The sequence below is a fragment of the Polypterus senegalus genome, chromosome 1 (genome assembly GCF_016835505.1).
Source record: "Polypterus senegalus isolate Bchr_013 chromosome 1, ASM1683550v1, whole genome shotgun sequence".
Classification (NCBI taxonomy): Eukaryota; Metazoa; Chordata; class Cladistia; order Polypteriformes; family Polypteridae; genus Polypterus; species Polypterus senegalus.
This window is the reverse complement of record NC_053154.1, coordinates 92,495,530-92,637,893: the sequence shown is the minus strand read 5'-3', so window position 1 is coordinate 92,637,893 and position 142,364 is coordinate 92,495,530. Positions and strand designations below refer to the sequence as shown.

General features: G+C 39.7%; 2 protein-coding genes across 4 annotated transcripts; one reads left to right on the top strand and one right to left on the bottom strand.

Moving 5' to 3' along the window:
* The first annotated feature begins 1,290 nt into the window (after positions 1–1,290).
* On the top strand, positions 1,291–26,902 carry sigirr (single immunoglobulin and toll-interleukin 1 receptor (TIR) domain). Of its 2 annotated transcripts, none has more exons than XM_039753435.1 (10): positions 1,291–1,629; positions 8,862–9,022; positions 9,153–9,339; positions 10,862–10,989; positions 11,153–11,293; positions 11,533–11,676; positions 12,505–12,607; positions 15,830–15,980; positions 16,154–16,328; positions 25,288–26,902. In XM_039753435.1, the coding sequence occupies exons 2-10, from the start codon at positions 9,010–9,012 to the stop codon at positions 25,470–25,472; spliced, it is 1,227 nt and encodes a 408-aa protein (XP_039609369.1). In that variant the 5' UTR covers positions 1,291–1,629; positions 8,862–9,009; the 3' UTR covers positions 25,473–26,902. The 2 variants fall into 2 exon arrangements, with proteins under 2 accessions (XP_039609369.1, XP_039609360.1); XM_039753426.1 differs by having other exon boundaries at positions 8,768–9,022.
* Positions 26,903–72,013: 45,111 nt separating this feature from the next.
* On the bottom strand, positions 72,014–133,018 carry pkp3b (plakophilin 3b). Of its 2 annotated transcripts, XM_039753414.1 has the most exons (14): positions 132,826–133,018; positions 118,809–119,016; positions 103,733–103,821; positions 102,436–103,196; positions 99,411–99,534; positions 97,804–98,008; positions 82,303–82,477; positions 79,689–79,806; positions 79,375–79,545; positions 78,531–78,713; positions 77,579–77,732; positions 76,861–77,053; positions 75,857–75,944; positions 72,014–73,820 (listed from the first exon to the last, which is right to left on the bottom strand). In XM_039753414.1, exons 1-14 carry the CDS (start codon positions 132,826–132,828, stop codon positions 73,788–73,790), a joined length of 2,505 nt encoding a protein of 834 aa, XP_039609348.1. In that variant the 5' UTR covers positions 132,829–133,018; the 3' UTR covers positions 72,014–73,787. The 2 variants fall into 2 exon arrangements, with proteins under 2 accessions (XP_039609348.1, XP_039609340.1); XM_039753406.1 differs by lacking the exon at positions 132,826–133,018 and having other exon boundaries at positions 118,809–119,187.
* Positions 133,019–142,364: the final 9,346 nt, after the last annotated feature.

Sequence of the window (142,364 nt, the reverse complement as noted above, 5' to 3'; positions counted from 1 at the left end):
CAGATGTAATGCTTATTGTCTGTTAATTTTGTTATTTCTGCACAATATATACAATATTTATTTTTTAATTAAAAATCTATTGTTTGATTGTATTATTTGCCCTTAAGTCTGTGTCTTTGTTTTTTTTTTTTAATGTTTCTGCTGCTAATATACCTTAATTTCCCTTTGGGATTAATAAAGCTAATCTAATCTAAAACTAAAACTATATTATTATGCCAAATCGGTTCAGATGATGGTCATGAATTTGGCATACTGTATGGGTTTGGCTTCACTTACAGTGAAGGCTGCATTCTACATTAGTGATTCAATGGTGAAGGACATGATGTGATGTGTGAACAATTGAAAAATCATATATCACTCAAAAGCAGCTACAGCGGGGAAAATAATATTGAACACATCATCTGGTGAAAATTTCATGTCAATAGCCCCATTAGAAATGTATTTACTGAGAAAAATGTTGACTCATTCAATACTTATTTCCCCTGCTGTATACCTACTTTCACAAAATTCTGTATTTACATTATTATTTGTGCAATTAAAAATATAGGCTTCATGGAGTTTCACTGGGGAGTCATAATAGGTGGGCCAACACTACAAAAAAACATTCATCACGTGTACTTCACAACAGCTAAGTGGATGTTCAAGAAATGCTAACTTCACAATACAGTTAACCCAACTGAACATAATGAGTTTATTAAGTTTCCAAGGTTTCATCAGGAACATGAGATCAATAGATGGAACAACACAAAAACGAGTAGTAATGCCCAACCTACATGACTTTCCAAGGTCTCAGTTATTAACAAGCAGGTTTGTTAGTGTGGAAGTAAACATCTATTCGTGAAACTACATTATCTAGAAAATTTAAAGAATTGGCGTTCATGGTTCCACCAATGCAAGGATTTACTGCAATGAATTCAGAAAAAAAAGTCAAATACTCGACTCATGAGAGCAGAGACATTTATAGTTATCAGAGAGGTAGTGTAGATGAGTGGACGACACTAGCATTTCAGCCAGCAATGACAACCACTTAAAAAAACACATAAATGTCTGCTTTCTTACCTTAACTCATTACACAAATACGCCCGAGCAACAACGGGTACTTCACCTAGTACAAAATAAAAAAAGATAACTATCCCTAACTATCATTACCATTTTGTCACGATCAGGAAAAACCCGATGGACGAGATTTATTAATACTGTATGCTGAGTTTACGTTTGTTTCCTTCCTGTTCGCGTTGCTTTTATTAGGAAGTGCGGGACATTTTCCCCGGCTCTTAAGTGCACGGTGTGTAACGCCGGAGTCGCATCGCGCGCTCAGGTGCGGCCAGGTGTGTCACGTGAACCACAACACCTGCCACCGGGCTAGCCAATAGCAGCGAGAAGTGTGCTAGTCGACCACACCGATAGCCAATAGCGAGCGACAAGACACCTTTGCACAGGACAGCCGGTGGTTGGATGTGAAGCTGGGAGGGAGAGATGAGCCTGCAAGTCCCCAAAAGCGGTCGAGCCTGTGAGAATAAGCATCACTAATTCTGGAGCTGAAAGCTGCGTGGTTGACGGATAGGGGCACAACTGAACTGTCTACTTTGCGGATCTTCGAGGGAAAAAATGAAACAGTCGCTGTGTCAGGTGCGTAAAACGTTCGCGCTTGTCCGAGGGAAAAGATCCGGCGGTGGGTCTGCAGCCAAATGGGTGAACAGACGACACTCGTTTCTCTTCCTTATCGGTGCTCGTCAACCAGGGGATCATTGGAAGTGCCTAAACAAGTATTCGTGGTACTTTACAGACAGGTGTCATCCTAGCCAAAACTGACAGCAAACGACAGATTCGCTTCATCGGGGTCCTGCGCCCACACGGACGTGTTTCACTACTTTTCTTTCCCACTAACCTCTGCGTTGCAGGAAGTTTTGTTTTGTGAGATCCTTAGTGATGTCAGCTCGAGGGGAATAGTCATTTTCATATCATTTTTAGAATTTGAGGAAGTTTATGCGCTCCTGTTGTGGTAACAGATTATCAGTGCGAGCCATAACGACGGGTAGGTGGACTTCAGTACAGGTGTTATTGGCGGTGAAGGGTCTTGTATCGCATACTTTTGACCACTGCCCGGACCTTAAAATCTCAGAACTGGGTGTTCAGCGTTTGCGTTATGCGTATGCTCTTCTCATCTTATTGTCACATAACGTGGTCATTTTGAAGGTGTCGGCGGCACCAGCACCTCTGAACACATGGTGCCTCATCTGGCTTGTCGATTCGAACTTAAAGAAAACTCGGAGCCTCGTGTGTTCTCTTTGCATTCTTAAACTGATTAGCGGCAATCGCGGAATTTTAGACGCGTTTTATACAATTAGGGAGGTTAATGATGGAGTTTTCACTGGACGGTAAGCAAAATCATCACACCCACCCCTCACTAAGTGAGGCTCGTTCGGAATCGCCTGTTTAGTAACGTGCAAGGAAAACGGGAGTAGATGTAGCGAAATCCATATAAACATGGCGAGAACATGCATTCTGTACACAGATAGTGTCAGTGCAAGGTTAGTGCAAACCACGGCCCAAATTTCACAAGGCAGCACTAGTTACTGTGCCCATCCGGAGTGCCTGGCTGTTGTAAGCAGAGGGGCTGACCTCTACTATTACTATGCTGTAATTTGATTTACTTTGCAGTGTGTCTTGACTTGGTGTCTGTGCTGTGAATAGCGCTAAATAAAGTGCTTTGGTGAGTTGTATATGTATGAATATAGTATATATGCTTAACCCATATTTTTCTAAATGTGTTTGTGTACGTGCAGTGGTTGTGTGCCTCTTTTATTTATTTATTTTATTTATATATTCATTTATATATATATAATAGAGAGAGAGAGATATTATGTATATAGATAGATAGATAGATACTTTATTAATCCCAAGAGGAAATTCACATAATCCAGCAGCAGTATACTGATACAAAGAAACAATATTAAATTAAATAGTAAGAAAAAATGAAATATGTGTGCATAAACAGGTTTATATTAATTCAAGATATTCTGTATTCTGTTTACAGGATGGCCTTTTGTGTATTCTGTTGTATACTCTAGTGGACAGCTTTTTTTTTATAATAAAAAAAAAAAGAGGAAAATCCATCCATTGTGCAGTGCAAATGATGTATTTTTTCTGATTATTCTTTAACATAAAAATGAACAAAAATAGTTGATCATTAAAGATTCTTAATCCAACTGGAAACACTGTAATTTTCTCTTACTCTCTTAGGACATGGAGTTTGCATAACCGTAAAACTGCTTCTGTTTTTCTCACTGCGGTGCATTTTACAGGAGCCTACAGACAATTGTTTACTGAATAGTTAAACAATATAACAATTGGGTCCTTTATTAAAAAGCACTACGGGATTGGTTCATTTTCTGTTGCGTTTATTATGAAAATGTTTTAAGGTATAGCACTTGGCGCCACCAACCCTGAACGGGGCACCGATTTGTCACCGTGCAACTTGAATGTCTTCAGGACTGGAGAGAAAAATGGATACCCTTTGCAAATCCTCTTGAGTAAAGGAAGAAAATCCGAACTTCAAGTAGGGTGATAGTTGGAGACCAAAAAGACACCGAATAGTCAGATCTTGGTAGGACTGAGAAATGGGAACGTATTTGGTTAAGGCTGCTTTAATTGCCTGTATGTAGAATTTAAGAATGCTCATCCACTTGCAAGTGGTTTTGATTTCACTTGATGTCAAAAGTGCCAAATGTTAGGTATGCAACAGTGAAGCAATGTTAGCATCTGACTTCGACAAGCCTTCTGACTGTCCATTTCCACATGGGTGTAAAGCAGCGTCTGAGGTGTTTCCAGCACACATCATCACCCAGCAATGTGGAGAGTAAACACATCCACAGTACAGAAGGCCTCCTGGTGCCCGGTGTCATAAACATTAACAAAGCCTGAAGAAGAGCAGCTGCTGTTAAGGCTTTTGCAACTTGAGGGAATGACTCAGGGGTGCATCAACTCAGCCAGTGGGCTTCTTATAACTTGTATTTCTACAGAAGCCAGTTATTTGACAGCTTCATGTCACGATGAGACTTGTATTAAAAGGCAGAAATTCATGTTGTCCAAAATTGAACTCTGTAAACGACTGCAGTAGTGTGTTTCTTTGTGTCGTATGCAAACATCAAAAACAAGCAACATGAAGCTCCATTGAACTAAAGGCCTGAATGGTGAGTATGGCCTTTGCAACCAGTATGGTGACCATCATGTCTTATAGGAAATGTTGCAGCTAATTTTTCACGGTGACCCCAAACCCCCCCCAACAACCCAAATCCAACAAGCATCTGCTGTTTTTCAAGTCATAGAACATGAGCCTTATCGCTAAAAAAATATCGCAAAATCAACAAGCTGAGCAGAGTGCTGTTTAACATGTAAATAATCGGCCAAGGATTTCCTGGTGCGCTGCGTTCATTCGCTTTCACTTGTACTACATGTGCTATTTTTATATACATCTCTTTTAAGAGTAATTGGGCGAAACACAGAATGTCATTGATTCTGGCACCATGATATGTTCCCTTTATGTTACTGACAATTTAAAATGAGCATGTTCATACATGGAGCTTGACAGTTTGGGTGTTTTTGGCCATCTTTGGGTGTAATTGCTGAGCTCTGATAGCAGGACAGGAGGCGCACTCAGCTGAGGGTCTGAGGACGGTGACCTTGAAGTCTTCATGTTGAAGCTGCGTGTGGTTTTTGTTTGTAGGGTGTGGAGCTCTGAAGGGCACTGGCTGTGCAGCACCAGGCTTGTGAGAGCTGCTGACCTCTAGAGGCCAATGGTGATGCAGTCGGTTGACTTTCTGTCAAAATCAAGATTGTTTAACTTTTTTTAAGAAAAGATTTACCAGAGCTGACCTTTGATGGTCATTTAGTAGTTTTAGTCCAACCGCAAAGTCTAAGTTTTCTTCTTACTTTTTGTTATTTATGCTAAGTGCAGCAACAAAGGTCAATTCGTTGTGTGCCAGTATTGACGAATGTTGAAACCTGCTACCTGTTTGTCTGTGTGTTATATAGTGCCTTTCTAATCTTTAAACAGTAGTAGCAGTAGTTGGCTGCATGGTCCTGAGATCAAACCCTGGGCCTAGAGACAGTTTGGAGTTTGTATGTCCCACCTCTGTCTTTAGCTCTCTTCTTCCCTTTGTCTGTTATTGACGTTTCACTGCTGGACTCCTTCATTCCTCCTTTAAAAGACCTGCACACCCTTTCATGGTGATTGTTCTACTTAGCTTATTCAGTTGGTCTGTAACAGTTGTACTTATCCTCATTTCACTGTGCTGTCTTTTCTTGCCGTTTATCAACTTCACTGTACTGTTGTCTCGTTCTTTATCTCAAGTACATTGTAGCCTGTTTGTATGTGCTTGTATTTTCTGTTTCTGCTGAAGTTTGTCATTTATTGCTATATAAAGTGCCATGTATTCTGTGAATTGAGCTAAATAAAATAAAAACTTAGCAATTCTCCACAAATACTGTAGTTTCCTACCCAAGGCCTGGATACTGTTTTAATTGACATCACTCAAGTGGCCTGGTAGTTCAGCATTGGAGTTGTAGCCCATCCAGGGTCTTATGGAATAAGCTTTACCATCTGTGTGAGCCTGCATTCATAAAATTGGATTGACTGTCCACAATGCTCAATAATGAAACACTGCCATAGCACCTAACCAGGTGGGCTCTGTGCTCTTTTTAAATTAAACACTCATACATGCATGCAAACGTACAACTCAGAAACGTAATCCAGTTCAATTGTTGGTGTCCTGGAGCCAATCCTTGTAGCATAGGGCACAAGGCAGCCCTTCTCTGTTAGTGCACACCCGGACACTCACAGTGTGGCCAATTTAGATTTGCCAGTTCGCTTACCATACACATTTGGGGGTGTGGGAGGAAACCAGAGTGTGTGAGCCGTCACTTAGTCTTTGATTTCATTCATCACCATTAAAAGCTTTAATGGCTCGTCTAAATATCAAATTGAAGCAGTACAGTTTAACAGCTGCACGACTTGAAACAAGAACACTGCCCCCATAAATACTTTTTGAAAAGAACCAAAATCAAGGACCACAGCACTGTGGGAGGAAGTCCACACTGTTGACCAATCAATTGTGAAAAGTAGGAGTCTTCAGCCTCTAGGACAATGTCACTTGGTGATTGTGTCACATCAGTGGACCCTGCTTAGGGTCCCTTAATTAGACATCAGTGTTGTTTTATGTGCTATTTCTTTCTGCGCAGAATGATCCTACTTTTGGTACAGGTTTGCCTCTGGTCAGTTTTATTTACTAAAGTAACGTTTGTTTAATTAATGCCATGCTGTACATTTGTCGCTGGTTTAAAGATGGCCAGACGATTGCTCAAGTGTGTTTCATTGCGACTTGGTTAGTGAGCAAAACAATTTGTGAGAAATTTGAATTCTCTGTACAACTCTGCATTTTGGTGTGTCTTCATGTTGAAAATATGCAGCATGCCACGTTTTTGAAACCCGACTGCACTCCTCTGCAGTGATGTGAACAAGACTCAAAAATAGAATTGTTTTTACCAGTGTGGTATGAATTATATAAGCTTTGTGCAGCTACAGAAACAAAACAAGCAGGTAAACATGGAAGTGTGTATGAGGCTTTAGGAAACCGTGTGCCTTGTTTTCTACTCCTAAAAACTTCTTCAGTGAGTTTCACATTTCCCAACTGCTGAAACAAGTTTTAGTGTCAGCTTTGTATAAAGCAATGCAAATCGAAGCGTGCCTCTTTTTTACATCACTATCCTTGCCCATTTGCTGTTTATGTAGTGCCTTTGTAAAGGAGCAGCACTGTAAAGCAAATGGTTAAGCTAAAATCTGGCTCCAGATGCATAAGATGCTCATTGTTGTATTGCATGCTAGAGTTGGTTAATTTATTTCCTTTTTTCCTCATTTCTCTATCCATGGTTTTTGTCAATATACTGTATGCTCTGATTAGGTTCATAGAGCATTGAATCCCATCAGGACGCCCATCGGAGTCCATCAGTCAGAATACAGCAATGCACATGATGCCAGTATACCACAAGGTATGCCCACTCAAGCCAGAGTAATGCAGAACAGTCCAACAGAAATTTAGTTGGCAAAGCAGTTCACATAGATGCACAGGCACTCTACAATAGTCAGAATAAAGATGTAAGGAGTAGTAAAGATAGTAGTAATGAATCTGCTCTCCCAGCCTCTCGGTCACGCAGCACAATAAGCCAAATTGGATTAATTTTGTATTGTCCCAAGAGGGAAATTTTGGTTTGTCTATTAATATTATAGAGAGGCCAAGACCATAACAGTAAAAACACGTCCTGAAGAATACAGCCATCAAATATTAACATAATATAATAGCAGTGAGCATAATACTCGGACATATTAGACATAAAACTGAAACCAATACTTAGAGTTGACTAATTAATGATGCAAGTGATAGCTGTTCATTCTATGACTAAAGCCTGTCAGTGTTTAATATAGTTGAATTTATTTAGATGCTTAGTAGCTGCTGAGATGAAGGAGTATTTGAACTTGTTGCTTTTTATCTTTGAAACCTTGAACCTGTGACCTAATGGCAACAACTGGAATTGAGAAGTGGATGAGTCCTGCCTCGGAGAATGCACTCTGCTTTCCCTAATACTTAAATATCTGTTCGATTTAAAAGTTGAGACCTTGTTATTCTACTACTGCATTTTACAATTGGATTTATTCTGTCTTTTGTTTAAGATTTCCTAATCAGGGCAGCAGAACATAAGTAAAGACAGGCTCAATACAAGATTTATAAAAGGTTGACATCATGGTAGGACTCGCATTAAAAAGATCTACTTCCTTAAACAGTAGAAGCTCTGCCATGCCATTTTGCAGCCACTTCCATATTTTGATGAAAAGTTTGTTTTGAGTCTGTGGCTATCCTGAGATATTTAAATGTGTCAAAAATCTCCCCTGCCTGGTTTGCACTACCTAACCTTTATGCATAAGGGAGTCTTGGGCAAAAATGGACAGATTTTCTTTAAAAGAATAGAATGATTTACGGTTCATATCAGAAAGGTGCATCTTCATGTTGGGAGGGTTTAGGATTTCAGATGGCTGGGAGGTGGAGAGTTTTACTTGATTTCCCCCTAAATATTTTAAATCCTGCCTCACAAAAATATCAGATGGACAGGACGTAATGAGACTAATTAGTTACTTGTGGATCACAGGGAAGATCCTACCATTAATTAATTCCATAGCATATCATTAGATTCTGACTGTAAAAGTGGCATTTCACAGAACATGCTCGCATACATTTAGAGTAATGCAATTCACCATATTTTTCTGGCAAATGTATAAAAAATCATGCACAGCCTACACTTCTATGAGGTGGTTTCTCAGATGTTGTAATTCAGAATGTATATATATTGACATTATAGGCTAAACTGAAAAGCAAGGCTCCATTACTGTGTTGCCATAACGTGGACTTGTTAGCACTACTGTGCAGAGCCAGCAAATGAAGTTTATACCAAAGGGTAGGTGGATGTTTGGAGAAATGCTCCACTAGATCTGAATGTTAAGGCTGAATGTGGTATGGTCTGTCCTTTAGAAATTCACCTTCAGACTAGTCTGGTCTTTAAGGATTAAGTCACCTGCCTAGTCATAGCAGGTTGAACTAAGTGCCTATGATTGACTAATTTCTATTATCTAAATGCTGGCTGATGCCAAGTGGCATTTAAAAAGAATAACAAAGTTGTTTTTCTTTGTTAATGATGATTTTGATTTTTACTCCTTTAGATCTGACCAAGCTTTATGTGCATTCTGTCCCTTCATTTGCAAGAGAGAACCAATAGCTTTGTTCTTATGAATGCAACCACCTCTTTGGTTTAAGGTGCTGACATTTTCCGAGTCTTGAACTTCTGGAAGAGCCTGATAGAAGAGCAGGCGCTATGGGATCTTTATCATTGTAATTGTCGGGGGTGACCGAAACAAAAGACTGCACCTATTTCCAAAGGTCCAGGTGGCTACCAACTGCAATAATGAGCACTGTGGGTAGGTAAACTTCAGCAGTTATGTAGCGCCATTTGGCACTGCACCCCTGACTTTTTTACATAAAGTTTCAAGGTCATAGTGTGACACTCTTTCCTAAGAACCTTGTTTCCCTCTGCTTCTCCCTACACAGATTGCAGTCACCACCCCACCTTCCTGTCACCAATAGGGCAGCCCGTCTTGGAGCCTCACCTTGGCGAGCAGCTGCTGCTCAACTGTTCTGTCAAGATCAACAGCACTTTGGAAAGCCTTTGCAATTTCACCATCAATTGGTTTAAGGATGGACTGGTAATTCCTACAAGCAGCAGTGTGTCCGTTCAGTAAGTCACAAGGAGTCTCTGCTAAGTTTTACCTAACTTATGATGTTTTGGTGTGTCTGGGTGCTTTTTAGTCTTTGAGAACAACTCTATCATTCATTTACATTAGGGTATGCGTGGGCTGAAACCCTATCCTTGTTAGTTCTTGGCCAGTATAGCTAAAGCAGACTCTGACCCTCCAGCCCTGAAATGGATTTAGCAGGTTTAAGAATGGTATGTGTGTGGGTGTGTTTGTGTGTGTCCTGCGGTGGGTTGGCACCCTGCCCAGGATTGGTTCCTGCCTTGTGCCCTGTGTTGGCTTGGATTGGCTCCAGCAGACCCTCGTGACCCTGTGTTCGGATTCAGCGGGTTGGGAAATGGATGGATGGATAGAATGGTATGTTATGTAGATTCAGGAAGCCACAAAGAACAATGTGCTTTCTGGGGTGACTCATTTTTGGATGGGGTGGGTGCTTAGTTTAGGGCTGTGCTCTCAAACTACTGTCCTGGAGGGCCACAGTGACTGCGATTTTCATTCTAACCCTTTTCTTAATTAGTGACCTGTTTTTGCTGCTAATTAACTTCATTTAAATTAATTTTAATTGACTTGCTCTTGAAGATGCAAACCCCTTAGTTTGTTTCTTTTTACTTAATTAGCAGCCAAACAGTAATGAGATACAAAATGAGCCAAAACATGACCAGCAAACTGTGCCCATCATACAGTATCTGAAAATAAAGAAGCCGAAGGTCTCAGGAATGTTGATCTGCTCAGGTCCTCAAAATATTTTAACAGCACTCTTAGAAATGAGAAAATCAACAATTTCGGAAATGTATGGTATTACACAACGAGAGCAGCGACAAGTAACGGAATTATGTGTTTAACGACAAGAATCTGTGCCTAATTAAGCAACCGGTTAGAGTCTGAGGCCCTGACTTAGTTGGTCTTCTGTTGGCTCACTCATTTCACATTTCATTTCTGTTTGGGTGCCGTTTAAGGAAAGAGAAATGAAGAAATTCAGGGGAACAAATGTTTAAAAAAAAAAAAGAAAGGTAAAGGAGCTTATTAGCAGCAAAAACTGGTCACCAGTTTAGAAAAGGGTTAGAATGAAAACCTGCAGCCACTACAGTCCTCTAGGACTGGAGCTTGAGACCACTGGTTTAGGGCATGTGACACTCCATTAGAGTTACAAGACCCTTCTTAGCACCATAAAGGCAGAGGAGTAGTTAGTAGAACAGTACAAGAACAGTTTTAAGTATTGGGGTTTATTTCTTGCTGACAGAAAGCCACTCCTATGTGCCAAGTGTATTACATGAAGCTTTGAATTATTCAGCTCCTCTTCCTAAACTCCACCACAACAATACATAGTTAGTTTTCTTGTATACGGGGCAATCCTCATTCAAGTTTGACCCCTCCAGTGCGGACTTGAGGATCAATGAGTGTGTTCCCATTCTTGGTAATGCTTTGCACCTAAAGTCAGTAGACATTTCATATATAGTTCTGTATTTAATGTTATGAGACCTATCACTTTGTCTTTTAATCCCTCAGAAAAATGAGTGAAACATTTGAGGTTATGCAAAGTGTTCTAAGTGTCAACATAACCGATGACCAAACATATGGAGTCTTCAAGTGTGTTCTGAGTGATTCTACAGCAGAGTTCACACTGCAGAAACCAGGTAAGAGTGTGAGAAGAGGAGGAGTGTTCTGAAAACTTCAAAAGTAAATACTGTACTGCTGAAAGTTCGAGTTAATTTGAGATTCTGTTGTGCACCACTCATGAAGCCTCTTATCTTATGTAATGCTACCTGCTAATGCAAATTGAACTGCCTGTTTCTGCAGGGAATGCGAACCATGTAGCTGCTGTCATCGGTGCCCTAACTGTTCTTCTGGTCCTTGTGTTGATGACCATCTTGTATGTGAAATGTAGGCTGAATGTGAAGCTGTGGTGCAGAGACAAATATGAAGACTATGATGCCAATGGTAAACCACTGCTATAGGGTTATCGCTTTAGTTTGGGGTGGTGTGCTAATGTTATTGTGTACTTTGTGCATAGTTAATTGTTTATAGCAGGGCAATCACCAAGTGTTTGTGTGCAGCCTATACTTGCTGGAGTGACTTTTGGGTAAGCGTAGTCCTTGGCAAGGTACATACTGTGAAATTTGTCACTGAATATAGCACGATAATAATAAATGTCTATATGCTGTATGCTTTGACCACAGATGGAAAGCTGTATGATGCCTACATTTCTTATGTGGACTCGGCCAATGAGAAGAAGTTTGTGAACTTCATCTTAAAGCCTCACCTTGAGAACAAGTACAACTACAAACTGCACCTTAACACTGGTGACATTCTACCAGGATCAGGTAAGCTGCTGTCAACAGTGGAGATAAGGAGTATGTTTCTCCTCCCCGCCCTTTTTAGGTGTGGGCAACTCTTTGTGTACAATGTGTTGCTTCAAAACTTGTTTTATACTTACTCTTGGAATACAAAGAAGTAAAAGATAATTAGAGAACTACGTAATTCCTGTCTAGCAAGGTTTTTTTTTTTTTTCCTATGATGTGCCTTGCACACCTGACTGTGCATGGGCCAACATAAACTTAGTTCTCTATGTTGGCACAGCTCTTGCTCTTTTAGTTTGACCTAGGAGTGCATAAACAGCTCCCTCTCATCACTCACTGAAATTGAGCAGATTTCTCTCTGTTTTGAGCATCATTTTCCTATGCATGCATAAATTATGAGATATGAAGAAAACTGCTGAAAACTAATATGATCAAAAAAATATAAAATAAGTTAAGATCGGCCTTTAGAAAGTGCAGTTGCAGATTCCAGTTTGAAAGGATGATAGGATCCTTGGAAGTAAAAATAATGGATGCTGGGGTTTAATGCAATGTTAGATTGCAGAAAGGAACCCTAAAGGTGCATAGAAATTTCACAAGATAAGAATATGTAGGTACCAGACTATTAAAAGTATCGAGCTCTATCTGTGGTCTGGTGGGACTGGACTCCAGGGCTGTAATAAGCAAGTTCACTGGGTAAGGCTGCAGAGATCTGACTGTTGAAGCTTGAGACGCTCAAGCTACAGGATTTGTAGCAACATGTACTAATATCTAAAAGGACTGAGTTCTGCTACTTGAAGCCTGAAGGTTTGTAATGTTAGTTATATTTTATTTATTTATTTATATTCCTGACAGAGCCCTCAGCCGAGCTGCTGATGAATGTAAGCCGTTGCCGCCGGCTTATTGTGGTACTATCACAATCTTACTTGGAGCAGGACTGGTGCACTAACAACTTTAAGTGAGTACAGAGCATTTTAGAAATAATAGTTTAGTCACCTGGCAACGCCGGGTGAGAAAGTGAAAAGGCAAAAAATAATTACATAGCATATCTTACCAAACTTTATTATCCTGAACTTGTTGCAGTTACTACGCAACTATTGTTTTGTGCTGAAAAACCTCTTGAGTTTTTTTTTTTTCCTTGTAATGTAAAGAACACTTACATGCAGTAAATAACTCCAGTGACCGTATGGCTTGGGAAGATCACAGAAAATAAAGCACAATGTAATTAACGGGAATCAAACCAGGATTTCTCATTTGAAAAGTGAACTTGAAAAGCAGCCGTCTCAACATGTGTGGCATTGTTTCTCTGTTGACACATCAAACTGTAGTACAGTCTTGCGCCGATTTATATCCAACCAGGTTAAGGAAATTCGCACTTAAGGGGCATAGGAAAACAATTAGATGGTAATGTTCCATACCATTGCCAAATCCAGCTGCAGTAATAAATCTTCCAATATTATTGTTATTTCACAGGGACTTGTATGTTTTCTGACTCTTGAAAGATCCTTCAAAGCTTGTTTTGACATGGACTATTCCATGTGACTACATGTAATGCATTTAGCCTGCACTGCCTTCCCTACACCAGTTTTATTCAAAATTTATGGTTCAATGACCCAGTTTTGCCTTTTTTAAATTCATGATATCCCACTAGTAGCAGCTATCAACCACACCCTTGGTGAAACAAATGTGATAGGATTGTGTGGTGAAACAAGCTCACTTAGAGAGAAGGAAACGTATTGCTCGTCACTCTGCCAATAGTTTAGGTGACCTGCTCATGAACCAGTGACTGCAACCTGGAACCCAGTGGCTGAGAAACACTGGCTTAGGTGACATACTGTGACCCATTGGCTGCGCACTCCAGTGGTTGAGAAACTTGCCTTACATGGACGCACCCTGTGGTCACTGAGACGTAAACAACCATTTGTGCTGCGCCTTACTGGCAGTTAAAGTATACATACTGGTGACCCACAGCAGACCCAAACGGACTCAACTGCGATGACCTGTACACTTTGTGACCGAAATAAGCCCCAATTGCTGGTCTCAAATGGAGCTATAAATCAGCTCATGACTTTATTTCATATCTTTCACCAGCAAAGAATTGCTCAGGTTTGGTGCTTCCACTATCTCTTGAGCCGTCCACTCTGAAGAGATCACATACAAACTCATGACACTGGAATTACAAACTGCCATGCGGTTAAGGAAATCTCCCTAAGGCAGAAGCAGATGTGGCCACTTAGCCTGTGATAGAACTTTATTTTATGAAACAACTCTTATTTAGCTGACCCTGTATACACCGCTCCCTGAGTGATTTCCGAATAAGCCCCCAGATGTCCCCAGCTAGGAGCTCCTCAAAGTTGAATCTCCTATGGTCGGTCTTGAATCATCTGTCCCAAGACAGCAGAGAAGAGACACAAACTCATGATGTTGGATTGACAAGACACCACTTCTACCTCTGCACTAATCTCGGTTAGCCATTGTCAGTAATCTGATTCCTTTTGCTGTGATACAGCTTTTTTGTCTAGTGAGTCTCTTTCAGCTACTTATGCTTGAGCCACTTGATTCAATACACTTCTGTAGCTACCCTTTCACAGCTTTGCCTAGGAATTATATTTTTTTGTAAATGTAAAAATAGGAAAATGATTGTTTAGATTAAATACAATTTGTGACTCCAGTCAGTCCTAAGATTTGAGTCAGCTGTGTGGTTACAACCAGTTAACCAATACCAAACCATTTCTACCACCTGGGAGAGCAAGGCCAAAAATCAATGTAAAAAAGCCTCACTTATGCAGCTTCAGTTATAACAGAGGGACAGTGCCAAGTAGATTCTATTGGTGATGTAATGGCAATGCTAACAACCACACCACCAACACAACAAATGTGGTTGTGTTTCTTTGTTGATACAGTAGATCAAATGGTATTATTTCATACTGCACACTCTGACCTCAAGACATTGTCTCCAGTGGGTCAAGAAGTGAAATCATAACTCCATGATCATAATTTGTAGTGAGAAATACCTGTGTCCAAGTTTCGAGTTTGTGGCTTGAAATAAAAAGCTTTTGCATAAAGATCAAGCAAAGCAACAGATTGTGCTATGCAGATACAAAGATTAATTAGTCTGAAGCCCTTTGCCACTTACTGTGCCTGCCCTGCTTCTGAAAAAGTGACTGGACATAACGAGTACTGCTATAGCCTGTTAGGCTGCAGATGGTCCGTTCTGCCAAGATTGGTTCATTGGTGGACTAGGATGGTTATTAATTGTTTTAAGTGGTCACTGAAAATACCTGTGACAGGGTTGTGATGTAGTCAAAGCAGATGACCTGTGAGTGTTAAACATGATTAAGATTATCTGGCAGAACACAAATACAGAGGATATTTGCCACCTGCTGCCAGTCTAATGCATGTTCCTAGGGGGCAAGCTTGGAAGTCATACAATTCAAAGTATTGTTTCTGTTTGAACAAATCCACAGGTAAAAATGTTGTTATGGTCCTTTATTGGAGCAGATTTCATAAGCAGCAGATCACTAAATGTCAAGCTGAAAGCTAAGTGTCACTGTACGTTGAATGTATAAGTATGTTTTGGAAATCTTTGGTTATGAGAGTGTTTTTTTGATGAGCTATAATCAAAAAACATGGCAATGGAACATGGCATCTGTTTGGTACTGAATGGGTTTTCAGGAAAACAATTTCACCTTACCACCGAACAAACCCCCGCCCCAAAACAACGCCTACTTCTACTCTTTTGACCTAGTTTGCGTCTCAGAGTGCCTGTAGCCTAAAGTTGATTTTTAATTATGGATGCATTGAAAACTTTCACAGTCCTTTCCTGGGCTTTTGCTGTAAACTTAATTTGCTCATCCAAGATGCCTATACATCTCCTGTATTCTGATGGTTTGTGTCTCTTTTTTTTTATGGATTTCTCTTCCAATTTTTTTTTCCTCATCTTTCCTATGCATCCCCCATACCCATCAACGTGTTAGTAAGTATGTTTTGTGAAATTACTGATCTATAGCTAACTGTACATCACCACTGTGTTTATCTCTACTGACCGATCCATGATTTGGTCTAAACCTCTGTTACTGCCATCTGCTGAATTCTGCAGTTTAGTTTGTTTTTTTCTGGGGTTGCTGTCGCACAAGTACTAATTGATAGAAGGTTTAATGGAGTCTTCTTTTGCCTTTAGGGAGGGCCTCTGGCGTCTCACTGAGCTCTGCAACAAGCCCATCTTTATTCTCTTTGAAAATCAGTACAGACTGGCTACTCATCCGGCTGTCCAGCTGCTTAGGGAGCAGAAGAGGAGCATCACACTATTAGTCTGGAACTCCAAGTCTGTGGTGAGATGAATTGGGGGTTTGTTGCTGAATGTCTGCAGTGACTTGATTACTATCCCCCGACTAAATGTAATGGCTCCTCCATAGGTTTCTTTCCAGTTCCTTTCTCTTTCAGAAAGCTATCACAAAACAGAGTTTTTATTATCGTCCACTTTCTGTTGTCTTCTCTTACACAGGCCCCTTCTTCAGACTTCTGGAAGGAGCTGGTCTTAGCAATGCCTCACAAGATCAGGTATCACAGCACTATGGCTGACCCTCAGGTTTTTCTCCATGATGACAAGGACCCTATGCTAACTGTCAATCCTGAATACCTGGACTGTGGTTCAGACTTGGACCCACAGGGAGATTTGGGTGAGGATTTTTAAGCTTTTTTGTTTGTTTTTTTTTTAAGTTCAGGGAACACCCATTGATTTTGAGATTATTGATCCATGTTAAAAGAATGCAGTGCTTCAAGCTTTCTTTATAGAAGCCCATTGAGCACTGAGATAAAGATTACAAAGCTGGATCAGAATGTGTGAAAATATACTTGAGCCTAATCTGTCCAGTCTCATTTTATCTGATGCACTTCACCATGACTATTCTACAAATCATCAAATAGCATTCTGAGGGGAAAATGTGGTGATCAATTTTATAGTATACAGTATAGTTTTAAGATTATTGCGCCAAACTACAAATTACAGGCTCAACGTCGTCTTAATCTTTAAAATAGTAAAGGCGCATGCATACACATTATAAGGTATATTTTATCCTATACCGTGTATATATGTTATACATACTTTCTCAAACCTGCGTAACCCAATTCGGGGTCACAGTGGGCAGATGCCTACCCTGACTGCAGTTAGGTGCATGACACAGATAGCACTATGGGAAGGATGCTAATTAATCACCTAGTCCAGTCACATTGACATTTTCTAGCTTAGAGCTGCTAGTTAACCTAACATGACCATGGAGAATTTCGAGCTGCACATAACCACGTGTAGCATTCAAACTCTGAATGCTGGATCCATAACATGGCAGTGGAAACCACTGCACCATTATGCTGCCCATTTTATTTTAGAACATAAATGTTTATATTTATTAGACATTAAAATGAAAAATAAGTACATCTAATTTAAAACATCTTTAATAATTGTCAATCTACAGCAAGTGAAGAAATAATTTTTTGGCCAGTATTGGTCTACACAATGGCACAACTAGAGAATGCAAAACAAAATAAGGGCCCTTCTAGGGCCTTACTGAATGTAAAAGGGGATCACTCGGGTGTGAGGAACTCCCCAGGAAATGGTGGCACTATGGACATAATGAGGACCATTAAATCAAGTGATAGACAGAACATCCGATATTCATGAAGGTAATTCTAACAGTTCCCTGGGTGTCTGCCTGTTATAATTAGTGACAAGAAGAGTCCATCAGTCTCACTTTTTATTTAGTATCCAATGATCTTTTCTTATTTTCTATATCAGTAGGCAGTTGAGAGGCAGAATATTACAGGGGTTTAAGGGACAAGAAGGTGTAAAATAAATGCAGGAGTTCTAATTTCTTGGCTTAAATTTGTTTTGGTTTTACCATTTAAGTTCCATCCATCCATCTATTATCCAACCCGCTATATCCTAACTACAGGGTCACGGGGGGGGTCTGCTAGAGCCAATCCCAGCTAACACAGGGAGCAAGGCAGGAAAAAAACCCCGGGCAGGGCTCCATCTCACCGCAGTGCGCACACACCAAGCACGCACTAGGGACAATTTAGGATCGCCAATGCACCTAACCTGCATGTCTTTGGACTGTGGGAGGAACCCACGCAGACACAGGGAGAACATGAAAACTCCACGCAGGGAGGACCCGGGAAGCAAAACCATTTCAGTTAAATCATTTAATTTTAATATATGTGTGGAAAAAAAAGTTAAGGCAGTTTTAGTAATCCTAACTCAACCTTTAGCATTGAGGCCAGTGTAGTGCAAGTTCTGATTGATGTTAGACTTTCTAGAGGATGGCTTGGAGGAGCCCTTTTTCTATGAGGACTACATCAGCAGGAGATGCCAGCTGATCCAGCAACTCAAGCTCAGTGTCGCTGAACTTGAGGAGGACTTGGCTGGCTGGCATTGTAGTAGACAATTGGAGGACCTGACCCAGGTGTCCTTTACAGAGATAGTGTGCACCCCTAAGGTGGCGTGGAAGGAGATTCTATACCAGATGAGTAGAGATAGGTGGGTCACAGTCACAAGGCGTAATGTAAAGGGTGCACACACTCTGGGGGCATCAAGTGTCAAACCATTTACAGGTCCTTGTGGAGTGTCTCTGAAGATTCTGAGGTGTTAGGCAGGGATGAGGAGCCCCAACAGGCCACCTCAAAATCGGTTCCCAGAAAGAGAGAGGTAGTGATATTTGGGCACTCAATCATTAGGGAGATTGAAGCACAGGTTTGCTCCAGGGACAGAGAATCTCGCATGGTCTGTTGCCTTCTGGGTGCACAGAAGGGAGACCTCCCTGAAATGGTGGATAGTCCCTTGGTCTGATCAGGGGTGGATCTAGTTGTCATTGTCCATGATGGAACAAATGACATACATAAGGGGTAGTCTGTTAGTTCTGCGATCCAAATTCAAAGAGTTACATGCCAGGCTGACAATCATAAACTGACAAGATGGTCTTTTCTGAAGTTCTGCCTATACCATGCACAATTCCAGGTAAGAGATCTTGGTGTAGGTAGAAGGGTTAAGTTTATGGTGCATTGGGACTCCTTTTGGAACAGATGGGACCTGTTCCACCGCAATGGGTTACATTTGAACTGAAGGGGCACTAATGTGTTGGGGAGGCATAAGAGTAGGTTAGTTGAGGATTGTTTAAACTAAGGTATGGTGGGGACAGGGAGTTTAGGAAAGGCCAGGTTTAGAACTGTACATGGAGGAACTTACCATATTGTAAAAGTAAAAATGCATAGTAATGTAATTCTAAACAAACATGTAAAACAAGTAACACGGTAAAAATAGCTTGCTTTAATGTTAGAAGTATCAAAAATAAAACAAGTGAGTTGGAGTATATTCTTTAAGCAGGATATACAGAACAGAAAAGGAATTGTGGTTGCTGTTTATGTCAAACAGAATTTAAACACAAATCCTCTTTAGCTGGACATTGAACCCCATCCTAGTAAGGACATGTGGCTTCACCTGGAAAGCATTAGGAAAAGAGGTCTTATTTTAGTAGTGTATTACAGACCACCCAATGCAGACAGTAATTTTATCACACATCTTTTTTTAGTAATATTAAAAAGGCAAATTTATAGGGGGATATTATAGTCATGGGGAACTTTAAGTATCCGAATATTAACCTTAGGATAACCTTGCGAATAGCGGAGCACTCAAGTAACCAGTGACTGTTTTTTAAGACAGTATTTTAAAGCACCAACATGGGGTGAAGCATCCATAGGTTTAGTATTTTGTAATAATCGGGATAGAATTGAGGGTGTAGAGGTGATTGAGCCACTAGTGTGAAGTGACCATAATATAATACAATTCTCAGAGGTTTTTGAAGAGTGCTGATGCAAAGACTAAAGCTGTTAAACATAACTTTGGTAGAGCAAATTATAAACAGATGCGGCAGTGTCTGAGGAGGATGGATTGGATAAGCTCTAAGGGTAGAGACCATCAAAGAGCAGTGGAACAGGTTTGAAAATGTTTTACATGTAATGCAGAACAGGTACATACCTGAATTTGGAACTAATAGGAAATTAAAAAAAACTCTGCATGGATTAATAGTTTTTTTTAAAAAAAAAAAGCTGTCTAAGGCATACAAGACTAATAACTCCAAAGTGAATCGTAGGGCAACCATTAAGAAGGATATTAGGGAGGCTAAAGGACAGTTAGGAAGGAATATAGCAGATAAGCTGAAAGATGACCCAAAGAGATTCTTTCAGCATTTCAGTAGTAAAAGATCAGTCAAGGAGGAGGTGAAGCGTGTCAGGAGTAGTAAAGGGAAATTAAAAAATACAGACAGTGAGATAATGAATGCTCTAAATACACATATTTCTGAGGCCTTTACAAGTAAGGAAATGGATAACTTTCCAGCATACGTGACATTACTAAGGAGGTACTGAGTGATATAGAAATTTTAGAGGGAGACATACTGCTCAGAATGAATAGGCTGAAATCAAACAAATCTCCAGGACTGATCATATTTACCCTTGAGTTCTTAAGGGGTTTAGCATATACATATATAAACCCTTCATGCATCTTTTTAGGACATCACTGTGCACTGGGGAAATTCCAAAGGACTCGAAAATAGCAAATGTTATCTTGTTACATAAAAAGGATGCTGTGGCAACTATAGGCCAGTAAGCTTAAAGTGCATCACAGAGAAATTAATGGAAGGAATTATTAAGGATAACATTGAGCAGCACATGAGAAGTACAAGAATTTTTCTGAAAAGTTAACATGACTTCAGAAAAGGGACATCCTGTTTGTCCTGTTGAAATAAAATTGTATGATCAAAGTGGAGCTGTGAATGTGAAGAGTTGAACACTCAGTGTTTGTAAAATATATAAATCATCTGACTCATAATTGTATGTTTTGCCATTGAGTTTCATGAACACCACTTTCTTTGGACCATTATTGAGATAAACGTATTTCAACACACCAGTGGAAACGGGAACTTTTGGAAAAAACGTCTTAATTGTAAAATGTGTTAATGTGTTCAGAATAAGACTCGCACTGCTACATAAGACCAAATAAATGAATACCATTGACCAGGATAAACCTTTTGGGCATCCTTACCAGCTTGTTTCACCATCTACAGCAGCAGAACTGGGCTGCTGTTCAATTACAGCAATAGTAAGAAGAATTGCATGACATATGGAATTGAGTTTTTGGACTGACAAATCATATGTTTAAAGTTCAGTGCAAACACAAGCTTTAGCTTGTTGCAGGATCCTTTTAGTATTGGCTATACACAGTCTTTAACAAGAGTTGAACTAAATTAACTTTGCATCCTCCAGATGATGACTAGGGGTTTATTGAACTTTACATTAATCAAATTTTACAGGAATTGAAGGAATTACTGCTTATTTCATAAAAGTACCCCTATAAACCTGATGTGTCCAGTTTTAGACTTCCATACAATTTAATCTGTAATTGTGATTCCTCATTAGGTATTGGTACCATCCATTTGTTCAGTAATCTGCTATACTTTGAGTTCCAGAGTATGGATGCAGGAACCAGAAGCCAATCTGGACATCATGAATCAGAAAATTGTTACTGAATGTGTAGGACACTGTCTGTCACAGGATGTACTCACTCATGCTGGGGGAGTCACCAATCGAACTGTCTTTTGACACTGTCACAATTCAAGCACATATCCTCTTAGTGTGAAAAATGCAAAAATTAAATTAAAAAAAAAAAAATAATAACGCTACCAGGTAAGACCAGTAGTGATTTGGACACCCTAAAGAAAAAACAGTCCTCGGGAAGATGAATATTGTTTGGGGAAAAAAAGATAAAATTGTATCAATCAATCAATAAATAATAAAAATATATAGGACTAGGTGTCCCCTGATGTGGACTACTGCCCAGCAAATGCTGCACTTCATATAAACATTTTTTTAAAATCAACCAACAAATTCTCTCAACTGCCTGTTTTCTCATGATCATCCATTCATTTAACAAACCTATGTACAAACCGGATTCCAAATAAGTTGGGACACTAAACAAATTGTGAATAAAAACTGAATGCAATGATGTGGAGATGGCAAATGTCAATATTTTATTTGTAATAGAACGTAGATGACAGATCAAACGTTTAATCCGAGTAAATGTATCATTTTAAAGGAAAAATATGTTGATTCAAAATTTCACGGTGTCAACAAATCCCAAAAAAGTTGGGGCAAGTAGCAATAAGAGGCTGGAAAAAGTAAATTTGAGCATAATGAAGAGCTGGAAGACCAATAAACACTAGGTCAATTGGCAACATGATTGGGTATAAAAAGAGCTTCTCAGAGTGGCAGTGTCTCTCAGAAGCCAAGATGGGTAGAGGATCACCAATTCCCACAATGTTGCAGAAAGATAGTGGAGCAATATCAGAAAGGTGTTACCCAGCGAAAAATTGCAAAGACTTTGCATCTATCATCATCAACTGTGCATAACATCATCTGAAGATTCAGAGAATCTGGAACAATCTCTGTGCGTAAGGGTCAAGGCCGTAAAACCATACTGGATGCCCGTGATCTCCGGACCTTAAACGACACTGCACCACAAACAGGAATGCTACTGTAAAGGAAATCACAGAATGGGCTCAGGAATACTTCCAGAAACCATTGTCAGTGAACACAATCCACCGTGCCATCCGCCATTGCCAGCTGAAACTCTACAGTGCAAAGAAGAAGCCATTTCTAAGCAAGATCCACAAGCTCAGGCATTGTCACTGGGCCAGGGATCATTTAAAATGGAGTGTGGCAAAATGGAAGACTGTTCTGTGGTCAGACGAGTCATGATTCAAAGTTCTTTTGGAAATCTGGGACGCCATGTCATCCGGACCAAAGAGGACAAGGACAACCCAAGTTGTTATCAACGCTCAGTTCAGAAGCCTGCATCTCTGATGGTATGGGGTTGCATGAGTGCGTGTGGCATGGGCAGCTTGCATGTCTGGAAAGGCACCATCAATGCAGAAAAATATATTCAGGTTCTAGAACAACATATGCTCCCATCCAGACGTCATCTCTTTCAGGGAAGACCCTGCATTTTTCAACAAGATAATGCCAGACCACATTCTGCATCAATCACAACATCATGGCTGCGTAGGAGAAGGATCCGGGTACTGAAATGGCCAGTCTGCAGTCCAGATCTTTCACCTATAGAGAACATTTGGCGCATCATAAAGAGGAAGGTGCGACAAAGAAGGCCCAAGACGATTGAACAGTTAGAGGCCTGTATTAGACAAGAATGGGAGAGCATTCCTATTTCTAAACTTGAGAAACTGGTCTCCTCGGTCCCCAGACGTCTGTTGAGTGTTGTAAGAAGAAGGGGAGATGCCACACAGTGGTGAAAATGGCCTTGTCCCAACTTTTTTGGGATTTGTTGACACCATGAAATTCTGAATCAACATATTTTTCCCTTAAAATTTCTCAGTTTAAACTTTTGTTCCGTGATTTATGTTCTATTCTGAATAAAATATTAGAAGTTGGCACCTCCACATCATTGCATTTTTTTTTTTATTCACGATTTGTATAGTGTCCCAACTTTTTTGGAATCCGGTTTGTAATTCAAAGTAGGGTACTCACAGCCTTGACGGCAGTATTATAGACAATGGAGGAACCAAACCTGGACCAGATGCCAGCCCATCTTGGGACACACTAACCAACATACATGTCTTTGGAATGGAAGAGAAAAGTGAAGAACCTCACATTGATGTGTAATACTGAGACCTCTGAAGTACGGTATTAAACCACTGTCATACTGAGAGATAAGAAACAAAGGTTTACTAATAATAACATTACCCACAATTGTATAAATATATGAATACATCAAATGACATACAAGAATTTCACTTTGCTCTGTACCTGTGACCACACTGACCCTATAAACAACAACCCTGCCTTTGTTCTTTTTATGGGAAGTCGTAAAAAGCATTCAGCGGGTACTCAGCGGGTAGTCAAATGTGACCTTTATTACCACAGAAAAGTGTATTTTTTATCTTTCACCTTGGTGTGTGTTACTTTCAAATAATTATATGTAGTGACCAACACAAGAGAAAGTAAATTTTATCAAAGGTAACCATGGCTTTGATGATGGCCAGAGGCTGCTTTGTTCTTATAATAATAATAATAATAAGTTACATTTATAGAGTGCCTTTCACAAACCCAAGGTTGCTTTACATAGAGTAAATAAAAAAAATTCATAGAGGAAGAAAGTTTTCAAGATTTAAAGGTGCAGAATGAGAAGTAATTGAAGAGACTGAGGAAGAGAGTTCCAGAATTGAGGAGCCATAGCACTAAAGGACCTGCCTCCCATGGTGGAGAGTCTGGTGCGTGGGACAGTAAGGAGATTACTGCTCGATGACCTGGGAGATCAACAAGGAGTGTACGGAGCTAGGAGCTGAGTGAGGTAGAAGGGTGCAAGGTTATGACAGGCTTTGAAGGTGACAAGCATAATTTTGAATGTAATCCTTGATGGAACCGGTAACCAGTGAAGCTGCGAAAGAACAGGGGAGATGTGAGCAAAACGCTTTGTGTGGGTGAGGACTCTAGCTGCGGAGTTCTGAATATACTGTAGCTTTTGTATAGATTTTTCAGGGTGGCAGTTGAAGAGGGAATTACAGTAATCAATGCGAGACATTTTGAAACAATGAACCAGAGTTTGCACAACATTAAAGGACAGAAATGGATGGAGGCTGACAATGTTACGGAGGTGATAGAATGAAATTTTGGAAAGGGACCTAATGTGTTGCTCAAAGTTAAGTGATGAATCGAACAAAACACCAAGATTTCTGACAACAGGAGCAGGTTTGACAAGAGTACCATCAACAGAGAAATTGGATTCCATAGAAAGTTGGGATTTTGGAACCACCAGTAACACTTCAGTTTTATTGGCATTAAGTTGGAGAAAGTTCTTTTCCAGCCATAGCTTAAGATCAGTGATGCAGTGAGTGAGTGTGCTGGGAGGTGAATCTGTAGGGGAGTCTGTACTAAGATATAACTGTATATCGTCTGCATAACAGTGGATGTTAAGGCCATGTCTGCAAATAAACTGACCCAAAGGAAGGATATAAAGTAGAAAAAATAAAGGCCCAAGGATTGAACCCTGGGGGACACCACGCAACACAGGTGAGGTGAAGGATTTATATCGGCCGAGTGTGACAAACTGTTGCCTATTTGGGCGATATGATGTGAGCCATTGAAGGGCTAAGCCAGAAGTGCCTACAGCCAAGAGACATGACAGGAGGATTTCATGATTAACAGTGTCAAATGCTGCACTTAAGTCAAGAAGGAGGAGAATATATTCTAATTTTACACTTGGTTGCAATAGTGACAGTACTGTATCAAATTAGTGTATGAAATAAGTTTTATTGTTAACTTTCACAATGGGCCCAGTCAGAAGACCTCCCAATAAAATAATCCTGTAATTTGGCAACATTAGCAGGTATTCCCAAGTGGTAGGTATTGATATGAGTACTCGATGTAGTTTCAGAGAGAAGAAGAGGCATAACTCATCCAATACACTACCTGATTCTGCCTTGCTGAGCCAATAGGATTAGGTCAGTTTCCTCTCTTATAGATGCTTTTTTAAGTCTGGTCAATAACAGCCTGCTACTTGTTTTTTATGGTTTGCAGGTGTTCGAGTTCCAATCTTCAAAGGCCCTCCACCCAAGGTTTCAGCCCTTCCCAATTCTGTAACCCACGTGCCTACTGAAGAACTGGAGCAAAGGCACAGTGAAATTGACATTTCAGACCTGGGTTCCCGCAACTATGGCGTGCGCACTGATTTCTACTGTCTAGTGACAGAAGAGGAGTTCTAAAGAGGACAGTCATAATGTTCAGTGAGCCACCAGCATGGTATGTAGTCCAGTTGGAGGTGTACATGTCTCAGAATTGGACTCCTGTGCCAGACCGTTCAGGCAATTCTTTCTTCAGGCCAGTTATTGGCAAGAGTCTGGGGATTTGGAAGACAAAAGCTACACATCGTTTTTCTTTACATCAAGTGTTTGAAGAAGACTGGATGCAAAGAAGGCCCCATAGTACTTCCTGTTTCATACAGGCAGTCAGAGGCAGTTAAAGGGGAATGCCTGTGAAATAAAGGCTTTGGAGCCTAACAAAGTTCACATGGGCCTTTAAAATTAAAATTCTTTACCTTTTGGCAGTTCCTACTACCATAAGACTTCTGTGTCTGAGATTTATTGTTACTAATTAATCACAGGCGCTGAGGGAGTGAAGGCAGTGCCTCCCAAGGGTTGCTGCTCCTTAAGTGTTTTGTGACTGGAGAAAGAGAACAGTGGCCCTTTAAAAAAGTCTTTAGTCACTAGAGGGCAGTAAGTATTCATCTCTGAGCTCAAGCCCTCTCTTTCAATTGTGTGCTGAAACCAAAATGGCAGTGGGAATACATATTGAACCTTTTATGTATACTAAATAATGGATACAGTGCTTGCTTTTGAATAGTTCTTAGAAAATATACATTTTGTAAATTTTACTTTCTATGTATGGAACAAGCTTAATTTAAAGTGAATAGCATTTGCCTGAAAGATGGAACATTTTAATGCCAAAAATTCTTTTGTCACCCTGCATTTGGGTATAAACCAAGCCTGCACTGCTGCTATAAAGAAATGCGCCTTTTCTCCCTAAAAGTCTCTTTAAGGTTGCATTAGGAAAGTGGGTTCAAGAAATGGATAAATGGGCTAAGAATGGTCCATGCCTGATGGTACATCCTCTCACACATTTTCTGATTTAATTACTTGTATTAAAGACAGATGTCATTTACAACAGAACATCCAAACGTGTCCTCACAACAACTAGAAATGCTATGTTATCAATTATTCAGATCAAAAGGAGTTACACTAACGAATTGTACTCTACTCCTTCTGTAGGACTATGTGAATACATGTCAGAGACTGCTGTCTGGTTTACCTGACTTCACTAGGCCAAAAGGCCATGAAGTTGTTATTCAGTAATTTGCCAATTTTTTTTTGTTCCCATTAAGTGTTTTTCTCCTATTCTATAACAGGTAGGGTGCTGCACATGAAAGCAGAAATTGCTGTTTCCATTCCAGCTTTCAGCTTACTGTCTGACCCAGAAAAAGTCACTTAATGTATCTGAGCCCCATGTCAATTAGTACACATGGATAGATGAATGAATGTTTGATCAAGAGTACAAAGCACTTATAATAATGTAGTGTAATGTAATATATAAACAATACAACATCAAGTTAAAAAAAAAAAAAAACAATTTCCATTCTCAAAAATCAAGATATATGTTAACAATTGCAGTGAGGCCTGATTTTCTGACTCAAATAAATGTGCTCGCCAAATCAATAAAGTACATATGCCAGAAACCAATGTACTGCTTTTCAACAACAGTCCAGTAGGTGGTGTTAGAAACACCCCTACTCTTATGTGTGCTTCTGTTCATGTAAACTCTTGATGCTGCCCAGTGCTTTGCCTCTGAATATTAAAGGCTCTGATTGGGTCACATTAAGCTCCAACATCTTGACTACTAGGCCTAGGTTCTCCTAACCCTGCATTCTTTGACTTTATTACATTGTAGCAGTCAGATACCATGTACCCAAAGCTGTCTACAGTAGATTGACATCTTAGAGTGGTTTAAAAGAATATCATAAGAAAAGTATATAAATAAATGTAGCATAATATGTCCTTGAGAGCAGCTCTGTTGACGAAAGCTCTTCACTTAAATGTGATGTTAAAAATATTTACTTGCTGAACAGCTAACCACAGTCTCTGTGGCAGGCTCCATTTTTCTGGAGCTGTTTTAAAATATCCATCAATTTTCTGAACCAGTGTAATCCAGTTAGTGGGTCATTGAGGGTCGAAGCCTGCCCCTTTGCAGCATTAGGCACAGGGCTGTAGTACTGCACACACATTCATACGTTCACAGTTGGTCCTAGTATTCCCCCTCATAATCTCTGCATGCTTGGGAGTTGGAAGGACGACTGTAATGACTGGAGAAAACCAATCACACGAACAAAGAGGAAGATGTGCATACTCCATTCAGTCAGCAGTTTGGCCAGAGTTCAAACTGAGTCTCTTAGAGCTGTGAGGCAGCAACAATATGCTACCTGTAATCGCTTGTCTTTTGGAACCCCTGTGGCTTTCAACATTGGTGAGTCAGTTTGCATCAAATTGATTTTCATTGTTTAATTAGATTTTTTCCATATTCTGCATTTAGAAAAAGCAGCAGTGTTAGATTTACATTCATAAGAAAATTTTAAATACTAGCCGAAGCCCACCGTAGCATACGGTTGTGTAAGAATTGGAACGGAAAATGGTGAGAAAGGAATTCAGTATAACAAATGCTTAGGAAACCACTGTTGCAGTATGACGAAAATAGCAAGGAGCGAAACCAATGCCAATGGTCGAGAGAGTACCTTCCTGTAGCAGGCTACGGAACACATAGACATATATAGATAGACGCCGCATTCACTGTGTTGCCCAGTCGACACGTTAAGTCAGAAGCGCGGCCGCCCTATTGTGAGTGGTAAAAGTGCCACTTAAACTAATACAGGTAGACATGGAAAGCGGGTTTTCTGATGAAAAAACAATAACGTTTTATTTATTTATTTATTTTATTTTTATTAATTTTATTACAATCCATACAAAGCAAGAAAAATTGAGTTAAGTACGTTTTAAACAGTATCGTTTACATACAACAGATTTTGGCAAATCATTTACATGCAATTATTTATATCCATTTATACGCTAAATGCGTGCGTATCCCATGGTCTTAGAGTTGGTGGGCAGGGCTCTCTGTCTTGCGTGCGCGTGGGCGGGGCTCTGTGAGTTGGCGATCGTGCCTCTCTGTCTTGCGTGAGGTGTAAAGTCAACATGGCTCAGAGATACATGTGGACTTTTGCACAGACGACAGCAACTAAGGCTATGTTTGGTGAGTTGTTGCGTGCCTCGAGAGCGACGCTGGACTCAGGAGGACAGTTACAGTTGGCGTGCGTGGCTGTATTGTGCGTATCCCATGACGCAGTAGGAGGGTTAGAGTTGGCGGGCGGGGCTCTATCTTGCTTGCGCTCACTGTCTTGTGTGCCCTTAGTGAATTATATATATAGATTCCTGCCATAGTCTTAAGTTCTTAATTCTGTTTTGTCATTTTTCCTATTAATTCATCATCTTCTGCAGAGTTTGCTCCCTTTATTATAGGAGTAATGAAAAGGCCTTACAGTAGAAGTTTTAAAACTGGATTTTTTTTTTTTATTGGAATTAGTTTTACTGGAATATACTAAGCATTTATGAGTGTAATATGAAAGTAGTGTAGTGTGGTCTTTGTCCTGTCTTGGATTTTAAGGTTTTCATCATTGTTCTTGTGATTTTCATTTGGCTTTTCCAGATGTTCCGGTTGTTTAAGCTGTTATTTTCTGATGGGCGCTCTAGTGGATCTGACACTGAAGTAGCTGCAGCCTTTTTTATGTTATTTTCCCAGGTGTCTACTCTGCTCATTGTCAAATGACATTATTAGGGTATAATTAAAGGAGTAAATGCCACAGAAAATGCTAAATTAATAATAAAATTATAAAAACATTTAAGAACTATGAATATTTCTACATTTCTTTAAATGTAAACTACACACTAGTGCTTTTTTCTCAATGTAGAATAAAAGAAGGTAATTAAACAATGAGATCTGTTCTAGTTAATAATGACTGACTGACTGACTGAGAAACTGGGTACCTACAGCCACAGGGGTCTCATGACCAGCATTGGAGCCACTTTTCTAAGGCAGTGGTTCTCAACGTTGAGTCCTGGAAGCCCCCTGACTTTGGGTTTTTGTTCCAACCACTTTCTCGGTCAATGTTACCTTTTGTTTATGTAGATGGCCTGTTTTTCCTTTTATGTTGCATTTAGAAAAGAGCAGTAGTGTCAGATTTACACTTACATGAAATATTTGTACTTTTTCTGTATTTTAAATGCTTACTTTCTATTGTTGTTTTTAATTCACTTTTTTATGTGGAGGTGACTTTCTTAATTGTGTCTGAATACAAATAATTAACGTTGAACTTGGCAGCCATCTGAGCAAATGACTCTGGCAGTACTACCCACTTGTGTGCTTATTAGTAAATAATTGTCTAAATAACTAGTATAATAAAAATGCAAAAAAGAAAAATTTGATTTCTTACCCATCTAATATATATAAATTCTTGCTTCATTCATGTTTGTAATTTCTGGATGGATACAAAAAAATAGTGCAACTGGGAAAATGGTTTGCCGAATTAAGGTAAGAGTCCATTCGAGGGAAGAAATGGGGGGAGATAAAAATCTACAGGGGCTGGAGGACTGACCATTGAGAAGCCCCTGCTGTAAAGGGAGTGCTGCCCTCTTTTGGTCGAAAGGGCTCATTATTTGATAGACCAGCTACATACCTCCTTTTTAAGTTCCTTCCTTTCTTTTCTTGTCTCTTCACAAGTACTCTTGAGCCCTCCCTTTATATGAGACATGTATGGTCATTTTAAATCCAGTTAAACGAGGATGACTGCGGCAGACTTTTATTACTGCAGTGTGCCTGCACATGTAATCGATATTTTTCTCCATTTGTGATTTTTGCAATGAGCATGACACACATAGTAATGATTATATTGTGTTCCATAAATAATGTATAATGATTGCCTGCTATGTGCTTAAAATATTGATGAGAGGTTTTTGATTTTAATCATCTTTCTGGCTACAGCATATTGGCAGGAAGAATAAAAAGAAAAAACATGTTGGCATAAGATCACCCTTACACATGTACTTTATGGCTTTACTTGTAAGCAATGCTGACATTTTGGTTATATTTTACAATTAGACCTTTTGGATTTTTGTTGTTCTTTGTAAACAGGGTGGAGGGCCTTTGCGTAAGGCTATTTACAAATTACTTTACTAAATAAAGAAGCATTTCTCAAAAGAACTCTATCTTCTATGTAAGTTGGGACATATTTGTACCCTCATTATAAAAGACACCCACACATGCTGTGACAGATAGGGGGCGCTGTCGTCCCCTTGAACCCTCGATAAAAGTCCAATAATTATTTTTGTTAAGACAATACAGTGCACAAAGCACCGTCCACTCCACAATACTCATAAACAATCACAAATAATCACTACAATAATCAGTCCTCCTCTCCCAAACGCGTTGTTCCCTTTCTCTCAACTCAGCTTGTCCGTCTGGGATCTTCCACAGTCTTTTATATTCCAGGACCCGGAAGTGCTTCTAATCCCTCAGGTCATGTGATTACCCAGTACTTCCGGGTCAGGTGAAAACTCCTTTTCTTCGTCGGCCCAGAACCACTTTATTTTTTCCGTCCTTGTGACATGGAAGTACTTCTGGGCTATATGGAAAATAAACATCTCTGAGCCCCCCTGCAGCGTCCCCGACATTATCCAGCAGGGCTGTGCACTAAAACTACATAGTCCATGATGCCCTGCTGGAATTTGGGGCATCCCCATGTCGCAGGGAGGGCTCCCTCTGGTGGCCTGGGGGTATTGGCGGGATGGATGGCCAGCCATAGTCCACAATGCATACTTGCAACACCCAAATACAGAAGTGTGCCAACACATAAACAGACACAGGTTACGTTTTTATACATTTTGCTCCACACTTGTGTTTATGGGAATAAATTCACTTGGAAAGAGATGGGACACATTACCTCCCCTTGGAATGCTTCCATTATCTTGACGAGAGCTGTAACTTTCATTACCCTGTAGCTACTCTATCCAGTGAATGTGATATTCAGACACTTACCCAATGGTGATCTGCAGCACAGAGACTATTTTAGCTATGATTATGTCCATTGCTGACAGGGGGACTGCAAACTGTGTCCGGCCATAGTGTGCTGCCCAGTGCCAGACCTGGGCCAGCGGTTAAAGGCTCTTCTTCTCAATATGTATACAGCACATACACCATCAGTTCAAAATCCATGACTTTCAGTGGAGACATTCAGGTAGAGGAAAGAACAGCCGTTTGGTCGATTTGTCAGAACTCTGGCCAAGAAATAAAGCAGCAATGGAGGGTCAATTCTCCTGTGGTGCTGCCCAACCAAGTGAAGTCCCAAAGTGGGCCACTTTTGATTAGAAGAACCATACTTGGTTGGGTCTATACTCTCGGATCTTGGCACTCTGTGTTCTGTTTTTTTTTTTTCGTTGGCTTGACGACATTCTAATAATGACATGGAGTGTTATGTTAGCAGTGCATTCTGTGGTATTTTTATGCTTTTGTTTTAAGTTACATTTTTATTCAAACTCTAACGAAGAATAGCATTGTGAGTTATAACCAAAATACTTTTTAAATGACATGGTTGAAATTTGTTTTTTGCTTTTTTTGGTGACAATTTTATGTTTGATTAAAAGTTATGAAAGCCACAAAGAAAGAATGTTATGTTTTTTGGTGTTTGTTTATGTTCATATTAATTAAAAACTATTTTTCTAGAATGAACCAATGTGCCAGTCAGCTTCAACCACAATGAATTCAATAACACGTTTTTTTTTTTCCTTTTTCCTCCAGACATGGAGAAGAAGGAGGAGTGAAGAAAAATTAGGGTGCACATATAGAAAGTAGTGCTACCACAACACAGACAATGAGAGAGCGGCTAAACTTTGCCTGTGTACAAAATTAAACCCAGACAGGCCATGCTGAAAAATAATCATAAGCACTGTTCCTAAGGGGAGGAGCCTGTTGTTCAAGCAATTTAAAAATATATTTATAATTTTGAGTTGGAATATGGCCATCACAGTATTGTCACGTCACACTTTATTATGTTCCATGCTCCAAAATATATAAATATGCTAACCTCCCGTGGACCTCCAGGGAGTGGCGTGTAGCAGCACCCTTTGTGATGCTATTACTATGCCTGCTGTCACGATAACAGAAGTCTTGCAAACTACCAAAATGTCCTTGTAACTCCAATGCCTGGTGGGTCACCCATTAAATCCATAAGGAGGGCTGCAGAGTAAGAAATCATGAATTCACATCCTTCAGGAGGGAAGGCTTGTAGTGACACCATAAATGAATCACCATATGAATTCTTATTTTAGCTTTTCTGTCATGGACAGTAGATAACATCAATTTGTAGAGCTTCAAACTGAGATATGGAATAGTGCAGCATGGACTAAGTAATGTAAGGACGCCTGTCCATTTAATAAACCCACCTAAACAAATTTTATGGGCTACCCGGGCAGCACAAGAACTGCATGGGTTGTCCTAGCATGGGGAGGTTTCACGAACAAGAGGAGAGCATTCAGTCCACTGAGTTTGTTGGCTTAGATTGAAGTTAGATTATCTCATTTTTCTTTGTCATTCGAGTGACTAGGTAGATGTTTGTGTTTTTGTTTTTTTTCCCCCCAACATCCCAGGACGTCTTCATTTCTGTCTTAAATATTCATCCCCTCAATCTCCACCTGTATCCTCAAGTACTTGAGTCACTGTTTCAAGTATAAGAATTCTCTTGCAGCATCCCAGGGTGCACCGGGTTAACCAAATGTGCATCTTTGTGATATAGAAGGAAAGTCCATGCAGTCATGATGAGAATATAAAAACTCCATACTGACCACAGAATCCCATCTCATTTAAGAGCAATGGAAGAGTTCAGAGTTTATGATACAGCTTTATTTCACTGATGACTGATTTAACTTTTCTCTAATTTCTCAGTGACATGTAATCCTGCCTACTATGCCAAGTCAACTGTTTGTTTTCTTTGGCCATATTAGTGTAAACATTGTTTTGGCAAACTGTCAGAAAAACAAACAGTTAATGAAATTCCTGGGAGAAGCGAAAAACTGTGAGGCCTACCTATATTAGACACCCCACACTTCAGAAGAAGAATGATACTTCTCAGTATTGAGAGTCAGCCATCTGTAGCACAGCGGGCACCACCAGTAGTATAGCACAGATCAAGACAACATAAATACAGTGGTGTGAAAAACTATTTGCCCCCTTCCTGATTTCTTATTCTTTTGCATGTTTGTCACACAAAATGTTTCTGATCATCAAACACATTTAACCATTAGTCAAATATAACACAAGTAAACACAAAATGCAGTTTTTAAATGATGGTTTTTATTATTTAGGGAGAAAAAAAATCCAAACCTACCTGGCCCTGTGTGAAAAAGTAATTGCCCCCTTGTTACAAAATAACCTAACTGGGGTGTATCACACCTGAGTTCAATTTCCGTATCCACCCCCAGGCCTGATTACTGCCACACCTGTTTCAATCAAGAAATCACTTAAATAGGAGCTGCCTGACACAGAGAAGTAGACCAAAAGCACCTCAAAAGCTAGACATCATGCCAAGATCCAAAGAAATTCAGGAACAAATGAGAACAGAAGTAATTGAGATCTATCAGCCTGGTAAAGGTTATAAAGCCATTTCTAAAGCTTTGGGACTCCAGCGAACCACAGTGAGAGCCATTATCCACAAATGGCAAAAACATGGAACAGTGGTGAACCTTCCCAGGAGTAGCCGACCGACCAAAATTACCCCAAGAGCGCAGAGACGACTCATCCGAGAGGTCACAAAAGACCCCAGGACAACATCTAAAGAACTGCAGGCCTCACTTGCCTCAATTAAGGTCAGTGTTCACGACTCCACCATAAGAAAGAGACTGGGCAAAACGGCCTGCATGGCAGATTTCCAAGACGCAAACCACTGTTAAGCAAAAAGAACATTAGGGCTCGTCTCAAGTTTGCTAAGAAACATCTCAATGATTGCCAAGACTTTTGGGAAAATACCTTGTGGACTGATGAGACAAATGTTGAACTTTTTGGAAGGCAAATGTCCGTTACATCTGGCGTAAAAGGAACACAGCATTTCAGAAAAAGAATCATACCAACAGTAAAATATGGTGGTGGTAGTGTGATGGTCTGGGGTTGTTTTGCTGCTTCAGGACCTGGAAGGCTTGCTGTGATAGATGGAACCATGAATTCTACTGTCTACCAAAAATCCTGAAGGAGAATGTCCGGCCATCTGTTCGTCAACTCAAGCTGAAGCGATCTTGGGTGCTGCAACAGGACAATGACCCAAAACACACCAGCAAATCCACCTCTGAATGGCTGAAGAAAAACAAAATAAAGACTTTGGAGTGGCCTAGTCAAAGTCCTGACCTAAATCCAATTGAGATGCTATGGCATGACCTTAAAAAGGCGGTTCATGCTAGAAAACCCTCAAATAAAGCTGAATTACAACAATTCTGCAAAGATGAGTGGGCCAAAATTCCTCCAGAGCGCTGTAAAAGACTCCTTGCAAGTTATTGCAAACGCTTGATTGCAGTTATTGCTGCTAAGGGTGGCCCAACCAGTTATTAGGTTCAGGGGGCAATTACTTTTTCACACAGGGCCATGTAGGTTTGGATTTTTTTTTCTCCCTAAATAATAAAAACCATCATTTAAAAACTGCATTTTGTGTTTACTTGTGTTATATTTGACTAATAGTTAAATGTATTTGATGATCAGAAACATTTTGTGTGACAAACATGCAAAAGAATAAGAAATCAGGAAGGGGGCAAATAGTTTTTCACACCACTGTAGTATAGCCAAAGCCAGAGACAGCTCTACTAATCTTCAAAAACACCACGACAAGTGCCAAATTCTCAAACCCACTCACGTCATCTTCAAGGTCAGGTATTCTTTGAACTGAAAAAAATTGACTTCCTATTCGCCTCGATCAGCTGAACTCGCCTGCACAAGGCTTTTAGGCATCAAACATGCTAAAATACAAGGGACATTCAAGAAGTTTCCACAGTTTTTAATATTTTCATTGGAAACGGTGAAGGCGAGAAGAGTAGTAATTGGGCATTAAAAAGTTGGTACGACGCTGGGAAAATTGCATCGCAAATGAAGGTGACTATGTAGAAAAGCGATGTAACTTGTTTTTGAAATTCTTAGTAAATAGAGTTTTAATAAAGTGCAGAAACTTTTTCAACATCCCTCGTATCACAGCCAGAGGAGAGATATCCAAAAATAATGTTATTGTTCAGAACTATGAAAATCTCCAGTGGGCAGAGACTGGCACAGCCCAACCAACTTAGACCCTGGAGGCACTGCAGTTATGTGCAAAGAAATCATTTTCTTTGATTCAGATCCCTGGAATGAAGCATACCTGGGTAACATTTCTGTTCTGTCCTACAGCACAGAGTACCGTCAAGATTCTGCTCAGACTTTACTTTGTGTAGCCGCTAATGACAGTGACACAGTGACTTTCATGCTCTGTGGGAAGTCCAACAGATGACACATTAGGCCATTACATGCTTCAGTTTCTCTCCACTTTAGTCTGGGCTTCTGGATAAATCTGAAGGCCAAACGCAGTAGCAGATCCCCAGGAGGCCACTAAGGTTTAGTACACCAAAGCCTTAATGTTCCTAAGTGAACCAGGACAGGTTCCAAGCCCCTCGCATTCCCCAGTTACAGTAATTCACTTCAACAAATTGATGTTTGGAAAGGCAGCAGTGAGGCTTTCCAGATTTCTCACTCACCCACTTGTGCTGCTGTGCTCTGAGGCTTGAGATCGCTTATGTCTGCCGTGCCAGCCCAGGAAGAGAAGGCTTATGGGATGTCTCATTGAGTTTGAACATGTTACTTGAGGATTATTGGTCAAGTGTAAGAATGCTGGGCATCATTATTTTGTATTTTTTCCAAATTCCTTTGTACTAGGATGTTGTACTGTGTCAGCCGTTATGAATGTAGTGAGATGTCAAGCAAAATGACACCTTTTCTTGGCTAACTCAAAAGATTACAATATGCAAGCCTGTTTGAGGGAACTCGGGCCCCATCTTCAGGCAAGATTGTGCCTCGAAAGCTTGCATATTGTAATCTTTTTAGTTAGCCAGTAAAAGGTGTCATTTTGCTTGACGTCTCACCAAATTCCATTGTAAAAATCATAACTACTTGTCCCAGATTTACTGCTATTTTAAGAAGCAACATCCTGGTCATCAGTCTGATGATTCAACTTTTAATGGTCTATACATACATAAAAAGAAAAGACCCAATAAGAATGGAATCTTGTGTCTGTTTTCATATGAAAGGATTCAGAAATGCAGTCTTTTGTGGGCGACATTAGAATTTCAAGGCCAAAATAGTAATGGTTACTGGCGACTGCTCCCTGCAATTTGGGACGCCCTGCTGTGTGAGGCTCTAAATCACTTTGTCATTTCAAAAAGCCCAGAGGGCCTGCACCTGTGACTGCGAACGAGAGGACATCTGTAGCCTTATTTACAAAACATCCTTCAGACAGCTCCATCACAGCCAGCCCAGGCCAAGCAGCAGACTAGTATCTGCATATGGAGGAAAAGCTCTACTGTAATGTCGGCGGCCTACAGGTGGCACCTTCTGCCAGGCAGTAAAAGGAAATCAAATAGCTGATGAACGTCACAGTGAGTGAGGAAGGCAAGTTCTTTAAGCAGCCTTCCTGGGATCTGGGCACCTTAACAGGCCCCATCCTGACTCGGGGGTCTGCATCAGCGAGCTACCAGTCCGAACACTTGCTGGATCGCAGTGTCACTGTCTATGGCATGCTTTGTGTGCCAGCTGCCAGTCAGAAATGGTGAGTGTGCCAGGAACAGGTGTGGTGGCCAGCAGTCATTGTGCACCAGCTGATTGTTGCAACAGAAGAATGGAGAGCTTGTGTTTGATCTGCTTATTGTTTTAATGAATAGAAGAAAATGGGTGGTACTGGAGTGTGGTGGTTAGACTATTCAAATATCATGCCAAGTCTTTGTCTGGGCACAGTTTTCATGTTCTGAATGAGTTTATTATTTTTTTTTTCTATTCCAGTTTTCCTTCTACTTTAACAAAAAACGTGTACCGTAGATTTTATATGAGCCTCATGTACGTGTGAGCATGGGGGCATGAGTGGGCACTATGACGGATTGCCACTCTCTCTGTCTTGTGCCCTGTGCTGCTGCAGTACAAGATAATTATGTGTTGCCTTTTTATATGATTTTTTATTTCTATATAATTTCTGATCTTACTTGAAAATTCAGTTTATTTTTACTTTTCCTTTATAATGTATTTTTAGTTTCACTTCAAAGGCATTCCCATTTTATTTATATACCAGTTTTAGTTTCTGTAATTATGTGTGGAAAAAGAGATATTATGCAATTTAGCGTTGTGTCACAAACCCAGAGAACTGTAGCCTTAATGGGTTTGGAGTTGACATTTGTAGGCTGTTAGTCGAAGCCTACAGGTGTGTCCTGTTAAACAAACAAACAAAAATAAAACAAGATACTCAATGCTTAGATTATTTGATCATTTGTGCTGAACAAAAGTGTACTCTCAAGGTTGGTGCCTTTCATCCTTTTTGTTTTTTTTTGCCCAGAAACAGGTTGCAAGCCAATTGGTGATCACTCTGGCGTTTTTGCTCACACTGTGCATCCTGACATTTGACACTTTCAATGTTGTATTCAAAAAAACTGCCACGCTGGCCTTTGTCATTTGATCTCTGCTGCCGTGTCAGTCATGAAAAGTTTATTGTGCCTCCTGCAGACTTGAAAAATTATCAGGCACAAGACAAGAACAATTCCTGGACAGGATGCCAGCCCATTGCAGCAATACACACACACACAGATACACAGTAGAGGCCAAAAGTTTGGACACACCTCCTCATTCAATGTGTTTTCTTTATTTTCATGACCATTTACATTGGTAGATTCTCACTGAAGGCATCAAAAATATGAACACATGTGGAGTTATGTACTTAACAAAAAAGGTGAAATAACTGAAAACATGTTTTATATTCTAGTTTCTTCAAAATAGCCACCCTTTGCTCTGATTACTGTTTTGCACACTCTTGGCATTCTCTCGATGAGCTTCAACAGGTAGTCACCTGAAATGGTTTTATTTTTAAGCAGTAATGTGTTTGCATGTGTTTCGGGCCAACGTTTGTGAACGTCTTTATGAATTCTACTTTGTATGGCAAGCCAAATTAACATTTAGAGATATCTCAAAATAAATTTAAGCTATCTTAAAATGTAATTTACTTGTTAAGATATCTGAAACTCGCTTTGAGATATCTTAAAATAATTTCCTTTACATTTTAAGATATCTGCAATACATTTTGAGATATCTCAAATGTATTTCAAGATATCTCAAATACAGTTTCAGATATCTCAAAATAATTGTGTCTGCATTTCAAGATATCTCAAATGAATTTTCAGATATCTTAAATTGACCTTTCATGCATTTTAAGATATCTTAAATGCATTTCAAGATATCTCAAAATCATTTCCTGTAAAATTGCCTATTATTTCAATGGGACTATTTGTTTATTATAAGATATCTTAAAATGTATTTGAGATATCTGAAAATGGACAGGAAGCTGTTTTAAGATATCTGGAAATGTATTTGAGATATCTTAAATTGTATTGTAGATATCTGAAAATGCTATTGAGATATCTTGAAATAATTGAGTGTCCTTTTAAAGATATCTTAAAATGCATTTTAGATATCTTGAAATACAATTTGAGATATCTTGAAATACATTGTTAGATATCTGAAATGGAGCAGAGACCCATTTTAAGATATCATGAAATTAATTTTAGATATCTAAAAATGTATTTCAGATATCTGAAAAAAAGGAATTTCAAGATATCTTGAATGCTTTTTAAGATATCTAAATTATATTTCGAGATATCTCAAAATAACTTCCTTCTCATTTTAAGATATCCCAAATTCATTTTGAGATATCTGAAATGCATTTTCAGATATCTTAAAATGACTTCCTGCACATTTCAAGATATCTCAAATACATTTCAAGATATCTTAAAATAACTTCCTGTGTATTTCAAGATATCTCAAATTCATTTTGAGATATCTCGAAATACACAGGAAGTCCCATTGAAAGAATAGGAAATGTTACAGGAAGTGATTTTGAGATATCTCAAAATGTATTTGAGATATCTTAAAATGCACAGGAACGTATTTCAAGATATCTCGAATTGCATTAAAGATATCTTAAAATGCATTTCAGATATTTCAAAATGTACAGCATATCATTTCAAGATATCTTGAAATCTATTTAAGATATCATAAAATGCTTTTTAGATATCTTAAAATAGATGCATTTTTAGATATCTGTAAGTCAAATCTGAGATATCTAAAATGCATTTCCAGATATCTTAAAATCCATTTTGAGATATCTCTAAATGTTAATTCGGCTTGCCATAACTTTGTCTTTTACTCTTTTGTCTTTTAATTCTGAGCCCAATTGGACCTGCTTTTTTTTCAATTCCACTTGTTCCGGGCTAATTACCTTATTTTCTGAATTTGCACCTAGATTATTCTTTTCTTTTTTGCATTTTTTTTCACTCCAATGCTTTTGAGTCTCTTTTCTCCACGCTGCTTGTTTCTAGACTTAGTCGTCGACATTTCATCTGTGACGTATTGTCCTTATACGCATTATCTGCGGTGAGAGCCCTGGATGTGTGTGTGCTCAAAGTCAAAACACGACTGAGTGTGTTCCTCCCCGTGCTGTTATTTGGTTGTAAGTAGGGCGTGTCTTGCAAGACTCTCATGTTCTACGTCATCGCGAGACGGTCCTGGGTCAATTTCTTGGCACAAAGTCTCATGTTTAAGGTCCCCGCGAGACGCTCCGTGGCCAATCTCTTTAGTCTCCTGGGTCTTTTAAGTGTGAAGATCACGTCTCGTCTCCCTAGTGTTTCTGTCCAGATATTTTTTTCTCTTGTTTAAGTTTCTCTTTTTTTTTTATAATAGAGATATTAATACATACATACATATACAGTACGGTATATCCACTGTAGCTGTGTTTATCGAAAATTACTAAAGTTCAGCAGCTCCAGCTTAGAAATGAGATTCAACAAAAGCCTGACGCAGTGAAATGATTCCACAGACAAAATATCTTTGTTTTTAAAAGTTGTAGTTTAAATTCAAAGTAAAACAGTTCACACAAAAAAGTAAAAAATAAAATAGCAAAAATTAGAAAAGTTCTAGTTTAAGAGAAGGTCTGTTCAAAGCTTATAAATCTTGTTAAATTTCTAATCGTTACAAATCACTTCTAACGTTTCTGAAGCGTATCAAACGGCAGAGGGACCTGCTCTAAATGACAACTGACTCAATTAACACACCGTATCTTAGTTATAGCAGGAAGGTTCTATCTTATATTAACTTACAGGGAGTAAAATGGTATTGTCTATGACTATGAAAGAAATTGATATTCTATTTAAATTAAGCAAACACTAATACGGGTTTAACTCAGAGCTTTAACTTTCTAAGATTGGCTCTTAAATCCACCATAGTTAAAGGATAAGTGTCTGTGTATCTGTATGTCTGTCCAGCTTCTATGTCTCTGTCATTCCAACAGAGGGCACAACACAAACATTTGTAGCAATCAAATAAAATGCATTTCATTTGTCATGTTAGTGATGCCTGCGGTGGGCTGGCACCCTGCCTGGGGTTTGTTTCCTGCCTTGCGCCCTGTGTTGGCTGGGATTGGCTCCCGCAGACCCACATGTCCCTGTAGTTAGGATATAGCGGGTTGGATAATGGATGGATGGATGGATGGATGTTAGTGATGCATCATGTATTGGAAAGAAAAGTGCAGTGCAAAATACAATCCAAAAGATTCTACAGGGTTAGTGCAAATTTGTCAACATGTCTTAGACATTTCATTCAGCTTGAATGTACTGTATATATAGATATATATTGTCACAAACGTGCGCATGGGAGGCAGCTAAAGGGCTTGAGTAAGGGCAATTCCGAGTTGTGCCGGGATATGGCAGAGTGCACTGACTCTTTTTCTCCCTTGCCTGCAGACCATTCACCGGAGATCCCACCTGGCACTTCTGGGACCGAGCCTATGGAAGGAGACCTTGCTGGTTCCCGCCCCTGTGATGTCACGTCCAGGCTCGAACCTATGGCTGAAGACCTTCCTGAGCCCGCCCCCTTTGATCTCACTTCCCATCTCCCCCTTTAAAAGCCTCCACCTTTTCCCTATTCTCTCAGTTCTGTTTTGGACTTGTGCACATCAGTGCTGTATTCATTTGAGCAACTTTGCAGTCAAGAAATCATTTATACAGGTGGCTGCCCCAACCTTTCTATGACTCAGAGTGGAGTTTATGACAATAATATATATATATATATATATATATATATATATATATATATATATATATATATATATATATATATATATATATATATATATATACAGTGGGATGCAAAAGTTTGGGCAACCTTTTTACGATAAAAAATGTCAGTTAAATATATCGTATAGGAGACACACACAGTGATATTTGAGAAGTGAAATGAAGTTTATTGGATTTACAGAAAGTGTGCAATAATTGTTCAAACAAAATCAGGCAGGTGCATAAATTTGGGCACCACAAAAGAAATGAAATCAATATTTAGTAGATCCACCTTTTGCAGAAATTACAGCCTCTAAACGCTTCCTGTAGGTTCCAATGAGAGTCTGGATTGTGGTTGAAGGTATTTTGGACCATTCCTCTTTACAAAACATCTCTAGTTCATTCAGGTTTGATGGCTTCCGAGCATGGACAGCTCTCTTTAACTCACACCACAGATTTTCAATTATATTCAGGTCTGGGGACTGAGATGGCCATTCCAGAACGTTGTACTTGTTCCTCTGCATGAATGCCTTAGTGGATTTTGAGCAGTGTTTTGGGTCGTTGTCTTGTTGAAAGATCCAGCCCGGCAGCTTCAGCTTTGTCACTGATTCCTGAACATTGGTCTCCAGAATCTGCTGATACTGAGTGGAATCCATGCGTCCCTCAACTTTGACAAGATTCCCAGTCCCTGCACTGGCCACACAGCCCCACAGCATGATGGAACCACCACCATATTTTACTGTAGGTAGCAGGTGTTTTTCTTGGAATGCTGTGTTTTTTTCCTCCATGCATAACGCCCCTTGTTATGCCCAAATAACTCAATTTTAGTTTCATCAGTCCACAGCACCTTATTCCAAAATGAAGCTGGCTTGTCCAAATGTGCTTGAGCATACCTCAAGCGGCTCTGTTTGTGCTGTGGGCGGAGAAAAGGCTTCCTCTGCATCACTCGCATACAGCATCTCCTTGTGTAAAGTGCACCGAATGGTTGAACGATGCACAGTGACTCCATCTGCTGCAAGATGATGTTGTAGGTCTTTGGTGCTGGTCTGTGGGTTGACTCTGACTGTTCTCACCATTCATCGCTTCTGTCTATCTGAAATCTTTCTTGGTCTGCCACTTCAGCCTTAACTTGAACTGAGCCTGTGGTCTTCCATTTCCTCAATATGTTCCTAACTGTGGAAACAGACAGCTTAAATCTCTGGGACAGCTTTTTGTATCCTTCCCCTAAACAATGATGGTGAACAATCTTTGTCTTCAGGTCATTTGAGAATTGTTTTGTGACCCCATGTTGCTACTCTTCAGAGAAAATTAAAGGAGGAGGGAAACTTACAATTGACCCCTTAAATACTCTTTCTCATTATAGGATTCACCTGTGTATGTAGGTCAGGGGTCACTGAGCTTACCAAGCCAATTTGAGTTCCAATAATTAGTTCTAAAAGTTTTGGAATCAATAAAATGACAACGGTGCCCAAATTTATGCACCTGCCTGATTTTGTTTGAACAATTATTGCACACTTTCTGTAAATCCAATAAACTTCATTTCACTTCTCAAATATCACTGTGTGTGCCTCCTATATGATATATTTAACTGACTTTTTATTGTAACAACCAACAATTTATACAGGAAAATAATGACTATTAACAAGGTTGCCCAAACTTTTGCATCCCACTGTATGTATATATATATATATATATATATATATATATATATATATATATATATATATATATATATATATATATATATATATATATATATATATATATATATATCCATCCATCCATCCATCCATTTTCCAACCCGTTGAATCCAACACAGGGTCACGGGGTCTGCTGGAGGCAATCCCAGCCAACACAGGGCACAAGGCAGGAACCAATCCTGAGCAGGGTGCCAACCCACGCAGTATATATATTTTTATATATATATATATATATATATATATATATATATATATATATATATATATATATATATATATATATATATATATATATATATATATAAATAAAACCATGCAGCCCCAAATCCAAGCCACAGTAAAGCACCACGTTATTAGAATAAAATAAAGGTTTTCTATTCTTAACAGACACTTCTCCGCAATCCTTTCTTTAGTAATCAGCCACAAGGCAACACAAAACAATACATCTTTCAATTCTTCCTCCTTCTGTCCTTTACTGAATTCTGCTCTCTTTTATGCAGGACCCAGGAATGCTTCTGGTGCTGCGTCATGTCTTCCACTGAACACTTCCAGGCCATAAGGAAAACGGGGAGGTCCTCCACCAACAGTGTCCACTGTTGTTACGCAGGAACTCTGACAGGGCTGCATTTCCGTACTCCACATTCCAAGCAGCCCTGCAGGTGTCCCAGCTGAGTTCCTATGAGAGGACCACTGCCACCTAGCATATGGGCGATGGAATTGCTCCTGACTCCCTGCTATTGCTGGTCCTTCCATTATTTGATACTGGTTGGACACAAAGTTATTTGTTTGTCCTGCTGGCCAATCCATCTGTTGTTCCTGTGTGGCATCCCATTTGGGTATGAAATCACCCCCTTTCCTGGCCGGGAAGCCCATCCTCCTATTTATATATATACAGTATAAGCAATCAATGTTGATCTCAGAATTAGCATTTGCAGTACACCATGCAATACTTATGTCTTTGTTATATGCCATTTGATAGGAGATTCAAAAAAACAATGTTAATGTTTGTGTTGCACCATTTGTTGGAATGACAGAGACATTTAAACAGGACAGAAACAGCTACACAGAAAGGCACTTATCCTTTTATTAAGGTGTATATAATAATAATTGTACATTTTATTTATATAGCACCTTTCCCATGCTCAAGGATCTATCTATCTATCTATATACTGTACATATATATGTAGATATATAGATATATATATATAGATATAGATACTTATTTGATATACAGTATATATATGTAAATATGTATGTGTATATCTCTCTATTATAAAAAAAAAATCTTGCTACAATACGTGATCTTTTGAAGAGAGACACTTTCACGTCCTGCAAAATGGACAAGTCATACTTACAACCTTTGGAAGCAAGTCCCGTGATACACATGCAGATCAAGTTAGAGATAATAGAAGTAGGAAAATTCAAAAGTCTCAAAAAAATGAAAGTAAAGAGCACATTAGCGGAAACAAATGGAAAATATTACTCGGTTTAATAACGGAACAGCAAAAAGAGATTGCATGGTGTTTGAGGATGTCTGGGAACAAGAAGGTGCTGTACAGGCTTTTAAACGATCGCAGCGCCGCACGTAATGCAAATCACGCAGCACGGTATGAACAGCAAATCAGCAGCTGATTGAGCAAAGTTAAAAAAAACAACTGTAATTTGTTTCCCATTGCATCACCATTTAAAAGGGGGTTTCGGAGGAGCGACTGCATCTCCTTTGAGTGTGTTCAGCCCCCCTCTTCACAACATCATGTAGTGCTTGTGTTGGGGGGGATTCGGGCTGGTTGACAAGCAAAGCAAGCAGGGGTTGAAGCCCCCTAGTGTGTATATATACTGTGTGTATACTATATATATATATATATATACACACATCTAAAGGATTATTAGGAACACCTGTTCAATTTCTCATTAATGCAATTATCTAATCAACCAATCACATGGCAGTTGCTTCAATACATTTGGGGGTGTGGTCCTGGTCAAGACAATCTCCTGAACTCCAAACTGAATGTCAGAATGGGAAAGAAAGGTGATTTAAGCAATTTTGAGCGTGGCATGGTTGTTGGTGCCAGACGGGCCGGTCTGAGTATTTCACAATCTGCTCAGTTACTGGGATTTTCACGCACAGCCATTTCTAGGGTTTACAAAGAATGGTGTGAAAAGGGAAAAACATCCAGTATGCGGCAATCCTGTGGGCAAAAATGCCTTGTTGATGCTAGAGGTCAAAGGAGAATGGGCCGACTGATTCAAGCTGATAGAAGAGCAACTTTGACTGAAATAACCACTCGTTACAACCGAGGTATGCAGCAAAGCATTTGTGAAGCCACAACACGCACAACCTTGAGGCAGATGGGCTACAACAGCAGAAGACCCCACCGGGTACCACTCATCTCCACGGGCTACCTGAGCATTGTTTCTGACCATGTCCATCCCTTCATGACCACCATGTGCCCATCCTCTGATGGCTACTTCCAGTAGGATAATGCACCATGTCACAAAGTTCGAATCATTTCAAATTGGTTTCTTGAACATGACAATGAGTTCACTGAACTAAAATGGCCCCCACAGTCACCAGATCTCAACCCAATAGAGCATCTTTGGGATGTGGTGGAACGGGAGCTTCGTGCCCTGGATGTGCATCCCACAAATCTCCATCAACTGTAAGATGCTATCCTATCAATATGGGCCAACATTTCTAAAGAAAGCTTTCAGCACCTTGTTGAATCAATGCCACGTAGAATTAAGGCAGTTTTGAAGGCGAAAGGGAGTCAAACACCGTATTAGTATGGTGTTCCTAATAATCCTTTAGGTGAGTGTATATATATCAGTAGCAGTTCAAGGTTTGTATCACGTTATTGTTAAACAGCCTCTTTATAGCAAAACTGATTAGTCAACAACAACATCCTCCTCATTTACAGTATGTAGACCTTGTGAATCTCCCTGTCAGTGCATCCAGGAATGGTTTTATTTTCAAAAACAGCTTCACCTGTGCGAACTGAGAGGTGAATTGTTGTCAATAAAATGCTGAATCTGACAGAAAAACTCTTGATTTTCTCTCCATAAGGTAAATGTTTGCTGACCAGCATATTTTAACTTCAAGATTTTAAATTGCACTTTGAAATACAAATGCAACGAAAACCAGCAGCGTGTTAAAATGGACGCCAGCAGACATGTGCAGCCTGGAATATGGCTTAGGGTGTGCTTCTGTATCAGTTGCTGTGCACATACTGTATGTTGAGCCGAGTCCCAAATACAGATGCCGTCATTTCTGAACAAAGTGAAACTCTGTATCTGCCCCTTATGTTGTGAGCCCTGGAGCTCAGCGGAAGTCGTCCGGCACTCTTGTTACACCAGGCACATTCAGAAGTTGCTTCATAATTCAGCTTGCTATGCTTCATAACACCAGGGGGGTATTTTCCGTACGTCGCTTAAATCATCCGAGATCAGATGCGTCATCTTGGATGAGTCAATGCCAGTGAAGCTCATCCGGGATAAATCAGTTTTTCAAACGCAGCCGTGTCGTAGATTAGTCTATAGCTGGATCTAATCATCCGAGATGATTGCGCGCGCCCGCTCTGAGTGAAAAGCCCATATATATTGAGTCTAGAAAACATGATCAGCAAGTCTTTGACAGGCTGTAACAAAATGACGAAAGAACGGGAACATTTTTTTTCACATAAGCGGAGCGGGACCTTTTATTCGAAGGATATGAAGAATTTCAAGATTTAATATACACAAGGATTAACACTGCAAAAGCAGCCCAAATCTGAAAAGACGGCTGGCAAAAAGTGGCCGAAAAATGAATGCGTAAATAGCGTGCATTGTACTTACTGGGGTGGCATGGTGGCGCAGTAGTAACGCTGCTGCCTCGCAGTTCGGAGACCTGGGTTCACTTCCCGGGTCCTCCCTGCGTGGAGTTTGCATGTTCTCCCCGTGTCTGCATGGGTTTCCTCCCAAAGACATGTGGATTGGTGATTCTAAATTGGCCTTGGGGTGTTTGTGTGTGTCCTGTGGTGGGTTGGCACCCTGCCCAGGATTGGTTCCTGCCTTGTGCCCTTTGTTGGCTGGGATTGGCTCCAGCAGACCCCAGTGACCCTGTGTTCGGATTCAGCGTGTTGGAAAATGGTTGGTTGTACTTACTGAATGCAGTGTTTCATTTCCTGTGTGTCAGATTAATTAGTATTTAATATGTCATAATTCCAGATCAAACGTGAGAACAAGGAGGACATGGGAACAGGTTAAAGTGAAGTACAAGAATATACTTCAAACTGGTAAATATTGGTATGTAACTATTTAAAGAATTGTTGACATAAAGAATCGTATATAATATAAAAAACATGAATTCTAAAGCTAATAAGAAGGCAGACAAGTAAAAAACAGGTGGAGGTTCCATATACCGCTCTTTTTTTTTGTTGGGTCAGTTGTAGGAAATGTCATATCCCTAGAACCCATGTCTGACCAACGAGATATTGACGAAGGTCAAATATTTGATGAAGACACTGTGTCTAATTATTCATCAGGAGGAGAGGTACATTTTCCAAATAATGTTTGATCAAACTCCACTCTGATCAGTCCCATGTGCCCCAATCACATTTGGAAATCCTGGGTAATGAGAATGTTAGGCTGATTGTGAGATTCTTTATGGAGCTGCGGGTGTTTTCGCCTGTGTATTACCTACCTGCAGTGGCATGAAACGCCTCTTGTATTGTCTGCACACGCAGGTGTCCAGGAAACACAACGAAAACCCGAAGGAAATATTTCAGAGCCAAACAGACTTTACAAATTGCCTGGCAAACTGCACTTTTAGATAGATTTTCTGCATCGCCTACAGTATAAAAAAAAGTGCCGCTTACAAAAAACCACAAAGCAATACATACTGTCTGTGTGGTTGTGAGAGCCCGACTTCACCTAGTTTGACTTCTAATATAAGGTGCTAATAAATCTTTGAGGTACAATATTCCCCCTCGGCTGAAGCAGTATTTTTTGAAAAGAATTTCCTCCAGGAGCAATAAAGGATCTTGCCAATCGCGCAAAACGCTCTCTATATGAAATTCTCTTCTTATGATTTGTGCACCGAAATTAATTGGTCGATCATTCATGAACGGTGAAGCCATGACTAAATGAATTCCATGCACGGACACTGATTAAGTGTGTGAGCTGATCCTTGTTTACATAGAACAAACCTGCTCGGAGAAGGTTTGAGGAATTGGATGTGCTGCTATAACAACACATCCAGCAAGAGTTTCAAAAAACAGAAAGATGCAGGATCAGGCCAGATCGTCAACAATTACATCCGGCTAAACGAGTAATCCACGTACGAAAAATACCCCCGAGGAGTAGAATTCCAGTCTAATGATGGGAATGTTTCTTTGAAAACAGACAACAAATATTTATTCATGTATTTTGATTAATGAGATCAGAGCTGTTGCAGCCCACATTATCCCATGCATAAGTCTAGTTGTGGCAAAAAATGAAAACATTTATTTGTAAATTATTATTTTATCTCAGTCTTTATTGGTTTCTTTAGTTTTAGTTTTTCATTTTGGTTTTATTCATTGTTTTATTTCAGTCTACAAAAACACTTTTTATTAATATTTAAGCTTTCGTTAATGATAATAGACATGTTGCCATAAGCTGCAGCCTTCCACAGATCTGAGTTGATTGTGTGGATCTGAAACTGTTACACCGTACTCGGCACACAAGATGTTTCACAGACGTGAGGAGACCATTCAGTCCATCAAGTTTGTTTCATTAGCTAACAGAACCAGATTGTCGTGGTTCTTGGCTTATCTCATGTTTGATGACTGCAGCACCCTCCGGATAAGGTGGGGCCTTCAAACAGTTGCCACCACGTGACATCACCATTTCTTTTAAAAATGCCTATAAAGTTGGTAAGTTTAGCACCTGGAATTTTCCTCTCATCCATCCCTTATGCAGGCCTTCATGCCGTATTTTGGGCTTCAGAATGGACCAAACGTTCTCAGTCAGGTACAGGTCAGCGTCGTACCCACACTCTCTATAATCTGTAATCTGGGCAGAATGTGGTTTGGCAGAAAAAGATGGCAGCATATGTTGCTCCAGAATTTCCCTCCCAGATGTGCAAGTTATCCCCTGACCCCACCACACGCTTTCTGGCTGTACTCCGCGATGGAGAGCGCAAGATCATGCTGAACATTATAGCGCCTCTCTTCTGTGTTCTAGGGGTCAGGAAAGTGCATAAGGGGCCAGCGTCCAAGTGGGTAGCCACTGTCACCTGTCACCAGCCCATGTAATGAGGTGATGGCTGTTACAATGAATAGTTCAAGTTATATGAAACACTGAGGGGTCAGCCTTACCAACAAGGCAGACAACATGTACAGCACCATCATGTCTTGTCAAAGCTACTTTGCCTCAAAATAAATGAATCCTGGGTTGGCCCAGGCCATGGAGACATGATGGCTGTCAGTCTCACCTGGGCATCACAGATGACTTGTGCACTAATGGAATGCTAGATGCCCTTACTGCGATACGAGTGCTGTCAACTACTGGTATTACATCGGAAGACATTTTATGTTGGCAAAACTGTGTTATGCTTTATGTGTGTGCACCCACACCAAACGGAAAGTGGATATCGCACCCTACCAGTCAGTTAATGGCTTCGAGCACAGCAGGCGTGACGGAGTGAAGCTTGACTTACATATTCCCGACCTGTCGGCCACTTCTCGAAGAAATGACAACAATTAGGTGATATAAATGCCCGAAAAACTGAAAACGTTCTTTAGTGCAAATACGCAGCATTGGCCCTCATTAAGGAAACTAAAATGCAGCCTGATATTCAACACTTTTGAGATGTAATATGATTGCCACGTCAACACAGACTGCAATAACAGCTCAGTGTTAAGATTTATTGTGCAGTCGAGACGTCATTTAGCTGTCTGGCTGCGTTTCCCTGCTTCATTAAAGGTGTTGTCACTTCCCAGTTTCTCTGAAACGTTGCATTTGGATGGGGCAGAGTTGCCATTAATATACACGCTTTCCCTTCATGTTTTCTTTAATAAATTCTCACGCTTGTGTGAGAAGTGGCATACACATATTTCAAGTGTCAAAGTGGAACCATAAATCCCAGGCAAAGGAACCCTTAGAGAAACAATTTGTCACCGGGGACCACAGACGCACAAAAAGGACACACAAGTCTGATTTGAACCTCTAAAGGACGACGTGCCCTCTATACACTGAAGGCAGCATAGGACGTTCATGGTGAAACTCGGATTTAAGGTGAACTCTTTATTGTTTGACCACCACTGGTGGGTCAGGCAGCCAAGGGAAGGCATTGTGGCCATTTCGAGATTTAGCAGTGTCCCACCTCGAGAGTTTGTTCTGTGAATTGTGACAAAAAAGCTAAATTCTGGTTGCAAACTTTCATTTAGAGCTCCTGAGAAATTTTCAATTTCCTGCAGGTAGAACAGTTCACGAGTGGCAAGTGGCGTATGTGTGGTGGCAAGCCAAGCTTCCCTCCTCGCCCATTTTGCTCCATCATGGACTGCTGAACAGTTAGTCGCAGATTATCGCGCTTTGAGTCATGAACTGTTTTGTCTCTACTGTCATCGTTAAAGAGAGGCGCAGTCCATCCTGGCCACCCCAAACACAATTACACACATACAGAGTCCTGGGTTCACATCCAGGACTTTTCTTTACAATAACACCAACAGACCCTCTCTTTGCTCCTTCTGTTTTTCTAAACTTCTCCCAGTGGAGTGTCGTCCAGCTCCTCTCCCCGCTCCGACTCTCTGAGCCAATGGGTGGGATCTCTTTATACTACGGGCCCAGGAATACTTCCAGTGCTTAACCAAATGCTCCAGGAAGCACTTCTGGGCCCGACAGAGCTACAGTGGTCCTTGTAATGTTGTTATCCAACAGCTCCCACAGAACCTGACTGGGCAGACCGATAGGACTGCAACTGCCATGCTGCCCTGCTGGCATCCATAATGGGGCTTGCCAGGTGGGATGCTGCCACCTAATGTAAAGGGGGTTGCTCTGTCTATAGCCGTCAGTTGCCCACAGTGCTGTCCTTCCTGTTGTTCAGTGTTTGTTAGAACGTAGTCACTGTAATGTCCTTCCACACCCGGGTCCTGGAAATGACATAAGTGAGGGGCAGTGGGGTCCACACTGGCCCGGGTGCCGTGTCGTCCCTCACAGAGTGCAGTGTCTACTTTGGTGCGTTCCTGTCAAGCAGCTTAGCATCGTACCACGTTGGCCACGTGTGTCATATGCTCTGAGTGGAGTTTGTTTGTGCTAAGGTTAGGTGTGCCCTGTACAGGCCTGGCATGCCATACAGAAGTTTATCCCGCTTTAGGCTAATGTATATCAAATATTTGCTCTTTAAACAAAATGGAAAATGTTTCCTTATCTTAACAACTAAACCCAATTGTAATTTTAATATCATGTCATTTTAAACCCTCTTAACTCAATGGAAGGATTCAGAGGGTCAGAGCCAATCCTAGTAGCACTGGACACAAGGCAGGAAACCGCACACGACTGTTGTATTATATTTTGAAATTATTTTTTATCAATACCATGTTCAGTAAAAAAAAGAGTCTGAATTAACATAGGCTGCCCTAATTCATGGTTTTTATATGAAATGCAAGTAGAAGGACATAATAAAAGAATAGTTGCATGAAATATATAAATGTGTTCTTCAGTTCGAACGTTTAAAAATCTAAATATTCTCGATTCATTTCTTCACCCTCTGACAGAGGGCCACAGAGGCCTAGTAAAGTATCAAAAATCAAAAAAAGCATTATGTTTGTAAATGCTGACCTTGAAAGATGCCTGTAATAGACAAGGGGCACCACTGAGCCCCCAAATCCCAGACACACCCCACTAAACAGTCCCAGTGTAAAATAAAGCTTTTTTTGTACCAAAATGCCTTCTTTCCAAACCAATTCCACAATCCTTCAATAAACAGTCCTCCCTTTCTGCCTTCTCACTCCACAGAGGAGTCTGGGCTTTTATATCAGACCCAGGAGCCTAGTGGAAGCACTTCCGGGTCAGATGGAAGTCTCCTGAAGCTGGGAGTCCCTCTCCCTGCAGCACCCCTGGGATTGTCCCTCAGGACTACAACTCCCATATATCCCTGCAGGTGACCTTACTGGGTCCACATCAGTGGGGCACTGCCATCTATTATGGTGGGGGGGACGGGGGGACTGCTCTTGATACACCATCTCCCTCATTCCTTCCATTCATCTTTTCATTTGAGCCGGATATCAATTCAGCCTCATCCCGGCTGGGTTATTCGTCCTTCAGTTCTGTCCTTTCATTATGGCATCCCGGCTGGGAAAGGGTCTCGTATGGCACTCACACACCGCACATGCTTATGGTTACAATTTGTTATGTTAACCTTCAGGGAGTGGCTCTTAGTGGGCTAGGACCGCAGATAAAGAATCAAATATCCAAAATATTATCACGTCCGTGATCTTCAATGTTGAAATAGTATAAAATGACACACTCCACGTGCCTATACAGTATTACTGATCTCCATTGTTTTATGAAGTTTTTTGAAAAGAATTAAACCCTTGTATCCCATTAGGGGGTCAATCCCTGAAATGCACCACAACGAGCCCTTTTGATCATTTTAGCTAATGTCGTTATTGCTTTACTCTTTACCATAAAGGTGAAACTCCCTGTACAAAGTATGGTCAAAAATTACCTAAAACGTTTTTCAAGTCTAGGAAGCCAAAAACCTCAACATCTTGGCATCGAATGATATATCATATATCATATCGGTGAGTCAGGAACTGCCAGGACCTAATAAAAATCTGAGGTGATTTCAAAGCATTCATAAGTGAATAAAATAAACGAAAAAGAAGAAACCTCAGTAGTAGTGGTGTGGCCTACGCGTTGCAGTGGCCCATTTACCTTAATCTTGTACCTACGAGTAACAAAACACCCCTGGAACAAAGAAATGGCCAAGCCAGCAGTGTTGAGACTGGAAGCGATCAGAGATGTGGAGAGAGCCGGCGGGACGACACATAAAAGAGCGAGCTGCATTCTCAGAATGAGCTTCTCCTCAACGTTGTGCACAATGTCTGCTTCTGTTGATTTGGTCTTCTCTTCTCTTCTCATCTCTTCTCTTCCTAATAAAGCTTTCTCAGTTTGAACTGAGCAGACCTTCTGGCATGAGGAGGGACACGCAGCTACAGAACACCCACTAGGGTACTGGGTGGCAGTCTGGTTTATTGGTAAAACTCATTTTTGGTTTTCACCTTCAAGCCCGTCTTCAGACATTAAGAGCCTTTTGGCAGTGGGGTGTCCCGACCTTGAGCGTCCCCTTATGGGGCTTTCTGACTTTAATAAAAACTCGAGAGCAGCCAGACCTGCACTGTGGGGTGTGTCATGGGGCTGCTTTTCTCCTGTCTGGAATTAGGCCCATCACCCTGAGGGAAGGAAGAATAATTGCTACTGTACTTCATAGATTTTTAAAGAAGAAAAAAAAAAAACTAGATAATTTATGGTCAGCCATGGTTTAAAAAAGGTGTATGGGAAAGTGACAAGTGAGCATTCAAAAAACTCTCCTTTTTATTTGATAGTGAGGCCTAGAGTTAAAGCAGAGTCTGTTTGGAAGCCATTTGCAGGAGGTCTTGCTCTCTTTGTCCAGTACAGTTACCGTCAAGGACAAGCTCTTCAGATGACCACACAGCATGTCCCACTATCTGTCAGAAAGGGTTAAGTAAAGCAGAACAAAAGCATATCTGTTGATTTTTGTATAGCGCTCCTTACTGAGGATAGGCACAGAGTGCTTACACATATTTAATACTACTATGTGCTAATATGATTATGTTTAGTTTTTAATTTTTACTAGGAAATAGGTGGTCCTCTGGTTCTCTCAAGATTGAGGGTCCCGCTCCACTAAATGTGCTTACCACTCAGTTGATGCAGATGATCTTTTCTCTGTCGCGCCATCAACTGCTGCAATTTGCTTCACGCTCAGAAGATGTCGCTGCTCTTCTTTTTCTTCCTGCAATGTATTTTCTCAACCAGTTTGTGTTTGCAGTTGACCATAAGAAACACATGAAGTCCAATAACTTCACATCTAATGCTTCATCAGTGTGTATCACGTCCGAGACCGAGATCAAGGTTCTAGCATCAGTGGTGCAACTGTAATCACGTGATAGACAGACACAACCCTCAGCATTCTATTCACTTTGCATATAAAATAAAAGTTTTTTTGGGGTTGCAGAATTCATTTCCATCATTATTTTTTGATTTAAGCTTGATTTCTAGTAGCTGATTTGTATTTACATCTTTTGTTGATGCTGTCCTGGTTTCTGTTTTGTGGTTGCTATGGAAATGGCAACATACTGGGTGATGTGTGTTGCCATTACCATGGCAACATAAAACACGGGTGTCAAACTCCAGTCCTGGAGAGCCACAGTGGCTGCAGGTTTTCATTCTCACCATCTTCTTCATTAGTGACCAGTTTTTGCCACTAATTAACTTCTTTTGCCCTAATTTTCTTGTCTCAGACCCCTTTGCTGTTTTTTTTTCCTTAATTAGCAGCCAAAAAATAATAAGAAACAAAATGAGCCACCACATGACTAGCAAACTGTGACCATCATACAATATCTGAAAATAAAGAAAGGTGAAGGTCTCAGTAAGGCTGATCTCTCAGCTCACCAAAACATCTTTGGAAATGTCTGCTGTGGAGAAAGTGATTGGGGTGAAATTGGCTGGAGTTTGAAATCCCAGTTTAGCCGGTCATCTTTTGGCTCGTTTCAAATCTCATTTCTTTTAATGAAGAACGGAATAAATTCAGGACCGAATCCTTAAAAACAGGGCTATTAAAATGAAAAGGAGTTAATTAGCAGTAAAAACTGGTCACTGATTAGGAAAAGCATTAGAATGAAAACCTGCAGCCACTGCAGCCCACCAGGCCCGGAGTTTGACAGCCCTGCCATAAAAGATCACCCCGGCTATTCTGGGTCATCCAAGATTCAGATAACGACAGTGAACTTTACGTGTGCTTTTGATTTTCTCGATTCTTCTAGAGTGGAATTCTACTACACTTTAGGGTTTTGTTTTTGATTTGGCAAGTAGTTAAGTTAGAACTGGTGGTTCCAAACTCGGCTGGTCCTTTTACTTTCCAACTGCTGGGCAGAACAAACACACTACTGGTAAACTATGAAACCCTAGAATAGTTATATCCATAACACAGAAGTTACATTTGACAGTTGAACAAAACAAATTCCGAAGATTAAATAAACAGAAATTGCCATTGTAATTCCATTAATGCTGTAACTGAGATATGGCCAGTTGATAGCAGAGGAGAGGAAAACAAAATCAAGTTTTCAAAATGGCAAAAAGGCCCCCAAACATAAACTACAAAGCAGCCCTGGGACTTTACTAACCTGCCCAGAAGAGGTTTACCTTAACTTCAGCCAGAGCAGGCCCCAAACGTGAGGAGCTGACAATTCTGTCAAAAAAGTGGGAGGATAAGCAAACAACACCTGGTTTGTGAACAAAAAGAGCAATAATGGATCATTATAAATTAGAGATTTATTAGCAAAAATACAGACTTCTGCAAAAATGTTCAACATAACAGAAAAAAGGGCAAAAGACTGGCCTAATAGGCAACCCATAGGAAACAAATCTCAATACACAATCCATAGGTGCCGTGAGCTCTGAGCCCCAAGCTCTAAAAAATCCCAATGCATGTAGTCCCAAACACTTCCAATAAAGCCCACTAGAGGGGGTATCAACATCAGACTCCAGCTAGTAATAAGGGCAGGCACAACATCTTTATAAATTAAAAGATTTATTCTTCACCCAAACTATTCCAAACCAAATGAAGCAGCGTGGAGCACAAAGTCAAAATGGAATTGCCAGTAACATAGCTAATGCAGAATCTAAATTGAGGAGTCAAAAAACAGCAGGAGGATCAAATAACCCAAATATACCAAAGGGACGAGCACAACAAAACACAAAATATTACGTATTCACAATAAAGTGGCGCCGACTGCCGGAGACCTGTCAGATACTGTATATATGGTGGTGACTAGCCACAAGACACATGAAATATGACAAAGGCAGCTTACATACAGAGATAAAACCAAAAATAAAGAATGAGGCACATAATCAACATAAATTAACGAATTAAAAATGAACAAAGGAGATTTAAAACATGAACTTGAACTCCACCCCAGACTCAACGTTAGGCAAAATCCAAGAAAAATGGGCAAGGATTTCACAAAAAACAATAAAATCAAACAGAAATAGAATCATTCACAGACCTCCACAACAAATTACATGATCTCCTGCTCCTGAGCCTTCTCATGATGGAGGACTTAGCTTATTCTATGGTTCTCTGTGTGAAGAAGAACTTCCTAAAGTTTGTGTGAAATTTAGCCTTGCTGTATGTCACCATCTGTATGTGTGGACCGACACTGCAGAACACGAATGAAGGTTTAGGCTGATTTGCCTTTCTACAGGGTGTAAATACCACTCTTCAGAGCAACCAAGTTCACTATGTGTGATGGAAACAGGGGAGCCCCAAACCCCAACCTGAACACACAGAGAGTCCCAGGTTCAAATAATGGATGTTTTTTTGAATACAATACCTCCAAAATGTTGCAGCACAAAGTTCAAGTTATCTCTCTCTCTCTCTCTTCAATATCTCTCCTTTCCTCTCACCATCACACTGCCCCCCTCCTCCAGTCAAGTGTTGCTCCAAGTCTTCCCAGCTCTGACTCGCCTGGATAAGGGAGTGCGGTCCCTTTTATTGAGGACCCGGGAGTACTTCTGGTGCGTTGGCCACTGTTCAATGGAAGTACTTCCGGGTCATAGGAAAGTCCCATATTCTGGGGAGTGCATCTCCTTGCAGCACCCACTTACCCCAGCAGAGCTGTTGATTCCCAAATGGGCGCCGGTATGGAGGGCTGCTGCCATCTAGCGCCTGTGGATAATAAACTTCTCCCAGTGACAGTCCTACCCTGTCTCCTTCTTCTGTTGTGCCCAGGGAAGGTATGAAGTCCAGGTCTGACCGGGATGCCTAACCCTTTTATTTATAATTAGGGTGTTATAATTTGGACAACGTGTGGTTTTTCCCAGCTTGGGGGCTAGTTTCAGATCATCATGTGCAGTAACAGAGAAGAAGCATTCAGCACATGCAGCAAGGCATGACATAGGTCAAAAAAACAACTCAGTGCTGCTCACCTGGCCTGACTGCATAGATGAACCAACGGAGTCCATAAATTGACTGGGTGCTGAAGGCTTAGCTTGAACCACTAAGGCTCTAAAATGCCTAACCACCAAGTGAACTAGGCTGGCCAAAAAAAAAAAGGAAGGACTATAGTCCTGTAATGACTGTGCCACCCATATAGATTAACTGGATGAAGCATCAGCTCAAGGAGACTGAAAACAACTGTATGGCTAAGCTGAATAATAGCGTATAAAAGGTTATCCTCTTCATCACTGGGATTTTCTATTTAGCTATCAGAAATCTAAGAACCAAAACAACCGTGATGAACCATTTGAGCATCATGAGGGCGGCCTGTCTTCCTGCGCTCTACACAGGCATTCGTTTTGTGTATGCATGTCAACAAATGTGAAAGGAAAGCCTGTGAGAAAGGAAGTGTCAGGGTCTGGAATGTGAGAGTCACTTAGGGCTGATTTACCTCACCTTTATCTCTGGAACGCAGAGGCAGAGGACTGAGATGGATTAGTCATTCATCAGCGAGGTACAAAATAAATGGGTCATGTGACCTTTTTATTTGTGGAGGCCAGCCTGAAATACAGGAGAGGAAAGAAAAATCCTGATCTTGCTTCATTGATTTACTGCTCAGTGTGCATCTGAACAATAAGCTCATAATGGCTGCCATCCTCTGTCTCCCAGAAGAACATATCCATGCTCGTTGACCACTTCTAAAGTGAGCCTGTCTTACATGGCCATCTCTCAGTGCGTTCAGTGCGTTCTTTGGGGTAACTACTCAGAGAAATTAATCTGTTACAAATGGGGAATTAGTTAAACTAGTTAGTTTACCTTCACATTGTACCATTTAGAAAGTACAAGGATGAAAACCACATCTTCATCTTCTTCTTTCGGCTGCTCCTGTTAGAGGTTGCCACAGTGGATCATCTTCCATATCTTTCTGCATCTTGTTCTGTTACAACGATCACCTGCTTTTCCTCTCTCACCACATCCATAAACCTTCGCTTAGGCCTTCCTCTTTTCCTCTTACCTGGCAGCTCCTTAGCATTCTTCTCCCAATATACCCAGCATCTCTCCTCTGCACATGACCAAACCAACACAATCTCGCGTATCTGACTTTGTCTCCCAACCGTCCCACCAGTGCTGTCCCTCTAATGTCCTCATTTCTAATCCTATCCATCCTCGTCACACCCAGTGCAAATCTTAGCATCTGTAACTCTGCCACCTCCAGCTCTGTCTCCTGCTTTCTGGTCAGTGCCACCGTCTCCAACCCATATAACATAGCTGGTCTCACTACTGTCCTGTAGACCTTCCCTTTCACTCTTGCTGATACTCGTCTGTCACAAATCACTCCTGACACTCTTCTCCACCCATTCCACCCCACCGGCACTCTCTTCTTCACCTCTCTTCCACAATCCCCATTACTCTGTACTGTTGATCCCAAGTATTTAAACTCATCCATCTTCACCAACTCTACTCCCTGCATCCTCACCATTCCTCTGACCTCACTCTTGTTCACACACATGTATTCTGTCTTGTTCCTATTGACCTTCATTCCTCTCCTCTCCAGAGCATCTCCACCTCTCCAGAGTCTCCTCATCCTGCTCCCTACTCTCGCTACAGATCACAATGTCATCAGCAAACATCATAGTCCATGGGGACTCCTGTCTAATCTTGTCTGTCAACCTGTCCATCACCATTGCAAATAAGAAAGGGCTCAGAGCCGGTCCCTGATGTAATCCACAGCTATTCTCAGTATTTTAATAAGGAGGAAATCACCATTAACTATGAACATGAACTGAACAGTAGTGTCTATCAATGAAATATGGCAAAGCGTTTATCACAGCGAATTTGCTGGGTTTACTGGTGACCTCTTTTGTCATAACTTTCCCTGAGAAATTTGCTGTGTCACTAGCTCAGACAACCTTTACCTTTTTCCAAGCACCTCATGATGCCTTGAAAGGCCATGGATTTGTGCTACCTGCCCAATGTGCGTCACACATGTGTAGAACTTTCACCCTAAGCACACCAGCAGGTTGCCGGTTTGAATCCTGTAAACACCAGAAGAGACTCTACTTTGTTGGGCCCTTGAGCAGGGCTCTTAACCTGCATTTGCTCCGTCCTGGGTATGACGTTAATCTGCACCCAATCCTGCAGACAGGTCCTCCATCTAGTAGTGATACCATTGGGAGTGGTGGCAGGATTGGCACTCCAGCCAATGTAAAAAACATCACACTGTTCCAGTGTGGTGCTGAGCTGTCACCCGTTGCACTTGGGTCCCAATCCAGGTGGGTCATCATACTGTGTGTGCTTGTGCAAGCACCTGACCTCTGAATAACGTATGGCGCATATGTGCATGTGTGATGTCACTACCTGACCTGCGCTACATATTATTCTCGGTTATACTGTACGTTGTTTAAGCTTGCTTTTGTGTGTTACTAAATTTCATTGTGCACGTCTATGCAGTTAGGATATAGCGGGTTGGATAAAGAATGGATGGATGTCTATGCAATTTATTCTGGGCTTTAATTTATTAACTTGCTTCTTTGCAAGTGTCTACACTCTGAATTTCATTTTTGATTCTGAAAAGATGCATTCACATGAAGAACCTTTATTTAGATCCATCCATTATCCAACCTGCTATATCCTAACTACAGGATCACGGGGGTCTGCTGGAGCCAATCCCAGACAACACAGGGTGCAAGGCAGGAAACAAACTCCGGGCAGGGCGCCAGCCCACCGCAGGGCACGCACACATACACACCAAGCGACAATTTAGGATCGCCAATGCACCTAACCTGCATGTCTTTGGACTGTGAGAGGAAACCAGAGTACCCAGAGGAAACCCACGCAGACACGGGGAGAACATGCAAACGTCACGTAGGGAGGACCAGGGAAGTGAACCTGGGTCTCCTACTTGCGAGGCAGCTGCGCTACCCACTGTGCCACCATGCCGCCCATCCATAAAAGATCCATATAGTAAATAAGAGTGAATAGATGTCAACAGATCTATGAAATACCACACGATTTTAAAAGGATTCTTGCTGCATACAACAACACAGGCTAAGGCCTGCTATGTAATCTAAAATCCTTTAAAGATTTTAGTTTGGTTTTTTTTCTACATATAAGAAAGTTTTGTTAGGAAGGCAAGATGATTCGCTGTGGCGACCCCTAACAGGAGCAGGCAAAAGAAGAGGAAGAAAGAAGAAGATATAAGAAAGTTTTTCAAAGCACAAGAACCAACTTCATATGCAGAGATCCCTTCGCAAAATGGAATTGAGCTTTGTTAAGAAAGAGCTCTATGATGAACCACCCAATCACAAAATGCCATTAAAGAACCGCTATTTTTAAAAGTGCACGCTGACTGTTTGTAAAGCACATTGCTGTCTTCTTTAAACAAAAATGAAGTTCTCTCCATTTAACAAATTCTTTCATTAGATTGCAAAACCGAACGATTGTTAAACTCAAAATGTTTATTAACAAAGAAAAAGTGAGTCACAGTACACTTCTACTGTTAGACAAACTGTCTTACAATAAAACATACACACCTCTCATACACAGAGAGAGGAAGAGCAGGCGCTAATAAAGCATGTTGTCGCACCTACCACATGACAAGCCACATCAAGATCCCCGATTAGGACCCGAGTGTAGCCATGCAACGGGTGACACCTCAGCACCACACTGAAGAAGAGGGTGAGGTTTTTTTATGGTGGCTGGAGTACCAATTCTGCCCCCAACCCTCCAAGTTTTCCCTGCAGGTTGGAGTGCCTACATGCAGGGCTGGGTGCAGATTAACGTCATACCCAGGACGGAGCAATTGCAGCTTAAGGGCCTTGCTCAAGTCACTTCTGGTGTTTACAGATCTGACAGAGTTGTAAAGTTCAATGTTCTCCATGAGCATGTGACAATGGTGTGGTATGGGTGAGCAGTGCAGATTGGGCAGAGGACACAGATTGGGTCGACATCCTCTCCTGCTTGAATGTTTTGTGAAACAGATTATGTGCCCTTCAAAAAGTTTACACCATTTATATACTGTTTGCTTACAAAAATCTGTGGAATACAAGGAGCGAAATTCAATTCAAGTCAGTAATCGTAATGTGATTACAAGAATTAAAACTGTAATGCATTACACTACTTCATTACTGGGAAATGTACTCAGAGGACATTAACGTGTTATTATGTATTGTAGTGGGCTCCTGACCAGGTTGGTGGGTTGACATCAATAACATGGATGGACAGGGGGAGAATGTCTATCAGGACATAGTAGGGCAATCTGGGTATTTTGGTCCCAAAGTATAACCCTGCCATAGGTGCTGCCAGGGGGCGCTGCTCAGAATAACTATTTGGACCAGAGTCTGCATGAGCAGGAGGCGCTTCCTCAGGGTCACCTTTCTTCAGTCAGGGTCTTCAGTAGGAGCTGGTGGGCAAGCCTGAGGAGGAGTGCAGTGGTACAGAAGTGAAGCAAGAGGAAGACAGAAAAAAAAGGAAGACAGAATAGAAAGACTTTATGTTGTTTTGTACAGACCCGAGTGCAAGGAAAAGCCTGCGGCAGGTACATGTGCTATTATAGTGGTGTCTGAGGGAAAAACTTGGGGGTTTGTGGCAGAAATGGCACTACAGCCACCATAAAAAAAAAAAACTCACACTGTTCCACTCCACCTGAACTAGTGTGGTGCTGAGGTGTCACCCTTTGCATGGCTGCACTCGGGTCCTAATCTGAATCCTGACTTGGTTTGTGGTGTGGTGGGTGCAGCAATGCACTGTATCAGTGTGTGCTCCTAACCTCTCTCTCTCTCTCTGAGGGGTTAGGTGCGTCCCCTGGTGGCCACAGTATCATGTTACTTACAAGCTTGGTGGCCAATGGGGTAAAGAGACAGCAACACGCATGTCGTCATTGGAGACCAACGGCTTGCGTCCTTCAGTTTGTCACCCCCTGTTCAAGGGTGCAAACTCCAGCTTAGCCACCTGTAGTTCAAGGTCAGCCATCTCTGATATCCCAGACTCCAGTCAGCCTCCTTAACTCCGAGCATCCTTTCCAATGGGTAACATGTGTCATAAAGAATGTCTTGGAGGCTCAGACATTTCTATTTTTTTTGGAGGACTGTTTCAGTTCCTAAACTGGCACATGTTGACAGACAAGCTCTTAGAACGGATCCCTAGTGTGCCTCCCATTAATAAGACGAGAGAGAGTGGGAAGAAGTTCCAAAACCAATAAGGGGAAAAAGCGACCTGACGCAGCTGGCAGTCCTCACATGCTGCAGCATGTCTTGGGTGCGGACCGGGTTTCATGTTGGGCCTCCAAGCCAGGAGGGGCTGGTGCTGGGAGTCATTCAGCTGACCACATTTAAAGTGGCATCCCGCGTGAAACAGCTGTCTGAGCCATGTAATTTACTAATGCAGCTGTGTACGCCATGCCAAAGGTGTCGATGAGCGCTCTGCGTGTCTGCACAAGTCTCCTGACGACTCGAGACAACTCCAAAACTGAAAGCCATTAGAAGTGCTGTGAGGTCATAAAACTGTAAAATACAGGCACACGTCTGTTTGTTCTTCTTTTATTAGAGAGAACTCAGTTAGGGAGGGCAAAGAATCACGTGAATTGACTCAGATGTTACATAAGCACTGGGTGTGGTGGGAGTGTAGGGCTGGGTTGTAAGACTTGGCACAGAACATCTGGATCAAGGTCAGGGTGGATGCTGCAGGGAACAAGGTGGGCCAAGCTTGGAAAGATCAAGCGTTACCACTTCGCCCCTAAACTCCTTCCAGTTTGAAAAGTGAGGCAACACTCCAATACAGAAGATGGCGGAGGTTTATCTCTTTATTTAGACGGTAAAGCGCCAGTGTGTTCAAGACTCACCCACCCTGGGGGCTAATTTATCACTGTCACTGAAGTCCAGTAAAACGTCCCCACAGAGAGAGTAGTATGAGTCACATGGCTGCAGGCTCCTCCAGGTAAGGAGGGCAGGGTCAGTGCACACACACGCACACACACACACACAAACACACACGAGATCATGAGATTTTACCATGTGAACATAAATCACGTTCTCAGCCTTGCAAGGCCCCACCCTGCTGTCGAAAGGAGGAGACAAGAAACAGTTCAATGTTGTGAAATCCGCACCCTGCTCGCCAGACTTGGGTTTAAAGGCATAAAACTCATAAAAGCAGCCGCATTACTCACTCCTAGGTGGACAGGGAGTATCGATGACGAAGAGACAGAGTGACAGTGTTTGCTCAGCAAGGCTGAAGTTCCAGACAGTTGAGTCAATGTCCTCCTCAGCATTGTCTCAATTTGCTGGTAGCATCGGGTGCAAGTCCAGAGTCAGGAAACCAGTCCATTGTAGGGCTCACTTATTTAAAGTGTCCAGTTCAGAGTACCTTTAGAAAAGTTCTTGGAGACATGGGGGGGACCTTTCTGACGGTCAACCAGGCCTGAATTTCAATCCAAGACTCTGGAAACATGAGGGAGCAACCCCTTCAGCACCACGCCATTCCTTTGTAATCGGGTTGTGTTATTTATAACTGGTCCTTTTTTTCATAGGAACTGTGTGTCAGAAATGGTCATGTGTGGGGTACCTCAGGGAACTGTCCTGACTCCCATCCTGTTTACCCTCTACACAAGATGTCCAGTACAATACCGGCACTTGACATCTACAGAAATTCTCAGATGACTCCTCCATCATAGGCTACATTAATAAAGGAGACGAGTCGGAGTACCAGAGATTTGTGAAGGACGTCGTCTTGTGGTGCACGAAGAACCAACTGCAACTCAACATAAGCAAGATGACAAAAGAGCTGGTGGTGGACTTCAGTGTGCCAAAGGTGCCTCTGAGACCAGTCGGCATTGGGGCGCGGACGTGAAAGTGATGGCTAAGCTACAAGTACCTGGCAGCAAACTGAAGTGGTCTTACAACACAGTGGCCTGAGCTGAGCTCACATCTTTTGATGTACACAGCAAGCTGCAGGAGATGTTTCACCAGTCCATAGTAGCCAGTGTATTGTTATACACTGTGACCTCCTGGAGAAGCAGCTGTAATTCAAAAGATGCACAAAGCCTAAACAAACTTATCATAAACTTGAAGCTGTTGTAGAACAGAGGATAGTGGCAATGGATGATATCATGGAAAATCCCTTCCATTGCTTGCAGGAGGGCGCTGTCTTGGAGCACTTTTAGCCTCAGGCTCATTCCGTCCAAGAAACACCTCTAGGGATCTTTCCTGCCCATGGCATATACAGTTTATATAAGGTGACATGACATTGTGAAGTTTTGGGGTCTTCCTGGGATCCCAGCTGCAATTTTCTAGCTGCATAGGTAATAATGTAACAAAAAAGGAAGAGCTGGTCGTTGCTGTGTTTTTAGGCTGTTTACTTTGGCGCTCCTGCTATCTGATGCAGCTTCAATAGTCGCAAACCTGGAACTGAACACCAGCTTCCATCCAATGTGGTGTTTATATGGACCTAGTGCCGGAGGAAGCGGACTTCCAGAGACATGTAGAGGTCCAGTACTCCTCACTGGAGTCCTGTTCCACACCTGAGCTAGAAGAGGAAGAGCAGTTAGCACATGTGCTGCCTCACAACTCTTCCTGGCTACGTCATTCTGCTCTGAACCCCCAATACACTCACCCACCAGGAGACACCGCAGACACAGTAATACCAAACACAACTCTGGGATAAATAAAAGATATTTACAAAATCAATAATCACCCATGGAAAGATCAATTATAATACACAATACAAATCAAATGAGGCAGTGAGCCCTCATTTATAGTTGACCTGGGAACTGCTTCCAGCTTCCTGTCTCAGTTCTTTGAAGCAGTTCCGGGTCATACACAAACTAGGGGACTCCTTTCCTGCTGGCACACTCTGACAGTCGACAAAGACCCCCACAGGACTGCATCATTAGACTTCAACTCACATGCCACCTTGTAGAGGTCCTTAAGTGGTCCAGCCTTGAGGAACACTGCCACCTGTTGTGTGGGAGGAATGAGCTGCTCCTGGTGGGCTTCTTTGCCTGCCTACTCCTTCCATTATGGCCTCCTGACTAGGTATGAATCCTTCCTTTATCCTATATCTATATACACACACACTAGGAGGGCAAGCCCCCCGGCGCCTTCGGTGCCCAACCCCCAGCTGCAGCTAGAATATTTGTAACATCTGTAAATATACAAAAGAAAAATGATTATTTATTCGAGTCAAAATCACATAATTCTATAAATATGTAAAAGAAAAATGAATTATTATTTAACAGAGTAAAAAATCATGAAATGAGAATAAAATATTTACTCTCTTACCGATTGGAGTATTTCCATTAAGCTAAGGTCCACTATACTCGATAAGTATTTTATAAGAGACTAAATAAACGATCCATTAGTTTTAACTGACATTCTTATAAACCAAGACTTTCTTGATATTTTAGTTTATAATTTAAAAATGGAATAAGAATCTGAAGATCTAAGAACATCACATTAAAGTTCGATAAATTCTGAAAAGAATGATACCAAACATATATACGTAGGTTTTAAAATAAGCCAAAAACAAAAAACGTGACATGAAAACATCACATAAAATCGTTGCACTTTTGGGCTTAAGATTTTATACATACAGAGTAGATGTGTATATATATATGTATATATATATATATATATATATATATATATATATATATATATATATATATATATATATATGTATGTATATAAGTGTGTGTGTGCATGTCATAGCTTCATCTCCATGAACTGTCCACCCTGGGATTACAGGAGACATCCCTGACAGAGAAGCTGTCATCTCCAAGCATTTCAGGGCCGCTCCTCTTCTCATTGCTGAAAGGAAATGGAAGTGGACATGCCCAAGAAAGGAGAGTCTAAGAAGGTCCTCAAGGATATCTTAGGACCACCCCTTACTGTTACGCCCTGAAGAGAGATATAGAAGATCACAGGTGAAGGTGGATAACTTCTTTACTTGACCTTAGCCACAGGACAGGAACTTTTCCTGAGGATTATCTCCAGGCACCCTTGAAGAACAGAAGTCAGAGGGGTCGAAAACCCTTTTACTTCTGTTATAAGATAAACAAGTCAGAAGGGCTGGACTGAAAGAAAAACAAAGCCTCACATTTTTTCTCGGTTTTCCGGTGTTCCCAGCGGTCACAGCACATTGACACAGAGTGAGACAGTATGAGGCAGAGAGAGATCTGAGTCACCAGCTTGATTGCCTACTTTACGCCCCACATTGGTTTTCTAGTCTGTTTACCTTTGGACCCTGTGGCTGTTTTACAAACAGAATAAGAGTGATTATCCACCCTGATCAGCCCCCGGTGCAAACCGTCACAAAAATGCACTTTATATGACTTCCATACACACACGCCCAGGATTGCACGATAAATGAATGAATGGTAGATACAAAGGGCAGCCTGAAGTACTACTGGGGCTTCTTCTCAGCACATGCTGAGGTGCCTGGGTCATTTCTATGCTGGAATGCACCCTGAGTAGATTTTCCTGTGCTTGCTGACTTAATTATGGCTGCCCATGTGAGTGTACCTTAAGAGGGACCAGTGTCCTTCCCAGGCCTGGTTCCTGCCATGTTCTCATTATGGGAAATGGATGGATAGAAAGTAGATGTAATAAGCAATTTCTTTGATATGGAAAAAAATAGTAAGTTTATTATGACATGAAATTTGGAGCAGTGCCACCCAACCACTTTAGAAATTACAGCAAGTGTAACCAAATAATTTAGAGATTAAGAGCTCAGTAGTAACAGATAAAGTAAGCCACAGGAATAAATCATCACCATCTCATTAGCTCTGCCAAGTCAATTTACTCTGCAGCTGTTTTACTCCATTATAACATAAAGACCTGCACACCACTTATTTTGCTACATATAAATAAGGAGTGACATACAGGGACAGAAGGTCTTGCTGTGATCCTTCTTGGCTTGTCTCTCTTTGCAGTAGCAGGGATGGGTTTTGATCCACACCAGTACATACGGTATACACGTATATATGTGTGTATGTTTACTACCCATGTTAACAACAGTTAAGTGGTCAGTATTCTTGTACAGTGTGCACTTACTACGCATATGATAGTTGGGGGCAGCATTTTTGTGGCTCAAACTGTTCTTCTGTAAAACGTCTCTTTATGGACAAAGATATTGCTTGAAAAATATAACAAGTTTCACAAATGCATTGCCATCCTAGGGATCAAAATTCCGCACCGTCAATTTGTATGAAAGATCTGTCCACTTCTGATGATCATCATTTCGTTGAAATTTACACCCGCATACAAATGTTTTGCACTATTGTGTACACTTTTTTGCACACATATTTTCTCTATGATACGAGTTACAAAAGAGGAATATTAATACATAAAATCTTGCTACTTCCTTATAGTAGGTGATAGGGCTGCTTTAATTCCATCCATCCTTGCATCATCTAATCCATATTTCTGAACCCCATACCAATAAGAAATCAGGGACCAAACCTGTATGGGACATCAGTCCATGGTGGGACACTCTTTAGAGTAACCAATCACCATGTTAGCAAGATTAAAAGTAAATCAAGGACATTTCTTACAGCATTTAACAGACCATTTATATTGAAACAAGAAAATGTTTCTGTATGATTCATGCCAGCAGACCCCCATTACCCTGTAGTTAGGATATAGCGGGTTGGATAATGGATGGATGTCTGCATCCTACAAGGTGTAACTCCACATTCTGTACAGGTAGGCCATAATTTGAGAGCTTGGCATATCATTAACTTTTCTTGTGATCACAATGTGCAATTTCTGAATTCTGTATTTTTCCATTTCATTTAATTTTGAATCAACTGGGCGTCTCAGATTCCAATTATCTGCTTATTCATGCCGGTGCCCATCAGAGTTTTGTTACTTTGACTTTCATATCTCGGGTGAGCAGATTATATCGGGACCAGTACAGGACAGGGAGGTTGGTTTGTAGCTTGACTTTTATTGAGCAAATTATGCTTCTGTGGAAGGAAGCAAAATCTTTTTTGGCTGGGACCAGAAGATCAGAAGTTATATTTAGGTTTGCTACCAGAATCTGTTATCGAGGCCAAAATGATAACCAGAAATTATGGTTGAAAAACCGTTGACAAAGATCAGACCACTAGAGAAAGGCACTCGCTAACATAGACATAGAATTACTAGATGCCGCATGACCAGCAGCATCGTACGTTAACGTCATTGCCATATTGCGAGTGGCACTGCTGTGGAGTGAAGTAATGGATAAAGATGCCTCACGCATGTGCTGCTTGGGATTGTACAAACCGCTGTACGTTCCAAACCAGATCACAGGGATTACATTTCATAGGTAAGGCTGAACAATTGTTTTAGTTATATTTGTCCATTAGAAAATCCCATTTTATAATCTTAACTTTAGCTACACCAGGCTAAGCTAGCAAAGCTATGCATTTATGTGCTCAAGTGAACCTCCAGACAAAGTTTTGGCTAAACATATTTAGTCACTAACTATATAGATTGTTGTTGGCTGTTAACATTTCTCAAACTTTGAAGGTTTCCCAGAGAAATTCACCTCAGGAAGTAGTGGGAGGTAGCCCATAGACAGATTTTGAGAAAGCTGTCCTGTGATGTGTGCCGTGCTAGTTTGGTAACAGATGCTGTGCCGGCATCATATGATCATAGCTACCACTTGCTCACATTAAAAAACAAAGGAGGTCTGATGATTCCTTCTGAAGGGTACAGTCAAGGTGGTCAAAGCAGCTGAGCGTGTTATCCGACAGTCGACATTAGGGCAAGCTTTGATCAATCAGTTTGTTTAGGATGAGATTGGTTCAGATGATGTGTTTTTTCTCAAAGAGCACATTGAGGAAACACAGTTTGAAATTTACAACCATCATTTTATGCTCATGTCTTTAGTTGTGTCTGTCTTCCACTAACTAAGGCTGCACCATATTGCCAGACTAAATACTCTCAAATTACAGAATATGAGTGAGCGAGAGGAGTGTAAGTCTGGAGATCAGTGAGGTAGGGGGAGCTTTAAATGTTAAGAGCAGTATTTTGTATTGTATTCTGTAGTTATCAGGGAGCCAGTGAAGTTGAGAGAGAATCGGTGTAATATGTTCAGTGGATTTAGAACAACAGGTTATTATCCTGGCAGCAGAATTTTGAAGAAGTTATAAGCGATGGATACGTTTTTTTGGGATACCAGATAGAATAGCATTACAGTAATCTATACGTGAGGTGACTCGGGCATTAACCAATACTTCAGTACTGTGTTGCGTAAGAACAAGACAAAGTCTAGAAATGTTTCAGAGATGGAAGAAGGCAGTCCGAGAAATGTTACTTATATGGGATGAATTATTTAATAATTATTATCATTATTTAATAATTTCCATTATTAGTGTATAAATGGATATAAATAATTGCATTGAAACGATTCACCAAAATTTGTTGTATGTAAACGATACTGTTTTAGACGTTATTGTTTTTTCATCAGAAAACCCAGTGTCCACGTCTACCTGTATTAGTTTAAATGGCACTTTTTAGAGAAACACAGTGAATGCGGCGTCTGTCTATATATGTCTATGCTCGCTAACTCTCAGGATTGAATCCAATCTTGAATGACCTGGAAGTGTATCGCTGCGACCTTTACACTGTCACCTTGATGATGTCACACAACACACACTCCCAATTATCAAATCCCAATCAAATCCCAATTTGTTGCCCAATTAACTTTGGGCAACAAAACCATAGAAATGAAAAACAAAGTAGTTAAAAACTGGCAGAACTCAAAATTAATAATGGTGTTGCAGGAAGACGTTGAACATTTTTAAGAATGTTTAATACATTTTCAAGTGACAAAACTGAATTCTACATGTATCCGAAAGAAAGAAAAAAGTGAAAAAAGAATACAGGATAAGGTCAGAAAAAATGAAAAATAATTCAAATCGTGTGATTGCTCATGCCAACCACTTTCCTTGCTCCACCCTAATGATGGGGTATCTTGTAGTTCAGGGGTCCTGAATCACGGTCCTGGTGGGCCGCAGTGGTAGCAGGTTTCTGTTCCAACTCAGTTGCTTTATTAGAAAACACTCCTTGTCAATAACATCTTATTTAATATCATGGCTTGTTAGTGTTTTAACTCTGCAATGTCGGGCCATTCTTAAATCGTTGATTGTTTTTCCTTACTAATGATATCATCCAAATGATCTGAAGCCTAAAACAGATGAGAAATTTTCAGTTCCTCCCTCTCCCTTCAGTTTTCTTCTGAGAACTTTATTACACCAGACAGTTGGAAATGGAGACAATCAAGATGTAGAACTGAGGGTTCCTTTGTCATTTGCATCACAGTTAAACACTGTGAATGCAGCTGTTTAAGACTAAAATAAGTAGTTAACGGGTCAAAATCCTAACAAGTAAGACAATGTAAATGAAGCACAGCAATGTCACTTGAGCAATAAGTGCTTCATCAACAATAAATGACTTCTCTGGAAGCAAGTAAGTTGGAACAAAAACTTGCAGCCACTGTGGCCCTCCAGAACCGTGAGGACCCCTGTTGTAGTTTATAACCAAAGACAAACCTGGGTGGTAGAGAGAGCTGAAGTTCTTTATTAAGAAAGTGATATCAGTATCGAACTTCAGTGCAGTCCATCAACCAGATTCTTCAAAGTTTATTTCCAGTGGTGAATGAGTTAAACAATAAAATTAAAATTAGAAGAAAAAAACAATAACTCAAATTATTTCCATTCTTCCTTCAATAGGTTGTAGTTGAGAAAGCAAAAGGATTTCAAAATTAGACACACACACACATACAAATAAACCAACATCCAGCCCACCAGATTTACCGCCACTTTCATCGCTATGGGGTCATAACAGATACCATGCAGTCCCTTCAGGAGGACTTCGAGGCACCATTTGCTGACAACAGACACAAGGCAACAAGACAAAAAGACGACCTCTAGCGTCAGCTATTCCATTTTATCTGACCACAACAGTTTGCCCTCCAGTCCCCACTAATGCTTGTCCAGCCCCTTCCAATGACTTTACTCACCTTCATGTAAGTTATGGTACGCAAGTTCCTTTGATGGGCCGCTACAGTATATATCAAAACACCTCACACACACACACGCAGCACTTCAAGCGGTGAGCAGACCTGCTGTTTGTTCATGGTTCATTGATGACTGTAAATTGGCCCCCTGTGTTTAAGTGCTCTCTGAGAATGAGTGGTGCCCTCTCCCGGGTTGGTTTCTGCCTTGTGCCTCATGCTGCTGGGATAGGCCCCTGTACTGCTGAATAGGATGGGTTTGAGAATGCCATGTGTGGTATTACTTGTATCATGGTAGCCCCATATACAGTAAAACAAAGCCCAGATTGTAAGCAGCACTCTCTAGCTCCATACACTTTTAGCATGCTGAAACAGACACACACAGACATGGACATCTTTGAAAAATTTAATTTTTTCTGCTCACCACCAACATAAATCATAAATGAAACAGTTAATAAGATAGCTATAACAATAGCTATGCTGTTTACTCAGAATACTTGATATAAACATCTTGAAGTTTTTTGCATAACACAAGTCAGTTCATCACACAAAAGTAAACTAAACCTCCGTTTACGCCCCTCCACACACAATACATGCATACAAGGATTCATGTCTACTGCTACCTAAGCACCACAAGCTTCAGACACAGTGTTAAAAATAAAGCTGGGAACTAAAAAAAAAAAAAATGGTCATGTACTGTAAGTGCTTCTGTCACAGCTTAATGTGTGCAAAACCGGACCTCTCTGCCACACTCACACACACTCAGACATGGAGCAGAAAGAGCAGGCCTCTCGCTCCATAAATACACAGTTCAAGGGTTTTTTCCCATTTATTATGTAGAAGCCTCACAATTTGTGTACCACTACTTAAAGGCACTAAATTATTTTTATGCTCTATTCGTCTTTCTTAAAAAATACAGAATTGCAAAAATAATTCTTATTTAAAAACATGAGAAAAAATTAACATTCCAAAAGCAAGAAGAGTATTTTTATGATAGCTGTTCAAAAGGAAACTGGATCAAGTGGGAACATGTCCAGGTTTCATGGCTTTTGAATCAGCTATCCAGAAAAAGATGAAAAAAATAATGTTTGCAAATTGTTTAAACTACAAACACGACTGTGAAGACTTACAATTACTGAATTTTTCACTGAAATTTAAATAAATTTCAACTGCTGACCATAATGCAAGGCAGTTTTTTCAGCAGGTGGATGAACTAAAACACATTTGCCTAACATGAGTGGCCACCTCTAATGAGAAGCCAACTTTCTCTCAGAATGCCAATCCTGTTGTAGGTGAAACTCCAGTGTCTAAAGTTGCCAGTCCCACTGATGAAACACAAATATTTCGAGATACCTGCCTACATGCAGAACATCCTGCATTGTCCAGTGAAGCCAAACTTCTTTGTGATGATAGACATAGTGCATGCCACATTATCTCAAATCCAAGTCCACAGGTCTCACTGTGCTACTCATTGAGAAGCAGTCCCTCAGGTGTACCTCCTAGACTGGCCGTAGGTCCACAGTCACCATAGATTAGATAGAACTCTATTTGCCCCCAGGGGGGGAATTGGCTTTCTACAGAAGCTCTTAAAATATAAAAGGTGTTACTTGAATAATCCAAGATGATAATCCCAACAGAGGACAGTTAGTGCTGTATGATGCTCGTGTAAAGGAAAGATTGTCTCCAGCATAATGAAAGACCATTGTAATGTTGTTTTCAGCTTATCAAACCTCCCAAATGTAAGGCCACCTGGAAATTCTTAAAAATAGCACATCCTAGGCAGGCTCAATCAGTGATAGTGTCACGCTCCAGTTTATGCTGGTCTTCGCCAATTCATTAACAATCCTTACTCGTGTCATCATTTTGAGAACATTAAAAGGAGCTGTGCAATCTGAGACCTTCTGTTGTATTCTCTTCTGGAGAATTAATCTCACGGTCTTGTGAAGATATCTAATTCAGTCATTCCCATGGACTCAAAGAGGTGGAACACAGCTGATGTGGGACAACATGGGTTGCAATTTTGGAGGTTAATGTGACGTCTGAGTGGATGGAGCTTGTCATGGGTGGGTGGTAGAAAGAAAAACATATGAGTATATTTTTGGGTCCTTTTTCAAGGCAACCACAACACTGATATTTTCAAAAGGAAGGGCTTTGTGTTTGTTGAGTTTAATCTAAAAGATCACGTTTATGGAATCCTTTCTGTAAAAGAAGGAAAAAAAGGAAAATTAGAGAACCCTTGGACGAACCTCCAGTGTACCACATTCATAATGACTCTGTTCTAATTATTGCTCCTGATCACATCTGAAATGACTGGTGGGCTATACCTTCACACTTTCCTAACAAAACAATTTTTGGCTTCCCCAGAAAAGCACACTGTCACTTGTTGTGGACATCTGTTGCTCAAAAACCAGTGTTTGTTGTTTACGCTAAACTTCAATTCCATCACCAATTTGATGATACCCTTAAAACCCAACAACTTCAGTTTCTACAATTATGGTGTAAAAATGGCATTGCTTTGATTAATTGTAGCTTTTGATAACTTTTGGGGAAACTGTTTATTTTTCACACCATTTTTTGTTGGTAAAATGGCTCCAAATCATAATTTCCCTAACATTTATGTTACTTTAAAACACCATGTAGTCATGATGAAGACTAAGCTGAGGCCATACATTCTGCTGTCCTAACCATAAATGTAATTGAGAGAAGAGATGATCTACAGTAAGTGGATGAAATCTGATGCAATTCTAAGCAGGTACAGGTCATTCAGTGGTAATCATCTATTTACAAAGAGTGGAGGGAAAGATGACACACAGGCTGCAACTTCAGCAGAAGTGCTTCATATACAGGGGTCAGTGTCTGGTGAGCAACTGCAGTTAATATAAAGCCAAATCTTGGATTCAGGTTCAAAAGCTTGTAGAGTGAACAATGCCTGTCCATTTTATACTCCTGGCTGCACAGTTTCAGATGTAGAGGAAAGGTTTTGTGAATGGGAAGGCCATCTATGAGTGGTAAGTGTTGCCGCATACAGAAGAAATTATTTCACAGGAGCTAAATGATGTGCCATTTCTTTCAGATGAACATAGCATTACAGGATCATGGGCAGAGCAAGTTGTTCTGGATCAGGGACTAATGCAAACGTCAACAAGTCAAACACATGGGCGCCTGCTATTGCCTTACTCCCTCCCCCTACAACTTGCCTGACAGGGCTAGGTGAGCCTGCTTGGCTAGGGAATGCATGTCACAGGAGCCGCCTGCAAATTCCCTGTGTAAAAAGAGCCCTCAGGCTGAGGTGGAGCTGCCTCCATGGCAACCAAGGTCCTTCCTAGCAAACAGACAATACTGCTGAGGTGGGGGAGGACTAAAGGAGGTTCCTCATTTCACATAACAGGTTATGTTTTCCTGGCTTTCCAGAGAGCACGGAGGCTTAGCAGAGACAGGAAAGCAAAATATCACAAAATAATGTTTAAGTATATAACTGGTGGGTTTGTTATGAATATAAAGGCTACAGAATGGGTGGCATGACGGTACTAAGGTCAGGGCCTCTACTTCACGGCTCCAGGAGGTGGGGTTCAAATTCTGGCCCAGTCACTTCTCCAAGTGAGTTTTCCCCAGTGTCCTCCCACATCCTAAAGATGTACACAGAAGGTTGGAGGGTAGTTCTTAATTGGGCTTTTACAAATAGGTCTGACTGTTAAGTGCAAGTGTGCCCTATAACAGACTTGCATTCCTTGCAAAGTTTTCTTACCTGGTATTTAATAGTGCCGGATAACATCCAGCTCTCAGCAACCATGTCATGGAAAAAGTAGGTTCAGAAAATTTAAACATGAATAGTATTTTGAAGCATGCACTTGGGTGTATATACCTACTGCTCTTACACAGTTTTTTAAACTGTCCTACTGAGGAAATAAGACAGAAATATAAAATACACAAACGTGTTTACATGAAAAAAGTGAGGAATGTGGCACTGCCTTAGGATGCCATTTGACTACCATTGAGGGCACCATTTCAGTCTAAAATAAATCTGATTCTAGTTTTAAGTAGAAATATCTGGTTGCTGAGGTGCAAGAAGAGTTTATGATACAACTTTGAGAACAATGTTTTCTACAGTGCAGATGGACAGTCATGATGACAAAAGGAACAGGCCGTACCTGTAGAAACCACCAGCCAATTCTGAGTAGCAGCTGTCTTGGTGTGACAGACAGAGCAGAGCACATAGAGTATACCATACTACTTACCTTTTTTAAATCACGGTGCAGTTTGGTGTAGCGTAGCATGTTGGACAGGACTGTGTTGGCTGCATCTGCTGCCTTCTCTCTGCCAGGGCTAAAAACAAATAAGTTGTTTTCTAGTCAATTCATATGTTCTGTGTCGATGCTCAGACCCCAGCATAGGCTATTCCTTTACCATCACATCACCTCATTTCATCTTTTGTCATAGGCAAAAGGAGACCACACTCAGCACTAAAGATTAGTACCCGTTACAGGATTTTAATGTGATTTTTAGAAAAACATAGTTCCCAGTCCAAGAATGTGTGAAAAAGATGATCAGACTAGAGTGAAAGGATATTTTAGACTGAGTATTCTCCATTAGAACATCTGAACAATTTTGACAAGAACAGGTCATTCAGTCAAAAAATTCTTGTCAATCCTGTTTTAACTAATTTCTACAAAATTACATTAACTCAAATTTTGAAGGTTCATGTTGCCCTACTGTCTACCACACTACTTGGTAATTTATTCCATGTGTCTGTTTCTCTTTATGAAGAAAAAAATGTTTCCTTGTTTGTTCAAAATTTACCCATAGCAAGTTTCCATTTTTGAGCCCAATGTTCTTATAAAATAACAGTTTGAATACACCATACTAATTCACTACACAACTTTCAACAATTTTACTTCATCAACTCTTAATCTCAGTTAATTCAAACTGAAAAAGCTAAATTCCTCAGTCTTTCTTCATAGTTCATACTCCACAGTCCTGAAATTAGCTTAGGAATTTTTTTCCTCTCCACTACAATATTATGTCAACAAATCATAAGTAATTTTAAATTATACCCAAGATTTAACAGACCAAGTGGGTCACTTTCTTCACATTTCACAGTTAGTTAACTACCAGAGAATTCTGCTGATGCTTTAATTTACAGTATCAGCCATCTTCAGGTTTGAAGGCCTGCAGTTATTCTGAGGGCAACCCTGCTCCTTAGCACTGCTTCGGTATTGGGAATCTGTTGCAATGATCGTACCTGCTTTTGTTTCTCTTGATGTCTACCAGTTTATTCACACCATCAAAATATACAATATCACGGGCTGCCATCGAGGAATTGGCTACTAAATTGTTGAGTGTGGCACAGATATTCATGATGACATCAACAGATGGCTGATCCTGCCTGCTGTCATTTGGCAGCTTTGCAATGAGGTTATTCACCACCTTAGTAGCTGACAAAACAAACAAAAACAAATCAGAGTTAACCAGTGGGAGCAAACAGAATTAATTTCAATCACTGCTCACTGCTTAAGCAGAAACTGATCCCTGTCTTTAAATGTAACACCATGCTGCATTACACAGCTTGATTGTTAAGCTCTATATCACATCATTAAATTTCAAATTCTTCCAAGAGAGTATTCTCTAATCAACTGGCATCCCATTTTAGAGTTGGTTCTTGCCTAATGCTGTCAGATCAGGCTCTGGTTGCCTGTGGTTCTGTAATTAAATAAATAGGCTGTAAACTGAGAGAATATAAATATAAGACAAGCTCTATGAGATATGGTATAACAGTGTAAAGGCACTGTGTCATTTCAGGTATTTCTGCTGCAGCTGTGATTTTCTTAAGTGTGAGAAATTAGACAATTCTCTTGAAGGTGGTGAATTTCACACATTCAATATGAAAAGAGATGAAGGAATAAGACTCAATGAAGATTCCACTGGTCATGACTCATCCTAACCAGATTGCTCAGCCTTACCAAAGTCATCTTTGTTAGGAGCATGACGTGACAGATTCCTTAGGAAACCTGTCACAGATCGCAGTTCCTGCTCATTGTTAGTTCTCAGGCTATCTAGGACAGTTGGTAAGATCCTGTGCTGCTCCAAAGCTACTCGGCTCAGGACACCTGCCCACTGAAGACAAAAAAAAAATCATTAGAAAAATAAGGCTTGCAGTTTGTTTCTAGTGGGTGCAGTGTTTCAGTAAGTAACACCACCAAAAAAATTAAAGGAAAATCAAGTGACTCACAAAAACAATTTAAAAGGTAAATAAATACAAAACAAAAATACAAGACTCACCAGAAGTAGAACCAAACACATGTAGCGTTTTAATGAATATATGAAGATGTAACCAAATTCAATTTTGAAATACATATCAAAGCAAATATACAATGCGCAAAAATCACTGCACCTTCACTCTCCAGAAAAGGTTTTGTTTTGAAGAAAAACACAGAAAATCACTAAAACATTAGTCAGAGACATACAGTACATGACCAGCTGCATGTTGTCTGCCTTAACATGCAACTCTCATATCCCACAATAGTAAAAATCGTCTTAATGCAATTTGCTTTTCCTCAGTTATAGGGTTCCCGTCTTTCCGTTCAGTCTCAAATGTGGTGTCCCCGCCCCTCTATAACAGCAGCTCTGAAGAAGATGCTTTTGGATTTTGTTGTCTGAGAAGACTAAAATGAAGTTGAACTTTATTGAAGATAAGTCACATTTCATTTTCTGCTTTATTTACTGCCAAAAGACTATAAATCTATTTCTACTACTTAAAGTACAAAATGATGCTTTTTAAAAAAACTATTTATTAGTTTCATTTGTGCTAATCGTATCCCAGAACACAACAAAATAAACAGAAAACTGTTCATTACACAGACTGTATCATGCCCATACTGAATAACATATAAGATAGTAAGTAGTATTACCAACCCTCTTATCTCCAGCAGTGATGTTCTGCAGAGCTCCAGCAGCTGCTTCTCGAGTTGTGTTGTTGATCTCACATTTTTGTAGGAGCTTATTATAGATTTCAATAATGTTAGGGTGCCAGAGCCATTCCCTTCCTATGGGTTCCTTGCTTATCTCGGAGAATGTGTACAGATCTGTGCCTTGTTTCTGTTCAAAGTGGAAAAAAATCATTGTTGGATAAAGGAATTTCACAAACCATTGATTATTAGCTATATGGAATGCATCCCAAAATTCACTAAAGGTTAACTGACTTCATATATCTGATCAGTGGATCAGACTATGATATGTAATGTAAAAGGGATTCAGGGGAGCTGAACAGGCAGTAGTGTTTGTGTAAAGAAGGGATGCTTTTGAGAAACTTTGAGATATAAAGTTCATGGAACTGGTGCATGATGGTAGTTTGAAAGTAATAACACTGGTGATGGTATGTGACAGGCGATAGTACACTATCACTTCTGTTGATGGCTAAAATGTGCAAGTGGATGAGCATTATTAGAAGCTAGATTCATCTTTAGTGGAGCAAATCAGAAATCAAGTAGGCTCAGTTGAAGAATTGAGCTTGGTACTTGAACTGGTAAAATAAGCCCATAAAGCACAGAGAATTTATTAATTTAGGTATGTTTACAAGCCTTAAATTTTACGCCGTTTGGCTTGCTCTCTCTCTCAGGGGTGGGGATCGATCTGTTCTTAACTCAATTTTTCTTTTGTAAAACTTGATTGCTTTGTATGGATTGCAATAAAATTAATAAAAAGGAAAAAAAAAAAAAAGACTGGGCACAGCAGTCAAGGGGACTCTCATAAGGCTTACCTGCTTGGCTTTCTTGCTTTGGGGCGTAAAACAGCCAATGGTGTCACTTTTCTTTGAATTTCCTTCTTCACGCCTTGTTGGTCCGTCCAACTTCAATAAAACTGATGGTGGGAGCTCAGTGTAGAGGTTGAAGGAGAGGTTTCTTAGTATGCACACAACATTCTCCAATCCCTGTAAAACAGAAGTCATCACAACAATGATGCCCTGCTCTTGCATTCATTTGCAGTAATTTCACAAATAATTAACAGGCACCAAAGCACATATATAAAATTGAAGACATATGTGACAACAAGCCATCCTCTATCACCAGTCACCTTTTCCTCTGTCTTGCCGTTTTCCACTGAATCCTGCATGTATCTGATCAGTGAGTCCACCAGTTCTGAAGAATCTCGCATGCGGTTTCGTATGTTGTCACTCACTGAGCTCAGGTTTCTATTGTAACAGAAAACATTAATGATTCCAGTTGCCCTATGCCCAGCTCACAAAGCTGCTTTTAATTTTCTAATATTTAGAAATACTGCATTCACCCTCTCTGACATGACAAGATGTCTCATTCTTTTAATTATTGTTATATTTCTAGTGCCCTTATAAGCTGCTTAACTTTTGCTCACTTCCTCCCACAACTATCTTCTAAAAGCAGACAGTGTAGCCTAGGAACTAACAAAGTAGCCTTTAAAATATGAGACTGCTGGCTCAATTCCCATTTCCAAGTTACACTGTGACCTTGAGTAACTCACTTAACTTGTACGTGTTCTAACTATAATTTTACAAGTGTAAATGAAAAAGTAAAGGCAATTTAAAAATGATGCGTTAACCGCAACGGATAGAAGTTGACCAAGTACAACTTATTGGTAGTTTGAACATACACAGCACAGCACTCTGTCGTTTGGCTATTTGAAGGTCAAATGAACATGGACGTTCTGCTGCGGGACTGCACCATTGCTGAACAACACACCATAGTGACAATTCATTGGGCAGAGGGAGTGAAACCTACTGAAATTCACAAACAGATATTGACTTACAGATCAGTAATCTGTTTGGTTGCCCATGTTACACTCACTTTTCAGTACCCCAAGCCATCCTGCACTATGGCATGTACAGATTCATAGCTGATATTCAAATGTGCAGCAACAGCAGACAGAGTTGAATGAAGGCATTCAACATGTCGATGTGGGCTTGTATGTGTGATCTTGATGGTTGACCAGATCAAGCTTGTTCTTCCTGCTTTAAACCTTTCTGCACATTCAGAAACTTTTCATTGAGCCATGTGTTTTCAATTCTGAACTGAGACAATATGCTTCAATGAATTTCTGCAGGCTTTACTCCATCTGTGCAAAGAAATCTCACTACAATATGTTACTCAACAATGGTGCAATCCTGCAGAAAAGAGTCCATGTTGTTTTGACCTTGGCATCAACAACGATGTTGGCAGAGCATTGCGCTGTACATGTTTGAACTACCCATAACCATTGAAATTGTGTTGTACTGTGTCAACTTCTATCTGTTGTGGTTACCAAATAGTTTTTAAACTGGATTTACTTGTTCATTTACTAAATAAAATATACTATAGAGCTGTAAAATACCATGTAATAGTGTTTACTATAGGAAGGCAACATAAAAATAAACTTTGAAGGCATCTAATGCTGTTATTGCATAAAAAAAAGATCCTATGAAGTAATTTTTTAAAACAAGTTTATAGAGAAGTGAGTAAGTGGTCTGCGGCAGTGCACGTTTCCTTTTAAAAATAAGTGCAGCTCAGGTTTGGTGGGTGGAGGTATCTGCTGTGGCAATGCCATGTGACCCCAAAGTGTTTGATAGAGAAGTTGACTGATCACGCATTCATGTGCAAATGCACTCAGTTCAGCGGGTTTCCATGGGTCGTTAATGAAAGCAATAATATAAAGAGAGCCTGAGAAGTGCAATTCAGGGAAAGAAAAAGGGAGAAGAGAAAAAAGAAAGAAAAAGAATTGAGATTGATGAGAACATAAAAAATAAAGACTCCAGAGGTAACCTGTGAAGTGACAACGTGGCAAAGCAGTTAGGGGATACTCCACAAAGGAGAATCACTCATGCTGAAAAGCAGAGAACAGGGGTGATCATATGCTCCAAGAGGTCCTGCAAATGCCAAGGAATGGTTGCATGACAAGAGATTCTGGCTCAGCATATGGTTGTGGATGCCAACAAACAGGTGGTCTAGATGGGAATCTTTGTCTCTGCCCATATCTATCTGGGAGATGGGTGAATGGAGAGAGAGAGAGAGAGAGAGAAGAGACGAGTGAGGAGGGAGGGAGAGAAGGAGAGACAGAAAGAGCAGCAATGGGAAGAGGAGCTAAAAGACAGATTCTTACCGTGATTTTACCTTTGATATTACTGATCATTTATTGGCTTCAAATTCCTTAGTACATATCTGTGTTTTTATGTGTTTTTATCTGTGTTTTTGTGGAGCACCTGGAGCACTTCCAGGTGCGCTATAAAAAGGGCAATTTGTTTTTTATTGAAAGATTTTGCACTCCACCTTTTGGCTTTTAGGTTGGTGTCTTTGTTGGATTTTTTTGTTTGGAATAAAAAGCACAGAGCACTGTTGAGCACCTATATTGTTGTTGTGTGTCTTTATAGCACTAGTCTATCTTGACTATCGCTGTCTGGGTGTGAGGATAAATGATGCCTCTTATGGGCAACCCCAGGCATCACAAAGCTGTCAATACTTTTTTTTTTTTTACTTTCTTGCTTTGTGGTATGTGCAGTAGTTTGTGGTAGTTGTTAGCAGCCACTCCTAAATTTGCACCACTATTGGATAACTGCCTAGAATATACATTTTCAATGATGAGTGAATACAGATATCTAAAAAATATTAACAAGGATTTAAACACAAAAATAATGAGAAAAATAAACTGAACTGGAATGAACTGTAATCAAATATCCCAATACCTGAGACAGCCAGTGGTATTACAGAAGATTTCTGCTTCAGAGGCATTTTGACAAATCCTCCCTGTACTGTTCTGCGCAGTCAGAGGCTTTACAATATTTTTAGTGAGGTCACTGAGGGATGTAATAGCTAGTTTCTCTTTCAGATCTTCTTTTGAGGACAAATTCCACAAAATCCCTGTAGAAGCAAATGCAGTGGATCAATAACATAGACATTAGTCAGTTTACTTAAAAACTAAGTAAAAAAACGTAGGTGTAGCACCAGGGAAACTATCATTTCACTTCAGTCAATCCATATCTAAAGATAAACATGATAGGTAAGAGGCCATCATATAATATACACACAGGAAAGAGCTTTTGAATCTTGCGGATTTTTTTCAGACCTGACAATTTTGTTCATTCCACATTATCTATTTGGACAAAAATATTAATTCATGTCCAATAAATCTAACTGCATCTCGACATTTCAGATCAGCAGATAGGCCGGCGCTGCTTATACCTCTCTGTCTTCATTAATCCTTCAGGGCTAGTGACTAATCAGGGACTGTTCCTTATTCCTTACTAAACAGGAATCCAAATGTGAGTAAATAAACATACTTATTTTTGCCAATATATCCCACCAATGTACAGTGTGACAAATGTTCTGGGACCTTGCCCCACCAGGACACTGGAAGAAGGGAAGGACTGAGAAAAGAGCAGTATCTTCCCTGGACCACATGGGGGTCACAGAGCTTGGAAATTCAACCCTATGGAGGGACGTGGCCACCACAAGGGAGTGCCTGGACCGCTCCAGAACTGTGGTTTGCAGCACTTCCGCCACACCCAGAAGTGTTGCCAGATGTTAATTGTGGAGCACCTGGAGCACTTAAGTGCTATAAAAAGGGCCGCCTCACTCCATTCGGGAAGCCGGAGTTGGGTGGAAGAGGACAGAGCTTGCGAGTGAGGAGTTGGAGGCGGCTGAAGAAAGAGAAAGAGGTCTAGAGTACTTTTAGTGGTGATTGCTGCACTGTTTGTGGTAGGGGAAAAGGGGTTGTAAATAATTGTATGTGGTTTGAGACATTTGGTGTCTGCCAGTCTGTGTCCGGGTCCGAGATGTTCACAACAGCCAAATACGCTACTGCAAAGGAAATGCTCGGACAAACATGTGGAAAAAACTATCTCTAATTTTGCTTCTGAGGAAAAAGACAGACCAATAAAGACAGTAAGCTGGATATCAAGAAAGAACATACCAGTTATTGGAATAAAGTCAGTGTGACCTAGCTGGCTACAGCATTAGGCTGCAAAGCACAAGGTTTTGAATTCAAGTCTTGCATCTTTATCACAGTGTGATCCCACAAAAATTACTTAATCTTTTAGGGCTCCAAATGTAAAATTTATAAATTGACTTTTAACGTGCCTTGGAATGGTGTTCACTGAAAATAAGTACTACACAAAGTACTGTAAAGGTTGCTTTGTAATTCATATGATCACTTACTCTTTTTCCAAATGCCAAACAAAAAGTAAAAGCCCTGTCACCATGCTTAAAAGGCAAACTTTATTTTAAGAAATGCCACTCCCAGATTGTTATATCCAATACAATCAATTGTTTTAACTTTCTGACAGCGGACACTAAAATAATAATGGAGCTCTAGGGAATCAGTGGGGACTCAACATGATACTTACACTACAGCCACTATGCCACACTATTTTCCTCATCATGAAATGGCTACTAAACACAGAAGCAACATTAAATCTACATCCTTAGCCCTTCGACTGTGACAATGCTTTAATCATGTGTCACGCAAATACAGTGGAACCTCGGTTCACGAATGTCTCGGAACATGTACAAATCGGTTTCCGACCAAACTTTTGCATCTGTTCACGACCACACACTCGGTATACGAACAAGCCAGTTTCCCTTTCGGTTTGTGCATGCCGACGATTTCCGCACGTGTTCAGTCTCTCCCTGTGTGTTCCATTTGCAGCGGGCGAGCGAGAGCGAGACACACACACAGGCGCGCGGGAGAGAGACACACACACACACAGGCATTCTCGAGAGAGACACACACACAGGCGCGCGCAGACAGGGAGCGAGCCAGTGAGAGAGAGGGCTGGACGCAGAAGGCAGTTAAAGAATGCATCGGGCTTGTTTTTGTTTTCACTTCTATTTACAGCGATCGGTTCGTAGCATGCATTGCTGCAATGTTACTTTTCTTGGTGGTTTATTAAATTATGGATTTTTCAAATGTTCATTTTTTCCCAGTGCTTAAAACTCATTAAAAAAAGTGTTTTTAGCGAGCGGTTCATAGCGCTATAGCGCAAACTCTTGTAGTGTTAGTTTTCTCTGTTGTTCAAGGTTTTCTCAGTGTTATTCAATGTTTTTACATTTAGTTTACTATTACGCTGTGCATTCTATGGTATGATTAACTATATTTGTGCTTAAAAACTTTAAAAAATATATTTACATACAGTTCATACTGTCTGGAATGGATTAATTATATTTACATAAAATCCTGTGGAGGAAATTACTTCGGTTCACGACCAAATGGGTTACGACCATTGGAACGAATTATGGTCGTGAACCGAGGTTCCACCATAATGCAAATAATGCACATTGCATAATGCAAAATGCAGAAGAAGAAAATGAGATGAAAGTAGTCTGTATATAAAGTAGTATATATATATATACAGTATATATATATATATATATATATATATATATATATATATATATATATATATATATATATATATATATATATATATATATATATATATATATATATATATATATATATATATATATATATATATATATATATATATATATATATATCCTTCTATATAAAAGCGGTCAGGATTGTCCTTCCGTACCGTGAATGCTACGCAGGCGTGGAGTTTCACACACACCCCATCCATTTTGCAATGCACGATGGGATTTGTAGTTTCGTTTTTCCAGGTAAAAGATGATTTTCTACTCCAGACTGTGCGATATCTTCTTCTCTCTTACTATATAAAAGCGGTCGGGATTGTCCTTCCGTCCCGTGAGTGGAAAGTGTAGTGGTATTCCGCTTATCACAGACTTACTACTTGCAGCTTGAGGTACGAAGCGACATGATGTGAGCAGAGTTCTGGTGCTCCCATCGCTCCTTGCTTTTGTGCGCGATGCGCTGGAAAAATAGACAAAATTATGTCTCTGGAAATAATTAATGTTGATGGAGTACAAATGCCTCGCCGCGTAGTAAATATTAGGGGGGGTTCAAAAGGGCGACCTCAATATAGAAAAAAAGTTTAAATTTCATCACAAAAATAACAGAAACTACGAGTATTAAAAGTCATACCGCTCAAATGCAATATAACCAAATTAATGAGTTTGTATAAAATATCAAATTGATCTACATATTGAATTGCCTTAAGAAGTGGTCAACTTAAATGTCGGTCGCATTAAAAGGCGGGTCAGCCTAGTATATATATATTGTCACACACGTGCGCATGGGAGGCAGCTAAAGGGCTTGAGTGAAGGCAGTTCGGAGGCATGCCGGGTGTGGCAGAGTGCACTGACTCTTTTTCTCCCTTGCCTGTAGACCATCCCCGGGGGATTTCAACTGGCTCTCCTGACATCACTTCCGGGACTGAGCCAATGGAAGTCGGCCACACCAGCTCCAGTCCCTCTGATGTCACCTCCGGCTACAAACCAATGGTGGAAGACCACGTGCCAGATCCATATGACCTCACTTCCTGTCTTCCCCTTTAAAACCTGCCCCTTTTCCTTTGTTTCCTCAGTCTTGTTTTGGACTCGGTTGTATGCACTTCAGTGCTTTGTGTTTGAGAAGAAAAACGACTTTTGCAGCCAGGATACCACAATATACGGGTGGCTGCCCCAACTCTTTATCTGTCCATGTCTTGTTCTTGTGACAATATATAAAGTGCTCAAAAAAAATGAAAGGAACACTTTGAAAACACATCAGATCTCAATGGGAAAAAAATCATGCTGGATATCTATACTGAAATGAATGTGTTAGGAAAGAAAGGGTGCCACATCGTTTGATGGAAATTAAAATTATCAACCTATAGAGAGGTGAATTCAAAAGACACCCTGAAAATCAAAGTGAAAAAATGATGAGGCAGGCTAGTCCATTTTGCCGAAATTTCATTGCAGCAACTCAAAATCGTACTCAGTAGTTTGTATGCCCCCACATGCTTGTATGCATGCCTGAGAACATATGAGCATGCTCCTAATGAGACGACGGATGGGATGGTGTTCTGGGAGATCTTCCAGATCTAGACCAGGGCATCACTGAGTTCCTGGACAGTCTTAGGTGCAACCTGGCGGCGTCGGATGGACCAAAACATAATGTCCCAGAGTTCTATTGGATTTAGGTCAGGCGAGCATGGGGGCCTGTCAATGGTATCAATTCCTTCATCCTCCAGGAACTGCCTGCATTCTCTCGGCACATGAGGCCAGGCATTGTCGTGCACCAGCCTAGGGTTTGACAATGGGTCCAAGGATTTCATCCCGATACTTAATGGCAGTCAAGGTGCCATTGTCTAGCCTGTAGAGGTCTGTGCGTCCCTCTATGGATATGCCTTCCCAGATCATCACTGACCCACCTCCAAACCGTTCATGCTGAACAATGTTTCATGCAGCATAACGTTCTCCATGGCTTCTCCAGACCCTTTCACATCTGTCACATGTGCTCAGGGTGAACCTGATCTCATCTGTGAAAAGCACAGGGCACCAGTGGTGGAACTGCCAATTCTGGTATTCTATGGCAAATGCTAATCGAGCTCCACAGTGCCGGTCAGTGAGCACAGAGCCCACTAGGATGGCTAGGCCTTCAGGCCACCCTCATGAAGTCTGATTCTTATTGTTTGGTCAGAGACATTCACACCAGTGGCCTGCTGGAGGTCACTTTGTAGGGCTCTGGCAGTACTCATCCGGAGGAGGGAAAAATGTCAGTGGCCTCCACTCTTCCTGTTTTGGGGGTTGTCTCATTGTTGCCCCTCTAGTGCACCTGTTGCTAATTTCATTAACACCAAAGCAGCTGGATCTGATTAACAACCCCCCAGAAGTTTCATTGACTTGATGCTATACTCTGAATAAAAGGTGTTCCTTTACATTTTTGAGCAGTATAGCAGTTTTCCTTTCTCCAAACATAACGCTTTTCATTTACACCAAAAAGTTCTATTTTGGTCTCATCCGTCCACAAAACTTTCTTCCAATAGCCTTCTGGTTTGTCCACGTGATCTTTAGCAAACTGCAGACGAGCAGCAATGTTTTTTTTGGAGAGCAGTGGCTTTCTCCTTGCAACCCTGCCATGCACACCATTGATGTTCAGTGTTCTCCTGATGGTGGACTCATGAACATGAGCCAATGTGAGAGAGGCCTTCAGTTGCTTAGAAGTTACCCTGGGGTCCTTTGTGACCTCGCCGACTCTTACACGCCTTGCTCTTGGAGTGATCTTTGTTGGTCGACCATTCCTGGGGAGGATAACGATGGTCTTGACTTTCCTCCATTTGTACACAATCTGTCTGACTGTGGATTGGTGGAGTTCAAACTCTTTACAGATGGTTTTTCAACTTTTTCCAGCCTGATGAGCATCACCAACTCTTTTTCTGAGGTCCTCAGAAATCTCCTTTGTTCGTGCCACGATTCACTTCCACAAACATGTGTTGTGAAGAGCAGACTGTGATAGATCCCTGTTCTTTCAATAACACAGGGTGCCCACTCACACCTGATTGTCATCCCATTGATTGAAACCACCTGACTCTAATTTCACCTTCAAACTAACACTAAATGCTAATCCTAGAGGTTCACATACTTTTGCCACTCACAAATATGTAATATTCGATCATTTGCCTCAATAAATAAATGACCAAGTATAATATTTTTGTCTCATTTGTTTAACTGGTTTCTCTTTATCTACTTTTAGGACTTGAGTGAAAATCTGATGATGTTTTAGGTCATTGCGACAAACTCTGAGCTGCCCACATCTAACTATGCAAACACAGATAACGTGACATGGGTGGGTCTGAAAGTCTAACCCCATGTACGTGTATACCCTTCAGAACACTGCAGCCTGCCCCCTGAGCTCTGTCTCTGCAGTTTGAGTTTGTTCATGTTTGAGAACTGTACTTGTAATTTTCAGAAGCAAGCGTAATTTTGAGAAGCGCAAGCATAATTCATATGAAATGTAAATTTGTCATAAATTATGTTATTTTTGACAGCGATCTCACTCCATGAACCTGTGGCTTATAAACTGAGAGTTTGCTGATGACACAAATCGAGAAAAAAAGTTCAGGCTACACATTTACATAACAGCAGATATGTATAGTAATTAGATGCTCAATCAAAAAGAATTTTATTACATACTTGTACATTTAGCGGCTATCAATAATACATAAAACACACAGGTAACGAAAAAGTCAGCAATGAGACATAACAGGATCAGTGAAAGTGCTTGTAATTGCTAAATCTTTGCCTTAGCAGTGAATTACAAAGTAGACACCTGGTGTGGCAGCCAGCCTTACTATGGTCCACCCCAGGGTTACACAAAGTCTTTCACTAAAGCATTTCAGGCATTCCACAATAATCACTGGTGTGCTCCGAGCTGCTATTCACACAGCGAAAATTGCAAATAAAAGTCATCAAAGCTCACCTTCAAAGAACAAATCATCTCTCTCTTTCCCTTTTTAAACAGCTTGCAGGATATAAAGCATCATATCATCAACCTCTTTGCTCACACAAATTCATCTTGCACCTGGGTTACCCACCCAAATCATGACCACAGATCTAGCAAAAAAAAAATCCTGTGATTTAAACCAGCATCTTCATTGCAGCCACACTATGATGGAATGCTAAAAATTGTCTTTGTGTAGTCCACAACCTGTACCACCTTCTTCATAGTATCATTTTACCAAAGCCGTTGGTCTAGTTGCCAACCCTAATAAATGGTAAAAGTAGTAAAAAAAATCTTAGCATAACATAATGGGGCCACTGTGGGGTGCTGGTGATGATGTTACTGATGAATATTCTTACATTCCTAGTCCCACTATCTTTTTTTAATCAGATTTTTTCCAGTTTTCTAATGCTCCTCTGTTAAGGTTTACTACGGTTACTAAGATTTCTCACTCTTGTATGCCATAACTGTCACTTTATGGATCTGTGAGAACCTGCCCTTGTTAAATAAATTGTTCACATTTAATATACACCCACTGCAATATGCACACCAGGCAACTGCACTCTAAGAGGGGGGTCACAGGAAAAACATTTCTCTACATTGTTGACAGCGTAGTCTAATGATTTAGACGATCTCTGAATCAAATCCTAGCCTGTTCATATTATGTGAACTAGAATATGTTGGTTAACAAATAATAAGAATATCATCTTAAAAAGCATGTTGGCATAAAGGTTAGTTCCACTGCTTCATAGTTACAGAGTCCTGGGTTTAAATCCTGGTCTGGGCACTGCGTGTAGCAAGTTTGAATGTTCTCCCTATGGTAATGTGTGTGAGTATTTCTCTTTCTGTTCTGTATCTCAAAAATGAATGTATTAGGTGAACTCCCTAATACAAATTGGCTTGGTATTAATGAGCTTGGGTGCATGTATTAGTGTCCCCTGTAATGAAATGGTGTCCCTCCAGAGACTGGTTTATACCTCATATCTAAAAATCTGCTGGGACAGGCTCTAATACCTATGTCAGGATTAAGTGAGTTTTGATAATAGTTGGATGGATGGAAGGACACTTCGTTTTTTTTTTGAATAGTGAATGATTTTCAAGATCCATTCTCTTCCGCTTATCTGGGATCAGGTCGCGGGAGCAGCAGCTTGAGCAGAGAGGCCCAGACTTCCCTCTCCCCGGCCACTTCTTCCAGCTCTTCTGGGAGAATCCCAAGGCGTTCCCAGGCCAGCCGGGAGACATAGTCCCTCCAGTGTGTCCTGGGTCTTCCCCAGCGCCTCCTCCCAGTTGGACATGCCCGGAACACCTCACCAGGGAGGCGTCCAGGAGGCATCCTGATCAGATGCCCGAGCAACCTCATCTGACTCCTCTCGATGCGGAGGAGCAGCGGCTCTACTCTGAGCCCCTCCCGGATGACTGAGCTTCTCACCCTATCTTTAAGGGAAAGCCCAGACACCCTGTGGAGGAAACTCATTTCAGCCGCTTGTATTCATGATCTCGTTCTTTCGGTCACTACCCATAGCTCATGACCATAGGTGAGGGTAGGAGCGTAGATTGACTGGTAAATTGAGAGCTTTGCCTTACGGCTCAGCTCTTTTTTCACCACGACAGACCGATGCAGAGCCCGCATCACTGCGGATGCCGCACCGATCCACCTGTCGATCTCACGGTCCATTCTTCCCTCACTCGTGAACAAGACCCGAGATACTTGAACTCCTCCACTTGGGGCAGGATCTCTCCCCAACCCTGAGAGGGCACTCCACCCTTTTTTCGGCTGAGGACCATGGTCTCGGATTTGGAGGTGCTGATTCTCATCCCAGCCGCTTCACACTCAGCTGCGAACCGATCCAGAGAGAGCTGAAGATCACGGCCTGATGAAGCAAACAGGACAACATCATCTGCAAAAAGCAGTGACCCAATCCTGAGTCCACCAAACCGGACCCCTTCAACACCCTGGCTGCGCCTAGAAATTCTGTCCATAAAAGTTATGAACAGAATCGGTGACAAAGGGCAGCCCTGGTGGAGTCCAACTCTCACTGGAAATGGGCTCAACTTACTGCCGGCAATGTGGACCAGGCTCTGACACCGGTTGTACAGGGACCGAACAGCTCTTATCAGGGGGTCCGGTACCCCATACTCCTGGAGCACCCCCCACAGGATTCCCGAGGGACACGGTCGAATGCATTTTCCAAGTCCACAAAACACATGTAGACTGGTTGGGCAAACTCCCATGCACCCTCCAGGACTCTGCTAAGGGTGTAGAGCTGGTCCACTGTTTCGCGACAAGGACGAAAACCACACTGTTCCTCCTGAATCCGAGGTTCAACTATCTGACGGGCCCTCCTCTCCAGAACCCCCGAATAGACTTTTCCAGGGAGGCTGAGGAGTGTGATCCCTCTGTAGTTGGAACACACCCTCCGGTCCCCCTTTTTAAAGAGGGGGACCACCACCCCAGTCTGCCAATCCAGAGGCACTGTCCCCAATGTCCATCCGATGTTGCAGAGACGTGTCAACCAAGACAGTCCTACAACATCCAGAGCCTTGAGGAACGCCGGGCGTATCTCATCCACCCCCGGGGCCCTGCCACCAAGGAGTTTTTTGACCACCTCGGTGACCTCAGTCCCAGAGATGGGAGAGCCCACCTCAGAGTCCCCAGGCTCTGCTTCCTCATTGGAAGGCATGTTAGTGGGATTGAGGAGGTCTTCGAAGTACTCCCCCCACCGTCCCGAGTCGAGGTCAGCAGCGCACCATCCCCACCATATACGGTGTTGACACTGCACTGCTTCCCCCTCCTGAGACGCCGGATGGAAGACCAGAATCTCCAAGAAGCAGTCCGAAAGTCGTTCTCCATGGCCTCCCCAAAGTCCTCCCATGCCCGAATTTTTGCCCCAGCAACCACCGAAGCCGCATTGGCCTGCCGGTACCTATCAGAAGCTTCCAGAGACCCACAGGACAAAAAGGTCCTATAGGACTCCTTCTTCAGCTTGACGGCATCCCTCACCGCCGGTGTCCACCAACGAGTTTGGGGATTGCCGCCATGACAGGCACTGACCACCTTACGGCCACAGCTCCGGTCAGCCGCCTCAACAATAGAGGCACGGAACATGGCCCATTCGGACTCAATGTCCCCCACCTCCCTCGGGATGCAGGGCTGTGGAGTCGGTAGATAAATGCTCCAACTCCAACTCCGACTCCTCAGTTTCTAAATCTTCTGACTCCGACTCCTCTGTATGTATACTATGCTAATGTATTTTCTACATCCATTGAAGGAAAGGAAGGCAACATACATGTCATTTCACCACAGAACTACTGGCTAGGAAGCCAACACTCTACTATAATGCCAGATTAAAGACAAACACAATGAAAACAAGGTTTTGTTTATTTTTTTTAACAAGTGTCTGGATAGTAATAGCAGGCATACAAATCAGGAACAGGAAATGTATTGGTTCAAAAATACAAACCACATTCTTTGGTAGTTTTAACTTTTAAAACAAAAAAAAAGCTTAACTATATGAACTAAAAACAATATCTGGAAAACCTATATTAAACTTGGAATACAGTTATAGTTAAAGGAAAGGAAATAAATATGGCAGCCTCCATATTCCTCTGACCTCGGGTTCCCTTTAAAGTGTCTCTAGTCCTGCAAAAAACATTTACCTAATTATCAGCGAGAGTTAAGGCCCCCAAATACGCAGCGATTTTGCCACTGACCGATGTGCGTGTACAATCGCGGCAATTGATTGGCAGCCGCAGATTGCGGGTGTCCACATGGACGGGCAGATCCAGCTTGCCGAAAATCTCGACCACTGCCCCCATCCAAAGTAATGTGATGCCTCTGTCTGCTGCAGTGGCTGTCTCCTCTGTCAGCCAGCCGGAAGTTTAGTGCATTGTGTCACTCACCGGCCAGCTGATCAGCAGAACGAGCCTCTGCTGGAGACAGGTAGGGAGATCTCTGTTCTCGACTCCTTCGTCCCCCTTCACTAGCGCATAGCGAAGGGGAGCTGACAGAGCTGAGAACACACCAGATGATTTTTCAGGCGTTTGACGTGTGATGACTTGTTGAACGGCCGAAAAATCGGCAGTGCATCTGTAAATGTATGGGGGGCTTTAGGCTAGGTTCACAGTTCCCTGTAACAGTGGAACACGACACAATGGAAAGCGGTGCTGCACCTTATCTGTGCATTACATCCCATATAGTGACGCATACAGTCAATAAAAAGCATGCTTCATGGTTACTTGACATGTTCATTTTGTGGTAACATTATGCACTGCATGCATTGGGCTTTATTCTTACAGCAGAGAAGTAGTTCATTATGACTGTTTGTGAATTGGGACATTTCAACTTACTTTTTTAATACCGACTCCAGGTACCCAAAATTGTCTCCGACTCCGACTCCTCGACTCCGACTCCACAGCCCTGTCGGGATGTGGTCAAAGTTCTGCCGAAGGTGGGAGTTGAAGCTACTTCTGACAGGGGACTCTGCCAGCTGTTCCCAGCAGACCCTCACAACACATTTGGGCCTACTAGGCCTGGCCAGCATCTTCCCCCACCATCGAAGCCAACTCATCACCAGGTGGTGATCAGTTGACAGCTCCACGCCGTCTTCACCCGAGTGTCCAAGACATGTGGCCGCAAGTCCGATGACACGACCACAAAGTCGATCATCAAACTGAGGCCTAGGATGTCCTGGTGCCAAGTGCACATATGAACACCCCTATGCTTGAACATGGTGTTCATTATGGACAATCCGTTACAAAACACCACTCGGGTTCAGATTTCTGGATTTTCAAGATGATATATTAAAATGAAGTTGGGATGACAACTGCTTGATGTTATTAGTTTTATGAATTGCATTCCAATAAAATATTTTACACTTTTTTCAATGTAACATGGATTAATGTACAATAATCTTTTTGCTCACACAGATCTCCAAATTGAGAAGGGTTTCTTATACTGATTTGATTTCAAGTGAAACATAAATGTGCAGTATTAGCACTGAATGTAACTTTTTTAATTTATGTCTTATTCATTTTATAATTCACAAATAGTTTTTTTAAAACAAGTTGAAACTGGCACCCTCAGGTTTCCCACTTTGTACTTGCTGGCTGTTTTCACACCTTTCTCTCAGTGGAAGGTCAAATAAGCAGATCAAATAATATGTGACGTAGCTCATAGTTCAAGTACAGGTTCTATAGTGGTGAGAGGGTTGATCTGACATAACACAAAAACAGTATTCTTTATTAAGTTACCAAATGAAGCAAACACAAAAATGTCCAAAATAACAAGAAGCTACACATCTAGTTTTTTAATGTGCCTTATTCTAACTGCATGGCACAAATGATTTATCAAGAAGTTAGAAAGCAAGGAGAAATATGGCTTATTTGTCTAAAAGAGATGGTACATTGCACTCACTCATTTTCAAAGCAGTTCAAACAATACCTTAGTTGCTCTTATATTTTATCAGTGAAAATCAAGACAGCAAAAAATGCTTATCCAGTAGTAGATTTACAAAAGAACTGAAATCATAGTGCAAATCTAACAAAGAATGGAAGTTATGGAATGATGTAAACCGTGTTTCTGGGAATGTGTCAGATGAAGGGGAAAGCTATAGCACTCAACATGAGCTCACTGAGAAAACTCCACTTTTAACACTCTCAAGACACCAGAAATCTTGATCCAGGTGCTTTGTGTGGTGAGATCAGCACCATGGTGGAGTGAAGAAGCAGTTACTCAGTGGTGCACCTATGGCTAACTGTCTTGGGTAGGCAGAAGTCTTGTGAGTGAAAGTGTTAAACTTCATTGCCTGAACAAAAAGGAATGCATACTGTCCTGATAAGAGTGCTACTATTAGTCTGCCCGTATTTTCTGTGCCAGAGTGTGTTATGGCTCAGCTGCTGAACAGAAAACCTTGCTCATTCCATAACAACAAATGCCTGGCAAAAACAATTAATACTGCAAAAAAAAAAACCCCTCTAAGTAAAGACTCATCCTTCAAAAAATAATAATAATAAAGGGAATTTCAAGGACGGTTAGTCTTTTCTCTGTAGGAATAAGAGAGAAAGAAAAATGAATAATGTGGGCAATAAAGATTTAAAACTTCTGCTAAACACAGACCTCATACTACATTTTGTGCTTTTTACGGCTTTGTCCAAACATTATGACATCACTGACTTACTAGTCTCCCTAGGAAAAATACCTTTAAGATGCTAATGAAAGATTTAAATGATAAAATACAACTTATTTGTATGCTCCTGCATGTAGGATTAGGCTGTTTCTGTTGTACAAAGTGAATTTGACACAAAAAACAAAACATGGCAAATATAAAGCTGCAAAAAGGGCTCTTTAATATATGGAATATATTTAATATATGGAAATGCCTCAAAAATTTAAATATACTTTAAAATAGTATATGGGCTAACACTGGCAATTAGAAACAATCTGACATCACTACACACTATCTTGACCAAGGAATCTCCAAATATCTATATGGATTACAGAAATTGCTGTGAGGCCTTAACAAAAAGCATAGCTCTCTGACTGAGGCTGGGGTCAATGCTGACTGTTGTCAGTTTCAGTCTATTTAGCATAGTGGAAAAAAATTTGGACGTGAGCACCAGTAGGCTTTGTGCACTAGGAACCAAGTTACCTGAACTATACTATAACATTTCAGTAATTTACTGCTTTGATACTGATCTTTCTGACCATAAAATAGGTTGTTATGATATTATTAGAGGGTTCCTCTAGAGTGCCTCTTTCTCTTGCACGGTTTGGCTCAAAAACTAATCAGCACTTCGTCATTTCATAACATGCTTAAGTTTCCAGTTTGATATTTTTCTGTCCAGCTGTTTTAACTCTAGACCGTCCTCATGCACACACACAGACAGACACACACCCATCATCAAGTTATCGATGTTTTCAGTATCTGGGGACCCTAAGACATCAAGATCCATTGAAAACTGAAATTTTTGACAAATCTAAAGCTTTCGCTCCCCCCATAGACAATCAGTTATGGTAGGGGAGCATGCAAAGCAAAAAGGAAGCTACTATTGAGGTAGATCATTCTGATGTTTTGTTCAGCTGAAGAGGCACACCATACACATATAAAATGTATTTCCTGTTCGATAATTGCAAAGCACAACTTTGCTTTTATTGTCTTACTGCAAAATAATATGCATAGTGTACTAAATATGGCATCCCATTAAATATCTTGGCAGTAACATTATGTTTTAGAAATATATTGCTGAAGCAGAAATACTGAGGTTTAAGAAGATGAAGGGAGAGATGAAGAGCTGAAAATACAGACATCTCCTAGTAAATGTAGATTGAACACAAAACTTCACCTTACAGTAATACAATCAATGATCATAACAAATCAGCAAAAGGAAAACAAAGTCCACCAGTGCCCAAATCAAATTACAAACCAAAATTCAGCAGAAACATGGTAATAAGTATGAAAAATCATAAGCAATTCTGTCAAGACAAGTATGTAATAAAAAAGAACATCTGGCTAAGCAAAGTTGGTAGATACATTTCCAAAAAGACTAATAGCTATATCATTATTAGGAATAAAACTTTTACCAACCTTTGCAACATAAATGTACAGTACACAAAGGATAATTCAACATTTTTGAAAATTTCTGTGATTTACATAATTAGGATTTTTAGGCTCAGTTACTTTTTTGAAGATTTAAAATAACTACTTTTTTGTACTGAAAATGTAAAATACCTTCTGCAGGTGAGCAAGATAAACTCTTGTTTTGGCCAATTTTGAATTACAGTGTTAAGTAGGCAAATTCTGAAAAATGCACAAGGGTTTGTGTGGTATAAAGGTACTGAAAAAGCACAGAAAGCACCAATTTTTAAAATGGTATGGTACCAGTCTTTCTTTTTCAGCTACCAGAAGTAAATGGTAGTGTTCCAGTACCGCCTATTAGTAAGATTGTAATTGACATCCCCACCCCTTCTTCGATGTAATACATGCAATAAATCTAGCTCAATTCACCAAGGTGAACCCCTCCTTTGAATGTATACATAAATATAAACATGCTACAGACTCCAAAGGGGGCCCAACTCCGTCAGAGCATGGTGATGCATGCATTTGGGGAACAAAGCAACTGTGATATGAGGTAGGGTTTATCCGTTATTTACTTTGGTATCATTTTGGTACCAGTACTGTAGTTAAAAAGCTAGTATTGATACTAAAGTCAAAATTTTAGCACAGATCCAACACTACAAGTGTGTAAAGACATCTATAAGATAGATAAAGACATTGTTGTAAGCTATACCTGCTGGAAGTCAGCATTCTTAAGCTTTTAAATGAGCTAGAGACATGAACAAGACTCATGGAAAATGACAAACTTTACTTCCCCTGTCATACCAGCTCCCTACTCCTTTCAAAAATAACAGTTAAAAATATTAAAAAGTTTTGGTTTGATAGCGCTCATTTTTGAAGCCTTAGCTGTTGTTAGGAGGGCATGTTAACTGTGGAGCAACTTACTTAACCTTCTTGTATACCTATATGTATGTTCATAAACAAAAAAACCTTAATGAAAAAAACTCTAGTCTCCCAAACTGTTCACAACTCCATGACCATCAACAGCTGTTAATCTCTCATTCTACAACCCTGTTTCTTATTAGTACAGGAATGAGTATGCAAAAAGCTGAATGACATGAACAAGCTAATGTCAAGGAGAACACAGGGATAGGAAGAGAGGACACAACTTTCACAGTGCAAGGTGGTGGAGATGGACACAAGGGGGACATAATATGTGTTCTAGTGCTTCAATTGCCTCTTAAGTTTGAGTCATGCACAAACACTGTGTAACTTGGCAGTTAAATCCCTACCTGTGATGTTCTTCCTCAGCTCATCATCGTTCACCTGCAATGCTTTCATGAGTTTCACAAGGCCATCACAATTGATAAGCTCCATCTTGTTGTCTGTGTTTTCATAGATAAGGTTCCTCATGGCTCCTGTGGCAAAGCGCTGTACCTCCAGATTGTCACTATTGAAGTGGGTCACAAGTTTTGGAATGGCTTTCAAGTGGCGAGCCTGCAGAAAAACGAAAACATAAAGGGTCAGTCATGCAAACTGGAAGCCCATGCAGAGTTGTGTAGGGTCAACACCAGGAGGGTCTATTCCAGTAAACACACAAAATGACAGTCATACACATAGAATTGTGTGTTTGTCTATCAACCCAACTTGACCACTGCAAATTTTTTCATTCCAGCAGAACTCACATTTTTGTATTCCCCAGAGTTTACACATTACAAACCATTATATTATATTATATTATATTATATTATATTATATTATATTATATTATATTATATTATATTATATTATATTATATAGCATAGATCCATTGAGATCTCTACCAGGGTATAGATTTTTATATAAGTATAGAGTTTTAGAACAATTAGAAATATTTTTTTCAAATTGTAAAGTAAGCCACATAGCTTGCTTAGGGTTTTTTTTGCCCAGCATCTTAGCTGTGCTACAATATCAATCACTATTTAAAATCCCAGTCAACACAAAAAATGACAGCTTTAGTAAAAGCATGCTTAACACTGAAACAGGATTTTTAGAGTAATGTAAATACATTTCTTCTACCATACTTTTATCCTAAATTTTCAAAATGTATGTTTGAACATAAACTTCTGATAACACATACCATCTGCAACATATTTATATATTACAAGAGCTTAATCAACAGTTGTCCTTCAATAAGACAGTGTGGGCTACTTATCTAAACATGTAGTGCCTGGGGCCCAGAAATCTGTTGATTGTTGAATCCTGCAATGCAACACTAGACCAATATACCTGTATGGTTTTCCAATTCTCAGTGATATTACTTTTGGTGTTATGCTTATTCAAACGCACTAGTTACATTTTGAAGATTTAGATAACAGACGCCATATAAAATGACAGTGGCTGCTTTCCAAACAAATGACCCATGACCATTTAGGAGCTAAAAAAAGTAATCTGGTGCAAATGACCAGCTAATAGTGACTCAAGAAGATTTTGGCATTAGAGGTGAAAAAATGATGGCAGCAGGATGGAAAATGGCATTTCAAGGAACAAATAAGTGATAAATCTCCAAAGATAGTGTGTATTTTGGTTGAATCTCTTTCCATTTTTAGCTGGTGCTACAGAAGGACAAAGTACTTTCTAATAAGATTAAGAACAGTTAACAGATTATTCCCTCAATATTTATTGTGTGTGTGTAAATCAAACGTTTTCTGATGTCTGAATATACCAAAGAGGTATGTAAAATGAAAAAAAAATGTATGTTAGAGATCAAAAATGAGATACAAATGTATACATTCATTCATTATCCAACCTGCAATATCCTAACTACAGGGCCACAGAGGTCTGCTGGAGCCAATCCCAGCCAACACAGGGTGCAAGGCAGGAAACAAACCAAGGCAGGAAACAAATGTGTACAGCATACCTGATTTTTGGATTCAGTTTTATTGTAGCACTCATGCTGGATAAAAGCTGCACCCAAGACCTGTACGGCAGTATCACTGGAAGAGAGTGATTCCACAGCAGAGCCCATATTTAATCGATCAAATCTATAAATTAAAAAAAAGAGAAAGAGAAATAAGTTGTTCAGTAAAGGATATAATAATCACACTACTCTATGCCCCAAGGTTACTTTTGTAACACTGTCATTCACAGCCCTTGTGCTCATCTCATTATCAAACCTACTTAATCAAGCTCAGAGAATGTCCAGAACCTATCCAGGCAGCACTTGGCACAAAGTCTAAGCCTAATCAGGGAGTCACACCATCATTCACATTCCTGCACACAGGAGCAAACTGGGAATTATCCTTTAATCTAAACTGCACATCTCTGAGAATGTGGGAGGAAAACCGATACAGGCACGGTCAAAATATTCAAACTTCACATCATAAAGATGCTAGTAACACTTTAAGTGTACATATGGGTCTCCTTTCTCCACAGATACACTTTTAAGGGCTACTTTGACACTGTAAGACTTCATTTTGGTGATTTTGCTGTACATGTTGAAGATGCCTAGCAGCAGAAACTGAACCCAGGATTCTAGATCCATGAAGTAGCACTGATACACACTGCACCATCATTGTTATTAAATTTAAAAGAGCAGTAGCTTATTTTCTTTTGAGATGAAAAAATAACCATGGACATATGCTGTGTGGGGAAGCAGAACTAAGTTGATGGGATACATCAAATGAATAGCTGGATTAAGGGCATAAACTGCAAAGAAAATTAGTCCTAAGCTACCGATTCGGAATAATATAGATGGACTGTGAACACATGGCTGAAATGAGGAATGGAATAGGACTGTATATCCAGGACAGTCTGGTTTGAGTACATGTACAAGAAGAGCAAGTGAAGTAAAGGAATCTTTTAGAAGTTAAAAAGGACTGATGATATCTATTAGATAGGGGAATGGACTAGAAAGGAAGTTGAACCTACATTATATACACTGGATACAACTGTCCTCTGCTGCTCATGCTGCTGGTGCATCACTTTTAAGTGTATCCCAAAAATGGACATGGAACAATTAATCTTCTATTTTGTGGAATGGTTTGAATAAAAGAATAAAAATATAAACAGTATTCAAACCTGGCCTGACTGTTTTTTTCTTTGAAGATCTTCGTATGTTTTCATTTGTACTGTACAGTATTTAAAAATCAACCAATTTAAATATTTACTCCCTTATTTGATGCTATGCAATTATACTCTTGTTACGTAATTAACACATGGGTAGTAATTAACTGCAACCTGCTGAGCATCCAGAAATTAAACTAATGTTTTTTGAACATAAAGAATTTCAGTTTGCTGAAGGCTGTGCTACTGCTACACTGGTCTAAACTAAATATCCACTTACTGTATTTGATGCTATTGGGAAACACTTGGAAATGCTTTATTTAAAAACTTAAGGAACTGCAATCAACCAAGTCTGCAGCCACACCCAAACAGGTTTAACCTCTTTGCTGACAACTGTCAGAAACAAAATAAAGTGCTGTGCGGGTCCTTTTTCAATTTTATTAAAACAACAGTAGGTTAAGGAGTAAGGTGCATCCCAAACTGAGAGAGGGGGGGAAAGACAGTTTTAGGCAATGGAACTGTAACAGTCACACTACAGAACAGTTACAGAGCCTCATGAAGTAACTGGAGGATTTTGCTCTCTGAACGGCCCACTTGTTTGTGAGGGAGTATCAGCAGTCCTGCATTTTAGCACATGCCTGTAAAATTCACTGTTTCGGAACATTCAGAGTAAATCAAGACCTGCAAAATGAACGCCTGTATTCCAAGTATGAAAAAAAGCTCAGTGAGACGTTATGAGAATTAAAACAACCTCAGTAAGGGATGTATGGATGGAAGGATGAAATGATAGATAGATGACACTTTATTGCTCCCCAAAAGGTATTTCAGGAGCTCACAAAAGTACAAAACAAATTGTAAACTACTGGATAAGATTCAGAATATGAAACACATTATACACCAAAATATGTGTTAAAACATGCAAGACCTACTAACCTTGCAGTTACTGTGTTTTATGGCATTACTGAAACCCATAGACTGAGAAGATAACATGATCACTCAGCTCTTCAAATGGAATGGACAGTCTAAATAGGACCAATACAAATATGTACCTGTGGGCGTTTTATAATAAGTTTTCTTCCCATCCATTGCTAGTGCTTGTCTTGTGTTCACTGCAGGGCCTCCTGCAGGCATGGCAAAGCAGCTGGTGGAAATATGACGATGGCTGAAAAAGTATAATGGATGTGTGGTTTTTGCCTTCTATATGTTAGTTGTATGGACTGTTTTATTTGATTTTGTATTTTTTCCTTGACTTTAATAACATCAAACTATTTCTACTCAATGGGTTGCCATGTGTATATCCCTAGGTAAAACATAGATATATACTGCATATATTTATTTGTATATATATATATATATATATATATATATATATATATATATATATATATATATATATATATATATATATATATATATATATATATATATATATATATTAATTAGATCTGGTTGTTCTGTTGTCTGCCTTAATGTATAGATATTTTAATTAGGAAACCTTTTTCTGATAAGAGTAAAGGTTTGTTTTGCACTTTAGTGGTTAAATTTTGCTTAATAATACCTGGTTGATGTTGTATTTACTAACATTTATTAGAAATTATCATAGTATTAATTTATGATAATAATCCAAGTAAATGTGGTATATCTTTGTTTGTATTGATTAATCTGTATAAAGCACCTTGAGTTGCATGTAAATGTATGATAAGGTGCTATATAAGTAAAGTTACTATTATTATTATTATTGTTCAGTCTCTCAGTACCTGATTGCTTATATATAGAATGAACAGAACAGCATAAAATAAAAAGAATAGAACAGAAAGATCAGAAGCATAAGCATTAGAAATGCATGCTGTAGCTTCTTGGAAAAGCACATGATTTCTTACCCAACTGCCATGTTACCCACTCCATCAGTGACATTCTCTAGATCATCATAAGTATCCATTCCTTTAGTCATGCTGTGTAGACTCCTCATGGAAGTGGCCCGAGGAATCTGCTGCTGGACTAAACTGCTATAAGAGCCATTGGTTGTTTGCACTGGGTTACTGACAAAGGAGTTGGATGCATACTGTTGCTGCTGCTGCATGGTACTTGCTCCTGAAATAGAGCCCATACTCATCCGATTGAATCGGTTATTGGTCTGGATTCGGTTGAGGGTACGCATGGCAGGACCCCGGGCTCTTGACTGCTGTGGCACCATATCCACTTGCTCCTGATAATCAATTTGCCCAGTTAGTCCATGAGGCAGAGTACCACTAGCAGTCCTCCGCAAGCTCATTGTGCCTGGTGCATCATTGCTGGATATGTGTCTGTACTGGGAGCTTGTACCATAGCTACTCCCTCCATACAAGGACTGCTGCATCATACCACCGTCCACTTGGTCAGAAATCATGCTGGATTCCCCATCATCCCAGCCAGCAACAGGCATAACAGGAGGACCATTTGGCAAACGCAGGGACCTTAGGGACATAGTTTCCAGGTCTGGCTGGGGTCTGCTCACTCTGCGTACCGTGGTGTGCCTCGTCTGGTAAACATTGCCTCCACCAGAGCGTCCTACGCTCATCTTCCGACTGGAGCCCATGTCTACAGCAGAACGAGATGACCATCCCCCAGTCCGTACGGTACCATATCTAGATTGTAGTGGCACCTGAAAGACACAATTTTAAATATTAAAATTAATGTAAAAAATATTAACATGTTGTTTACTACATCAAGATTTTATTAACATCACGATAAAGACAGCTAACAAAAATTAAAGTGGAAATAACAATTTTCTAGGAATCCTTTGATTAAATTTCTAGGAGTGTAGTAGCCAGGAGCTGTGGGCTCCACTGTCAGTGAGTAAAGCCAAAGTTATCTGAAGGTAAAGTAAATATCATGCCATAAATAGTCAAAAGTGGTATACTGTCTTCAAGATGCATGAACATGGACTACTATTTTCTTATTCCAATATTTAGAAGAGAAACCACTAAAACATCTATCCCCAAACGGAAAGAGTCTGAAATACACAACTGCTTGTATCAGGAAACAAGAAGCACGTCAAAACCATCACAATGCTACACAAGAAGATGATATCACAGGGTGTCTGCATACATGCATGGATAACGATGCTTTCTCATCCACTGGCCTCTTGCTTTCCACACCATGAAACTCACTATTTAAAGAAAAGAAAAACACACTCACCGCTGCTTTTGACTCCATTTGATACATGAAAGATCTGGAACTGTATCCTGGAGTCACTGTTGCATACTTGACAGATGACAATCCCAAGTCTGTCAACAGATAGAAAGAGATTTTGTTGCATTCTTTTATGCTTAGGCACACAAGAGCATAACTTGTCCAAAACAAGAATTGGCTTTTCAAGGAAAGCACAAACACTGCCTCAAGTAAATTTGTATCTAGTAAGATTTCAGAAAACACTTACTGGCTAAGAGTGCCTTTGGCAGGTCATTCTCATTGTTAAAGAGAAGGCAGATTTACCTCCAAGGGTACTGAAAGGCAAATCCTAAAGAAGTGCTGAGGTGGCAAAAGAAGAATAAGGAGCACATGGCACAGATGTGTGTCAGAAGTAATTATTACAACTATGGTTATGATCTAAAAGTTGTTTTGTGTACTATTTCATTTTTAATTTAGTGAATTTTTAAAAAAAGTAAACACCCTTTTAATATTTTAACTTAATTACTTTACAATATAATTGATTGATGATGTAACAAGGCTGCAATGTACCTATTTTGTATTTTAAAACAGAAATCACAGGTCTAAAAATTAAAAAACAACATATTCTGAGAACACCCAATGTGTTGTTAGATAAGCATAACAGCAGCCAGAGCCAGATTAAGACTATTAGCACCTTCGCTGTCCCCATGCACACAAAAATTTACTTATCTGGCGGACACCTTTACTCTAGGCAACTTACAACATTTATGATACAATTGGATATGTTTATTTTGGTTTTCCAATTGGAGCACAGGCAAGTGAAGTGACTTGCTCATGGTCACACAGTGTCAGTAGCGAGATCTGAACCCAAGTCCCAAGCCTTAACCACTACACCACAAAGTGATGAATCAAATGCAATATGCTGTTTACCAAAAAATTGAATAAGCCAGCATTAAAAGTGAACAAACATCCAAATGACAGATACCTGGGACCTGTAGCTACTTTTTCAAATTCCAAATGAAGGCCTATAGGAGGGAGTCACCTATAAAATCTACAGGGTGGTCCAGATCGAATTATGCAGATCCAGATCGTCTGGATGACTTTGATTTGTGCAGGGACGATTCCAGTTCAGCACGAAGACGATTCTAAATGTCGTCAGTTCGCACACTTCTTGATGGTCTGGGATTTTTCGGGTGATTTTCTATGTAATAAACTTAATAAGTTATGGCGTAATGAAAATTGCATAATTAGATCTGGACCACCCTATATGTAATCAGTTATAATTATTTAAAGAGCTTCTATAAAAAAATGATATTCCAGCTATCTATCTAATTGTTAATGATTCGTGAATCACAATTTTGCTGTTCTTTCTAACCTACACAAAATTAAGAAAAGGAGCAAACCACAGCGTGAGTTTAGTTGCAAATTATCATCTTTGCCTTTTTAAATATGTTCTTGAAGTAGCTATATCCAGTATGTTTTGACCCAAAATAGAAACTGGATAAGAGAAACAAAGTGTGTACAAAATGCACAAGAACTGGGGTGCAAAGGCAGGGTAATATGTAAACCTATACAAAGTGCAGAACAAGAAGTAGAAAAATGGAAGGTCAAAATGGCTTCTTTACAAAATAAGGACTCTTGTTATTTACTTAATTAATGCTTAAAAGTACACTCTACAATATGCTTGGGCAGTTTTTTTCAAATAAAACTTAACATTTTATAAATGGCAAATGTTTATATTAGTGAGCATTCTGAGGCACTCTAATGGAGATGAATCCTAACTGTCACAGTGGAGTGTCAGCACACCGAAGTTGAGATGATCGATTACTATCCCTGAGACATGGCCAAAAATTTGGTTTAATGTACCTGTTTTCAACATGTTTTTAAATTAAGAAGCAATGGATGATTAATGATTATTTTACCTACTGACTGGACAGAAGATGAGATTTTACTTTTTTGAGCTTGATATTCCAGAAATGGAAGAGTACAAAGGATTGTCCATAGACCTGGATGGACTTTGATGAAGAAATGATAAATCAGAGAACTGTATGCATTTCTATTTTTACATAGGTTTAGATGAGCACAATACTGTACATGTGATCAAACAAGTGAAAGGCAACATGGGAATGGTACGACAACTTACAAATAACTGAGTACCTGCTGAGTACTCTACATAAAGGCTCATAGTAACATGCACTTTGAAAATGTTTGCACCCATAGCATTTGAAATTTTTGTTTGATTCAAAGAATTAAAGAGGTATTGTAAAAGTGTATCCTAATAAAATGATTTGACAGCCACAAATTATGAGGATTATGAGCCTTTATGTATAATTTGCTGTTAAACATCCACTAAACATGAGAGCATTTAGAGATGACCAAAGCAAATAATTTGTGATTGCATGTCAGTAACATCAAGGAGCTTGTCTGGGTCACACAATCAAAGTGAGGTCAGATGCAAATTGAAAACCCCTGCACCAAGCTGATGCCATTCCAATTCATTTTCTTAATTGATGCCAGTACAGGTTGTAAAGCAATGATGTGCCAAGCAAATTAGCACCTACAGTTTTCTTTTTTTGTGGATTTTGTGATTTCAGAGTGCAGACAAGATGATATAGCCATTGAGATTTTCATGAAGTGCGAGTCCAGTGTTGCCATCACCATATCCTGGTGCCCTTGGCCACTCTCCAAGTTGCAGCATACACCACTGTCTACAAGTAAGTAAAATATTTGGACTAATTTTGTTTTAGAATGTTAATATTAGTATTTCTTTCTAAATGAATTTGACCATTGGAGCCAGGTTAGCTATGTTATGTTGTACTGTTATTTTTTTAAGCACCTTGTATTTTTATTTTGAAAAAAACTTCTCAAAATAAAAAATATTAAAAGACAATTTGAATTTATGAAGCATCTGAAACTTTCAAATATGTAAGTAGGATAAAATGTAAATAGAATTACCCTGAAATACTTGGAAAGAGTACCAAGGGAAAAGATGACCTTGTGTGTCTAACTTGGCATGTTGTCACCACAACCCTCATCAGGATAAGTGGATGGAGAGTTAAGAAACACGGTTACTATTTCATAAATATTCCATGCATATTTAGTATATTTACATATTTAGACAAATTGTTTTTCTATTTTAAAATGAAGTTTCAGCAGCTCCTGTATGCATAGTACACAAACAAATGTCTACAAATTTGCATGGTGAAAGTCAATGTGGTGTGTTAAATATGTCCTGTGATAAACTGGCTCCCCATTCAGATGGCTTACTTCCTTATGTTTGATATTGTCATAAAGGTTATCGTTTCATTGAAGCTAGTAATAAATAAAGGAAATGGACATGGACGGGGAGCACAGAAGGTATCATTATTTATAGTACATGGAAATTAGATTATTTTGGTGTGCCATCTATGTGGAGCTTATATAATCTTGTGTGGAAACTGAATATTCATTTATTCACTAGACACATTTTGTAAAAAAGTTAAAATTCCAAATCAATTTTTTTTTGAAAAACATAAATACTAGGAATGAATAAATAACTATAATAACTATTTTGAAAAAATTAAGAACAGATGAAATATTGGGCCATTTTGCATGTTCTTTAATACTTCATTGTGAGAAAACTCAAATGACACAAATAAAGAGGGTACAATATTAAAAGGCAATAGAAGCTTAGCCCGCCCAATCAACTCGCTAAGAATGTGTCGGCACTGGCTTCTTTAGTGTCTCATGTCAGTTTGCAGGTGTGTGGAACTAATGTTTATATATTTCACTGCTAGATTTAAAAGGCAAATCATGCAAGGTTTACCACTTTTCCAGTAACTACCCTCAGAAAAATATCTGGGATTTCTTCTCTGTAAGAAATTATGTTTCCAAATTACAAGCTGTGGGAAGCAGTTTTAAAGCCATGTCACATTAGTTTACTTTTCCAATGATCATAGTAATTAATTTATATAATCTGAGCAAGTCAGAGGTATTCGGTGGTGTGCTCCCATTACACCAGTAATATGATATGTATAATATGATGTGCCTAGTGATTCACTCAAACTAATCCAGCACTCACTCTGACAAAATCAAACAGATTTCATTTTGTCTTTAGTTGTAGTGACGGGTTCTGTGTACAAGACAGCTGACAAGCAATGAATGCTTGTTTATGTATAATGTATATAATGCAGCGACGAGACATAAGAAATTTGGATATTTTGGACCTCATGCATAGTAGAAAAGCTCATCTGTCTGATGGGAGGTGCTTTATGTGGCATGACAGAATGAACAAAGAGAAAAGAAAAGGGTCGTGATTGTGGGTGAACTTGCCGTACCTATTAATCTTTCACACAGCACCATCTCTGTCAAGCAGCAACATACAGGCTGTCAGAAAAAGTTGCAAGCATGACTGTGCTGGAAAGATGACACTCAGTCACTAAATTTGATGTGTCTAATAATTTGCAGTTGTGTAGGTCAATGTGATCTGGCAAGATCAGCAACTGCAGTCTGCAATCCTGACGTACTGTACAACTAGAAGTCATGTAATGTGATATCACCTTATCTCAAAAACAAAAGGTTGAATCTTGTCCTGGATTGCAAAGTCATACCAACCCAAATCTTTATTCTTCTGCTTGGGTTATCTAATACAATTTCAAAATGTATTTCATACCTCAATAATAGATGGCAAAAAACTAAGTAATACTGTCAGAAAGACTGAATGGCAGTATAGAGTAGATATCAGGGTAAAGGTGAGTTTTAAGATGTCATTCACTAGTCACTCGCAATCTGATACTGATATAAATAAAAATGACATGGTAGTGAATGTGAGATGCACTGATCTCTGAGCCTCAGTCACATACTGTATGTCTAATGGTTAACTCTGCTTAGTAACATCACACATAACAGACAAACAGAAAGGGAGCAAAAGCAGCTCTGCAAAGAAAAAAGAACAAAAATCCAGGGCATATGCTTGTGTAGACAAGAATATAAAAAGGAAGATGGGAAAAGGCATTAACCAATTGTCATAAATACGAAACAGCACTTCACTATAATGCAGACTCTATACAAGAATAAAGCCCCATATAGTGGGTGTCACTAAATCACTTTAATTTAAAAACAGAGATTTTCTGTAACTGCCATGCAAGTGTCTTACCTGTGGTAGTTGATACTAAGCAGTATGTGTACAGTTTATAAATTCTAGTAGTAAAAATTACATCTTCCCCACAGGCTACAAACAAAATTAATCAATCATCCATTTCTTAAATGGTCATAAGGAGCCCAGGTGCATCTGCAAATTTTCAACAACAACCAAAAAGTGATTATGTTTGTTAGTGGCATAACAGCTGACTCTCATGTCACATGTGAGTGAGTTTAGGTCTCAGTTTGTTTTAATTATTTAAAATTACACACAATCCTCACAGTATATAAATATTTTATCATTTTTTTCCATTGTGTGCCAACACTGTACCTAATTGTTTTCTTTTAATACACACCTTTGTACACTGTTCTAGTCCTGTATATATTATTCACTCCAGTCCTACAGCCCTTTAGAAAGAGTTGCACTTGTCCAGTACAGAGCTAAGAGATTCAAAGAAATATCTTACACGCAACGAAATAAGGGCAACGAAAAGCAGTTTCAGTAACTACAGTATCAAATTAACAATGTAGAGATTAAACTTTCTGTGTTACAGACAGGGCCGGATTTAGATGAAAAGAGGCCCTAGGCTATTCCACTTATGAGGCCCTTTCACCTCCCATTTTTAAGTTTGTAAATTACATGAGAGATAATAAAATACATCATTACTGTGATATATATCAATATGTTAATAATATAACCATGAAAATATAAAATAAAGCACGCAATATACATTTTTAAATATACAAATTAAAACATATGTTAAGAACTTACCTAGAATTCCGCAAAATGAAGATATTGTCACAAAACATTTTTCAATAGTCTATAAACACTTCACTAAAGTATTGAACCTACTGAACTCAAAAGGCGAGAATCAAATGATCGTGTACGCAATCCTAAAATAAGAATCTTTTCTAATAACATTAACACGTGTTTCATATTATCGAAGTAACACGAATATAACCAAACGTCGGGATATCAATAGGTCTGTTCGTTTGTCTGTTCCAATCTACACCAATCTGCACTTTATTTATGCAAGAACAAACCAGAGCTTAGTAGCATAAGGCACGTCAATATTTGCCATAGCAATCAGTGAACGTATGAACTATACTTTGGTGCAATCTAGTATATACAAACGAACAGACCCAATGAGCCGAACGCGTTGATCTTAACCAATACATTTTTATGTTTGTTTATTAGTCATATGCGTAGAATTTCTCCTTATTTTTGGTTCAGTGTTTTAGTGTTCACTGTTTTTAGAATACAGTAGTGTAATTTTAATTTTGCTAACAATTTGAATGTAGGCCCCTCTTGATCTTGAGGCCCTAGGCTGAAGCCTAGTTAGACTATAGGAAAATCCGTCCCTGGTTACAGAAGACAATCAAGAGATGTATCTTAAACTAGTTTGCTTCTTTAGTAGAAGTGACACCAAAAATATAAGTACAAAAAGACTCCATAACCACTCTGGGCTTTCTGATTCCAGCACTTTTCTGTGCTACCTACGTGACTTGAGACAAACTATCCTTTCCCATAAACCATCACTGAAAGTAGCTGTACTTTGCGTCAATGCAAATACTATATAACTGCCAGTACTGGCAGCTCAATATAGTGCAATAACAAAGCGCAGTAGTGGAGTACAGTAATAAAGTACAGTAAAGTAGAAAGCTGCCTAGCCATGCATAAAAAACACAGCAGAGAGACACATAATACACAAAAACGAAACAGAAGGCACTGTGCAGAGCAACTGAAACATGACAATATGATCCATCTTCAAACTTATCCTGAGAAAACAAACAAAGAGGTTGATCACCTAATCAGTGCATTCAGCTTCAAAAAAAACAGCAAACATTACATAATGCTGAAAAGTATCCAAAGCAAATACCAGCCAGAAAGACCTTGGATAGGTTTTGTTTTTTACCTACTTATCCTTTTATTTATCACATAGTAACTTTAGCGTATATTAAAATCTTTGTTATCCCACTTTCCTGAGACATGTTGTGAAGAAGTCACTCAGAGGTGAACGTACAGACATAATGGGGCATAAAAATCCTTATCTAAATCCAACATGCCCATCTTTTCCAATTTCAGGCAAATGAGGACAACCTAATTATATATGAGCAAACATGTCTGTAAAATAAAGGATTCAATGAATGTTGGATAGTTATTTGCTCTTAAAGTCTCTCTGCATTCTAAAATAGTTACTTGACTGAACCCTAGGATCATGTGCCCTTCTTTCTCTAACATAAAGTGAGCACTGACTGCAGACATGGCTCTGTCAGCATAATCTTTAATGCTCTTTAAAAGGACAGTCAGAAGAAAACGTATTTTTAAGATGCAGATCTTAAAACAACTGAGCACTTAAAGTTACACAGAAATGTGGCTTCCATAAGAGGGGCTGTATCCTAAGTTCTGCACCTAAAAACAGGCTGCTCTTGTCACCATTAATTATACCGAAGTCAGACAGACAGACGGAAGAGAACTAAAGCCACCTCCAGGTAGTGGCAGATACAGCTGGGAAAAGAGATGGGGCTCACCATCAGCAATAAGAAAACACAGCAGCAAGAGAGTAAAGGGTAGATAAAGAGCGAGATGGGGGTGCTTTGAGGTTACCTGGGATGTTGGTAAGTGGCAAGCCACTTTGCCAAGTAGTTAGAGCAGAGACACTGTAAAGGTTTTTCTTTGTGTTTCATTTGTTCTTTATTATATGTTCTGTTTACTTGCAGTTTGAGTGACCCATCCCCATTAAATAATAAATTCATCCTCTTAGTATCTGTGGCTCCTGGTGCATCATTATGGGTATGAGGAGATTCCCAGAAAACTTTCACCTGTTATGTGACCACTGAACTAGATTTATTTGGAGAGCCCCCATAACATTAAAATTGTTCCTTTAGAAAAGTCAAATGTGATCTGTTTTATAGTTTTAACCAAAACAAAAATATGTTTCATTTAAAAAAAAATAACCCTTAGAAGTGTTTTAATGACAATGAAGCAGGCCATTCCAACTCTCACAGCTCATATTAACTGCTTTGTCATGCTGGCTAGACTCTGACAGGAAAGAAAATTTGTTATTCAAAGATCAGTTTGTCATTGTTTTATATTGAGTAATTTCAGTGAACACATGCTTCAGGCTTATAGAGTCCTTATAGGTATTAACCTATGACCTTGTGTCATTATTGAGAGCACAACATTCACAAGATGACCCTGCTGACCTAGAGGACAATGCTCTACCACTCCCTACAAAGAATGCTGGCAAATCACTTCTTAATCTCATCTAGCATACTACAGACTGCATATCTTTTTGTAGACTCCGTTTTAAGGAAAAAAGTTATGCTGGGAAAGTTTTAAAATATCAAAATAAAATAAAATAAACCAAACCAGAATAGGAAGGGGATGGACATTTGCTATTTACAACATAGTGAAGACTAGCCTTTTCTATTCAAATACGCAAGTACAGCCACTGAGCTGCAGGTGGTGGGTTGCAGCACAAGATATCAAAATACAGAGACCTGGTTCCCTTCCCGCAACTGATATGAACCCGCTGATTCACAATTGTCTGCTTACCTGCTCCACGTGTTTCATAGCATGCTCCTTAACAGATATTTCTTTCTGTTATTATAACAAGGTGTATCTGTGGTGTCCTGAACCTCTCAATTAATGCTTCTATTTACAGTGCCTAGTTCTGGCTTCCAACCATTTCACATACTTTATATGTGGCAAGCTACCTATATGTTCAACAGCATTTTTTGCCCTCTCCATAGATATTTGTGCTATGAGGGATATAGTTTGGTGTTGCGATCCCACTGGGAACAAAAACAGTTTAGCAAATGAGATACAGTATGGCTGTGTCCTCTAGAAACCACCATTACACTCATAGTTTCTCTTAAAAGTGCCAACTAATATGTTCTACACTTTTTAAACAGCACTCTTTGTCTTCAGCCAGCACTGTGTCTGGATACTGCAATATTTACATGAATTCTCTTCATCAGCCAAGCATCACCTATATGCAAGCAAGTTAAAGATTCTTATGGAGCCTCTCATACTGTTATTTTTTTCTGACTGCCCTATCGTTTGCCTGCAGATTTTTATTCCATAATGTGCAATCTATGTCCAATAACCTAACACATACCTGGTGGCCCACATGAATGTCAGCTAAAAACCCATCCCTCCACGAAAACGACAATTGTAAATGGGTCATCTCTTTATAAAGGGTATTGATATCACTCTAACTCTAATATAAGAATACAGAGAGATAAACAATGAGAAAAAACATTGTATAAATATTATAAAACATTGGTCGACTCAGGTGAGGTTTATGAATATGTTTGCATTGAATGCCTTTTTAAATTCATTTTAGTATTACATGTGTTTATAATACAAGCAACAGTCCATGTGCTGACAGTTACAGGTAAAAAGACATACTATTTATCAATCAGTTTTTGGAACTTGGTTTAGTGTAATAATGAGTTGCACAGAACTATAGCCTATCTTGACAGCACAGCGCACAATGCAGGAAACAACCACAAATTGGATACATATCCATCACTAGAGATATCATCTTCATCTTAACCAACACATCCCTGAGATGTGAGAAATATCCAAAAAAAAATGCAGACACAGAGCAAATTTAAACCCTATGGCAGTATTGAACAGGCTAAGAACTGAACAAAAATCTCTGGGGCTATATGGCAGCAGCACAAATTACTATGCCACTGTGTTAAATGTAACAGATGTGTTCATAATAAGGGTATTTAAATTAGGAATGATTCAAATAGGAACTCAGTGTATCTTAATGCAATGAAGTTCTACCTAGGTTTTTTTTTTGCCTCACTATAGTGGCAGACATTTTAGCCATCTGTATGGTTTGCATCTTCACTGAGACACCAAGACTAAGCATTTGCATAAAGTAATCCCCTGCTTTGCAATACTGTATGCGCCATTGTCTGGATGCACAGAATGACAAAGAAATCAGCCTTCAATTTCACAGCTACATTAAAATTATAGTTATAGAAAACACCGTAGCCTTTGCTTCATTTGCTAAAAATGTGTCATTCTGTATTGTATATAAAAGTATCAATAATAAAAAGAAGATATTTTTCATGGTTTCTTAGTCAATACACACCCTATGTAACACTTGAGTACAGGTACAGAGTAACACCATAATTTAACTGTAAAGTTGAGAATGTTGGTTAATATATAGTGGAACATAATGTTAAGTAATATTTAATAGTTTTGATTCTTCAAAAATTAAAGAAAAATACAGGTATCTGATTTATCAACATTTTCAAAAACAATATATTAACAACCCGAATACCACCACAGATATATCCTCAGTTTTAAAGATGATTTACGTCCAAAAAATAATTTTATGGTCAGCATGAATACAAATTAATTAAATGACTGAGTGAATATTATGTTTGCAAAGCAACTTCACTATATGTTATGATCACATGAAATCGAGATTCATTCACTAGTAAAACAAAATTGCTACATTTTATTGCATCAGTCATGATAACATGGTATATGCTTATTACAAATAATAAAAAAATGAATTTCAATAAAGTATTTGTTTTAACAAGCAGGGCTGAACACCATGTCTAAGACACTGTTGTAGGTGGACTGAAAAAACCATACTGGTCTAGTGTGACTAAATGTATGTTGCAACAGACTGCATTCAAATTGTCTTTGGTCTGCTGAAATTAAGCTCCAGCTCCTTGTGAGCCTTTATAAATAGGTCTCAGAAAATGGATGGGTGGCACTTGTTATGTCTTTAATTAAAATGTCCGTTTGTGTCTCACCTAAGTGGTCAAATATATGTTGTTTCCATGGGCTTTTAAACTGGAAAGCTTGATTTCCTTCACCCACTGAGCAACTGATTCTCCGCCAAAAACCATATGAAGTTGAAGTTGCTTGGGACAGACAAGCCTGAACTGGCATTTGAATAATCTGATCTCATACCTTATATTAACTAAGGAGAATGAAGAAACAACCATGAATATTACTAAATTCTTGTTTTCCAATCCAGATAGTATTTTAAGCATTTACTGTACTGTACTTTTCCACAGCTGTGAAGACTCTGAAAAACGCAATCACAGGGCTCTGACAGTGTCAGCTGTTGTGTGTGATAAAATATGTTGCTACTATCACAGAAGTGAGAGATTCCAAGTGGGAACAATCTGATGGCCAAATAAATCCACAACTAGACTGCTGTACTTGCAAATTATCTTCACTTAAAAAAGTCATGTTTCATACATTTGGAATTTTGCACTACTGAAAGGATTTGAAAACTCTGGGTTGTGAAAGAAAACAACTTCAGAAAGTTTGTCAGACATCTAAAATAGCGGGGCAAGAAAACTTCAAAGGAGACCAGTTCTAAGTTAGATCTGACAAAAGCAAAGATGATACTTCAGCACAGTAGTATCAACAAGCATGACCTTAACAGAGAATTATCGAAGGCACTACATTACATACACTCAGCTAGTGCTGTAACACATTCCAGTTACAGAAACAATAGCAGACAATTCAAGCAAACCTCACAACGTTCAAAAATCAAGCATACATTATACCGTTATACTAGACATAAAAGACACAGTATCCGGAAATAAGATTTAAATAAGCATCAGATTTCAGTTCCTCTCATGTCTGCTTATCAAACAGAAAATGGGTTGCAATAATCTTTGAGCAGATGTGAAGTGCACTCAAACCAGCTAATCCACTTCTAATTTGAGTAATTAAAAAAAACACAAGGACTCACAGCTTGATATTAAAACATTAAGCAAGCTGACACCATTACATATCGGAAAAACACAATAAATTACATAAACTGTTAAAATCATTGGCAAGCAACAAAAACATGCAGTTCTGAACATGAGGATAGATCGCCATGTTCCTGACATACCGTGATGATACTGTGAAGTTTTCCATTCTACTATCCTCTTACATAACATGTTAACATCTTCAGGACTGGCTGATTAGTAAAATGGCTACTGGAGCACAATGAGATGCAAGAGTGTAACACACATATTGTATGTGCAATAAGATTAACAGTGGCAATGTCAAATTGTCACTGTTAATTTATTAGACATTAACACACATTTACCAATAATAACATTGTGCAAGACTAAAAATTAACACCTTTTAAAATCCACTTACATTTGTCATTATAAATAATCTTAAACAAAACACACACAAACACAACTGCATGGGATTACAAATTAACAAATTCACCAGCAAAACTGTACCTGAATGAGTACGTATTCATTTGTCAAAAGAGCTCACCACGATTCTAAATATACACGCTCATAAATAAAACAGCAAAAGACAACACACAAAAGAACAGTGCCTGAGGATAATTAAACATTCTGGCCAAAACAGAAGCAATTAAAAATGAACACAATTATTTAAAGAAGTGTAAATAATTAGAGAATGAACTGACAAAATTGTATGTGATTAGAAATGACAAAACTGTCAGTGAGTAAAAACGGTCATCTTGTGAAAAAATTTCTGCGGAATAATTTAAAATGATGATCAATAAAATTTCAAGAGACAGGAGCAATGCAACTTGTTAGGTAAAAATGGCACTCAAGACAATCATTAGTGAATAAACTGGTTCCTGCCTTGTGCCCTGTGTTGGCTGGGATTGGCTCCAGCAGACCCCCGTGACCCTGTGTTTGGATTCAGCGGGTTAGAAAATGGATGGATGCTAATGGATAAAACTACAGAAGATTCAAAATTAACAATCTAACCCCTGAAACAGAAAGTAATTAGAAACAACACAACTGCACCCTCATAAAAAGTAATCAAAACAGCTTATTGAGATTAAAAATGATTACAGTTGTTAAATACTTGATTAAGTAATTATAGGAATATACAGCATTAGATAAACTGGATTAAGTTGTGTTTGATAATGGATGGATGGGTGGAGGAATGGATGAAGTGCGTGGTATGACACATTTACACACCAAAGGCTAACTAATTCAAAATGAACATTCCTGCCACAAATCATTCAAAATAAACACACTTGTCACAGAAACTTTATATGAACTGAAAAAAACACAATCATCCAGGCAAATGAACAAATGTATAAGTTCATTGATGCAAACTATTTTGAAATTATACATTACAGGCAGGCAGTGTGGTGCAGTGCAGTGGTTACAGCTTTGAACTTCAGGTCATAACGTTGTGAGTTTAAATTATTAACAGTGTGACCCTGTGCTCCAACTGGAAAAACAAAAAGTAACGTAACCAATTGTATCTCAAATGTTGTAAGTTGCTTTGGAGAAAGGCAATGGCCAAATAAATACATATAAAAAAATGGACAGACTTGATATTCATACGATTGCCTGGACATCTTGCGAACTATAAAGAGCCAGAGATCAGGTAGTGAATTCAATTGGATTTGAAATATTCACCCTTTTTTGTTGTCCTTTTTTGTTGTTGCTAAATGTTTGTGAAGATGACACTTTGCGCACTTGTCAAAAGACGCGGCGTCCTCTCGACTTTACAGATTTAAAACACAACTGCACATTAACAAATCAAATTTGCCATTTACCTAGGTTGGGAGCATGCGCTGATAGATTTTAAGAAATGTGAAAGAATGTGACCTTAGTTTACAATTAAATCACAGGCATATGCTTTCTAGATACTGTAGTGATAATTCTCAGTGTCAATAAAGAAGCAGAGGCACATGAGACACAAGGCAGCGACATTTTGAGAAAGGCTTCGCCGCCCTTGCCAACTTCTCTTCGACAAGTTACCTCACCTTACAAATGTTTCCTTGCACTGATGGTTAAGTGCAGAAAGTATATTAGTCTAGGATGGAAACGCAAAACTGAGGATTAGGTACCCGAGGCGAGGGTGCGCCACGAGTAAAGGTGCGCGCCAATTTAGCCGCGTCCGCCTCCTCCTCCTCCTCCGGCACGGGTCTGCTGCTGCCTCGCACCGCGATTATACACACTACAGTGGCCAACATCGTGGGTGAAAGGTCGGTTCTGTTGGTCACGCTGTTATTGTACCTTGTGTCACCGTCATTACGAAAGGTTTTAATTCACACGGATCAAGGCATAACCACAAAAACCAGGAAGCGTTAAAATAAGCGAGTAAAAAAATGTTCCCGGATCGGACGACTGTCTCAGTGCCCTCACCTTATCATGCCAGGTGACGTCCGCAGTGGCCTGCGCCATTACGGCTTCGGGGATACGACAACTGTGCTGTCAAAACTTGACCGTTTGCCTCTTATAGATGCTTTGACTCTATAATTAATATGGAGTTAAATTAATGACCCCATATAAAACGACTGGCTACTTCATGCGTGTATTGTCTGCGTGGACGTGTCCAGCGATCTATAAGACAGACGCAAGAGATCCAAATTTGTGCTGGAACGTGCGGGTGCACGGAATGGATGGATGGACGTCTTCTTACAAGTCGAGCAATAACCGGCCCAACTTTTCCATAATTCGGTAAAACTGTAAGGGTTAACATTTTATCTTTTGTGAAGTGTGTGTTTGTCTTGTATTATTTCAATATTAGTTACATAAGCGCCATTAGATTTTAAATTGATTCAAAGCTGGATTTAACGGCGCAATTTGGAGGTGTCATTTTCGGATCCGTTCACCTGAAACACACCCAAACTCAGCGCTTATTTTTGTCAGTCTTCAATGTGACACTCTTCCTGTATATACCATGCACTCAGTGGCTCACAGTGTTTGCCTTTCTCACAGATCGGCTGCGTTATTACACTAATGTGCAAGATGTAATGATTGACAAGTAAGTACTGCAAAAAACAACCGCAATAAAGTGGAGACAGCGTTGGACAAAACATAAATAAAAGTGTTTCAGCCAGTTCCTGTGTGTGTGTGTGTGTGTGTGTGTTTTGCGTGGGCGTTGAAAGAAATGTGACCCTCTATACATACTGGGGTCATTGTGTGCGATGTGTGGGTGTTGTACCAGGCTGTGCCATACAGCTCCACACAATCACTCAGGTGTCCTCACCTTTGGAGTCGCCGTAGCCTTGGCCTGTAGTTTTGGTCAGAGTAGCACTCTGACCGGCGCTACTCTGACTGGTCTTCTTCTGTGTCATCCGCAGTCGGACCTGCTCCTGGACCCTCTGCGCCTTGAAGGCTTCGTCCGTGTTGCCTCCTCCTCCATATCCGAGTTGCCCTTCCGAGGGTAGGGCATAGCTTGAGGTGGTCGTGTTGGGCTGCAAGGTGGACAAAAACACTCCTTCAGGCACCGAACTCATCACTGTTCTTTACTCGAATTAACTTTAAGTAGCAAAAAGCACAGGTTTAAGTAACTCTAATGTGCCAAGCCAAGTCCGCAGCTGCCCATCGTCCACTCCTCCGTTCCTGCTGGTCGGTTTCTCTCTCTCCCCGAGACAGAAGCCTCCTGAACTCGGCTGAGGCACAGACACACCCCACACGCCTCGCAGGACCCATCCTACTTTAAGGAGGAGCTGCACTGAAGACTCAGACCACCTTAAGCAGGTAAATGTCTTCCATTAAGGTGGTCGAAGGTTCCGTGTGCATTTATGTATTTCAGAATCTTTCACTTCAAAATTTCTGGATTATTTGGTTAATTGTAGCAGCGGATAGGATTAACCATAAAGAGTGCTTCCACGGGGATTTTAAACTGAATACGTGTTATTCCTCATCTCCAAATTAACATTCCTCAATCTATTTGTCAGTGCAGGCCTTTTCATTTTTTATAGTTGGGATCCAAGAACCGAAAGATGCGGGGTGAAAGCAGGAAACGAGTGTTAAAGGGACAAAATCCCATCACAGAGCACACTCATACTCTCTATTAGACTGTAACCACAGTCATTAATTGGCATGCATGTTTTTTGTTATCTGGGTGAAACTGTAGAACACAAAGACATCTATATACCAGCTTTCCGTTCCAAAATATCAATTCTGTCCATTAATCTACCCACTCAATTTCTGAACACATTTCAATCATTTTATAATGCCCTTCTCAGAGCAAACTGTAGTAGCCAAATTAAACATCATCATAACTGGAAATTCAACTAGGTGTGCCAGGATGTGAATTCTGTTCATATTTAGCTTTTTATAACTGAATCATAGTCATGGTAAAAAAATGCCTAAGAGTAATTAATTTAATTTTCTATGACTAATAACAACCTGAACTATCACTTAGTTTCATGGATTCCTCACAATGGCCAGTATGAGTGGTGGGATGTACATGAGGGAGCCCTGTGATGCCTGGCACCTTGTCAGGAACCATTTTCTTACTTGTGCCCAGTGTTGTCAGCGACCTTGAATTTAATTAATGTTAATGTAGTTTGTTACAATGTTGACATTTCGTAAAATAAAATCTACAGTACAATTGTTACATACCTATTTACAGGCACAGCACTGCTCTTCAATGGATTATCTAGTTTTCCTTTCCTTTGTTTAATCAAGTTTTTTATTGACAATCACTTCACATTTACAGTGCTACACTCTTAAACATAAAATTACAAAAATGGTTCTACTAAGCAATTCCATAGGGGAACCATTTTTGGTTGCCTAAAGATCCATCTGCATCAAGGTTCCAGAAGCAATTTCTGTTTATTTTGATCCATAACAGGCTTCATACAGAACCATCATATTTTAAGAGTTTATTTATAATACACTTTTTGAGTAAGAGGGTTATGTAATTTGAAGAAAGTCACTTAGCAAATCTTTAATTAAGAATAAAACCTGGTTTCAAAATGCACTATGTGGCACTACTTTGTTTCCATGATTGATTATGTCAATGCAACTCATAATCGTTACACCCTGGTTCAAAGGTTATAATTGTATGACAAAGTAGTAGATCAGTTATGGTGATAAGGAGCAAATCTGTAAAAATCACTCAATATTTTAAACTCAACTTTAACTGTAACGAAAAAAGTTTTCAATTTTTTATAAATTAAGTACTGAGTTAATAGATGAGCTTTGTGACTTTTCTTGATGTTTTTATAGCGTATAATCACATTCATGTAATTTGTATCTAGTATAATCTCACAATTGCCAACATGGATTAAGTGTGTTTTGAAAATTTGTTCTTTAGTTAAGTAATGTCAGCTTACTTTGTTTAGTGTAATCACTAATTTTTTTTTGCAGTGTTATGCAAAAGCAGACTTTCTTTGTCCATGTTAATGTCAGAGAGAGGCTCTACTTAACACTTCCTAGTTAAAAATTACATTATGTCTACACAGCATTCAACAATGAGCCTATCTATCTATCTATCTATCTATCTATCTATCTATCTATCTATCTATCTATCTATCTATCTATCTATCTATCTATCTATCTATCTATCTATCTATCTATCTAATGGTTGTCATATGCGCTTCAAGTGTAAATGAGATGAAAAGAAAGATCTGAAAGGTCATTTATGTTAAGATATGGCTATTTCTCATAAATGGTAATACATGCAGAAATGAAACCCACAGTAGTTTATTTGGGGAATAGCTAACTTCACTCAGGTTCCAATTAACATACTTTGCACTAGTTTGAAGCTATGGCTGCCTGACTCAAAGGCCGGATAATCCATGAGCTTTTTGCCTACCTTTCAGTGCAGAACTGAATTATGAAGCTACACAGCTAGGGTGTGCTTAATCTTTAAAAATATCATATTAATGACTAAATATTTCTTACTACTACTTGCTATTGTTGAGTAGCCAATTAAATAATTTGCAAATTTAAATTCTTCTACCAAAGCAGCAGTGTTTCATAATCAGGGCATCATGGCTCTACTAACTGTTATTAAACAATTAGTAAGGCAAAGAAAATGTTGCAAATCTGCCTTATATCTGCTTTACCTGTAGTCTACAAAATGTAGAATTAATGTTACCAGTGACACTTTGATGTTCTGTCTGTTTAGTTCTTCTTCCCTTTTAGAAAGCTTATTTCCACTTTTATATTTGAAAAGTGCCACACAATCACTCTGATGCAAAGGCACCGTAAAAAATGACAGAATGGAAATTTGGTGATATAAAAATGCATGATGTTGGAAGCATTATTAGAGCTGAATATTTAATGGATAGTTGAGTAAACTGTTAAGCAAATGCCAGCATGACTATATAATCTAAGCTACACACTATCATTTAAAGGTCTTAGTACCAGCAATTCAGGAAATGCTATTTATACATTAATGATTCTGTTGTTGTTACAATTCAGTATTAATATACAGTGTCCTTTGTCAGTGTTTTGACAGTGAAGTTAAAATTACTATTTTTGCGGTATTTACAAGCTACTCAGATTTGAAGTTAAAATATGAGAAAAATTGGGAGTTCATCTATTTTCTTGGAAAAGCTTACTCTAGTTACAGGGGTTTTCAGGAGCCTGAGTTTTGCCAGCTGACTTCAAGCATAAGGCAGGAAGCAACCCTAGATGGGGTGCTAATTCTCCAAATGGCACAGTTACTTCAACCAGTATCAATTCTGAGACTCCAGTTGACTTAACTTGCTGGTCTTTGGTATTGGGCTTGTGTGGACACTTGGGGCACATATCAACTCTACACAGAGAGCATTTATACTAGGATTAGAACTCAAAACCATATACTGTACCATAAATCGGCAGAACTAACAACTGCACACTCATGTCAACTAAAAATACAGAGTGTTATTTTGGACTGTGTAAGAAATATCCAAATATAGCAAGTGATCTTTTGTGCGTTTGCCTCATTTCAGGTTCTTATCTCAAATACTGTTTATTCATGAATGCCACAAAAATATTTTCTACCTCATTGTCCCAATACACAGAAATGATACTGTAAAGTAGTGGTTGTGGATTCCTGCAAGTTAGGATCTCCTGTCAGAATCAATGTCAGGTATACAAAATGCCCCAGGACAGGTATGTGCTCAAACCTAAATGATGGTAGGTATTCAAATCTTCTGCTTATGGAGTTTCTTCAAGTCTAGTTTGACTATGAAAATTTTAGCGCTACAAACTTAAGCTAATTCCTTGGTCTCTTTCTGTGTTTACGATATGACACTGATAATCTTATGTAAAATATGTGAACTACTGCTTTTATTAAAAAAGATTATAGGTTAGGTGTATAAATTGAAGCCTACAATCCAAAAAAAATATAGTTTCATGGATTGTTTCCTACATATACCCTACATTTGTATACAATGAATGAAATGAATTATGTTTAAATGTGTTGAACCAAAAACAGATTTTAATTTTCTTAGCTAAAAGAAATGTCCACAGATCTGCAAAACAAACTGCATTCTCAGTTGTCCATTGTTTGAGCTGCAAATTTGATTTCCTCACTGGTGAAAACGAGCAAGAGGTAAGAAAAAAAACATTGCTAATATAATATCATTTTGAAAGTGCAAAAGGAATAACTGAAATAAAAATTGTATGCACAGAGCAAATATCGAACTTCTTAGTTAATAAGGTTATATAAGAGCATTGTGCAGAACAGAGCAAACAAGAAAATTGAGACTAAAGAGCATGCTTATACTTTCACAGGCTAAGGGGATTCAAATTGTTCAGTCTTCAACAAAGAAAGCTACACAGTGCAGTATGTCTTACTGCCTTGTAACTTATTCACTGTAATGAAATGTTGAAAATCAGCATGATTTTATATTTCTTTATAAGGCTACATAAATTAAATTCTTTGAGGATGCTCCTGACAGGTCATGGACCTGATGCTGAAGCATTTAAAGTCAGTATCTAGGTTAGATATTGGGATAGCTTGGATAAAAATAGCAAATAGCTCATACTTGAAGGACTAAATCACCTCTTGTTTCTCAAAATTCATATCTTCTGCTAGGTTTGGGAAACCCCAGGCTCCCCCTTAGAGGTTTACGGCATTCAGTTTAAAGTAGTTTATCAGCTCCTATTTACCCAATCAGGTCTACAAAATAAAATATGCTCGAGATGTGGAAGTTCCACTGATGTAGTTTTCAAGTTCACAACTAATTATTATGTTGGTCAGTTAATTTGCAGTGCTCTGTGTTAACATATTTCTAAGACACTTTAACAGTGGAAATTTTGAAAATAAATTATTAGTTTAGCTTTTGCAGATTTATGTTTTGATCAGTGAATTCCAATGTCTCGCTAACGTGTATCATAAATTCTGTTTTAATTATTACAAAATCTCAAGATACGTACAAAAGTTTAACATTCTGAATTAAAAAATAATTTAATCTGAAAATTTATATTATTGTTTCATTATTCACTACAGTCTTACAATTTATTTTTCAGTAATTAGGGTTTGTCTTGCCTGTTTCTGTAATATTCCCATCTAATTTTTTTCAGATATTACTGACTTGTTTATTGGCTCAATTTTCAATATTAGTTCTATACCGGCTGACATAGCCATGCCTCTTTATTTGCAGCTTACTTCTTTAAACCTATATTTCCTGATTTAGACATTATTCACTTTCCACTTGCAATATAGTAATACTCATGTGTATTTGTGCTTAAATTGCAATCTAGACACTTATTTCTCATACTTCTTGCATTAAAATAATCAATGTCTGACTTGTTGATACTTATTTTCTTGGTTTTTACCCACTGATTTTCATGGTTTCTTTCCTAATTCCTGAAAACCCATCCCCTCAGTCTCACTTATATAAATCCTATGTATAAAAAACCTCAGTGTCTCATTAATATAGATAACAATATTATCCATGTGATTAACTTTCTAAACTCCACACTCTTACATATATTTTGTGTGTGGTACAGGAATAATTTCTAAGAACAAGATGTCTGGTTACCTCTGCAAATTTATAGAATTGGCAGCCTTTCCTTACCTAGTTAATGTTTTTCCAATATAGTTAATTACAGCTGGATCTTTGCCACCATTGGCTTTGACCATAGATCTGGTCACAGAAGTGTAGGTTTTTAGTAGTCAGTCCATACTACAAACTGATCAATGTCTGTGTGAAGGTTTTAGGTGCTTCCCACTATTCCCAAGTTTCCCCATAATTTCTGCACCAGCGCTATATGAGTGAATGTGGGCTTTCACTGTCCTAAAATGTTGTAATTGAAAATATGAAGTAGAAAATGGATGGACAGAATTGAAAACTGAGGCAATTTGACTGACCTATTCAAGGTCTACTGCATTATAAACTGCTCAAAAAAAGTAAGGGAACACTTTGAAAACACTTCAAATTTCAATGGGAAAAAATCACGGTAGATATCTATACTGACATGGACTGGGTAATGTGCTAGGAACGAAAGGATGCCACATCATTTGATGGAAATGAAAATTATCAACCTACAGAGCACTGAATTCAAAGACACCCCGAAAGTCAAAGTGAAAAAATGATGCAGCAGGATAGTCCATTTTGCCGAAATGTCATTACAGCAACTAAAAATCGTACTCAGTAGTTTGTATGGCTCAAACTTGCTTATAGGCATGCCTGACAATGTTGGGGCATGCTCCTAATGAAACTACAGATGGTGTCCTGGGGGATCTCCTCCCAGATCTGGACCAGGGCATCACTGAGCACCTGGACAGTCTGATGTGCAACCTGGTGGCGTCAGATGGACCAAAACATATTGTCCCAGAGGTGTTCTATTGGATTTAGGTCAGGCGAGCATAGGAGCCAGTCAATGGTATCAATTTCTTCATCTTGCAGGAACTGCCTGCATACTCTTGCCACATGAGGCCAGGCATTGTCATGCATCAGGAGGAACTCAGTAACCATTGCACCAGCATAGGGTCTGACAATGGGGCTAAGGATTTCATCCTGATACCTAATGGCTGTTAAGGTGCCGTTGTCTAACATGCAGAGGTCTGTGCGTCCCTCCATGGATATGCCTCCCCAGATTATCACTGACCCACCACCAAACCATTCATGCTGAACGATGTTACAGGCAGCATACTGTTCTCCACAGGCTTTCCAGACCCTTTCACATCTGTCACATGTGCTCAGGGTGTACCTGCTCTCATCTGTGAAAAGCACAGGGTGCCAACGGTTGTCCTGCCAATTCTGGTATTCTATGGCAAATGCCAATTAAGCTCCATGGTGCCGGGCAGTGAGCACAGGGCCCACTGGAGGACGATGATCCCTCAGGCCACCCTCATGAAGTCTGTTTCTGATTGTCGGGTCAGAGATATTCACACCAGTGGCCTGCTTGAGGTCAGTTTGTAGGGCTCTGGCAGTGCTCATCTTGTACCTCCTTGCCCACAGGAGCAGATACTGGTCCTGCTGATGGGTTAAGGACCTTCTATGGCCCTGTCCAGCTCTCCTGCAGTAACTGCCTGTCTCCTGGAATCTCCTCAATGCCCTTGAGACTGTGCTGGGAGGCACAGCAAACCTGGCAAAGGCATGTATTAATGTGCCATCCTGGAGAAGTTGGACTACCTGTGCAACATCTGTAGGGTCCAGGTATCGCCTCATGCTACCAGTAGTGACATTGACTGTAGCCAAATGCAAAACTAGTGAAAAAACAGTCAGAAAAGATGAGGAGGGAAAAATATCAGTGGCCTCCACCTGTTAAACCATTCCTGCTTTGGGGGTTGTCTCATTGTTGCCCCTCTAGTGCAACTGTTGTTAATTTCATTAACACCAAAGCAGCTGAAACTGATTAACAGCCCCCTCTGCTACTTAACTGACCAGATCAATAGCCCAGAAGTTTCATTGACTTAATGCTATACTTTAATTTCCTTTCAGTTTTTTGAGCAGTATATTCTTCCATTTGCAGCAGAAGGAGCATTCAATGAAACTAAACTTCTTGAGAAACTCTGAAACTGCAAAGTGGTGCTTGAACAAAAATAGATAAATATAAATTGACAGATGAAGAGAAGTAACTCTTTACATTTTTTATTAATATTGTAACAAGGCATTGGTTGAAACAATATGGCCACACTACACCACTCCACTACTAGATGAAAAGAGGATGCATGTCTCTACTGGTTCTAATCCCTGTTATTGTCGTTATTGTAATAAATTCTTCAAACAGTAAATGAGTGCTTTACAGAACAGGCAGCAGTTTTTTGGCAGGTAATCATCATTTATTCCCCATGCCTTCACCTTGTATTAGTCAACTGCACATTATTGCTTTTACAAGGCCAGAAAAATTATTATTTTTTTTTTTTTGTTTTGTTTTTTTGATTGTTCGCTTTGAAGCACAGCAAACCAGCTTGGATTCAGCTATAGGGCGTTGCCTTGCTGTTTTCAACAATCCCTGTCACACCTTTGTTAAACACTGACTTCAATCATCATCCATGAGTTGATAAGAGGAGGCGAATGTTAAAAAGAAATTGTAGCTGTGGGAACTGTGCTGCTTGCTCAAGTGGGTATTGAAATCCTCCCTAAAAGTTATTTGAAAATAGTTTTAATATCTTTTTTCCATATTTGACAGGACTGTGATACTGAGCTATTTAGATAAAGATGGCACAGTTAAACCCAAAGTGTGAACTGGCAGAAAACTACAGGTCACCTAAGGTTTGGTGGCCTCAAGTAGAATACGCTCTTGAATGTGAAAACAAAATCTAAGTGCTGAGATTGCTTTGTAAGGTGTTCTGTATTAGCAAAGCCATCTTCATTCACGAAGTGCCAGCTTGTCCTCTCTCCTTTACAACCAACAGCAGTCACCCAAGCCTGTTCCTCAAGTATGAGCCTTTCTTGTCGGAAATATTTGACATCTTAAAGTACTCACAGTACTGGATGCTGAAATTGTTAAAGCCTTAAAGGAAATTGGCCAGTCAAGTACACAAAGTCTTGTAAGAGTTCAAACCGGTAGCTCATTTTACTTGTAGGCAGGAACCTTTATTGCATAAGAAATGGAAATATGCACTAATACGGAAAATCATGCAGGGCTCATTTTGAGAAAAGTGTGTTTGCATATTTCCTGCCATGAACTAGTATTGCTGAAATGGTGACTTCCTCCTTTACTATACATTATTTGAGGGGTAAGGTGTGGCTCCTTGCCACCCTGTAGTAATTTGAAAAATTAACTAATATGAACAAAAAAGTGCTCAGGGATGTGTGTTCAGTTCCTGGATCCTTTACTGTCAGTGTGGGGTTTGTAACTTCTTCATTTGGGATTTGTCTAGATAATACTGTTCCAAAGATGCATGTAAATAAATTTAATTTTATCCAATCGACAGTCTATCCATTTTGAAACCGGTTTTTCAAAATATTCAAGCAGCACCAGGCTGAAGACAAGAACAAATTCTAGTTTTGCCTTCAGTCCATCAAAAGGGTACTCTTATAATCACATTCTCTCACTCCAGGCTGAAAATGCTATACATTTAATTACCTTAATCTGCACAGCTTTGTAATGGCTGAGAAATATTAGAGTAACTGGAGAAAAACTCACATGAACTGGGCTGCACACAAATAGTGGCCAGAGCCAGGATTCAAACATAGTCTCCTCACCCTCAGTTAGTTCTTAATTTATACAACACCTTTCACAGAGCATACTATCACTAGGGTCTTTACAAATCAAAACTAGTACATTTCAAAATGTGTTTTAGTCCTGCTTTAGTTTTGTCCTATTTGCTAACACCACACTGAAGTTTTGCATTCATCTGTTACTATATAGATGGGAAATATGAGCTTTATAATTTGAAATTTGTCGGCCCCCTACGAAAAGGTAGCACCCAACTGGACAATACTGCCTAAATTGGACAAGTTGTGACTTCTTTCAAAAATAATGTAAAATAAAAATTGAGCAACCAGATCAGCCAATGGCAATTTGGAGTGATTAAATACATGATTAATATGTTTGTGTGATTTTTATTTTCACAAAAAAATCTGTTTTGCTTTTTGTGCAGACCAAGTAGCAAGTCTGAAGTGACCTTGCATCTTTCCCAAAATACAGACAAAAAATTCATATGAATGCAACAAAGTGGGAAAGTGAGATGTCGCAAGTGTATCTCCAAAAATCCTTATAGCATTAGTGCTCCTGTAATTAATTCCTTTTTTGATTATGCAAGTGCTGGCAAAGTTGAAATGGTATGGACACATTTTAAGAGACCATTATTGCACTGGGGTAAGTCTGTGGAAGAAGTTTGTAATGTGTGAGAGGGATAATGAGTTCAGAATATACATTTTGATGGAGTCTTCTGATTCAGTATGAAAACTGCTTTCTCCTGTGCTGGTTATGGTGGAACTGAATCATAGGGCATAGCGTTAGGCATAGCACATTAACTGACTAAACAATTGGAGTTTCTAATAGCAGTGTATTACTTAAAAAACGGAATAGTGGACGTGAATTATGAAGTTGTGCCATCTGGATTTGCATTTGCACTGACAGTATAAATAATAAACATAAGGACTGGCCCCTTATCTGCATGACCAGTGCAGGTGCTGAAGGGCATTTTTCAACAAGAGCAGATATTTTTATTTTATCATCATAGCTGAAAAGTTGAGCCTTAAAAATTTAGTTAGGCCATACAAAACATCATCTGGGTAATGGTATAGGAAAGATGAAGGAGACACAGTCTGTGCTACATAAAGTCAGAATAACTCCTAGCACCTGAAAGTGCAACATGAGACAGACTTGAAAACAGTCATTTTTTATTTTGTCAGAAACCTACATAGTTTCATTAGCTCCAAATAAGTTTTCATCCGAGTTTTTTTTTTACTAGGGCGTCTGCTGCAACCTGAAAAACTTATTTCTTTAATTTTCTCATTCTACTTTTTCTCTATTATGATAAGCGAGCATTTTCTCAAGTAGAGATTACAGTTAAATTATAGGTGACCATAACACATGCATGTGATGGGCTGGCATCCCGCCTGGGGCTGGTTCCCAGTGGGTGTCTGGTGCTATCAGGACAGGCTTCAGGCCAAAACAATGCAGAAATGGAACGTGTAATTTTGAAAGGTTAATTAACCAGTAAAAACTGGGACTAGATATACTGTAGTTTTTCACAGGCATTTTTTCCACAAGGTTTCAGGAAATAGGAGTACAACAAACAAGGCTAAAACATACAGCATTGTGGAAATTCAGTGCCAATTCTTGAGTTGTCAGGCTCAAGGGAAGAAACATCTCTCTGTATGGATACAGAGGCAAGTTGCTTATCATCAAGCACATACAACCTCACTCATTGCACTATGCAAATTTCAAGATGCCAGTAAACCTAACGCACAGCAGTTTGGAATAAGAGTGGGAACTGGAGTATGTATTGAGAACGAGAAGTAACATGGAAACTGTACAAAGATCACGGAGTCTGAGCCCCTGAAGCTCACAAGCCTGCATGCTAATTACTATACTACAGTGCCTCCATTGATCCAGCTGAACCAAAATAATGTTCCTTTTAGACTTCCCCTGGTTGCTATTTATTATTATTATTATTATTATTATTATTATTATTTGGATGGAGGAGATAGGGACACCTTTGCATGTTTCTGTCACAGTCAATGTCCTCACCAACTTACTGTAGCTAACAAGAAGGGATTTCATGAGGCTAGTTATATTTTTAAAAATGAAAGGGGCTGAGATGTTACAGAAATCCTGAGTTTAAATCTCATCTTAGAAATGATGTGGCGTGACAGTCAGGCTTCATACTCTGCTATTGATATTTTGTTTTCAAAGTAGATGTAGTGTTCTAGGACAGTTGCCTAAAAAGATTCAAATAATTGAACTGAGTTGAGTTGTTCGAGGTTTGGGGGGGGGGGTGTTACAGCAAGTGCCATAAAGCATATATTGTCATCCTTTGTCTACCGGTGTTGCATTTGCCATAAAAATGCTGAACTGGCTGAAAGAGCTACGGATTGAAATTAGTTACATCAGGAGCCCCACAACTTTCACAATGTTTAAATTATGACTGCCACCAACTATGACTAGGAGTCTAACATCAGTCCACTGCTATGCCAAATACCAGTAAAGAACATAAAGAGAAACTTCCTACTATTTAGAGATGTAGACAGGTAAGCATTAACCAGCCTGTGATATACAAGACAAGCTGCAATTTATTGTGGCCTTAAGACACAAAAAGAAGAATTTCTAATTTTATAGGAAGAACATAAGCAACCCGATCCTTCCTTTATATTCAAGCTTTCAACAGGAAACACAATCCCATGTCTCTCGAGTATAGAAATACAGTAAAGCTGTTTACATGTGTATTTTATATGACTGAAGCTCAATGACTTCCTTTTTGTCAGGAAATCAGAATCAAGGATCGAATCAGCATCCCTTTCTATTCATTATTCAGTAGTCTACATTTTTATTTAAATTTAGAAATGTTAATAATAAGCGTTTTTTTAGAACAAAACATATTGTGAAAACGTGTACTGGGAGCCAACAGATTTCAGAGTAACATGACGCACTGGCTGCATGAGCTTGAACGTCTCATTTTAGAAATATTATTGAAATGTGTTTGAAATTCCACAAGATACTTTCATTGCATTTCTGCTTGCAGTTGTTTGTACAGAACAGCAGACAACTGTGTCTGGGTGAAGGAGCCACAGCGGAGCAAAAACCTTGTAAGACCTGTTCAGGGCCTGCAGTGATTTCACATGGGTGGAACAAAGACTCCGGCTTGGCGCTATCAGGTTGCCACCAGAGGGGCTGACCTCTCTGCGCGTTAAAGGCAAAAGCAAAAGAGGCAGTAGGTGCCCCTTATGTCCAGTTCTAAATGAGCAGAATGGAAAAATGGCAACTAGCCCATCACTGTCCCTGTAATTCAAGAAGCCTGCCTTCATTTTACATATTGTTTTCATGTTACTTTGTTAACATACCATAATCCTGAAACTTTTAATGAAATCAACAGTTTTTTTCAAGAATACAAAAGCTATTCATAAAAACAGATGAAACGTTTATCTTTGACCAAGAATTTCCCTTCAGTGGGAAGTGGTGTCAGTTATTTTATTACTACAGGAAAGAAAAAACAAAGTGAGTCACATGTGTACAAAGGATTCATACATTAAACTAGTATTAATTACAAAGACACTATATTTGTTTCTCAGATTAGTATTTGGGCTGAGAGTCACAGGACCAAAAGCCTGGCATTAAAGTCTGTATCATTCGGTATTAAGGCATTAGACTTAAGTCTCTTTGCTCTGTGGCAAACTGTTCTCTTCCACTCTGGAACAGAATTCGGCTACAGCCAGTGACTAGTGGGAAATATGGGCCAAGAAGTGGAGATTTCCTTTTATGATTTCTTTTAGTAATTCTGAAAGACACAGGGTCCTATTACCAGAAAACAGTGTGCGGTGGGGGATTCTCAGTCTTTTTAGAATCAGCACTCACACTTTCTGGAAGCCACTTAATCTAACCGTGGCATCAGATATGTACACAAGCCAAGGTGCACAGTCTAGCACAGGATCCGTTCATAGGCACAAGGAGAACATATAGTCTCCACACAGACAATAAGCGCATGTAGGATTTGAAAACAGGATCCATGAAGCAGGAGAGATCACCATTACACAACTATGACAACCCTGACACCGCTACTGAATTAATACTTTGGTGGTTTTCATTCAATTGAAAAACTATTATTTTAAGCAAGATACAACACAACCATGATTTCAGTTTGGAAGGTTTCAGCTAGTAACCAATCAATCCATTTTCAGTTCAGTTTTCAATTCATTTTATACTTATTTGGCTCCCCAATCAAAGCATGTTCACATGTTTAAAAATGTAATTTAACATCAAAAAATAACATAACCATATAATAAAAGCAAATATGTCATTCATTTCTTAGCAAGCAGAATCACAATTAAGTTATTTTCAGAATACAAGTATTCAGTTTTTATCATTATACCCTTTAAAGGCATATTTGAAGCTATCCCAGGGTACAATCTGTAACCCCTGCTGTGCCCCCCACCCTCACCCCCCCATCAGTGGGTGAACGGCCTGAGATACCCATGTCATACGGGCTTGCTGCCACATCTTGATGGGCAAACAGCATCACTTCAGGCAGCTCTGTTTTTGTGGAAACAATAAACTCAGTTTATTAATATGACTGAAACCTGGCTGAAGCATCTTCAGCCCAGTTAAACAAAAATGTATCAGTTTACCCCGAGTAAATTTTATAATAAAGTGTAGAAAGAGAGAAATAGAGGGAGATGTTAACAGAGGAGAGGAGAGGACTTTTAAGCTGGTATTACCATGAATGCAGAAGAGCTGTGCTTTCTTCCGTTCCTTTCTCGTCCACTTGAATGTCTGCTGTAGTCCCCTTGTTGTCAGCACTGATACAAATGATAGTAGAATTCAAAGATTTCAGTACAGTGTGGTCCCCACCCTTTAGTGCTCCAGTCACACACTAGGATGATGAACTGTGCAAGGCTGGGCCTTGGCGCTACACCTCACTCACTTCTCACTGAGATATTAGACAAGGTGTGACTACCAGCCCTGCGGGCAAGATGTAATCGGCTCTCATGACTGTTGCTTGGCATTCACCAGCGTTTTTGTCTGTTTGGGAAATATAGACAGGTTCTGCATGCTGCAGCCTGACTGAAGAGTCAGGCTTTCACATTGGAGGGGTCTACCAACCTAGATCCTAAAGTGACCCTAGGAAATTTAAGGCAAAAATGTGCATATTTAAAAGGACTAAGCTGTAAGAAAATGAAAGAGAAACAGGACCTGGATGCTGATCCAGCCTGCCAGTTCAGGGCCAAAGACACAGAGGAGAGGTGGAGCTACCTCTTTAAAGATCAACCCCATCTGGCCAGGTTTCCTGAAAGAGATTTATCTGAATGTTGGCAGCCATCACTGGTCTTTATTGACAGAGTGTGGGGCAGAGGATGAAGGAGTGTGATGAAAGGTGGCTCATAGGCCTACACGGGAAACAATGGCGAATAAAATACAACAAGGTATCTGGGCCAAAATCAACACAACATAAAAAGCTCCTTCTTGACTCATTTAAACTATTTTTATTTTACAGTAAAAAAGTATTTAGAAAGTGTGTATTTTAATTAAAGCAGCTTTTACTTTGTTAGCTTGAAGAAAGTAAGGCAACAGTTCGGTATATATATGTTACCCATCTGGGAAATATTCTGATTCAATGGGACTCAGTTATAGAGGCATTGGGTAATTGGCTGTATCAAAAGTACTATGTAATTAACTCAGTACTTTACTGTATACTATATATATATATATATATATATATATATATATATATATATATATATATATATATATATATAGTCGTTAGGATATGGCGGGTTGGATAATGGATGGTTATACATTGTCACAGATGAATGGGGACCCTGCCAGCCGGGACGCCTGGACAGTCCCCGAGTTGGACGATACCTCTCCTCGGCCACGAGAGGGCAGCCGCCCGGGTCTATTTGGGAGCCACCGGAACGGAGCTGGGATCCTCACCACTATGGGAGGACGTGGTCACCACCAAGGGGCGCCCGGACAATTTGGGAATCCTGGATGGCAGCACTTCCGCCACACCAGAAAGTGCTGCGGGAAGCAATCCCAAGGGCACCCGGAGTGCTTCCAGGTGCTTTCCTGACACTTCCGCCACACGAGGAAGTGACGTCAGGGGGAGCACCTGGGGCTCATCTGGGTCATGATAAAAGCGACCGCCTCCCTCCAATAGATGAGCCAGAGTTGGGAGGAAGGAGATGAAGCTTGTGAGGAGGAGAGAGGAGGTCAAGAGAGAGAAAGAAGAAGAAGAAAAGAAAAAGGAAGAGAAAGGAAGAGAGTTGGTGAAAGAAGGAATTGCGATGCTGTAAGAGTCAATAAAGAATTGTGTTTTAGACACATTGTATTGTAACATAACATAACCATATAATAAATATAATAAAAATATAATAAAAGCGAATATATATATTTATCTATGAAGGATTCATATTTTTAGTTGACTTGAGTGGCTTACTATTGAACATGCTACATACAGTCCTTGGCGGTGTTGGTGTAAAAGAGACTGCAGCAGAACTCCATATTAAAGTGATATTCGGTAAAGTTATAAAGGTGATTTAAAATTAATTCATTCAAAGTTAAAAACTGCTCGAAATCTCATCTCTCCACTAGCATCAAAGCCTAAAGTTGGTATTACCTCAGTATACTGTGGGTTTAAATAAATGTCAACCTGGGAAAAAAAGTTACTAATTAAATGTTTACTCACTCAAGCACACTGTCCTCTACTCTTTTTATCACATTCTGAAAAACAGCATTTCCACCAGCTATAGTACTAGGGTGTTGTACTGTGTTAGCCATTATGAATGTAGTGAAAAGTTAAACGAAATGACAACTTTTATTGGCTAACTAAAAAAAAATTACAATATGCAAACTTTCGAGGGCAACTCGGGCCCTTTCTTCAGGTAAGATGTAATACAGACACTGGAGTCCCTGTGTTTATATACACACTAGGTCAAATAGCAACATTGGAAAATCTTTATGTGAGAAATCTTAAATGTCAAAAATGAACAGACCTCTTCAGGCATATAAGGCGCTCCAATATTTTCAGCCAAGCAATATGATACAATCGTATTTGCTCAGACCCGATAGACCGGGATAAACAACTGCAGGACAAGATTTCATCAGACAAGGTTATACCCCCAAAACAACAGACACTCAAATAAGAAGAGCTACTGCCATACCCAGAGACAACCTTCTGAAATACAAAAACAAAGACAACAAGAACCGCATCCCCCTTGTTGTTACCTACAACCCACATCTTGAAGCACTTTGAAAAATTATAAAAGAACTTCAGCCAATGCTAAACAACGACCAAACACTGAAAAATGTATTTCCTGAACCTCCCCTACTGGCATACAGACAACCACCAAACCTGCAGCAACTTATTGTCCGAAGCTCCCAAAATGAACCAACAGAAAATGGCACATCTCCCTGCCTGCAGAAAAGATGTAAAAGTGTGCTCACATTTATAATACAGACCGTATAGTTATACCACACTGCTGACTTGAACATCACATAAAGGGATAATTTTCCTGCAGATCATCTAATGTTGTCTACCTAATTCTCTGTATGAAATGTCCTGACACTGCACTCTATGTGGGAGAAACTGGACAAACACTCCGCCAGAGAATGAATTTCCATCAGCTATAGAAAAGCTGCTGCTTCATTCAGTTCAATCGTGGCCTGCCTCTACTGGTGATGTTTTTTTGCTTATTTGCTTTTTATATCCTCCTTCAAAAATTGCTTAAAGCTAATCATGATATTGCAAACTTAATGACAATATTCAGGTGGACAAACAGTGTCAGCTTTTTTAAAAAGGTAATGCTATGCACTGACAATACAATGTATCTTAAAATGCATATCAAAATAAAAATAGATACTAGTAAAATATGGTACTAGTACAACAATGATAATAGTACTAGTAGTAGTATTGTCACTTTTACAGTGCACAACAAAATTCTTACTTGCATATTGAATCAACAGGCAATGATAATAATATTTGGTAAAACATTTTACAGTAAATTTAAGAGATACAGAATACACAGTACCTTAAAGCTATTAAAACCATTACTTGTTCATCTTATAAATGATGATGTGATAGAGTCATTAGTTTATCATCTTTACAATATTTTCAAATGGCAACTGAGGAGAGCATAACAAAAAACTGTTCACATGTTTTGTAATGTTACACATAATGATGTCTCCTGTTTCACTTTTCCATAGACATCGTGGGCAGCCAGTAAAAACAATCACTGGACTGGAGTAATTGATTTGTTTTGCACAATCACAAAGCCTATATGTAAGGAATTAATTTTTATTTCTAGGCAGTAACTTAAAAAAGTATTCAGCCTCCAAAACTATTTTCACATTTTATTGTCTTATAATCTGAAATTCTGCGGTGGGCTGGCGCCCTACCTGTGGTTTGTTCCTGCCTTGCGCCGTGTGCTGGCTGGGATTGGCTCCAGCCGACCCCCCCATGACCCTGTGTTAGGATATTGCGGATTGGCTAATGACTGACTGACTAATCTGAAATTACAATATATTGAGGTAAAAGGTTTCCTAGCTGATCTTCAAAACAGTGTATATTATGCCAAATCAAAAGAAACTAAGTGAAAACATTTTAATAATTTGCTACAAAGGAAATATCCAAATGAAGAGATTTAAAAAGTATGCATTCCATTTCTAAATATAAAGCAAGCTTTGGTTAAGTGCAGTGAATGAATTTACCGACTCACCCAATTTGCTGATGGTCTCCATCTGTGTAAGAAATGGGTGGGTCACATATTTATAGACAGATAGATAGTCCATCTCTTGCTGTGGTCCAGCAGTATGGTAGGGATTCTCCACAAAAGCAAACCAAAATCAAAAGAAAACAGCATTTAAAACAAGTCAGGGATATAATTATAGAGAAGCACAAATCCAGAGAAGGGTACAAGACCATCTCAAAGGCACTGAACATACCTCAGAGTTCAATGCAGTCTATCATACGGAACCAAAAAATATATGAAATTATAGCCACACTGCCTTGGTCAATGTGGCCCTCTGGTCAGGACTGATAGGGAAATGAATACGTTACAGAGAGATCTTGGAGAAAAACCTGCTCACTTCTGCCAGATTGCTTAAAATGAGGACATTTATGCTTCAGTAGGACAATGACCCAAAGGAACAGTAAAGAAAACAAATGTCCTTGAGTGGCCTAATTAGAGTCCTGAACTTAACCCCATTGAGCATTTGTGGCGAGACCTAATAACTGCTGCCCTCTGCCATGTCACAACATCAGTATGTCTGCAGGAGGAATGGACACATGTTACTTGATCACGTTTTGCAAAATAATACTTTATCTAAAGAGACTATTTGGTATAATAGATGTGAGAGATGGCTACTTACCCAGTTGACAGGGAGTGTGAGGTTATAAATACTTTTTGTGTGTTGACAAGTCAGCTTTTTGGAATTGAATTTATTAATGATTTATAATTTTGTTGTCTTTTTCTGGTCAGCAGTGTTAAAAATGTGTGTTTTATTCACAGATACAAAATTCATAGTCAAATTGATCAAAATTCCAGGTTTTGACAGCCATTTATGTAAAAAAATAATTAGGGGATTGAAAATACCGTATAGGGCCTAACCCGCCCGATAAGCTACAAGTCTAAGAGTGGTCATAGTCAATCATTTTTATTTAATTTAGTGTCTTTTTATTTTCTATCTGGTTCTGTATATAGTGTCCTTTGCTGGGAACTTTCCTGTTAGAAACGTTATTGAAGCTTTCAATGTGCGTCGAGTAAAGAAATGAGCACACCAAAGCTGACACACTCACCTTTCCACTTTGCCAGGAGCGGCAGGGAGTAGGTGGAGGTCGGGTGTGTTGAGTGCACACATTGCCCTAAGCAGCCAGTTGAACAAAACAGACGTTTTGTTTTTGTAACCAGGTGCTAAAAATCAGGGGTCTGCAGCTTCTTCAGAAGGAAATAAATTTATGGGGTACTATGGCCAGCTGTAGTATTTTATACACCTTTGAGGAACCTCCCTGTAAAATGTGAAAGCTGTTATGAGCAGCAGTTTCAATAAAGGCAGTGGTCGATTACAAATGTCTTAATAATAAAGAAAGGAAAATAGAAATAATAGGAACATTTTGTGCTCTTTGGTGGCTTTGTAGCTGAGTTTAGCCAAGTACACAGACTTAATATGAGCCTGGGCTTTTCCTTCATTTTATTTCATGACTGCATCCCAGGTGAAGGTCCGCTCCATTTAGTAGGCAGTACTGTAAGTTTTAAAACAAAACACTGCAGGTAGGTCTTAAGGCTGAGGAATGGAATTGAACATTTTGTAATGTCTGCGCTAGTTCAGCCTGTATGCAGGATTAGTGAAATGAGCAGGTCCACCTTAAGCAGCACTCGCCACACCCCCGTGAAGCCCGGGAATGAGTGCAAGTTTCTTCTTGCTTGTCACACAGAACAGGAATGCACTCCACCCTCCTGCCACATCATTCCACACACTGATGTCTGCTCAAGAAGACTTTCTGTACTATCCATTGCAAACAAGTCTGTGTGCAAGTCTGGACACAGACTTAATTGAGGCGTCAGGTGTGGCCCCATGGGCTTTAGATTCCCAAAATTAAGAAGTAAGTGTGCCACTTAATATTTGTACTACAGCTCCTAAATACCAATGCAGCCATTATGACTGCACCAGATGAAACCACATTTGTCGTATATAAATGTTCGGCTTCTCATTGGATATCGTGATGTTAACAAGGCAGGCAGAATGGTGTAGTGGTTAAGGTTTTGGACTTTAAGACCTGAGGTTTTATATTCAAATCCCACTACTGACACTGTGTGACAATGGGCAAGTCAGTTCACCTCACATTGAAAAAAAAAAAGGAAACGCAACCCTGTCTGAAATATTTTAAGTCCTCTTGGATTAAGGTGTCAAGTAATATGTTGTTAACTCTTCTTAGGGCACCTTCTGTCTCGTATGGAAAGATGTACACGAAACCATAGTCATTAATCAAGGTCAGGCGTTTTCTATCATGTCATCTTGGTAGAAGCTAAATTCATATTTTCATTTTCTTAGTTAATAAATAAAGTTTCAGATTAATAATGCCATACACTTTATTCTAGCAAACAAGAACAGTGCAATGCAATATAATAAAACATTGTACAATATACACATCAAGGAGCATTATATGCAAAATCGAAGGGGTCATGGTGAAATTTGGAAACCATGAGGATCACCTCTTCTTCAGTGCTATTACAGTCTTCTCACTACTTTATTCCTGTGCGCTCATACTCATTGCAAAAGGTGATATATGAAACAAATGTTGATTGATTCACTGATTACTGCGACTACACTCTTAAAAATCAATATACAAAAGTGATTCTACAGAGCAATGCCATAACTGGTGTCAGAAACTCCACACTGAGCCATAGCAAGGTTTGGGGCAGCCACCCGTATATTTGGTATCCTGGCTGCAAAGTCGCAAAAATGTTACACAGCACTGATATGCATTAAACCGAGTCCAAAACAGAACTGAGCGAATAAAGACAAGGTGGAGGCTTTTAAAGGGGAAGACAGGAAGTGAAGTCAGAGGGGTTGGGCTCATATGGGTTTTCCTCCATAGGCACGGACCCGGAAGTGACATCAAAGAGGCTGGAGCCAGCAAGGTCTTTCTCCATAGTCTCGGAATCCGGAAGTGACGTCAACAGCTGCCTCCCATGTGCACGTGTGTGACACTGGACACATTGGTTTCCAAAAGTACCATCCACATGAAGCTTTCAAAAAGTTCAATAATTAACCATAAATCGATTTGTAAGTTATCAATCCATTCCTGATTTTAAAAGGAGTCTTGTTGCATACACTAACACAATAACATGCCTTTAAGAACCAGTACATGTAGCAACTGCATGTCCTGACTACCACTTTCTACATTTTGACATGTCCCTGTTTTCTTAATTATAGACACTGCTCTGCTGGTACTCCCCATTCCTCTCCATTTCTGGACTTCAGTCTCTCCATGCATTCTCATTTCACCAATCCCTTCCTGTTCAAGACTCCACTCACTTCCTGTCTTTAGACTCCACCAAACATTTGTTTCTAGCCTTTGTAAATACTTATAAACTCCTAGACACCTTACTCTGCCATCTCTTCTCTTCTTTAGCTTCTACATGCCTGTCTCTCCTTACCTTTTGTTTCCACTCCGCTTCTTGTCTCCATTGTGTTCATAAAAGGTACTTATGAATGCTTTGAAATTATTTCAATTTTTTTTTCTGGCGTCTCAAAAACCGCGACATATATGATATATCATTTGACTTGATGTCTAGTTATGCAAGATGTTAAGCTTTTTTTTGCCCAATTTGTTTGGCCCGGTAGACCTGAAAACCCCTTATTTTTAGGCCTTTTTGGGATCCTATTTTGTGCAGGAAATTACACATTCATAATAAAGAGTAAATAAATAGTTATCTTTTGCAAAAATAATCAGAAGGACTTGAAGTGGTGCTTACCCAGTTTACTGATCCCAGAGGTTCACTCCCTAATGGTATACAAGGGGTCAAAGTTACTCCTTTTTCACAAAACTTCTAAAAATGGGGATTGGTAAAATAAGCAGTTGGAGTGTCATTTTATGCTATTTTGAGGTTGCTGATCAAAACTATGATAATATTTTTGAATATTTGATTCTATACGGGTGGTCCTATTCCCCTAAGAGCCACTCCCTGAAGATTACAAATGACACATTTCAAACATAAGTTTATGGGACAAAGTATTTTAAGGTCAGTGATTACAAATATAATGTTAGTTTTGAATTTTGACCCTTTACTAGTGATGAAGCCCACTATGGACCTCCATCAGATGTCATTCATAAGTCATTACATTTGTGATGAACACTCTAAATTAGGACAGCTTAAGCTAACTTGGACATTTTTCTGTTTCTAACTGCTACTAACTCACTGAATTACCCCTGACGTTACTCTTTACTCTTACTAGTTCCCTTTTGTAGATGTCACCCCTTCACAGATTCTTTTGTCTGCCATTCAACTGCAGCGCACATGTGCTATCCAAGCCGTCACTTCAATGTGTTCATTTTGTTAGTCATTGTTGATTTGTTGGGTGGTCTGCCAACCGAAAAAGCAATTAAAGATAAATTGTATTTTTTGACAAAATAAAAAGCAAAATAAACATATTAAAGGTTTATCATTTTGCTCCAAATACAACCTGCATTGTAAAACTGGCATTTCTGGCTGAGAAGGTTATTTTTTATTTTATGTAATTGATGGAGGTGATAGACCAGTGCTATGTCACAATGTGAAGAATTCGGGAAACAGTTTTCTCAGAATTGTTCTACTTGATTGGGCATACACAGGAGAATTCCCACTGTCCCTCTGTCTGACAGCATGTGAAAGTGGCATCCTCACACCCTGCTTCAGAATCTTAATCTACCTCTTGCTTTGGGCCTCCACCCATTTCCCTTTCTGGCTTAGACACTACTTCCTCTCTGATTCTGGACCACTTTCAGCTTTCTGATGACTTCTGAAGACCAATTTATACTTTGCCAATCTGCCACAAGAGTGCATATGTATGCATTTATGTAAGACATAAATATTGTCAGCAGTCATTTTACTCCAAGGTGTACCACATCCCTTCAGATATTTGTGTTGTTCGAGCAATCCTGTGTACAGCTGGGCATGGAATGGGCAACAAAGAAATGGATGTGTTTGAAGAGAAGCTGTATGCAGTGCCACAAACACAATTATACTTCAGAATAGGGTGTGCATCCTCTGTCCATGACAGAGTCCTCAGTTAGATTGTGAAGTATAAACTTTCCTTTACTCCTTGTCATCTGTTCTTCTCTTCCCCATCATTAATTCTTAATTTTATGAACCCCTGCATTTTCAACTCTCTGTCAATTTGAGGGTTCAACTCACTCCCTGTTCTTAGAGTCCAACCCTTTCAGTTTGTAGGCATGTCATTGATTGTAGACTTCACTTCCAACTCTTTTATTCCACAACAATTGTTCATCTCCAGCTCTACTCCTTAACTTTCTCTTTTTAGATCCACTTTCTATTATTCTATTATGCCTCCTCATTCTATGTGTTTTTACATTCTGTTGTGTTTTGTAGATGTCAAAGCGCTCCCTTCATCTCAGTGTGTCTATAGGGCCTGTCTATCCACTCCCATTTCTTATTTGTGTCACTGCAGTCCATTTCCACAGGTCTTTGTATCAGTTCTGCATTGTAACATCCAGACTCCACTATCTCCTTTCTGAAATCAAGACTCTCTTAGATTT

Coding starts and splice junctions, on each gene's coding strand:
- sigirr (XM_039753435.1), top strand. Junction 9,340..10,861: donor AGCAGCAGTGTGTCCGTTCA/GTAAGTCACAAG, acceptor TTAATCCCTCAG/AAAAATGAGTGAAACATTTG. Junction 10,990..11,152: donor GTTCACACTGCAGAAACCAG/GTAAGAGTGTGA, acceptor CTGTTTCTGCAG/GGAATGCGAACCATGTAGCT.
- pkp3b (XM_039753406.1), bottom strand. CDS start 119,058: ATGAGTTCGGTGCCTGAAGGAGTGTTTTTGTCCACCTTGCAGCCCAAC. Junction 103,822..118,808: donor AGGCTACGGCGACTCCAAAG/GTGAGGACACCT, acceptor ATCTGTTGACAG/ACTTGGGATTGTCATCTGTC. Junction 73,821..75,856: donor TGCACCGTGATTTAAAAAAG/GTAAGTAGTATG, acceptor CTTCTTTTACAG/AAAGGATTCCATAAACGTGA.